The sequence below is a fragment of the Stegastes partitus genome, unplaced genomic scaffold (assembly GCF_000690725.1).
Source record: "Stegastes partitus isolate 25-593 unplaced genomic scaffold, Stegastes_partitus-1.0.2 Scaffold886, whole genome shotgun sequence".
In the NCBI taxonomy this organism is placed as follows: domain Eukaryota; kingdom Metazoa; phylum Chordata; class Actinopteri; family Pomacentridae; genus Stegastes; species Stegastes partitus.
The window spans coordinates 32,860-177,038 of NW_007578617.1; the positions used below are offsets into that span (position 1 = coordinate 32,860).

General features: G+C 45.4%; 1 protein-coding gene across 1 annotated transcript; it reads left to right on the forward strand.

Moving 5' to 3' along the window:
* Window positions 1-4,549: 4,549 nt before the first annotated feature.
* Window positions 4,550-93,331, forward strand: LOC103365862 (transmembrane and TPR repeat-containing protein 2-like). The gene is made up of 12 exons (XM_008293414.1): window positions 4,550-4,965; window positions 43,541-44,117; window positions 64,875-65,715; window positions 67,348-67,462; window positions 67,908-67,993; window positions 69,993-70,177; window positions 71,366-71,444; window positions 74,083-74,204; window positions 79,764-79,845; window positions 81,907-82,021; window positions 86,455-86,518; window positions 91,055-93,331. Exons 1-12 carry the CDS (start codon window positions 4,883-4,885, stop codon window positions 91,232-91,234), a joined length of 2,529 nt encoding a protein of 842 aa, XP_008291636.1. The 5' UTR covers window positions 4,550-4,882; the 3' UTR covers window positions 91,235-93,331.
* The last annotated feature ends 50,848 nt before the right edge of the window (window positions 93,332-144,179 follow it).

Sequence of the window (144,179 nt, forward strand, 5' to 3'; positions counted from 1 at the left end):
TGCTGATATTACATGTTCTCTTGTTTAATATTCTGCTGAATGTCAATCCCTCCAAGACACCCGCAAAGCAGATAAAGCCGCTCGGCTTCATGCAAAGCCATACTTAAGAGAGTCTGCATTAAGCATCACTTTCTGTTTCACCGCACTCACGTTTCTCTCTCTCTGTTTTTTTTTTGTTTCCATGCAGAAGTGATTTGGGGCTCAGACGTAGGTTGAACCTGTAATTACCAAACAGGCCGAGCAGTGTCCCTGTAATTCCTCCGACCGGGATCCGTTCAGGGAGGTCCCGCTCTGTCACAAACGTCGGCCAACACTCCCGCCTCCCCTCCCCACCTCCTCCAGGGCCCTCTTCTTTCTCTCCTTCACCCACTCGTACACATGGTTCTACTTTTGAGGAACCTTCACATGTGTGAAGCTGAGAACTTATCATCGTAAAGAACGGCTACGGTGACTCGCTCCCACACAGGAGGTTCACATCGATTCCCTGAATGCACGATCCTGTCTCGCTGCCGTATGAGACCAGAGAAGTTCAGAGTATTTGCATTCAGGGATCCAGTGAATTATCTGTTTTTAGATTATGTGCTTCAGCAGATGTAAGTAGAACACAATGAAAGATGCAAGAAGGGTAAAAGTACATCTTTAACATGAGAGAATGGTTCTCTCTGTGATATATTAATGAATGTGTATCATATTATTGTATTTAATGCATCAGTGGTTTCATCTGCGTCATATTTAATCTGGATGTAGAAATTAAAAATACAAAATACTGTAGCACTGAACTTTGCTAGAATCATTTTTAGTTTAGTTGCAGCTACTTGACAGATTTAACAAACAAAAAATATGAGAAATTCTGAACTATATCAGCGTATATCGATATAGATAATAATGTTTTATGTGAAAAAACAAGAAAACACAAACCTGGAGCTGCACAGTTCGACACCGTCACGCATCAAAAACTAATTTAATCAAACCGACCTGTCTTCTTGTTGTAAATGTGTGAGTTTTGCTAATTTTCAAATGAGATGAACTCAGCTGAGTTCTTATAAGTGGACGTGTTGTGAGTAGAATGAATGCATCATTATTAGAGAGTTTTCCAGAGACTCTTGTGTTTTGTAGTTTGACAAAGACGACGTCGCAGAAACTCGCTGCGTTTCTTCAACACGTGTTGAATTCAATTACTTTTGTGTCCTTTCATAAAAAAACAAAAAACAGTTCTGACCTTGACAGAAGTTGCTGCTGAATTCAGTCCCCCGGAGTTATAAATGATTAAACTGTAACTAGGAGCAGCCGCTAGAATCCTCAAAGTTAAATGAAGAAGTAATGTAAAATATAAATGTAGGAAATGTTGGAGGAGATCTGGGTCTGTGTGACCAGCTGATCCACCTGAACCGGTTACCTCAGTTCATATAACTCGGCTCGGGTTAGGGTTAGGGTTAGTTTAACCTAGTTTAACACTTCTGCAACGCATAAGATGATTTTGAACTAATTAACCAACCAAAGTGCAGTTAATTTGCATTTTTTTAATTTTTATTTTCATGAAGCTAAAATGATTTTCCTTATAAATCATGTTTTGTAAATGTAGTGTGACTGCTGATGGGTTAAATGGAGCCCTCACTGATGTCTGGAGGTTCAAGCATTCAGCACATATCACACTTTTTCCATGTTTTCAGTGGTTTGGATGAATGTGGATAAAACAAAAGTCTACTTCTATAAAACACATGAACACACCAGTAGGAAAACTGGTGTCAGATTATCAGCTTTACAGATATTGTTTTCAAATCTGAAATATGAGCACAATACAAGTGTTTCTATTGGCTCACAGAGTGTTTTAGTTCCCACCTCCTCATGCTGCTTTATTTTCAAGAAAAAACTTAAGCGAGGATCAAAAAAATCTTTTTTTCTGTGATGATTGAAATGGAATAACTTTTTACTGGTAGCACCTGGAATGATTCTGGTTGAAACTAGAGAGTGTTATCTTTACAACAAACTTTATATAAACTCCATAAGGGTCAGTGACAGCATTCATTTTAATGTGGAGATGTTATTTTACAGGTGTTTGCATTAAAATGAAGCAGAATGATAAGAGGATTAAACTGCAACTACTTGATAAAATAAATGACTGAATGTTGGATTCATTCAGCATTTCAAGGCTACATAAGTTGGGGATTTGTTCAAAACAAAGAAATTTTGAATTTGACGGTTTGACTTTGAGGAGCTCGCTTTGGGTGTTTATGATTGACATCAATTCATCTGTCAAAACAAAACATTAGTTTTGCAGCTCCTTAGAATAGTTGGAGGTTAGTTTCACCTCCCCCAGGTACAAACAGTAAAATGTCGCTTTATGGTAAATTCACTGGTAGAATAATTTAATAATATGTGAGGATGTACAGGGTCCTGGCCAGAGGGACCACTTGCTCGGGAGTAAAAACTAAAACATTTCCTACAGAAACGTCGTGTTGTAGAAGTACAGGATGCCGTATGAATCCTTCAGTGTTTTAAATCAAACACAGGAATAACACAGACACCTGTGGCATGAAGAGGAGCAGCTCTACACGCACTTAACACAACCATCAGTTCATCAAATAATCACACCGCCATCTCTAATCCCAGCCGTGTATGTGTTTGTTTTCATACTTTGAACCTGAAGGAACAACGGCAGCGACTCACTCATGTTTGCATAATGGGTCGGCGGTGAATTCTACATCATAAGCACAAAAAAATAAAGAAAGAAAGTCTAATTAATTCGTGAAGCGCGTTACATCACAGTGTCCTGCTGCTGTCCTGTGAAAGGCCACATTGAAAGGCGACAGATGGGTTGTGTCTATTGAAGCAGGCCTGAATCAAAACGCAGAGAGCCGGCCGCTCGCTTTGTCCACGGAGCACCTTTACAATTATTCTTTTTCCCTCTTTCTCCTTTCTTTGCTGCTCTTAATGCTGTGAAACATCCACTATGGACGGCAGTCAGAGAACGTTTAGAGGAGGAAGGGCTGGATATTGCTTTTGGAAATGACACCATGTTCTCATGCCTGAGCTGATCCGGCAGTCTGATCGTAGTCTGATACGTCGTGTTAATCACTCCTCTTGTACCATATAGCAGTAATTCTGAGCAATGATATGATCACTGGACGTCTCTGGGTTTACTTAAGGTCAGACGGGACATTCACAAGTACACCAGAAAGTGAAATCACTGCCTGAGGACTGGTGTGGTCTCCCCATGGACGGGATGCTCCGTGAGCCCTCTAGTGGTCACTGCAGCAGCTCAGAGGCTGGTCAGACCGAAATCAGAGGAAAGCAATCACTGAAATCACTCCAGAGAGCCTCAGGCTTCCAGCATAACCATCGTGTCACATCAGCAAAGAGAAAAAGGTGATTTCTTCAGGATTTCATCACATCGCCGCCCTTTTAGATCAAAGCGAGGCAACTGAGCGACAAAAGTCCAGTCGCCTCCAATCACAGGAATCACTGTAATGTGTGTTTTTATGAGCTGCTCTGGATCCTTTTTGTTTTTTTAAATGAACAGAAATCAGAGTTAAAGACTCACAGTTTCCTGCAGCTTTGATCACTTCTGTGCCACACATTAGTACAAATATATCAAAGGCTGTGGAACATTTTCTGACTTTAACGGGGACGACTTTCCCAAAACAAGCGATCCATTCAGCTGGTAGCACAATGTGTAGTGACAGCTCTGATCACAGGGATGCTTTATTCATTTTAGGAGAATGACTCTGATAAATTAAATAAAACACTCATGTGGGGATTTCATGGAGCATTCACCTGAAGCTTCACCCCGAGGACCACCTTCGTGTTATGGACTGCTGTTAGTGGCAGCCACTGACCCCTGCCCACGGGTCCCTGCATCATGTAGTGTGATTTATCCCGGTCTGTGGAGGAGGAGGAGGAGGGGTGTGCGCATGCGCCGGAGCTCCACTAACCACATGCGTTTGGATCAGAGCTGCGTCAAGTGCGCCGAGATGGAGAGAGTAGAGGAGGAAGAGGAGCAGTTATACCTCCACAATAAAACCCGGGATGGGCCGGCCATCGCGAAGGAAGTGAAAATAGATGAAAGCAACACTGGATAAATAGGGTTTTTGTTATGAGTTATATACAAATGTGAGAGCAGTTGATCACATCCAATACCAGAGGGTGCAGATTATGATGATTAGCTGTTTGAAAATATTGCATTCAGTCGGCTCGTGATTTATTATTATTATTATTATTATTATTACATTTTATAGATCCCAAAAAAGGATGCCATAGTATTTTATTTTGCACCGTCATTTCTTTTCTTTCTTTTTTCTTTTTAAATTTAAAATATTTGTTTAGTCACTGTTACACCAAGACAGTGATACGTTGGATTCTGAAGTTTTATTTTGAAGGTCTGAGCGGAAGCGGCGCACGTCCCGGCAGCCAGCTTGACGTGGGTCTCACTCACGACGTTGATCCGGCAGCGGCCGCTGAGCATCAGAGCGCTGATCCTCCTCCTCCGTGTGTGTCGGGAGGCGTGCGGCATGTTGTCACAGATTCACTGAACGCTGCTCGGCTGTGTGTGTGTGTGTGTTGTTGTGTTGTGTTGTGTGTGTGTTTTATTTTCTGCCCAACTCCCGGCAGGAAGAGAGCAGCTCTCGGGCTCAGACCCAACATGGGTTAGAAAAGAGAGAAGCCACCGATGGATTATCCACTTTGTGCACTTCAGCGAGGATGATGGAGGAGGAGGAGGGGGGGAGGACATGGACTTGTTTTCGCAGAGACATCCTGACAAAGACGCGGACTGAGCGGGACTAGAGACCCGGGATCCGCTGCCCTCTCCGCTTTTTTTTTTTTTTTTTCCCCATTTTTTATTTTTATTTTTTGTTCTGTTGTTTCCTGCCTGTGTGTTCGAGAAATGTTTGCAGAATTGCTGTGCGGCGCCGTGGCTCTGGTCCTCTATGTCAACACTCTGGGCGCCGATTTCTGCTACGATGACAGGTACTGGGAGTGAATGGACCCACATCCACATCCACACTGGTGCTGCTCAGCTGCGGCTCATCCATTGTCAGAATCAGGCTTCATTCCTGCAACTCTTGAGCATCTCGTTGCATCGCAGCTGAGCCTCATTTTTCATTAACACAACTTGCGGTTCGCCTGAAGGCAGGTTCCAGGTAGAGTGTGTTCCCCTGACACGTGTGTTGCTTTGTGTGACAACAGTCCTGCAGCTGTCTTGCAGAATTCCTTTAGAAGTAAGTGTCAGGTTCTGGCAGCACATCTCTCCAGGATCACTCAGTAGGTTGAGGAGTAAAGTTGGTCAATAGACTCGAGTGCTGCAGCCTCCAGAGTGTGGACTTGCTGGAAGTTCCTGAGATGTGCAGAGGAATTAATTGATCTCAGGAGGAGGAGAGTTGTCTTTGCAGCTCCAAACTCGTCCGAATGTGCAGCCCTGCTGAAAGTAATTTTAGTGTTAACCCACTTTAAAAATAGGCAAAGTTGTCACCCACACCCGCTGGAGAGCATCAGCGATGGGTTGAGCCGCTGCAGCGCCGGCTAATGCATTACTCATAGCTGGCCTTTTGATATTTGATGGCTGAATGCTTGTCAGAGCCTCGGGCTCTTTATTCACCATCCATGCCCTGATGTAGGTCAGAGGCATCAACAGTTTTTTTCCCTCCATCTCTATATCGTCTTCCTGTCATCATTAATACAGGCTGTGGAACAATCAGCTCTGAGACGTTGGGGTCGGACTCTCAGCTTGTGTTGTGCAGCAGCAGGCGGTGTGTTTACATCAGGTGTAGCTGAAACTATTAAAACACACCCAGAGGACAGAGCTTAGTGAACACACACCCAGCCAGTGGTGTGTTTCCTGTACAGAACTCTGCTCTCTGCTCTGGATGTCACTGCCCTCAAGGCCTCTTTTTTCTTTTTCTCTGAAAGTGTGATCCTGTTCTCGTTGCTGTGCGTTTGCACTTTGTGCTCAGGTCAGGTGATGCAGACGCTTCTGAGAGCTGGTGGTCTGCGTCCATAAAGCTGTCAGGGAGTGGCGGTGCTGTGGAGGTGAGAGGCGACCTGTGAACAGCCTCAGAGTTTTACTGTAACGCTGTGAGGTGATGTGAACATAATGCCGTTTATTATCATGCACCAAGTTAATGGAAGCTGCTGATGAAACAGATAAATGACAGAATTAGATTTTCTCTGACGTACACCCACATGCTATCTGTCATCCGGCGTTATCTGTTTTTTAACGCCATGTGCTCGGGCTTGTGATTAGCAGACGTCTCCTGCCCCCCCTGGGCGCTGACTGGGGGAGGTGTGATGGAGATACATCATTTAGTGAAGTAAAACGGACACAAAGAGTGATCTAACTTGCTAATGCTGCGTTAGTGTGAGGAAGAAAAGCTGATGTGACTCGGTGATGGTAAAGATGCTGTCATACGGGAAAACACTGAACGTGTGAAGGCGATAAATCAAAGCTGGAGCTTGTCATTACCAAACGCCCTGCAGCCTGTAAATTAGATTTATTTTAACTGTGAATCTGACAGTAATTTATGGATCACTCAGATTTTCATAAACTACAAGGACGCCAGTGTCACAGAATACGAGACTTCACAAACAAAGATCAATAACTGACGTCTCATTTAGTGAGCATTCATTAAAAAACAAAGAAAAGACTCGGTCGCCCGCTGAATGCTTATGATAAATAGTGGTGAGGGAAACAAATATGGATGTTTTGTCAGAGTGCAGCATTGATTCTCGCCTGTGAAAAGACAGATTGTGCTTCAGCTCTCCTCCTGGCTGTGAAACTAATGCACAGACTCAACTCAGCTAGTGATTTGAAGTTAAAGTCCAAGATTGCGGTGTGTGTGTGTGTGTGTGTGTGTGTGTGTGTGTGTGTGTGTGTGTGTGTGTGTGTGAGTGTGTGTGTTTGGGCGTGTGTCAGATGGCTGCAGGCTGCGAAGCTGGCATAAAAAATACACCTGAGATTTTGCAATCGATTGGCTGATAGTCTCAGGCTGGCAGTGGAATGCTGAATATTTTATTTTTTTTATGAAGGGAGTGTTAAGAAATGTCGGGACGTTGTGTTTTCTCAGTGACACGGTTCTTATCAGGTGTGTGTTCAGTGGTTACACATTAATGTGAGCAAACATGTGCAGTAAGCAGCGCCATTAAGAAAAAAAAAAACGAGTTTACACGTGTTATTGAGTTTTTGTCCTCCGGGCTCTGAACATAATTCCATGCAAGGCAGTTTTCTGACCCTGCAGTCAGTCACAGCCCCTCCCTCCATTAAAATGACAGCCTGGAAGAGTGACCTGCGCCGCAGTGCCAAATTGCCCCGGGGGGGCTTTTCCTCTCCCTCCCCTGGACGCACTCATCATTAGCACATACACAGCTTTGACACCTGCACTGGAAAATGGGCCTCATACGTCATGTAGCTCATATCTGTGCTGCTGTAATCTGCCGTTAGAGCCCAGTGAAGGAATGGGGGAGCTCAGATAAACGTCAGAGGAGACTTACTGCTGCTCTGCTCTGTGACTTCCTGCAAACCTGAGCACCAAACATGCAGCACAACAGAAAATAAAAGGCTTGATTGCAGGAGGCTGAGTTTTCTGAGTTAGACGTGACCTTTGGGCCGCGGGTTAACCGAGGTGAGAACGAAGCAGCGCGGCCAGAACCGAAGCCGCGTTCTCCGTTTAGCAGCAGAACACCGCTGAACTGTTTTCAAGGTATATTTCCAGCTCAGCCCACACACTCTGGCTTTATGGATTACCGCTTCGCCGTCGGGAGCCTGATGGATGTGATGAACTGCGCCCGCCTCGTTCCTCTGCCCTCGCCTGGTGTCGGACGGTTTTGACTGCGCGAGGATGTGTGAAGGTTGCGGGTCACGCTGAAGGACGCAGCCTCCCCGGGCATGGCCTGGTGATTTATAACGCTCAGACGCTGGGTGAAGGCGAGCCGCCTCGTCCCTAAAGCTTTACTGGAGAAGTCGGGATCGAGGGCAGAACCCGACCAGAAACACTTGTGTGCTGATGCAGTTGGACGTGAGGTTAGATTCCATGATGGCAGCAGCGGAGCCGCACGCTGCTCCGGCTGGTGACTCATGTTGTTTAATGGTCGTGCCAATGCGGTTGTGGAAAAAATCAGTAGTGCATCTTTATTTATTTATTTATTTTTTTACTTTTTGTTGTTTGTGTTTTTTGCTGGAGTTCCTTCAGCTGTTGTTCAGTAGTCTGGACTCTTACTGGGTCTCTGTGTGAACCCAAAGATGCTCAGACAATCAGAAAGGAGACGCTGTGAACAGCCCGATGCCGGCCTGCGTACAGCCCTGTGTGGTCCGTCTGGGTCGGGCTACCTGTCCTGACGTGGACCCGTCTGCACCCATGACTGCCTCCTTGCTTGGCACCGTGTGTCGGTGCAGTGATCTGGAACCCTCCTCTCGTAGCCTGTACTGTAGCGCTGGCTGGTTAGCGTTGCGGTTATGTTGAGGGCCCAAGGGCGGCAACCCAGCAGTCTGAGTATCTCCACTTTTTTTCCCCAGTCAGGCTTTCTCTGTCTGCGCCCTGTAATTACCGTCCTGCCTGCAGAGAGGGACTCACGACATGGTTTTCGTAGATGTAGCTGCTGGGCTGTCTTTCCTTCTTTCTCTCTGTCTGCCTTCCCTTCGACTACCCCCCGAAGCCTTTCAGGCCTCCGTCATCCAGTGCCTCCAGATGGTCCCGTTTGGTGAGCCGTTTAGGGCTTTTTTCTCCCTTCACCAGTTTGAAGGGGGACGTTTGAAGTGGATTCAGTTGGAGGATGTTGTGATTGGTTTGCAGTTGCCAGGATGGAGACATCAAAGTTCCCCAGTGACACAGACGGTGGAGCAGAATGAAGTCAGTGAGGATGGACTCATCGCAAAATCACATATTCAGATGAACTTTTTTTTTTTTTAAGTAGCTATAATCAGTATTTGGCATCAATTAAATGACTGTAAAGTTCTGTAGCGACAAAGAATTATTACTGGGCTCTGCTCATTCACAATAATTAACGGCGCTGTGCAGCTTTTCACTCTGAGTCGATGCATTTCAGCGTGTTTTTGTTTTCACATGAAAACGCTCTTAAAGCCACTGAACAACCCTGAATGACGGCAAAGTTTTGGACCATTTAGCAACCAAACGGAGAGCAAAGAAAATCGAGTTACATTTGCCACGTGGCTAAAAGACGACTGCATCTAAAAAGGCTTTAACCGACGGCCGCCATGTTGGGAAAAAATGGTTTTTGCAGGTTTAATTTAAAAGCCAAATTAAAAATACCAACAGATGATCAAAGCCTCTTGTGCAACATGGAAGTGGCTTTTTTTGTTTTTCTCAACGTGTGATGAGTGTGGAGGAACTCAGACTACCAGGGGCCACAACCTGTTGGCAGGAGAGGAAGCAGATTTGTGGGAGGCATCCTGCCCGGCGTGGCTGGCCCCACACTTTCTCTAATAGATATTCTCAGATGGGGGGAAAGAGACTGTTTCTGATTTCGGAGCATCGTTTACAGATTAAACACGTTTGCTGTGCGCCAAGTCGACGCTGTTCGCATTCCAGGCGTCGCAGCTGCCAAGATTTAATGAATGCGAAAAGTTCTTACGAAACTTTGTTCCAATTCCGCTCTCGTTTTTCTTCTGCGATGCCGAAGTATCACAGAAGCTTGACAGAAAATCAATGAGAAAACAGAAATAGATTAGAATTGGCATCCAGCGCGACCGTCTTTGAGCCACACCAGCCCCGAAAGATTAACTCAGTTTTAACCGCAGATAGATTGGATCTCAGTTTTCCTGAGCTCTCGTTTTCCAACAGATAGCCAGCGAGGGTAGAAATGGTTATTTTCTCCCTCGCCACAATTGCAAGATAAGCTAGCCTGGCAGAATTTCATTTGTTTCTAAAAATACCATTAATGAGGGGTTCTGATGTGTTTGTGAGTTTCTTCTCTTACCAGCAAAACCCCACAGAGTCACTTAAAGCACGGTGGATGGAGCGAGTTCATATTTAGGTTAATAGGAAGCAGCTGACTAGATACGCTGCTCTTCTCTCTCCTCCTCCTCGCTGCCGTCAGGCCCAGAGTGAGGCGACGTTGTTCTAGACCGCGGCTGCTGAGTTTTACCTCCTAAAGTTCATTTTGAAAAATGTTGGCGTTGGCGCTGCGTTCCCTGTGGTGAGGGCAGACGGGAAAACCTGACATACCTGTACACTTGGAAAATGTGCAATAGAGATTAAACCTGAGAAAGTGTTTTATTGCTGCACTTCCTAACATGTAGAACGTGTGGAAACACACACATTGCAGAAAAACACTGCATTCCTGTAGCCTAACTGGGGACTTCCGTTCCCCGACCCATCCACTCCGGCCCACCAGCCGGCTCCTCGCGCTGCTGTGTGGATGGAGGCCAGCTCCTGCTTTCCATGTCTGCAAGGATCAGCGCGTCAGCATGCCACTGATTTTATCATCTGCCCAAGTCTGCGAGAGCCCAGCTCCTCGTCCAGCGTCCCCGTGCAACCCAGAATCTGCGACGGCGCGGTCTGCATGCGCTGCAGCTGCCAGGAAAAATAAAATGAGCGCTTGTTTGAGGAGAGGCTGTGTGAGGAGATTTGCCGTTATCTGCACATTTATGGTTCGTCGTTAAAAGACTAGTTGCTGTAGTCACCTTTTGATTTATTTTTTTACATGCTTTCCGTCGACGGTGCCCAAACACAGTGGGAAATTCCAAATTCTCCAGAAACCCAGTGCTATGTCCGCCTACTGTGCTTGGGATGGGAACGCGCTGCAGCTGCAGGCTGTTCCATAGTGCTTGGCACACCTTAGGAATAATCACTGACACGGTGCTGGGCTTTGCTGTGAAAAGGCGCCGTCACAGCCAGCCGTTCAGAAACATCCACAGGAGCCCTGCAGCTTCTTCTGTTAGAGCAACGCGATGCGTCCACGCAGCAGACCGACGTGTGGTCTTTTAGTTGTAACAGTGGAAACACGGTTGCATCAGCTCAGCCTGCATCTGTCGGTCCACACAGAAACCATGAATCGGCCCCAGAATGAGAAGGCAGCATCCAGCGCTGATCAATGTATTGATGGGCGACGCCATGCTGTGCTGAGGCTTCTCTGACCAGCAGACCTCTCACTGTTTTTGCAATTTAAAGAAGGTCTGACTTTTCTTTCCCCGTTAGAAACTGTGGACGTATCGCCTTTTCTCCTCTGAAACACCCCGACTGATTTCCTGTCAGTCAACAGGTCGATGCAGCAGCAAACACGTCTCATCAGACGAGCAAATCAGGGAACAGAAATGTTAAATTTATGCTTAAAAATTACAAAAAAAACAAAAACACAAAGCAGAGAAGCTCTGTTGAATGTGACTGTTTTGAAAATACCAGGCAGGTTCCCAGAGGATGAACCCTGCTGACCTACAGCGTCACCAAATGTCTTTATTAGTGGATAAGAGTCACATATTTATAATTTACAGTTGGATGCGCTGCTGTGAAATTCATTCAGAAACATTCCCATCATCGTACTCGACAGCCTGGAGCTAATTAGCAAATGTTGGCATGGTAACGCACCTGTATGAGATGGTGGCCATAGCAAACGTGATTCCTGCTCATCGTCAGCGTGCAGTACTGTTGCTGTTGTCAGGCTGTCATTAGTACTGAACTCAAGGCGTTGATGTGCTGTTAGGAGACTGGAAACTGTCTGTTCAACAAACCAGATTTTGATTTCTCCTCCATTCACCAGGCTTTTCATTCACAAATCACGTGTTTGATTCTAAATAAAATAAAGCCGCTACTCAGATCAGCTCTTTAAACGTCACTCTGCCTGAACCTGATTAGTGTGTGAACAGTAGCGGGCTGTAATGCTGAGCACGGCGGTACCAGTGAGCCACAGTTTTTCACTTAATCACAGTAATCCCGTCTGACGTTTTACACAGGGAACGCGCACCTTCAACGCTATCGGACAGGCGTACCCTCCACGCCCAGATGGTGTCTAGACTCCTGAGAAACACGATACATACGATAGTTGATGTGCAATCGATCACAGAGGCCTATCTGCTGCTGGACGGAGGTCAACATGTGTGGTGGGGAGTCAACAGTCAGCGGCGATGACCGGTCATTCCTGATACCAGCAGGCCGCTGGTTTAACCGCACCGGGGTCGAAAGCCGATCATGAGCGGTGGCTGTGCCCACCAGTTCCTGAAAGCCCTCAGTGTGCTCTAGGCTGGCCGGAGCAAGCTGCTTTAGAGCTGCATTAATCAGGCTCTGATGCTTTGTAATCACCCGACTGGTATGCAGTGGGATGAGAAATGGGCCATATGTAGCTGTCGGGTTGGCCGCCCGGTGTCGGATTGAGGCATTAGAGATTGTCTTCGCTGCGCTGCACAAGATGTTAACCTTAGTCCTCTCATTGCTCCTTGCCTGGCTATTTAATTAAAAGCCAACAGATTATCTCTCTTAATACATCATGTGGTTAAAGCAGCACAGACAGACAGCACGCTGCAGACGGTCAAACGCACACGCAGGGAGATAATAATTGCCTTAAATGGGAATAATGTGTAGCGCCAGACCGAATCATCCCCAAAGCAAATCCGTCACAAGGTCAGTTTTGTGTGGCAGACGTTCAACACAACGATTCAATAATGTGAGAACGGCGTCGGCGCTGCCAAGGAACACACCCAGTTAAAATGATGGAGCAAGGTCCCACCAACAGTATCAGATTGGTTGGACTTTTAATTAAATAATGGGCGTTTCAGCTTTGAGCGTTCCCAAACCAAACAGAATCTGGGTGCATCGATTGGTAAACTCTGGCTATAGGTCATGCTGCCGTCATTAGACATGGGTCTCAAATGATTTGACTCTGTTGGGCTAAGTTGTTAATGGGTCTAGACAAGGGTTTGGATTTCCAGGGCTAATGCTGGCTGATGGCTCTTAAGCTGTGGCCACTCTCAGGCTCTTGGCCCTCTTCATATTAATGGGATTAACAGCACTGTGGATGAGAGGGAGCACGACGTGTAAGCAGAGAACCCCAAGCCATTAGAAACAAAAACTCCCCTGTCCCCCATATCCAACAGGGATGCCATAGTTTGGCCTTTTCAGTAAGGAAGAGGAGAAGGACCCCTTTTTTTTTCCCGCTTTGCCTCTCCATCTCGGTGGCTTTATTCTCTGTCAAGGAGCACTGGCTCATTTCGATAAGGTTATGACACAAGTTGGCCGCTCCGGAGGCCGGCCCTTTGTTCATTGTGAGGAGACGGGTTTGTGTGGTCCCTCTGTTCTCCCTGGACTCAGCGAGGGAGGCCATTTGTCGCCAAATAGAGGGGAATTAATCCCTGGTTGTGTTGGCCTGTTGTTTATGAAGCACAAAGAAGCAAGACCTCAGTGTTCACTGTTTGAACAGAGCAGAAAACTGCTGCAGCACTGCGGACCAAACCTGTCAGAACCAATTGGGCAAACTCATTACAGCCGTACGTGCTCTGGTCCGGCTCTGGAAGCTCTGGCTCTGTTTTTTATGTGGTGAGACACGGGAACGAGGTCAGGGGGACCAACGGTGGGTGAGCTCACTGAAGCCTAATTGTGTTATGAATATGCCAGCTCAATTAGTTAATTTTGGGTGGCCTGGTTGTATCTGTGGGGAGATCGTGTGTCAGTCAAAGCACTTGATTTCCAGACTGGAAATATGCTGAAAGCTGCCAAAGCTGACAGACTGGCTGTTATTTTTTAATTTGTAATTGGTGCAGTTATGGTCCTTTTTATTTATAAGACATTTTTTAGCATGAAAAACTTCTATATACTTAAGTTAAATAAAGGGTGAAGGATTTGTTGTTTCTGAGAGCGGCTCTGACGGTTGTGAAGTAACCCGATTTGCTGCGTTCAGAAGTCTGGTGGTGTACCGCTGCAGAGCTGGTTCTACCCGGCTGATCGGACCCACGTTGCATCTTCAGAATCTGAGAAAGTTCCCCCTTCTGTTTCATTTCCTGGTGTTTGCAGATAGCGCTGTCTGTCGGTTATTGCTGCCGGCAGCCTGTTGTTTGCATTTAAGTGCAACTGAGGCGGCGCCGTGTGGAAGAATCTCCGCCGAGGCAAACGGGCCGCCTCTCTAACGAAATGAAACGTCTGACAGTGGCCTGAATCTTGTTGGGCAAGTGCTGCTGTTGATCCCGGGAGGCGGACTCACAGAACCGCCAGTGAAGTCCAGATCCGAGTATCAGCTGTACCGTCATTACACAGTTGAGGATTTTCTCAGCTTCTTGTCAGGTTCAGGTTCGTTCCGTAAAGGAAAGTGTTAAGACGTTCCCTGACTGGTGTTATTATTGTGGTTTAAATGGTTTTCACATATGATTACAGTATCTGGTGTTTCCTAAGTGTGGTAAGTGAGTCAGATGCAGAACAGTAGGGCCTGTGGTCTGGCCGGTTCAGCCGCTGTGGGTAACCTGCTGCTCCCTTCAGGCCCGTAACGCTGGGACGCAAATGAAGATGTGCCCCTGGAGGCATTTATTCTAATGCATGTGTTCTCCGGCACCGAGCTGAGGTATCTGCCGGGAAGGAGAGAGGAGACATTTCAGATGAGGGGAAGGGAAATGGAGAGGGACTGGTCATTTGTGCATCGCTGCACACTTTTTTCTATTCCTGTGGACAGACAAGCTGACAGAGCAAATTGAAGACTGAATTCTTGTGGATGCGAAGCGTCCCAGCTGTAGCAGCAGCCTCCTCCCTCTCCCTCTCCCTCACTTCCTACCTCTTACCAGACCACAGCAGCGGAGGAAGCACATCTTTTCACAAGCTGCCTCTAATTGATACTGTTGAGCTCTGGGAACCCGGAGCGCGGCTTCAGTACTCTGCAAAATGCACAACAGCCTGCAGGATGCCACCCTCTGGGACACCACAGGTTATTTACAACCAGACGACCGCTCTGCTGTCCGGGCTCACGTATACTTTCATTTAGGGTAAATTTTAAGAAAGAAAAAAAAACCCGGCTGGATGTGACCCTTTGCCAAGCCTTTCATCAAATAGCTACGCTGGGAGAGGGCAGGAGTTGAATCCAATCCAGAGCTGTAATCTCAGCCTTAGGGGGCTTTTCACTAAATGGTTGTGTGGGATCTGAAAGAATGAAACCAGATACATATGAAGGCGAGATTCTTACAGTTGGAGCTGGGTGTTTTTTTGCTACCGTTTCTGTTCGTCAATGCAGAATGACTTGTTTTAGATAAAAAATGATCTTTAGAATTAACCACAGATTTATATTTCTGTGTGTGTGTGTGTGTTGGTAGCTGAGCATGTGGCATCACCCGATCCAATCAGACGTGGTGTAAATTGACTGCTCCTAATGTAGCTTGTCATAGCGCGGTGCGGCGGACGAGTCTGACATCCGTCCAGATGGAGAACAGCTTGCGTCGTATCGTATTTCACACACGGAGCCAGCGCTCTTCCTCTCTCCCTCTCCGTCATCGTGAATAACGTCAAACCCGGTGACCGATTGATGGGATGGTGATTGTTTACGGGGCTGAGTTTGTTTTGGCTGAGCGCTGACCCTCAGTATCTGCGGCGTCGGCGCTTCTCCTCATCTTTGACCTTTCTACATGTGCGACTTTCTCCTCCCGGCTCTTCTGCCAAGTGAGCTCTTCCTCTTGGTCGGGAGATGGATACACACCATCGACGCAGGTTTATTTTTCGTCCGAGGAGGAAGTTTAGGTTGGGAGAAAGAGCTGCTTTTTTTCCCTTCACCGGCTCCCGCTGAGGTTCTGGAGAGGAGCTCTGTCATAATGAGATTTCTTAAATGTGCTCTCAAGAGAAATAAATGTCTAATCTGAGATACAGTGACGCAAAAGAGACAAGAGTAGAGCTGGACAGAAAGAAGATAGAGCAGCATGGCACTGGATGGAAGTCTGTAAGCGTGGCTCTGGAGGCCTGGGAGCTGTTTCAGGCTGCGGTGCACACGTGTTGTCCCGACTATGAACTCCAGCTGCGTAGGCCCTTACAACATTTACCTGATGAGATCTTAAGAGGGTCCAAAACCAAACCACACCAGAACCCCCGAGCGGCTCCTCCGAACGTGTCCAGCGTTTACAGTAGACACATTTCTCTGCGCCACATGGTAGAAGCATCAGCGGCTGTTTTAATTAGGGAGCAGTTTGAGGGAAATCCATCCTCGGCGCTGCTGGCTGCTTTGTTTTCATTGGTGTGAGTGACTGCTGGGGTCCCAGAAGAAGACCCCTTTACCCCCAGACATGTCTATTCAAACAAGCCGTCACTCACAAGCCTCCAACCGTCTTCCCTCCTGCCAAAGAAATGTTAACCTTAGCAGATCTTTGAGCCTCACGGTCCGGTTTAATCTTTTATTTTTTTGGGGGGGAGAAACAAGCTCCGTTATCTTGTAGAAAGACAAATTGCACCACGAGGAGACTGACAGTTATATCACGAAGAAGTTCTCGAGGCAAGACGATGTCTGTCTGGGAAGGAGGGAAATTATCTCGCCCCTGTTGGCAGATTTCCTCAACTTGTGTAAAGAAAACTACATTATCAGCAGCGAGCTCCAGATTAAATGACTTGTGCGGCGCTCTCCCTGCCGCCGCCGCCGCCGCCGCTCGTTTAGCACCACTCCGAAACATTTGCTAATGCAGCGCGCCCATCACTCCACATGATTGATGGGCCCGGCGACTCTCCCGCGTGACAGCTGAAGTGAAGCAGGCACGCCTCAGGTAGCCTCCACGCGAGCCCGCCCGCTCCCCCGAGGCCCGGCCCGGCCCGTCCTTCTGCTGAGAATAGACCTTGATTGGCGCCGCTATTATGTCAGCTCCTAAACAGCATGTCCCGAAGCTCTTATTCTCTCTCTCTCTCCTCGGGAGCTCGCACCAGCTCATTGAGAGGTTATTGATTTTTTCAGCGTAGGAATAATCCACCATAGTTTCCCTGCGAGCACACAGATGCCTGGCCCTGATTAGGCGAATAAGGATTTCATTTATTTCTTCCTGCAACCGTTGCAGAGCCCGTTCGTTCATTCATTCATTCATTCGCTGGAGTGTAACCCTGTAATGGAAAATGAATAACTTATGTGTGTGTTGCCTCCAGTGTCACAGCGTTTTACAGTTTTTCTATAAAATATACTCTTTGGGTGTGCTTTTTCTCCCATAATGCCTCCTTTTTTTTTAGCATTGAGTTGGAGATGTACTAGCATGAGCATGTGAAACCATGTTCTGCATGTGATCCACAACATGTGGCTCAACAGTCACAGTTCAGATGTGTGCAGGAGATCGCCGAGCATCTACGCCGCCGGAGACGTCTGGCAGTAAATCACGCAGATGAATGATTGATGCCGCCTGTCACCGTGAACAGATGAGTTGGCAGGATGCACGCTGGCATGTTTGCCTGCTCAATGAGCTTTTAATTTGCGGTAACGACTTGACATCAGCAAATTAGGCCTAAATCAAACTTCTGTGTGAAGCAGCTATTTCTTATACCTGTTTTCAAGATGCTCTGGACTGCAGACAAATGGAGTTTTCTTTTCACGGAGAGGGCCGAAACTTTGCGTGAATGCAGCTAATAAACTTTCCAGAATAAAAGCCCTTATAGAGTGTGTAGGGCTGTTTCATAAAAACAACACTCCATAAAAACGCTACCTGTTTCATGCACAGTACAGAAAAGAACACAAACCGTACAAAGAAAGTGTTTAACAGCATCGAGGGGATAAAACTGTTTAATAGGAGACATGTCAGTATGTTTTTCTTCTAGTTATTTAACACAACGTACAGTTTCCTTCAGGGCTGCTGTATTGTTCTTTATTGTATTTATTTATCCAACACGTGTAATTATCACTCGCTCTCCGTTTGGCCGTAGCTGAGCTTTAATGTTTTTTTAGTGTAATTGGCTGTTGTTTTCATGGGCATTTTGTGTTTTACATGAAATCACAAGCTTGGCTTTCACTCCGAGCAGTTTTCCTTCAGAGAGCCGTGATGAAGCAGCGCTGGATGTCAACAAGCTGCGAGGCACGCCGTCCTGTCGCAGTTACTCAAACATCAATGTATGACACGGAAAGAAAAACAATTTAAAGTAAAAATGTGATTCAACAAGATCTTCCTCAGCACATTGCTCAAGGTTTTTTTTTTTTTCTGTCTGTCAGTCGTGCTGCGTGTTGCCAAAGCCTAATAGTTTTACAATACTCTGTCTGAGTGAGCATATTGTTGGAAGGGACACGTCCACGGCTGTGCCATAATCACATAATCATCATTATGAATGATCTCATGGCATTTATAAGACGGCCTCTGGCTTTCCTCAGAAACAGCCTCTGCTGTCTCGCATCATGCCCAGTATCTGATTGATTGATAGAGAAAATAGACGTTTGAAATTTAGCTTCTTTTTTCTTTACTCTTGGAAGCACATCGCTGCTATTCTTCTCCCAGCGCTGCATCTCCAGGTGAACCGATAACCGATTCAGCTCCAGCAGCAGTGGACAACCTGTACCTTGGCGTCGGAGATCAGTGGAGGAGCTGCACGTCGTATATCGCGCTAAGTCGCTCAGCTTTACCTGAGTCCGGCTGTTCTTCATGATGCTCCAGATCACATGTGCTTCTGCAGATTCCCTCGTCTGAACTCCACAGATAATGCCGTTACAATAATATTGGCGCAGGCGTCCCGTTCTTACATTTGATCTTTCCTTGTACACGACATAAATCAGATGAGTGATTCTGCGTGTTTTTCTCATCCAGCAGCTGCTTCTTCTAACTAGCTTTGGTATGTATGAATTAACAGAACAGTCGATCTCCTCCATGCATTCATTATTTGCAGATTTGTCAGATGTTTTTTGTGTGTTGCTGTCCGTTAAGCACGACGGTGAATCAGCTCCTGCAGCAGTAGACGGTGTAAAACCAGATTAAGTGTTTAAACTACGGGTGGCCGATGAGGCCCACAGATCACGTGACGCTCTGTTTAGGGTAGAATCTGATCTTAATCACAATTTTGCCGCCTGGATTTAGTTGCAGTCGTCTGATTAGTTGCGCATATGTTTGCCCGGATGCAAAGATTGTCACCTCAGCTCAAAGGCCAAGCTCACAAATCTCTGCATCCTGTATCCTGTTTTTTTTTTCTCTCTGATGTCTGAAAGGTGTGACCGGAGCTGAGTCCTGTTTCCGCTCTTTTTTATTCCAGGATCTGCTCGCTGCCGTTCTGTCCTCTGTGTGTCGTCATGATCGTGTCTCAAACAATTTTGGAGTAAATGGTTTTAAACTTTCATCCTCCGCTCGTGTGGGTTGGGAAAGTTTGCTATTTATTTATTTAACGACGTGATCTTTGCAAATCCTTTGAAATGCAGATCACACGCTGGGTTTAGATCGTTCACAGCGTACGACTGTCAGATCGCCCTCCCCTGCTTAGTCCAAGGAGGCACTTAAACTCCTTATTTATTAAAATACTTTCATGCGAGAGCTTTTTCGGTGCATGTATTGTTGGTTTAGAAGTTCTCAGATATGGGAGAAAGTCAATAGTTTAAAAAGAAGAAGGTCCTTGAATGTGAGCTACGTTTGATCTGGATCACAGAGATTTCAAATTGATTGTTGAGATCAAAGATGGTCAAACATCGTCTTCTTATTTAAAAAATATATCAAACATGTTGTGTTGATCCCGGCTGGAGGTATCAAGGTGAAGCCCGGTTCTCCTCCGTGTGCTCGAGCAGCGTTCTGACCTCGTCTGACAGCTCAAACCTTGACGCAGAGGTCGCTTGCATATTCATAGAGCTGGCTGACCTGGATGTTGAGCTTAATGCATTTCCATATATGTGCAGATAATGCAGAGCGGTTGTTGTGTGGTGGAGGACAAACAGCAGCTCTCTGTTCATGATGGTGCACTGTGCATCCATCAGAACAGTCCAACAGCAGCCTAATGCACAACGTGGAACAGCTGAGAGCTTTCACCTTGTCAACCTAATAAAGCTGCTATGATGCAAGTTTAGCCGTGTGTGGTGCAACCTTTGGCTGATTTGTGAGTCTCCATGCCAGCTCTGTGCAGCAGCCAGCGTTAGTGAAACCGATAAATCCGCCTGAGCTTATCACGAGGAGGCTTCATAAACATTTGATATGTTGAGCTGCTTTCCTCCTTTTCCACTTTTATTTTTTTATGGAATGCAAATCAGAGAGTTCTCCAGCTCCCTCATTAGTAAGTACTTAGGAGGTCGGCGGCCCTTTATTAGCGTTGAACACACGGCGTGTTGTGTGTTTTGAAAAGCGGAAAAACATGAAATCACACCTGATGCCTTATGGTGTCTGCCGACGATGATGCGGGCTAATGAGGCGTTCCAGCAGCGCACAAACAACACGGACCGTCTGGATCCTTTAGCAGAACTCACTGCATCTCCTTTAAATCATTCATAACTGGATCCACTGTTCTGGCGTCCTGGCAAAGCTCCAGCATCGTTCCACAAAAGCACCATTTCCTCTGTAGAGTTGGAGCGCGTGGCCGCTGCGTTGTTCCTCAGCACCGTTGGTTTGTGTTATTAGCCGGGCTGCTGATGTGTTTACGGCTGCTGGGACCGTGTTTATTTGTTCAAGATTTTATGTTGTTTACTTGGAACCAGTTTCTGCTGCGTACAGTGAGTCCATTCAGATAATTGAGACATTTATGTGTTGGATGAAACGCCGGCTCGGTGCTGGCCAGTGTTTACCTCCACGGTTCTGCTGCAGCTAAATCATCAGGTTCTGTCTGAGTCGCAGCGATCTGAAGGTACCTGTTAATTTTCCCTGAATGCTCTCTGATTGTGAGGATGACTGACAGCGACTCTCGCAGAGCAATTATCCTGCTGCTTTTTTACCCAGCGTTGCTGTAAATAGAGTGAGAAGCAGCCTCGTTTCTTGCTTTTCTTTTTTCATTCCTGAAATGTCACCTACCTGATCTCTACCTGATCCTGTCTCTTCTGGTCTAATGATACTGAAGGCTGCCATTCCTCTGCTTTGGTCTGTACTTTATGACTTCCCTGTTTGCAGTTTTTATTCTTTAGCCTCTTTTGAACACAGCTTTTTTAAAAGGCTCGATGATTTCCTGGAGCAGCTGGGTGTTACTAATGCAGGGTTAACAGTGCACCTGTCGGGACTCCTTCAGGTTGAGAGCTGGTGCACAGTATTTAACGGCGGCTGTGCACATGTTAATGATGGAACCAGAGCAACATGTTGAAGCCGAACAGTTCCTGGACGACACAGACTGTTTCCAGGCTTGTCCTTAAAAAGCTCGTCGCTCTGTTGGACAACATGTTCGTTTGCATTGTTCATTTGCTGTTTCAGTTACACAGGGCGTATTTGTGTTGGCGGTCGGTGAGGACGTGCGATTCTTCATGGATTTAAATGAGTTAAGCACAAAGTAGTTTTGGCTGAAAGTTAGTCTTGTGTCCCTCGAAGAGCTAACCAGTGAGCAGCCGGTAATTGATTTGTGAAAGCGCCCCTTCTGGCTTCGTGAAATGAGATGACAAGTACAGTCCTGAGGCGCAGTTGAGTAAAGGGGAGGGTAAGAGGAAAAAAAAACCAGCCCATGACCTACAGGAAGATCAATACGACATGACGGAGCTGTGGAAATCATACTGCAGCTCTTTGTTCAGCCTTTGCAATCAGCCGACCATTCTGCCACACTGCACTTGGACTGTTATTACAAAGAACACGTCTCAGTGACACAGGCCATTTGTTTTTACTGGCCATGTGTCTGACCATGTGGTTTTCCATACTAAGCCTCCGAATCATTCTTTTTAACTGCCCATGATTGTAAGTGATATCAAGGACATAAAATGCAATGTGGATCCCAACAAAGGCGTTTAATATCCAGCGCCGTGACATGGCGTCCCGCTGCAGACGAGCCGAGGCGTCGCACATGGATCCCACATTAAAGCTTTTTACAAGGATTAATAACTGCATATCTGCCGTATTAGAAACAGTTCATGTCTGGGATTTTCAGTCTACGATCCCGGATGTGGGGGAAAAATGGTGTCCATTCATTCTGCTATATACGGACATGTGCTCCGGGCAAGACGTAAATAATTTGTTGGCAAAACATGAATAATACAAGTAAAGGACACTACGGCAGAGGCGGACTGAGTGTTTTCTTTTTTCCTGGGGTGTGTCTTCGGCTTTGGAACCAGCTTTCATTCATCTCTTTGCATGTGCAGCGTAGATTCCTGCCGTCGAGTGTAGAATTTGGCAGCGTCACCGTCCAAGTGCGCATTTCTCAGCCAAGAGAAGGGGATAGGTCAATTGCAAGTGCACTTTTCAAGTCATAAAAATCCATATACAAGTATTTTTCTTTGGGGTTTCGAGAGAATTCCTCGCCCTCAGGAAAAGCAGCTGAGGGCTTGGAGGGAATAATGGCTCACTTTGCACCTCATAAAGACCGGCGAGCACACCTCTAGTGCTGCTGCTGCTGAAGGCCTCACGCCGAAGGTCTCTCGCTTCACGCCCTCAGAGCAATCCCCGAGGACGTTCGGAGTGAAGAGGAGTGGGGTTCAGAGGACACTATCTGCCTCCACACCACTGATGTGTGTGTGTAGTCCTCCTCTAGCTGTCCTTCAAAATAAAACACACTCTAAGTGCTCTCGGAGGATGATGGAACATCATCTTCTTCCCTCCGTTCTGAGAGTGACAGCCGACCACTCTGCTCCTGCTGGCTCTTCTGCATGTCCACGGCTGCCAGTTGACGCTCAGAGCAATAAAAATTGTATTTCTTTGCCACAAATGAAAGAGTCTAGCCTGAACCTTTGGCTCCTGAGCTGAACTAAATGTGTGTGCGTGCGGCATTTTAACCCAGTTTGCATGACTTGAATTTTTAATATCTGCAGAGCTCCAGGAATAAACTCTGTTGCATTGAAATAACAGGCTTGGCAGAGAGCGGCCTCTCCATTGCACTTTTTTTTTTTCAGTAAGTGGTTTTATTATTTTGCGGCGGTTCACTTATACCCACCCCGACTTCTGGGCAACAATAGGACGCGGAGCGAGGACTGAACTTCAGGGGACGGATTAGGAGCGGAAACGCTGACAAATGAGCACTTTGTTTCGTCTTTGCTCCCAACTGATGTGAACAAATTGGAGCCGTGCGGTCGGAAATAAACTGGCGCAGCTAGTGGCAATCGATTATCCGAGCTGTGGTGAACACCAGAGACCAGAATTGGTTCAGATGATGCTTGACCTCAATGTCAGTGGCCTTGGTCTCCCTTTTTTGCAGAGAACATGACTTGCATTGCTGAAGAAATATGCTGATGAATTGTTGGGGGGTGGTTTGGACAAAAACTGTTATAATTCATCCAGCAACAGGAGTCATAATTTACAGTCATGCCAGTGAGGCTAATGCTAATGTCAGCATGCTAACACGCTCACAGCTAACAGGCACGATGCTGATTGTGGACAACCCCAAGGACCGACTACAAATCCATGATCTGTATATAAAAGATGGATGCAGCCGCTGGTTTGTGGGCTGCTGTTCTGAAGCCTCGTGTTTAGCATTTTGGCCAAACTGGAGGATCTGAGTGAGAAGCTGATGATACTTTGCATGCTTCTAGTTAAACTCCTCTCTCCAGCAAAATGAACATCAAGCTGCACTAAACAAGGCTTAAAACTCCTGGACCAGAAACATATTTGGAAAAGGTTTACTGAAGCAATAAATCAAGTGAGAAGTTTGGTCATTTTCTCATAGACTTCTGTGCAATTCAACTTCTTGTTGCAGCCACAGGAGTCGCCCCCTGCTGGGCATTAGTAAGAATGCAGGTTTGAGTTACTTCTGCATTAGCTGCACTTTCCAGACCATCTTTTATATACAGCCTGGGCACAAAGCATAAACATGAAGGGAAACATGCACCAAAACCAGAAGTTCTACGAAATGACCGGCTGGATTAGGATGAGGAGCAACAGTACAGAGAGCCATTTACAGAAAAGTCAGAAATGTTGGACAGAAAGAGCATCCACAGAGTCACGCTGCTGGGCGAAATAAAACTACAACAACAATAGGACGGATGCATTTCTCTGCACCTGCGTCTCCAGTTAAGATGTAAACGGGAGACGGACGAGAGCGCGCAGCCAGAAATGTTTGACCCATCGTAACTCAGGATTGTATACGGCTCACTAGGTAGGAGGTTGAAATGAATCTTTCCTCCCACTCTTAATTCTCCGACTTGCTTTAGGTCAAACAGCCATAAAGTCTTTTCCTCTGAGAAACACGGCGTTCCTCTGAACTCCGTTATCGGGGATCTCACACAGTAACGGGTCGGCGTGATTAAACCCCAACGCTTTGTTCACGTCTGCATGCAGCTGCTTCTTGCTTTAGCTTCAGCTTCATGTCCTGCTCCCCGCCGTGTGCCTCCTCTCACTATCGAACAGAGCATCAGTGGAAGAAAGGCTCTCTGTCTGCCTGTAATGTACATAAACAGCCGTGCAGCTTCCTCAGCTTGACGTGACTGATGGAGGAGGATTTGCAGAGCGCCGGAGAACAGTGTAGTTAAGACTGCAACACAAACAGTCCGTATGGATGCTATGAGCGTCGTGTGCTTCTTGGATGGGTTTAAACGAATAGGCAACAAAATGTGGACATTTTCCAGACCTCAAGGCGATATTAAACATCGCTCTGACCAATGAAGAGTCCAAAGATTATTGAGTTTACAGTAAAACGTAGAACAGCTGCACTGAAAACGTAGAAAATGAAAATCTTCTCACATTCATTAATTTTCAGCTAATTTTGATGCTTCTGTTCCAAACTATCACATTCTGCTGCATCCGAGCAGCAGCTCTAGGAGTTTATTTATTCCCCCGGTTACCCTTGAATATTTCATCGCTACTAATCGGGCCCTGTGTGAGTCAGAGGATCACAAACCGGGGCCAGCGCAATTTCTCGGCACCTCACTGTTCATTACAACAAAACTGGGAGCAAGACGAACGTACACTTTCTGTCAACATGTTATTTTTGAGATTATGGCTTCCTCGCTCCTTCACCAGGAAATTGGGTTGACACAGTGAATTTCTTTCCATTTAAGCAGCCTTAATACTTAATGCTGTTTTGTCTGCCCTTGGGGCCCGCTGAGTGTGCTTTGCACTTTTCTGGGCTGGCACAGATTCTCATTACCTCCTGGAAAAACTTCCCGCGCTCATGTAAAACGGTGTAACCTGAAACTCCAAATAGTTTGTGGGAGACCTAACATCGTTCACGATCCGGCGGAGGCGATTCTGCTTCCCCGAGACGAGTCGCATAAATAGAAAACAGCCCCGTGGACGACGTACAGAAACAGCATGTGCTCATTTAACACCTATAAATATCTGAGGTGAGGTGAACATCATCTGTTTTCTCCAGTGGGAGGATTTATCAAAGGAGTCGGGGGGACTTGCAGAGTGGTTGCTATGTCAACTATTTTTTTATCCTGGTGTGACCTCTTTCCAAAACTGTGGCAGGTGGAAGTGGAGTTAAGTTGCGTAGCTGAGGTCATGGAGGTAAAACAAATAGAAATCTTAGCAGTCACAATGTTTAGAAGTGATGATAGTAACCAATCCCACAGTCCTCCTCCAGTGCTCGAAGCTGGTAAACGCTGACGACATAAACACCAGCAGAGGAACGGGGTTGTGAAATGTTTACAAGACATCAGCTATTGTGTGCTGAGGGGAAATTATTTCTTACTCCCCGGTGAGAGAATCTATTTTCACCAGCGACTTGTCACGCTGGAGCTCGCCGAAAAGCAAATCAAACCCCGGCCTGCTGGATAATGGGGCCTTTGAATCCTTTTAGGACTGATGATGGCGCTTGTTTCTGCATTCATTGAGTAAAATCTGAAAGTTGTGTTTGTTGGGCTGCGTGTGCTCGCGTGAGTAAACGCTTGTTCGTGCTTTTTATGAGCTCATCTGAGCCGTTTCCCAGCGAGCGTGTGTTTTACAGCCGGATTCCTCCAGGATGAGTCTGACTGTTTGATTGAACAGCCCCGTGGCGGCCTCCCAGTCTGGAGGCCTAATGAGCATCACGTCTAACAGGTGGTCCATCGCAGCAGCGCTGAGAACAAGAGGAATTAGCCCGTTAGTAGAACGCTTATTTGCTGTCTGGAGAGGCTCTGTGTTGGTTTTTTTTACCAGTCGTGCTACTTTTTTCCTCCATCCAGTGAGAGAAGTGAATCATAAACACAGCATTACTTGGATCAGCTGCTGGCAGCCCGTCTGTGGTCAGCGCTGCAAGTGATCAAACAGTGTTGGAGAACCTGAGAACGTACTCTCAGTTCATTGACCGAATTAAGGTTACTCACTGAATCCTACCGTGAACAAGCTGCTTTGTTTCATCCCACTGCGGAGGGCTTATAAAAGCACACAGATGGAAGGAAAAGTGAGGCTGAACAAGTGTTAAGTGTTTGCAGTCGCGCCTCCAGGTTGTGTGATTGTTCAAAATGTTGGTTTACGACATATTAAGTCATTTCTATGACATTTACAAGCTCGTATATAATGTTGGAATCCATACAATGGAGTTTATTCACTTGCCAAATCCCCCACATACAGAAAGCTGTTTACATTATTCTCACTTGAAAATGCTACAACTGTTAGCATGCTAGCTTGTTAAAGGGCATCCTTTGTCTTGTTGCTGTCGTGCAGCTGCCCTGACATGCAGCGTGCAGACAGCTGGGACCGACCTTTCTGCCATATTATTATGTTTAAGGCTTTGATTGCCGTCTGGCTGTGTGCTCTTGGTGGTTCAGGCTTGTTTATTCATATTTATCTTCCACTGGTGAAGGATTGTGGGTCAGAATGGCCAGAAAAAGCAACACGGTGCCACTTCCATAGAGCAAGGTCACCAAGTCAGGCTTATTTAAGTTAGCCTGACTTATTGTAACGTTCTTTAAAGCTTTACTCTGGGAAGTAATGCTGAGAAACTAACCTGGTCCACACCAATGCTAGACTTCCTGTACAACTGTAATCCCCACGTTTGTCATTCTGCTTTATGGAACAGACCCTGGATCCTGTTTTGTTATTTTTTATTTGACATGCTGCATCTTTTCTGGCCTACTCTCTGTTATGTGTTCGACTGCACCCAAAAGATGCTGAATTATTCCTCCTGACCATCAGCATGTTAGCGTTCAGCTCAGAGCAGTCGACAGCGTGACAAAGCTGTGAGCAAAACAGAAGATTTATTGCTTTTAATTTTGCTGCACTTGAACCTTTTATATCGCGGCGGTCTGTGGAGAGAGAGAGAGACAGAGTGGAGGCCAGATTGGCAGCGTAGCCGCTCAGCTCAGACCAACAGTGATGCAATGTTGACAGAATGAAAATGAAAGCCACCCTGAACACTGCAGACAGCACTCGCCCAGTTATAATCCTCAACATGTCCATGACCAATATGTTTATCATATAAGAAAAATAAAAAACAAGAGCAGCATCCTTGTTTCTCAGCTGGTTTGTCTTTCTTTTGCTTCCTTCTTCAGGCTCTTTTATTTATTTCTTTTACTGTGTCATGGTTATGTGGAGCATTTCTTTTTTTCTGCCGAGATCTTTATCTATAATTACTCACTAAAGTGTTAATTGGGTTTAATTAGGCTAATTACCGAAAACTTTCTAGTGTCTTATCATATTAAAAGTCAATATTATGCCAGGAAAAAAAAATAAAAAGATTATTCAAGCGTTGGAAATCAAGCTTATAAAGTTTTTATAGTGACCACGTGAGTCCTGATGTTGTTTTAGGCGTCCTCGTTGGAATAAAAGGAATAAAATGCCATCTGCCAGGAATGCTTTTTAATTTATTCATAAGCACGCTGCCTACCACCCTCATTTCTGCTGCTTCATATTTATTTTTCCTGATACCAGACATGGAGGCATATGCTGAGCATGAGCGAGGCATGTCTTTTGTTTTGCGGCGAGCTCATCAGATGATGTGATAGAATGCGTGGGGCTGGGTGGGGTTACATCCACCCTCCTGCCCCACCCTCCGGCTCCTCTTGTGTCTCCTGCGTTGCTGCTTGCGGAGGACTTTTAATGGAATCTGATTTGAAAGCTTGTGAATAATTCCCATGGGGTTGCGGTTTGTAGGTCATTGTGCCATTCTGGTTTGTTCCTGGTCTGTCTGAGGCAGGATGTATGCATGTGTCTGGCTAACGGGGGGGAGGGGAGGCTTCTTGTCTGGTCCAGGCATCGCAGCTTGTCTCGCTCCCCATACGTGGACACCGGGCGAACTCACCCGCCCCCGCAGGACTCCTGACCCACAAATCCCTTCCTCTAGGCAACAAAGGGATTATGGGAGACATAGACTAATCCACTTCTGTGAATTTACTTATGCAAAGTGTTTGCCACGCACGCCCCGGCATCGTCCTCACGTTAGAAAGCAACAAACCTGTCTTTAGTTTTCCATCGTCCAGTTTTTATAATCTCTGTGCGGCGCGGAGATAGAAAACACTACAGTTCCAGTGTGAGAGCCATTGTTTTCTTTATTTGGGATACTTGAGCAGGAACACTGGGCTTGTAAGAGGCCACCTGCAATAACAGATGACTCCCCGGTGTGCAGGAAACATCCAAGAGCAGCACTCCAGATGATTTTTGCCTTGATTTATTCATATTCTGCATACATCGGAGGGGCCGTGTGTGAGAAATATAGCTTTAGGTGTTGCAAGATTTTAAAAAAACATCTAAAAATCCACCTTTTGTGAAGGGCTTCCCACTCTATTATATTCAGTAGCACATACCAGATATGACAGTTTGTTGCTTGGACAAATAGTTGGAGAGCAACTTTCACCTCAGAATGGTATTTCTTGGCGCGCTTATTCCAAACATCTTTGATCTCGTCTTTCTAGTTTATATCTGGATGTCGTGTCTTTATCTGACAGCGCGGTGGGAGTGGAGTGATGATGAGTGAAGGAGGCTGAATAAGGATGAACTTATCACCTCGCCTGTGGACAGACGGATCGGGTAAAGGCTTATAGCTGGCTGGGCTCTGCTTGTTTAAATGTTCCTGTCTTGATGGTGCGATACGCCATCTCCCAGGCTAATCCAGACAGAGAAACGAGCCGAGGGGTTTTCTGCAGTAAAGGTTAGCGCGCCGCGGTGACTGGAAACAGACGCGGTACGAGCTTCTTGGCCGGGATGGCTTTATTGTTCCTCCTCGGACATCCCCAGACTCTTGGAAAATTAGCCTCCATGTTGTTTGCACAAACTCTAAAATGATTGTTTCCCCTCCACGTTTGGCCCGATGATGAAAGACGGGGAGAGATTCTGTCGGCCGATATATTTATCTTAGAGGGAAGGGCTTTGATTTGTGCACCAGAGGAAGACGATGTGGGCCGTTCTGTGTGCTGCACAGAGCCGGATAGTGTTTGACTCACTTCCAGACTAGATCCCAGATGCCGGACTCGGGTGGTCACGCCCAGAGCAGAGTTGCGCAACGCGTGTTTATTACCGCTTGTTCATTAACCAAATATTGTTTTTGCGTTTGATTTTAACGGCTCGACCACACAATTCAACAAAGAGGCCACTGAACTGTCGTACATATTTCCCTTCCAGATGCTTTAATGATGCTCTCATCAGCTCTCACCACCTCACAGCGTGCTGCACAATGTGAGCCAGATGGGTTGTTCTGCTCCGAGGGCGGAGCGAGGTGGTCCGGCAGCACAACAGCACATCCTCGCTTCACCAAAATCTGTTTTTGTAAATTGACTTTTTGGCAATAATGAACACTTTGTCCGGCTTGTCGTCATGGGAAAGTGACCCTGAGACACCTTTAGCACGAGGAGAAGATGGTCCTGAGCTTTGAAGCTGTTTCTGAAGAATGAAGCTGAGTCCCTGAGCGAAGTCTTGGCTGTGCAGCAAACTGTTGGTTCTGTTTATCAGTCCCACGCTCTCACAGCTCTTGGAAGCGGGCTTGTTTTCTTTGCGTTTTTCAGACAGTTTCACTGAAGCCGTGATGATTCCTGGCTGCCTGACAATCTGAGTTCTGTTCTGCAGGAAAAGTGCTGACTGGTTGTAGCTCCTCAGGTCTGCAGACGTTCTTTGGGTTAAACTGAACAAACTAAGAACTTTAATGGCTGATTAAATCTATACGATGCACATAGAGGATAGCAAAGCAACACTAAGGTTACTGTGGTTTAATATAATAGAAGAGAAAAAAATCTATAAATGGGCCAATATGGTATTCTTTTATATTTTTGGCCTAGTTTAGTCTAATAAAATATCCATAATTATGGATTAAATTGCACCATTTTATCATTAGAGCCTGAGTAACAATCTATATTCACATTTCACTATTTCCAGTTCCTTGTTCCTGGCAGACTGATGAGCCAACACAGATTTGTCTACAAGTAATATCAGCTGAGAGTTTGGCCCGGTCGGCTGACTGGCTGTTAATTGGCTGATGGTCGTGAACGCTTCAGACATGGTGGCTTTCCTCATCCCGCCGGCCTCCTGCTCGCTCAGCGCTCCACAGGAAGTGAACGGCCCTCTGGTGACTTGTTGATCTTGTTACTCGCAGGTTGACCGACTTGTTCGTTTTATCACTTGGATGCGACCCTGAGCGTTGCCTGCCATTTAAAAAAAAGAAATAGAAAGGAAAAAAGTGGCTTTTACAGCTGCGTGATGTTAAATATCATATTTTACTACACTGGGAAACGCTGCCCGATCCAGGAACACAAAGCGCTCGCCATGCTGCAGTTTACTTAACCTCATTGAGCTGCATTCAGATGGCTCGCTGCATGGAAACAGGAGTGCTGTTAAGCTTCTTGAGCACATCCAGGCCACTCCCAGGCATCCATCACACGCTGCAACAAGCTGCTGAGTGCTGCTTGAAGCGTGCGTGTTTATTTGCTGTACATGCTCGGTGCTGACGGATACGGAGTGACAGTTGTGAGATATGGCCTGCTGGACATGCGGGACAGGGATTGTCGCGTCCTATGAGCGCCATCGCAGTCCTGCTGCTCTCTGAACTCGCGTCTCATCTGCTGTTCGCAGCGGATAAAGCAGCTCTAAAGCCTCTTGTGTAAGAGACCTGGTCACCAAAGGGGACAGGGAATGACGTCAGCGCTCTCCCGTTCTTCCTTCCATTCCCCCCTGATTTTCTGATCTCGAGCACTTGGGAGGTCAGCCGCTCTGCTCCGGTGACCCTAATTCCTTAAGGAAAGGTTTCCTGAGCAGAGATGCTGCCTGTTCCCTTCCCCCTTTTCGGCGGCTGACCTGGAAACAGCACTGAGAGCAGCTGACGCAGATCGGGCTGCAGACGAGGCGCTCAAGTGCCTGAACGGCCTCTCTGGTTTTTTTGATCTGACGAAGGACATGGCTCCATCTGTTTCCTGCTCCTGGCGGCGGCGGCGTTCGCAGTCAGATTGGATGAAGACAAATGAATAAACGGAAGGATGAGTCACGGCTTTATTTTCGTGTTATGACAAGTGTTTCTGCTGGAGCGCGTGAGCCTGGAAATATTGACATGTCTGTTAAATAACTTTGAGGATGGCTGTGTGTCGGGCGTCATCACAAACAGACACGCTCAAACAACAGACAGTGTTTCTGGCAGCGTGTCCGTCTGTAGCTGTTTACCGATTCGTTTGCTCGGTAGGTTTCCATCGTTTGCTTCGTCAACAAACGCGCCAATTAGAAACGCAGGACGTCGCCACTTGTTGTGCTCCCCTCAGGAAGCCGTTTGCCTCTTTGGAGGGTCTCTCGTCATCCACCTCCACACTCGAACTCATCCGTCTCCTTTCTCTGGTTCCGTCCTCTTGTGCTCCAGCACCTGTCACATCCATTGTCCCTTTCAGAGGAAGAGTAAACCCCGGCAGGCTGCGACCTTTCCAGCGACCCTCTCCCCACAGGGCGGGTGCCTTTGTTCCTTGAGCCTTTCTTACAGGTTTTGGTGCAATCAGCAAGGGGGCATCCGTCTTCCCATTGAGGGAGGCGTGGCCCTCGCTGCTCGCTGGGTCTGATTATGGACCACACATGGTTGTGCTCCAGTGGCTCACCAAGACCTGGGGCCTCGGTTCGTGGGCACAGGCCCGGGCTCTGCCTCCTCTCTCCCTCCGGCCGGCCCATAAAGCGCTCTTCTTCTCAGCCTTTTGTCTGGGGCCCTTTCACGTATCTGGAGCTCCGCTGGGCCCTTTGTCCTCCTGTGTGGGGGCCCAGCGCCTCCACGTCCACTCCCTCAGCTTTGTTCGCTCCACCTCCAATATGCCACCGACAAGTATTCCAGAAATGCAATGAATGCTCGTCTTTCTGTCACAGTGAATGTGCTTAAGTAAAGAAGAGACGTTTTGGGTTTCGTGCTGCTCGGGAGGTTTTTCTGGCCGTTCATTGAGCCGAGCTGATGATGATGATGATGATGATGATGAGGATAAACCCACTAGAGTACAGTCAGAACAAGAAATCCCCACATTCCTTTTCCTTATGTGTGGAGAAAATTAAATGAAATTCTTGCTTTAAGGAGTTTTTCCTGAGTTGTTTACGTGATGTAGTTTATGAAATTTCCTCTAATTGTTTTTGTCAGTGAATGAAAAACTGATGCGAGCTTAGGTTTAGGGTTATTAACCTCCGTCACACGAGTCCCAACCAACCTGTGGACGTATTTAATCAAACTTGGGCGAAATAAAGAGCCAAAAAAACAGGCGTCAGTCTGCGTCTGGACACTCAAACTTAATGTGTGTCTTTATGTCTCCACATCCACTCGCATGTCTGACTTTGCGACCGTAAATCTTTATGTGCGAGGCTTATTAAGTTCCCCCTTTTTTTTTTTTTTTTCTTTTTATCTGTCGAGCTTTTTGATGCTCGACACACATGTCAGGGAGGTTTTCTTTCTTCTTTCTTTCATTATAATGGAAGTCTTGCTAATTTAAAAAACTTCTGTCAGGGGCCCTCGGTAATGGTACCACCCTGACACTTTATTAACATAAAGACACACGCAGGATGTTAATGATTTCAATTTACTGAAACCCTTCATCCTTATTTTACTCCCATTTCATTGTAAGGGAACATCGTTTTATTTATCTCGTGAAATTATCTGGTCTACTATATAAATGTCTGGACCTGCACGACTGAAGCCAGCGTACGTTTGTTCAAGTAATAAGTCCACCAGACCTCCACATGGTCCTTTGTTGTTCTGCCGCTAACCAGGACTACAGTGCAGGAGAAACATCAAAGAGAAGCAGCCACCTCGTGGGTAGCCTCAGCACAGACCTTGGAGAAAAAAAAAGAGCATGTACTTTATTTCTGCTCCACTCACTCAGGGAGCCATGTTGCCCCGAGTACATGATGCAGTTCTTATGAAGATGTTTTTCAGGTGTCTGTGGGTTTAAACCCCCAATCTCTACAGCGTGGGTAACTTCTTTTCCTAATATCTTTGTGATCCGTGTAAAACGTCCAACACTCTCTGCTGAGCTCCGTTTTATTGCCGCTAACCTCGTGTAACATCAGATGTCTGTCATGCCAAACTTTTACAACTCCTCTTCAAAAAAAATACGAGCTTCAAAACCTCCGTGGCCGACGTGCTTCCGTTTCTTCCACGCTGGAGGTTTGCTTCTTACAATAAAGAGTCACTGGAACGGGGCGACCCAATAGCGGTTCGGGCCGGAGCATCCTCCAGTGGCCTGGTTCTCTTCTACAAACGCCCAAAAACACATCTTTAAAAACCAGAGTCATTTGAACTAAAGCATCCTGTGATATTCCCTCTTCAGTCTGTGTTTGTGTGTTCAACCCCAAAGGCTGCTTTTCAGTTTCAACAGATGCCTCTGAGGGAAACGCTGAAATCGAGTAACGCTCCCAGTGGAGTCACATGACTCCAGTCATTTACGCCAGCCAGTTAGGAACAAGAAAACAAGCAGCTGTCTGTTTAACAATCCGGCCTGCCCTCAGGAAAGAGACGCTATAGATTGCTGCTGTGTGATACCTGCTCTCTGAAGGCGGGCAGAGGACCAGCCCAACGATTTCCGCTCACTTTGTCCAATTGATCGTGTTCAGTTCATCCCACAGTAATTCAGAGCTAATGATACAGCCTCGTCAATTCTTATTTCATTATTAATATTATTTTACTTCTGGTTTTGTAGCGTTTGTAGCGTTTGGCAAAGACGGGATTGTCCGTGTTTTATGATTGGTTTCTTTAAAAAAATCCAATAGTGCTGACAGTTGGAGAGCGATGCAGCGTCTTGGTCGGGAATTCAATTTAGCCCAACGACGGGAACTGAGGAGAATTGCCTGTGAATGTTATTGACTCGGAGGGAAAGATTAGCCGCGGGAAAGTCTTTTGTGATGCGACAGTACAACACAAAGGAAGACACAGGAGGAAGCTGTTAATGGAGGATGTTGTTCGTTTTTAAGGCACAAGGATTTCCATTAGATGCATGTGTGAGGAGTTATAATAATAGATTGTTTAATTTTTGCGTGCGTTCTAGTTAAATTTTTACTTATCGAGGAAAGTCAATGAGGGATATTTGACGTTGCATGCACATCAGTGTTCTCAGCAGCTGACTGTATTTGCAAGACAGACAGTTTTTATGTCATAAAAAAAGGAGCCGTGTGTGACAAAAGCTCTTCAGCAATGATTCGAACACATGTAGTCGCCTTGTGTGTGTGTTTACTCGTGTTGATTTATGTATCTGAGAGATTCTGCGCTTTGTAAATGGAAAACTAAATAAAAAAAAGCAGCCCAGAACAGGCCCTGGTTAAGGAGGCGGTGTGGTTTGTTGATTCGGTGGCTGTAAAATTTCAAATGCGTAAATGAGCTCCTTTGCAAAAATGCAAATTGACACCATGTGGAAGACAAAGCATTTAAAAACACGTAAGAGGCTATTTGGGTTCCTCTCGGACATGTTTATGGGTTTACGAGGCGCTGCAGTCTCACGCAATGGCGAGCGACGCTGGAGATATTTAGGCTCCTTTTGTATTAATGGAGGACTTGAGGCCACAGAGATGAGCCAGATAGAAAGTCTTGCTCAACTTATTTCCTTTTAGATTCATTTTTTTCTCGGTGTAGCTGCACATTTAGGCCGACAGCTGACGGTACAGTCGATCTTTCATCAACACATAAGCATCAACCCACACCAGTTTAAATTACAATAAATACCAAGATGGCTGCTGCACCTCAACCTAATTTCCTCCCTGTGTCCCAGCTCACGTTGCCGCTGATTATCTGAGAGAGGGCAAAAGTTAATGAGGCAGCAATATGAGCTATCAGAAAGCTTCGTGCTGAAGGAACACCGAAGCCCCCGTCCGTCCACGCTAACGCTCACGTGGCTGCCGATCGGGGCTCTCAATCTCTACATGTGCCTTCAATTAGGGCCTGGATCTGAGGACCAAGTGGGAGAGCTGGAAAACAGGCTGGGTTAAAGCGGAGGGAGAACACTGGTGTGTTGTGGTCGTATCTACAGTGATCGCTCAGAGCTGCATCCTCCAACGTTCATAAATGTGATGATTCTGTGACCTCGTGTTCAGGTTGCTGCTTCGTGGTTAACGGAGGAGAAGCTGCAAATGTCTGGTTTGTTTAGAGCTCAACGCAATATGACCTGCACACACAGCGACGTAATTAATTGCTGCCTTTCTCTGGGTCTCGTCGCGCTCTCTCTGGAAGCGTTTGGGCTTTTTATTTGTTTGTGTTTGATTGATGGCTCAAGGCTTCCAGAAAACAGCCACCGTGCCCACAGAAGGATGCTCCCACTGAGTGCACAGGGCTGCAGCTTCATATTCAAACAGGCACGGCTGTAAGAGCGGAGACAAGACACAGCTGTTTCAAATGCTGGAGATATAAGATGTTCGGGGCACTAAACATGTCTTCCCCTTTCTGCTCCGCTGGCACTCTCAAAGCCCTTCCGGCACTTAAGCCCCCCCTCCGCCATAAACATCAGTGAGCAGAGGCCTCGGCGTTGATGTCCCATGATTCAGGCTCATCCTTCAGGGCTGCCGTGTCTCGTAAAGCCCTCCACGCAAAAAGGGTTTTGGGATGGCAGAACGCTGGACGGATGAGTCACGATGTGTTGCCTCTCTCCATACGAACTCCGGCTCGCACACCAGTTTTTCCATCCATCTGCTACGTGTCTCTCTCGCTCCGAACCCCTCCGTGGGTCAGCGTCCTCCAAACCCAAACCAGAACACTTAAGCCGCCCAGTGGTGGGCCAGGCCGGGCTGGATGGGTTCTCGCATGCAACGCGGCCACAGGCTCGGCAGAAGCAGCCTCCCCTGCGTCGATCGGCCTCTCCGTGTGAGAGAGAAGCACTCCGAACACGAGAGGAGGAACAAATCAAACAAATTTATTACCGTGTGGCCGGAAAGGTCAGAGTGTGACAAAGGCCTCCTGTTGTGAGGCGGAGTGCTGTGGAGTGGCCCCCTCCGAGTGGCGCTGGGGGGACTACCACGGCATTAGACATGGGTCAGGCCCGGGGGAAGCACGGAGGCTGGACGGGCTCCAGAACAACAACCTTCAGTCTTGTCGGGCTGCCTGTGACGTCTATTTAATAAAAACCTGTTTGGGGAGATTTTCCAGTTAAGTGTTAAATTGGCTGAAAAGCCAAAAGAGAGGCTGAGAAATTAAATTGTTCAATTTGTTGACCATTATGTGACCATTCAATCGAGTTCAACAAACCACAGACGCTTCAGTTCATCCTCTCAAGTGATTACCTCGCTACCAGGCTGGAACATACTTTTATTTCTAAGTTTTCTGAGTTTTGAGAACGTTGTTTTATTATTAAAGCCCAGCACTGTGTTGGCAGCATCCTAATATTTCTGAACATTTATGCTGAGTCATATCACCTTCCTCTTATTGGCGTTGTCTGTTGGCCGGCCGGTGTTTTCTCAGTCCACAACTTTTGTTAAATAGCACAATAGCGTCTGAATTTATTGCCATGAAATTTTGTACAGAAATCCACGGTTCCCAGATGATATATCTTAAAGCCTCTGGTGACCCTCTGACTTTTCCTCCGAGTTCTCATTTGTGGTTTTGAGTGAAAATGTCTCGGCGAATATTTTATTGATTGCTACGAACGTTCATGTTCCCCTTAGGATGAATTATGTAACTCTGGTGATTCCCAAACTCTTCATCTGATGCCACAACTTGTTGAGCCTTGCTTGCTAACATGCAAACATTAAATCAAATGAAATCAGATTTATTTTTGCACAAGGTATAAAAATATTAAAGTATAAATGTTCTGCAAAACTTGACAGGAAGCAGAACAGGAACTTGGGAAATCAAAACACAATAATAACAGTTTGTAAATTAAATTATTTTTTTTTAATGCTAAAAAGAAATGATTACATAAAAAGTAAACACAAAGAGCAGCTAAAGCACTACACTGTTGGTCGACTACTTTCTCACAGAACTGAAGGCGTGACTCTTGTTTTTCGCTTGTTTTCTGCTTTTTCTCCCCTTATTTCGGACAAACAGATGTTTCTGCATCATTAAGCCTAACTACAGGGGTTCTGTATAAATTTCACCTTCAAGCCGTAAACAAACTCTCATAAAAAACCGTCCAAACCCCAGGTATGGAAACGTTCTTACCCCTAAATGCCACTTTCTCAGCGAGTCAGCTGAAGGGAGTGACGGACACAAAGCTCCACTTTTCTTTTTAGACGCGAGACACAAAAGGAGGGAAGAGTTAGTGCCTGAGAAAGAGAGCGATGTGGAGGGAGGAGAGGGGCCTGCAGGGTTGACCAGCAGCTCTGTGCTGTCCTGCCACAGCCCTGCACATGCTGACAGATTTACTGGATGCAATAATCTGAGCGTATATCACGGCTCGGCTCTGCTCCTGTAATTGGTGCTTTACACCTGGAATCAACTATAAACATCACACAACTTTACACTTGGCCTGAAAATATGGCATTAGGATGATTTATTCGGGACACTTCACGCGAGCATGTTTTTGTCTTCTAAAAGCAGCGATGACAACCACAGAAAGACGCTGTTTGCAGCAAAAGTTGCTTAATTATCAGATAGTTTTATCAAACAGGACTGTGACCCTGAAGGCCTCTGCTGGACATCAGAGCATCGAGGAAGGCTCACGCAGACCCCCTTGGCAGCTTTGCACCATGGGGTTTGATGCCAGGATTCATGCTCTGCCAGTCTGGTTGGCTGGATGGAAGTGTGGCTCACCGGTTGGTTGGTTCGCTGGCTGGCTGGTCGGCGATCAGCATTCAGGTCACACCCCACTGTGCCCATCCCGCGCAGCACAAAGGGCTGATCAGGGATGCTAGGCAGCAGGCACGGGTATTCAGCGAGCTCTCTGCAATGCTGGACAAGCCGGCCCCGCTCCAGACTCGGTGTCTCAGTGTCCCAGTGTTTGCTTGTCTACTGTGCCATGAAATGGAGCGAGCCTGTATGATTGTGTCAGCGGAGCAATGCAAATACGCTCCTGTGGGGGGGAGTGCTGCTGGGAGGACTGGCCAGAGGGTTGCATGAAGAAGATCCGTGTGAGGGAGCCCATGTTTTTTTAATTCTGCATTATTTTAGTAGTTGGTGTGTGTATTTTAAATGTGTTTTGTTGCAAAGCTTGGACCAGTAGCTCCATGTTACTGGACCCCAGGATGCAGAATATGTAAACTTGTGCAGTAAATCAACCCTTTACCTCGTATGATGGAGACGGACCAATGATGTGCAGAGAAGGAATATTGATTGACTGAATTGCTTTTAGGAGTGAATAGTAGATGGAGCCCTAATTTCCCGTGTCCTTAACCTTTACTCTGATTGCTCGTATCCACCCTCTCATCCATCCTGGCTCTCCTCCCGTCCATTAGCTACAGCGATGGACGGAGGCATCAGGTGTCTCCGGTGAGAGATAATCGTGCAACGCTTTGCTCCTAATTTGTTTCCGATAAAGGTGAAAGGAAACCGGCTAGCTTTGTGGAATTACACATAGATTATTTTTTTCTTTCTTTGTTTGATGAAGGAAACAGTTTAAAGGTATAAAATGATGAGAACTGGGCTTGTTTCCAGATCGATGCGTTAAAGTGAATAAGAACAGAGCTGCTCAAATAACTGAAAGTACAGAAGAAAAAATGCTCCCTCGCACTAGAAACGTGCTTCACTGTGTTTCCTGAGGCTGTTTTCTTACTATCAAGGACTTTTATTATAAGCCGGCTAATCGCGTGTGTCAAACGGAAGAAAGACGCCTTTCATGCTGGACAATGGGGATTTTACGGCAGCCTCTGTGGCGTGTTGGCCACAGGAGCTACCCCACAGCGGCCGCTTTTTTCCTGTTTAGTCCCATCAAGCCGTCCTCCTCTTTCATTCTAAATGCATCGAAACACCCGGCGACACTTTGAGTTATTAACCACCTTTAGCCTGAAGACACAGAAATGGGGACAGTAAGACATTTGGACCTTTTTTTTCCTCCTCTCCATGTTGAAAAGCGTCCATCTTTTATTTCTTCCTCCCCGGCTGAACTAAAAACGTTAACGCTGGATAGTTTGGCTGTCGGATCGCACCTCGCTTTAACAGCTCTCGATTTTGGTGAATTATGTCCCCTCGTCTTTGTGCGTTTCATCTCCATCACCATTTTCATTAATAATTAATGCACTAAATGAGCATTTTGAGAGTTGGCTTTCCCGATGCCACCGAATATATTAATTATAGCTCCCTGAAGGCACAAGCTGAGCCCATTTATCTCCAATCTCATAAAAATGATTTAAGAGACGAAGGTTAAACAGCTTATTTGGCCGTTTATTTTTAGCTATGTGGCGTTCTAGTAAAGAAAACAGAATGAATTTGCGCTCCTGCCCATATAAAGGGAGTTTTTTTCTATGCTGGGTATCTTCAGAGCGGTGGAGGTATGCCCATTAATGGCCTGCTCCGATGCCCATGGGAAGAAACATTAGACAAAGAGCTTTCCGGAAACAGTGAGCGGGCTACCCCGGTGTCTCTGCGGGCAATCTAAAAATACCACCGTGCTTCTTTCAGATATTGAATCTGGGTGATGACATATTGTTGGCAGACCTTCGATCACTTTCTCCAAACTCCCACCAGACTTGATTTTCTTTGCACATGCCGTCACAAATGGAAATCTTTACATGGCTTTCTTTTCAGCGGTTTTAATTTATCACCGGCTCTGGAGTATGATTATTTTCTCACTTCACAGTGAACAGGTTCAACAACAAGGATCCGGTGAGGACGCCTGAGTTTTACAAAGAAGCTCGCTGCCAGTTAAATCTACAGTTTCCGTTGGAGCGTTTCATATTTTCCTCTCCACATATTGTTGACGTGGGTGTCGCTCTACTTCCTGTTTACTTCTCGAGTGCCCTTCAGTTTGCAGCCGCGCAAAGCATCTGTTACTTAAAACAAATCCTGGAGCTTCACTCGTGTGTGATTTATTTCTGGGCAGATGCCCAGCGTGTGCATTCTTCGGTGAGGATGGTTTGGCTATTTTTATGTCGTTTTCCTTCAGGCTTTGGAGGATTTTTTAAAAACGGGTTTCGGTCTGGTCACACGGCTCTGTTCCCCCTCATAGCTTCATCTCACATTCATTGAGAAGTTGTAAGGGGGGAAAATGCTGATGACATGTCCTTGGTTTTCAATCTCCTTTCTAATATCCAGCCCCATCTCCCATGTGCTCACGCCGCTTAGTCTCTGCACCCAAAAGCCAATCAATCTGCAGCTTTCGATGGCCTCTTTACACGGGATCATGCAGTCATCGGATCTGGCTATTTTCTGCTGCGTTCACATTACGGGTGGAGCTGTTTGGGGGTACAGAGGTTAGCGCTCACATGATTATTCCTCAGATAAGGAGATAACGGGGGCATTTCTCATGGAAATGCTCCTGAACCGACTCCGTCTTGAGGTCTCGGTTACATCAAGGAACGAGCAAAGTAAAGCGTTTTGATTTGATTGCACACAAAGCTTATCATGCATTTGACAAGCGTTTCGCTGCACTACAGGAGAAACGGGTTATTTTCAGTGTCCCGTTTCTGCTTCCTGACGTTAGAATGAAAGGGACCGTTTTTTGAGGAGACTTTGATGTGAAGAACAGACACGGTGCTGGCTTTGTGCTGAGCAAGATCACACGTCTTTGTTTTGGTGTTACACATATTTTTAGACGTATTAAGTTTCCGACATAATGCAATCTTTTCCCAGTCTCTGGATTGGCCACAGTTATTAGCTGCAGTATGAAACGCATACAGGAGGCTCAGAAACAGTAGCCGTCATGCCGCATAAGTAAACAAGCCTTTTATTAAATAATCCAAGACTTTGCTCATATAAAAACAAACCTCAACAAGGATAAAGCGGCAGTTTCTGACTTCCCTCCACTTCTCAGTCCCGCACTGTGACAAGCAAACAAATAGCGACGGATTGATGAACGAGATCCAGACGCGCTGCGGAGGAATCGAGGACGGCAGCCAGAGGTAGAAGATGGAGTAACGGGAGGTAGAAAAGATTTCGTGGGGCTTCTCTTGTTAGTGGCCACATGATCCCCTCCGGTCCTCTGGGAGTCGGTGTACGGGCCGGCGGTTTGCGGGAGGAATGTGCTCCCGGCTGGAAAAGACTTGCAGTGCACAGAGAGGTTCCTCCCTGCTGCCAGCTCTGCTGAGGAATGGGCCCGACCAGCAGCAGAAACTCAATCTTCCTCTCCAGCTGGCCTCCTAGCTGCTAGAGGTTTGATGATGATGATGATGATGGACCCGCAGTGGATTAATGATTTGCCTCAGATTGGAGGGACGGTCCATGACTAGTTGGACGATAATGCAAACGTGTTAATTCAGCTGCGGGTGCATCTCATTTATCCTGGTGGGTTCAGAGGTTACACTCCCTCCTTCCCTCCACATTCCTCGATCCCTCGCTTGTGGACCACACCGAGCTCGGCGCTCCTTCGCCTCTGCAGCGTATAAGACGGAGCCGGTGTGAGAGGTGAACCTTGTGCTGTGAGTGCAGCAGGCTTTTGTCTGCTTCGGACTGGATTTTGTCTGCGCATCGCTGCCAGAAAAGCTCTGGTGTGGTTTTGAGGCAATATATAATGTATCTGGCCTCGCTGGCTCCACCGCACTGTGCAATGGAAAAAGAGCGCACTTGTCTCCAAAATGGCTTTGAGATGTAATTGAACCATAATGCCTCTTATGTGAGCATCTTGCGGTGGAATGAAGATCTCACTTGACAAATGGGCCAGAGAAAATAAACTGGCATATCTGAGTCATGAAGTGGAGCGCTGGGCTACCGACTCGGTGAGCCCGCCGCCCGCTGGAGGGTTACAGCTTCCGTCAGTCTGGCTGCAGAAGGTAGAGAAACCCAATCGCCTCTCGCGCCGACATCCGAGGCATTTCTATTATATCCCCGCTGATTATTTGTGCGCCTCTTCCAGCATCCTGAGGCCTGCTGGTATTTATTTCCCTTAAATCCATCATAAGAGGAGAATTTTCTACTCAAACTTTTCATTGGTTTCATTTTGTGATTTGATGAATGCCGCAATCCCCGCTGCACCACGCCGAGCCTCCCACGAGCCTCCTGCTATTGAAAGGCGGCGGTCGTTCAGGGGGCTTTTTGCCAAAGTAAAATGTTCTGCTTCAGGGCTTCAGACCAGCCGAGGAGGCAGTTTATTACCTTCTCGATTTATTCGCTTCTGTCACATTTCTGTTTATTTTTATTACAGATGAGATGCCTCGTGTCGTGAGGCTTCCTCCCACCTTCCTCTCCTCCCATCTCTCTTTGAGCTAATTATGTGTGCTAATTGTGACTACCACGAGGACAGATTACAACCTGCTGCACTTGGCTTGTTATCACTTGTCATGTACCATCTATCACACTCGCAATTAAACAACACCTCGGTTCTGCTTTTCCAACCAGCGTCTCTCTGGGGAAGCGTGTTATGTTGCACATCATCTCAGAGAACGCCTGTTTCTTTGTCCAACACCCTGGATAGTGACAGAAAAGAAAGCAACAACGGTTAACATGTATGTGAGGACTCCTGCAGGGAGAAACGTGCCTTCCCTTCCCCTCTTCCGTGACCCCCGCTGACCGCCACCCCCCGCCGCTGACATCCCAGCTTGGGGCTGATGTAGCAGCGTTGGGTTGGGTCATGCAGGTTCATCCCTGACAGAGAAAAAGTCAAACTGGTTCCGTACTTGCTGCCCATGCTTCCCAGAGAGGCTGAAATTAAACGTTATTTTTCTGTTATCTCCATTAAACACGGACTTATCTCCCCGTTTAGCTGCTGCGTTTATTGTCATCCTGGGCCACCTTCCCTCTAAACTGCGTTTGGCCAGTAATTCCCTTTACTGCGTGCTTGTATTTGTGGCTATGGGTGTGGTGCTCTTGCTTAATCCCCAAGTCCACAGCTCTTAGAGCTGTGGCTGTGGTGGCACCCTCTGATTTTCTCTTTGTGAATGCCACACGACCGCACTCTCAGGGCAAAGCTGTAAGCAAGTGCAAAGTTTCATTTCATTGCAACCCATATTTTATGCTTAGTCTGCACGGGTAAAGAATAGCTGTGCATCCTCCTCAGAGAGTCTGCTGTGCTTCGCCAGCAGCAGGACTGTGTGTCGTAAACAATGTTTTCAGATGCAGCACTTTTATTGAATGTGGCAGGACGGTAAAGTGGTCCGGCACTGGAGCAGCGTGACAGTAATTGAATTGAGGAAGTGTCAGCATTCAGCACTGCATTAAAAATGTATTTGTCCATCCACAGCAGCCCACATACATTACAGGGTTTTGTTTTTCTACATTTCTAACCTTTCCTGTTCTCTTTACAGCCGTGCAATCAAGACCAATCAGGACCTGCTTCCAGAGACCCCCTGGACCAACATCTTCTACGATGACTTCTGGGGCACCTTGCTCACACACAGCGGCAGCCATAAGTCCTACCGACCCCTCTGCACCCTCTCCTTCCGCCTGAACCATGCTGTGGGTGGGCTGGAGCCGTGGGGTTACCACCTGGTGAACGTGGCCTTCCACGGGGCTGTGACCGGCCTGTTCACCTCCCTGGCTCGCCTGCTGCTCGGAGGAGGACTGTGGAGCCTACTGGCCGGCCTGCTCTTCGCCTCCCACCCCATCCACACCGAGGCGGTGGCGGGCGTTGTCGGGCGGGCCGATGAAGGCGCTGCCCTGTTCTTCCTGCTGTCCCTGCTGTGCTACATACGCCACTGCAGGCTGCGGGGCCACGCCGAGTCGTGGCGGCTCGCGGCCTGGTTCGTCGGCAGCTTGGGCTGCGCCGCTTGCAGCATGCTGTGGAAGGAGCTGGGCGTGACGGTCCTGGCCGTATCAGCGCTGTATGATGTCTGCGTTTTCCACAAGCTCAAGTTGCGACAGGTCATCGCGCTGCTTTACAAGGTAAACACTCGGCTCTCGTCCCGTCCTGCTGCTTTTTCACGTGTATCCGATTTCCTGCATCCGTTCCACGACTCAGGAATCTGGCAGGTTTTGGAAAGCTGATATATGTCGGTTTGTGCGCCTGTGTGCGCGATATGTGTGCGATTTGTTTGCTTTTCATCACAATATAATTTGAAAAACATTTCCCAGCGTGCACAGCTGTGTCATCCGGGTCAGCTTGTTGTGTTTTCCATCATATGCAGCACATGCAGAGAGAGGAAACAGAATCGTTTTACTGTGTCTGTGCACGAGGCTCATCCACGGATGTCAGTGTGTATTTATTGATTCATCGACTGAGGGGCATCCGAGACACAAGTGTCGTTATGGTCCTGAAAACATATGTTGTTAACCTTTTGAACTCGGAGTAGTTTGTACAAGTTTGTTTGCTTCCGTCGCATTTTTATTCACAACTTTCTTTTGCAATATAAAGTCCTGCATCTCTGTAGAAACACACAACTATAGCAAGAAGTGAAGAACCTAAAAATGTCTTCTGTGTAGTAGAGCAAAGTCATAATGCCACAAAATTATTATTATTTATTTAACTGGGAAAAAAAACAACAAAACAGGATCAACATGTGGCTTCACATTCTGTATGTGTTTTACTATCTACAACCCTCTGTCTGCTCTGTGTGAAGAGTTCAGCTCAGTTCAGCCAAAAGTTCCTGAATTTTTCTAACATGACTGTTCGGTGTGGATGCATCACTCTTGGCTTTTCAGTTGCGATGCAGAACACAGAATTTTTTGTTTTTTACAGAATCTGTTTAAAGGAAATGGTTTGTTTTTGGCTAATTTTTTGAATGACACGGGTGGAGTAGAGAGATTTAGATTTTTATTACCGCGTATCACAGATGAGTAGATCAACTAGTGTCAGAAAGTTTAAAATCTACTGATTCTGTTTTTACAGTGTCTGGCTGATCAGTGGTGCTCCAACTAGTGAATTTTAGGGTTCAGAGGGTTAATAGTTCATTCTTATGAGCTAAATCGACTTGGATGCAGAGAAACTACGCTGTCACACATTTTGGGACCTGATTTATGAACTTTATCTCATTAACTGCCAATCTGTGGCTTCATGTAAATCCACTTTAAAAAACGTTCAACAAACATGTTGATGAAAAGATTTAATCAATTAAGCTAAAGTGAGAATAAATAGCTAATTGCTAATCAGCCGATCAGTGTTTACTTTTTAAGATGGATAGCGTCTTTATAAAGCTAAATGACTGTTTGCCACATGTTGTTCGTTAGCGTTGGAACGAATCCTTTCTGTTCACGTGTCTCTGGAAGTTTCCTCTTCCTGTCAGTGTGTTTGCCTGGATGCCCACGAAAGAGAAGAAAATGAGAACGTTTCTCAGAAGAAAATAGCTGATATAACAAAAAGCGATGGCCATTTTATATTTCCTTGTCGCTTGCGAGGCGCCCGGCCATTAAGTCGCCCTTTTTCCCAAACAGCTCCTGTCAGAACTATTTACTGTTTGCTGTCGAGTCGATGTGACGCCGCGAGTCTCTGCCCATCATAACAGATTCAACAGGACGTGTGCACAAACGTGACAAAAGGGCTCCGACGAGACGGCGGCTGTCTGGCAAAAGATAACGCTTTAAAGAAGTGTGCTGTGGCGACGAGGGTCAGGGGTCGGCAGAGGGAACACCTGAGAGGGACGGATTCATCCAGGAGAGGAAATCGTTTAATTGATGAGCAAATCTGTTCTCTGCCTTTTAGTGCTCAGCGCAGTGTGGAAATGAAGAGTGAGGGCGGCTGCCGGCTTCTTCTCCATGCTGTCTTCTCATGATTTAAGCCTTATCTGACTCCTCGTGTCCTCCAGAGTGCGGCCCATCCATTGCCGCGGGCAGACAAGTCCTCTAATGGCTTGTCAGGCATGGCTAGACTAGAGAGGAAACAGGGCCAGAAGGGCTGAGGGGGATGATGCCTCAAAGCTGACAGTTTTTCAACTTTTTGATTGAAAGTCCACAAACCCTGCTGATCCAATTGTCTCCAGAAAAAAAAAATGGACTGGAAGATCATTAGGATTCTGGCACTGAGCAGCTCCTATATATTTCTTTCATGGTTTGCCATCGTGGTGAACTAAATTGGCACGCGTCTCCGGGGGAAGACGTCTTCTGCTGCTTCTGAATTATACAGCGTTTCAGAAGGTGAACACTGTGTTTCCCCCTCATGGTTCGCAGTTGTAATTAATATTGTTAGAATAAACTGCAGTTGTTTGGTGACTTTAGTTCATAAGTTGCAGCTCAGACGTGCTGGAAACGGATTCAAAGTTCAAAAATAGTTGAAAACGTGTCAGAAAAGTCAGCAAGAAGCTACATGATAGCAACAATTAAAGGTGTTTTTTGAGCTAATTTGCAGTTAAAGCTGCATGTTGAGTGTCTGTTGGCAGGTTGTTCATCAGTCTGCTGGTGCGTTTGTTGCTGTAGCCTTCTTAATGCAGGCAGCTCCATCTGAACGCGCTAAACTATTCAGATCAGTGGAAATGAGTCATGAAGCAGGTTCAAGTGTGTTCAAAAAGTGCTGCAATAATCAAGACAAGAGCGTGAATTCAGTTCTTTACTTGTAAAAGTCCACGATATACATGTTTTTATACATGCACTATATTTTTAAAGTTAGAAAAATAATACCTGTGCCCGTAAAACACACATTTGTTGACACTGTTTTGCAAAATTTGTAAAATCTTTTAATATTCAGTTTGTTTTTAACAGCAACTCAACATGATCTTATTTTTAGACTTAGATTTAGACTGACGTTATTAATACCAGACGGATATTCAGGTGTTATAGCAGCACAACCACTCAACTAAGGGGGAAAACAAGGCATTGTTATTGGCCATAAATGCACATTTTGCTCAAAGTTTACAATCATTTCTGTCTGGCTGTAAAATCACACATTTTATAAGATTAAAATCAGCTAAAACTGTTGTTATTTTACAAATATTTGCAGATTTAGGGCTGAAAAAGGCTGAACATTTTTACACTGTTATGTCACAATTTTCCTTTTCTGTTAAATTACAGATAATATTTTGTAAAACTACAGAAAAAAAGTATTAATTTACACATTGACTGTAAAAAACAACAACTTTTCTATTGTTAAATGAGCTAAATATTATTTTATAGCTATATACTGTTATTTTCAGTTTTTTAGATGTTTCAGTGTTTGACTTTTGTCGTTTATTTTTACAGCGTGTGACGACTTTAACAGACAAATGAGTGAAAATAGATGTTTTATTTATTAATGTAATCGCAGCAGAGGAAAAGTAAGAAGACAAATCAGGAAGTGTGTCGGCTGAAAACAAAAGCTGAACAAAAACAACCGACTGTTTTGAGAGAAGACGGTGAAACTGCACATTTTTTTTTCCATACATGGCTTGATTTTATTTTTTTTTCTCCCCCCGACACGCAGCTTCAGCTGACAGCCGTCATTATCGCAGCGTGTCATTTAGTCGCACCGCAGCCGACATAAAAGAAGCACAGAAAGAGAACTGTCATCATGGCTTCAATCACGTTGACTTGGGAGGTTTCTCTCCTGCGCGATCCGTAATGAAACGGCGCTCTGTGATCACGACTGTGTTTGCACGAGTGTTGTGACCCAATCTGTTACCCAAATGGCGAGCGGTCCACGGCTGCAGCGCGTACATTTGTCTCCCTGCGTCTCTGCGGGCCGAGCCAGTCACTGTGAGTGATGGTGGGCGAAGGGGAGTTATTCCTCGGGGCGAGTTGAGCCTTCAACCGCCCGTATGAACATTAAATTGTATACAGTGCTGAAAATGATCACAGTGAAAATAAATACAGTCCCTCCCCCCCCACCGCTCCACCGACTTCCATTCAGGCTGGAGATCTATCAGGTGCAGAAAACTCGCCGCTAACTTCCTCCACTGCAGCAGATAAGAGGGAAACAAGGCATAAAAGCATGAAACAGTAACTGTCACTCCGTCCCGGCTCGTCCATGTCTGAGTGCATGAAACCCATTCTTCAGATGGACTAAAGAGGCCTCGGCTGCTTTCCTGACTGACGGGCCGTAATGGGCCGGCGCTGCCTTTTATCGCCGAGCTCTCCACTCCGCTGCAGTCGTTTGACATTTCGCGTTGGAAATGGTGAAATGGGCCTGCTTATCTGATTGTGGCACGCAGTCAATTACATTAGAGTTTTATATCTGCTGCAAATCTCCCGTTGTGTCATTACGGCTCCTGTGTGCAGTTTGAGGAGAGCCGGCCGTCCACCGTGATCCCGCCCAGGTCCATAACTCATCGCTTTAGCTCTGGCTGCAAGTCGGAGGCGAGCGGTAATGCGCGGGTATTATCCTGACTGATTGTTTACGTGGCCAAATTTGCATAAACAATCTCTGAAGGGGAGAATCCTGCGCCGCAATTAGCCGGCTCTAAAAATACACGTAGTAAATAATGGCTGTTCTTTAAGTAGTTCTGCAAAACTCTGAGGAGTAATTGCACCGACATGAAAACACGCTGTATTTAAATGAGATCAAACAATGCATGAATGGACTTGTTTGTGTCTGTTCGCAGGCTTTTGTCTGCATGCTGTCACTTATAGAGATCCAGTTCCAGCCCGCTGATAAAATCTAACCGTCCCTGGACATTACAGAATCCTTACAGGGATCAGACAAACCTCTCCAATACGTCGGGAACATACGTTTTGACACCTTATGCAATGCTTTTGGTGCAAAAAGCCGAGGACCGCTCCTGCCTGTGTTCGTGTCGGCAGGACGGGAGCTGGTCCAGATGAAGGAAAACAAGAGAACCGCAGGAAAACAATAGCGCTCAGGCAGTAATTGAATAAGCACACGCTGCTGCATCGGCGACGGTGGAGTCAAAGCTCTTGGCATCTTCTGGCATGTGAGCTGCAGGGAAAGCTTTTATTAAGAGATTTGGTGGAACCTTTGGATGCACGCGTGACCTTTCACACGAGTGCACGTCAGGGCATCTATGGAGAAAAAAAAAACACATTTTCCAACAAAATCCGTCTGCATTAAGTTGCAAAATTCTCCTGAACTCTGAGCTCGCAGCACCTCCCGTCCTCTCCCTCCCTGCAGTCATCAGTCTGTAGGTTCAGTTCTGAACCCAGCAGCACTTATAGTGTTGATAGCCGGAGCCAGTGGAAGCCCTCCGCTTACAGTGTGTTCTAATTAGTTCTTTCCACGACATGTGTTGTCTTCAAAACTGGGAAAAGAAAAAAAGCCTGTCATTAAAGTGTTTACTCAAGCTGACCTTTACGGTGCTGATGCTCTCCAGTTGCTATGAGCCTGATTAAAGCGTTTACGGCCATGTGTTGCTACGTAGCGAGCTACTCCGAGGCAATGAGTTTATTTGAATGCAGTTGGCAGCGGAGCGTCTGTGGTGTAACCGGGATTTATGTGGAAAAACGTGCTTTTTACGAGAGCGTTTCCTGCACAGCATTAGTTAATAGGCTCATTTTCAATAAGAGATACTGAAACATAATTAGAGCCCCTAATTGAGTTAAGGAAGGAATGCTCTCTAATGCGATGTGACCGTGTTTATTCCATAGCATAATGCAGTCAGTGGGTTGCTCTGAGTACTTGCTGCTCTTTGTTTGTTTGTTGACCAATAAAATGAATGTGGAGACAGTTGCAGACAGTGAAAGCGGCGCTAACAATGGGAACCCGACACCAGTCTGGCCCTAGAACACTGTGTCAACATCTCCTCTGCTTTCCCTACATGTGTTGCCTCATAGTTGTTTATTTGTGAGAGTCCATTGTTCTTTTGTTTGAATGCTCACGTCCACACAGCGCTGCGCTCCTCGCTCACGTTTAAACCAGAAAAAGACAGCGTTAGTGAGTTTGTGTCGCCCTGTCCAGAGATAATTTACAGGTAGCGTCTGAGCGGCGCTCCCCGAGGGGCTGACGCTGCTGACACGACCACGACAGGAACAATCCTTTGAAGACACAATAGTGAAATCCGAGGCTTTAAAGTGTAAACTGGATGAAGAAGAATGATCTGCGGTGATGTCATGTCGATGCTGTATATCCGTCAGAGCCTCCCGAGCACACATGGCCTCAACTATGTCTTCAGAGGAACTCGAGACACGCCATCGCTTTTGTCCGCGTCCAACATGTGACGACGCCGGAGAAGGATTTCCAAATCTGGGACGAGACCCAGCTGGCCCTTGTTGGATGTGAAACTTAAACACTTTGTCTTTTCACACCTCCTGTTTTCTGTTCACACTTCTGCTATTAGTGCAAGGTCAGTGCTCCAGGCGTGTGTGTGTGAAATGTGTCCGGAGGGCGATGGAGACTTTACCTGGGCTCAGAGCTCAGGTGTTCACCGAGCTGGGGAGGCCAACAGGGGCCCGACCTGGAGGATGTCGGAGATAGAGGAGGTTTGAAGGGCAGATGTGAGGTCCTTGCAAACATATGCAAACATGCAGCACGTGTTCGCCGGCCGTGGCGTGTGTGTCCGTGTGAGATATGGCGCCTGCATGCAGAATATGACGCCCATACATCCCCTCGCTGTGGGTGAAGAGAAACACGGCCCACCCTATACGTTCTTACCTGGGGCTCCACAGATGCTCCTCCATGCTCTAATGGCTCCTGTCACGGTGTGATAGATGGAGCCTGGTGGGCTCTGCTAGTGCCCCCTGCCCTCGCCCACCTGCCTCCCACCTGGGGATACACACCAGGCTCCTGGTCTGGACCGAGAGACGGGCAGTCGGACGCATGCATAATGTAAACACGACCGAGGTGATGGGGAGACGCTCAGATTGGATAACTTGCAGAGATGGTGGGACGTGTATTGATTGACTGATGTGGAGGATATGAATCTAACATCCCATCGAAGCTCAGCACAAAGACAGGAACGGGAAAACGACTAGCATGAAGTCTCGCTGCCACATGAGGTTGCCAGGCAACAAGCGTGGAATCAAGGAAGCTACCAAGAAGTGTGCAGATTAAACACATGCAATGGAAAATAGGTTAGTGTTAGAAGCAGAGATATTTGTTCTTTTTAGGTTTGCTCCGGTTACAAGCTTCACATCAGCTGACAGATCCAACTCTCAGCGAGCGAGTTTCCCAGAATTTTGAGCTTTTTCTTTAAGATTTAGTTTGAAAGTTTTCATAAAAGATGTAGTTAACGCTGAAACACAGCACACGCGTGGTATCCTTGTAGCAGCGGAGGGCTCAGCTGAACCAACGAGTCTTTCAGCCCCACAATGTCTTCGCTTTGGGGTAAAATGCGGCGACTGCAGCCGCAGTGATGGAAAGTGACGTGGGCTGGGCTCGCTTCGGTGTACCGTTCATCAGGCGTAAGCGAACCTGACAAGCATGTTGCCAGCAACAGCCAGCGCTGCGGCCCTGACTTTGGAAGATGGAAACCGAGAAAGAAAAAAAAAGAATGAAAAAGCCCTAAAACAAAGCAGCCTGGTGTTGGTGTAAAAATGAGAAACTGCGAGAGGGCCTGAAATATTTCACATTGTCCCTCGTGTCGCTGGAAACGATTCGTTCTTTTTATAGCCGGCCTGTCTGAGAATCGATCGTGGCGTGTTATGTAAGACCTCGGTCCTGGGAAGGAATGTCCCACAGCGCCGACGTCCTCCGCCATCCCTCCTGTGCATGCATCAGCTGCCTTAATGGAGACGTGTATAGATTCGCCGGTTTGTCTGTTTTCCCCAAATCATTAAGCTTTCGCAAGAGATAATTGATTCACCTGGAAGTATTACAGCTAATGACGGGCTCACGGTAATGAAATCCTCCTCGTTTTAATTAACAAAGACTTTCAGGGGATTCTCTGTAATGTTTTCTTTCTCGGGCCGGTCCTGAACCAAAACGGCCATTTTCCTCCAGCTCACTCGAAGGTCAATTGATATTTTAAAGTTGAAAGTTTTGCAAGCTGTAGTTTAGAACTTCAACACGAGTGAAATATAGTTTGGGCCTTTGTTTCGTTTTCTAACCATAGCTGCTATTTATGGATCCTTTTTTTTTATGGTCTCAGCAAATAAAGCGGCATGTAAACTCAGTCGGCCAGAACAGCATCACTCCAGACTTCAGCTACTTCACCAGCATAAAGGACGAGTGTCAGACTTTGCATGGACGTGCTGGGATTTCTTCATCTCGACTTTCTGTGAATATCTAGTTTTTGTTTGCTCTGCTGAAGCTGCAGATGGTCACCAGACATGAAGGTGTTTACGTCTCAGCTTCCATACGATACAAGGTCGGTTAGAAAACGCTTTGTGTTTTGGAGTCATCGTCACGTAAACTCAACAAAATATATGAAGTCTGGAACGGCTCAAAGCCCCGTGACAGGTTTAAAGTGCTCTTGGGAAATTTTCTCAAGTCGGTTGTTTGTGTGTTTAGTACAGTAAATACAGCTTTTAGGAATCCTAATCAAAACAAGCATAATCAGATATCCAGTAAACTATAAACAGCTGCCATGAATAAAATCATTCACATGCATAATGGGAAGCCTTCCACTGTACACAAACAAAAAAAAAAGGAAACAAATTAAAGCCTATTGAAAATTCTCCCCGCTGCTCCGTCCCGTCGTGTCCTCTAATATTCAAATTCGGCTGAAGGCAGAGTGGTTCAATCTATTATCTGAATAGCTCCCATCACAAATTCCCCTCGCGCTTGCCGCTACAAAGGAAGGAACCGCCGTCCTATCATCGCTGTGGGCGCGCCCGGCAAACAGGGACCTGAAGAGAATGGTGCAAAAAGAAAGAGTGTGGGCGACGTTAATGGATGAGGGAGCCGAGGGGCAGAGGGAGCGTCTGCTGGAGACACTCTGAGGAGGTGGAGTCTGCTGAAGTGTTTCCGTCAGACGGCCTGTCGCTCCCCATCAGCCGTCAGCCGCCCTGCATGCCACAGACCAGGAATAGACCCGGGGTTGTATTAAAATCAGAGTATCACATATGGAGCCTCCCCTCGACTCCTGCAGCAGCACACGTTCCCCGTTTATCCTGATTTATGTGTTTGGTTTCATCTGAATGCTCCCTATTCTGAAGTGACCTTGTGCTTTCAGTCCTGTTTGCACTGCGGCGCCGAACACGGGTGATAAACCTGAACGTAGGAATTCAACCAAGCAGGATGAATGTTTACGAATGCTGGAGAATTCTCTGCATTTCTGCATCAAAATAATTGAAAATACAGTCGTGACTCGATAATCGACCCTTAACAATCCTAAACCTGCTATCCCACAGGTTTTAACCCATAAAAACAGCCTTAACATAGCGACAGCCTTGGATTGTGACTCCGACATGACATTTAATGTCACCAATCAGGATGACGGCGTATTATCTGACTGAACAATCCCACAGATTGGCTACGTTCACACTGCAGGACTTGATGCTCAATGAGGATTTCTTTGTGACTTCCTTCACGTTTCCACTTCAATGCGACTTGTATGTGATCTGCTGTGTGAACTTCATACGACCCAAAAGTGTCCCGCATGCGCAGAAGAGGACACGACGACGTCACACGCAGCGAGCGTGCTCAGTGTTTATGGAAGTAAACATGGATGGTAACGGTGGAGCGTATCTGCCACTCCCCCGGCGCCACCGATGGAGGAAACAGAAGTGTGAGCGCTAACTAAACTAGCATCAGCAGCCAAGTACTGCCTGTGTGTTCTGGACACTTCCACCCCGTCAGAGCGCTGCCCCGGGGTGGAAGTGTCCCCCGACCGCACAGAATATTCTGATATTCATCATTAATTGGGCCTGAACATCCAGAGAGCAGAACGTTCTACTGGGACCAGCCCTGCTAGTTATTATAACAACTATGAACAATAATGAACAACTAATGAGCCTTCCAGCATCAAGCCCTCCTCGTATCTGGACCTCCGTCTGGACAATCCGACAGCCTTGATATCCGACATAAAGGAAGGTTTTACATTTAGTGTCAGATTATCGAGTCACGACTGCATGATCAGATTTTCACACAAGGTAGATAAAAGTATGTGAGAATATTATATTTGGTGACGTATTTATTGAGGAGAATGATGACGTATTTGTGATTCTGTGGGATTTTCAGTGAGGTCATGGCAGGAATCTGGTGTGAGTCGGGTGCTCTGTTGTAGTTAAAGAAAAGGCACAAATATTATTTTCAGAAGAATTTCTCAGGCTTCTTAAGAATGTCTGCATTACCTGTAGTGACTACATGAGCTGTAACTGTAGATGTTTGACACATGGACCTTTAGCTCCAGAGGAAACTCTGTTGTGCATCATCAACATCATCTGCAGTTGTTTATGACGTTTGACTCGCTGCTAAAAGATGCTTAAAAAGTAAGAAAAAGTCCAGAAGTGACACGGTTGTTGTGTATCAGGGAGCCTGTGCACTGCAGGGAGGTGGATGTAGACTCATCCAGACTGATGTCTCCTGAGGACCGTGATGGAAAGATCAGACCCTGAAGTCTCATATTAATGCAGCAGGTAAATGTCACTCAGCTCAAATAAAACTAACAGGAGACTGAACTTAACGATTTAATTAACCATTACACTTGGAAAGCTCATTTTCTAATCAAGCTAATGCTCAGAGAAGTACACAAAGAAGACATTGTGAAGTTTGAGGAATGAATCTCAGCACAGATCCGTCTCTTCAAGCTGCTCCACTTTGCTCATCTTAGCTCGCTTCTCCGTTCATTTCTCAGTCTCACCCTGTCGCTGTCAGTCCGCCGCTGCCCTCCCAGATTACACATCATCACAGCTTGTGTTTAGACAACGAGCAGCAACGGAGCTCGTTTTTACTGAGTTTTTTGGATGAAGCACATGCAGACTGTCGGGCATGCTGATGCAGCCGAGTGTTGCTCCTCAGCTGTTTTCCCATCGTCTCTGCTCCCTCGATTGTTTTTTTCCTGTTTAGCTGCTGACTTGCAGTCTTTCTCCTTAAACATTCAGTCAACCGTGTGGACTTAAACGGATCCTGGCCCACGCCCACTTCTAATTTCTAAACTGTGACACGTTGGAATAATTATCGCAGCGGTAAAGCGAAGCCGCCCGGGTCCATCTACCAGCTGTAAACATGGATCCAGATTCTGGAACGACCCCCTTCTCCACAATGGGATCTCGCTGATTAGATCCTTTATTCTGTTGGATCAAAGCTCAGTTTCGTGTTAACTTCTCTTCAAGACACCAGATATATAAATTGTTGGTGTTGTGCAGATTTAACTTCACAGTGAACCTAACTGGACGCATGTAAGAGGAAGAAGAAGCTGATGTGCTGCCTCTCAGCATCCAGGACACATACAGGTGGCTGGTTTCTGTGCCGCCACATCTGGGAATCCTTTCAATTCCCAGATTCATCGGTGATCTCAGGCGAACTGAGTTATGATGCCCTCGTGTGAGCCTGCATGGAGGCATTTGGAAACAGAAAGACGTCTGGCGTGCCCACAGTGCTCCCACAACTTAAAGATGTTTTGTTCTGTTTGTTCTCACACAGTCTTTCTTTTATTATTAGTCATTTATTTTTTTCTGTCCGTCCCTCTATTGCATCTTTGATTTACCGTCTTTGCTGTAAACTACACATTAAAGCAGCTCCGCGGTTCTTAACTGACTTTTATGATTCTAATGATGACGCTACATCCTGCGAACGCTTCGTTCTTTCGTTGCAGCCGAACAATGAGCTGAAAGTAACCGTAAAGCTCTGAGAAGCCGAGGGGAGCCGTCGTCTGCGTATTGTTCCCACATTGTGATTTAAAGCATCGGTTTTGTACAAATAATTTGTTTCTCACATCCTGCATCGTCCTCTGGTTGTTGTTTTTCTTTAAAGGAACATTTGAGGATTTTCCGTCATACCCGCGCTCTAACAAGTGGCAAATCATAAACCGATGATTTCGCTGGATTTCGACCGTTTTGTGCTCGACTCTCGCATCATCTCACATCACAAGTCGTCTTCTCGCTCCGCGCTTTGCAGAGCTGCTCTCGTGCTCGTTACCGGCCAGCATAAACAGCAACAAATGGCATGCTGTCACTGAGACGTGGTGGTCAGCTGGAACACACCAGAGAGCTATTTTCAAAAAAGCGGTTCAGGGAAGGAGAGAGAGAGAGAGAAAAAAAAAAAAGTAATTGGAGCAATTTTCTACATCCAACATCTGACATCCCTCTGACAGTCTATCTGCTTAGCGTTGGACCTCTGCTCTGGCTTTGTGTCATTCTTTGTCGGGCTGTCGGAGCTTACCGCCTCTTTAAACCCTGAAACACAACGGCTCTGATCTCCCCAGTGCATCGTAATGAGCGGGAATCCGGCGTGTACAGGACGCCTGTGAGCCCGGACGCAGCACGCCTCACAAAACAGAACATGTCACTCCGCTCCTTTCTTTTCCGTTTATCCTTGAAGTTCTCGAGAGTCCACGAGAAGCACAAAAACGCTGCCCTCCAACCAGAAATCCAGCCTCTCCCCCTCCTCGCCTCCTCCCAGCTTGAATCAGCATCTTGTCACAGCAAATTTGCTGCAGCGGTCACACGGTCTCGCTGGCCCTCGCAGTGCAAATAAATATGGGAAACGAAAGAGCAGAAATCAGGAACAGTCCGTTTATTTTTCAAACCATTACTGTGGTTTCACTCAATAAATATCTCCTCTGAAATGTTAAGGGTTCTAGTCGACGTCGGTTTTCCATTGTCATTATGTTCTTATTGTTTGGTCTGCCTGAGCCTCTTTGCCTTCTTCACAATATAATTTGCGCTGAACACTAATGAAGATGAATTTGGAGTTATTTCTTCCTTTTTTTTTTAAGTTGATGAATTATGATGTGTAACCTTGATGTGGCTGCGTGACCCTGCAAAGACATGTTGAATTTAAAAAACTTCCCAAAAGCAGGAAGGGCATTTTTCTCACCGCTTTGAGTCAACGGGTCGAGTCGGTGCGCTGGTTGAGCTTCGAGACGCCAAACTGCCACGGGTTCGTTTTTTTTTTTAAAGACAGCGTGAAGTTTTGTTGCTTTTCTCTGCATTTTTTCGAGCCCAGCTTCGGTAACCACGGGGAGTTTGGCAAAGCGGGAGATTTTCCATTGATTATCTGTTTATGTTCTTATTCCCAGGCGCTCCTCGGTCGTCCTGCTGCCTACCTATACCACACTTCTCCTTTTACCGTCAACCAGCCGTTCGGATTTCAACCCCTCGTCCTTCGGCACCCAGAATGAGCCGGTGCCATTAGATAGACGTCTGATTGCCGCTGATGACTAAATAAATGTGCTCTGATTGTGGCACCGGGGGGAGAACGACCCCTGTTGACCCCTAAACCGGGGTCATCTGGCTTCGGCATGAAGAGAAGACGTTTCCTAGCAGGGTTTTAAATGAGTGTGCTTGAGGAGGTTGAGCCAGAGCGAGGCGCGCTGGAATGTTGAGTGAAGGTTTTGAGAGGAATGGATCCTGTGTTGGTTCAGTGATTATGGTTAATAAAAGCCGACCAACAGAGCATGAGCTGGCGTGTTTTACAACGTCTTGGTTGGAAATTTTCTTACTCAAATTTATTTGCTTTCGTCACTCAGATTTGGATTCCAGCTCTGTTTTTTTCCCCCAGACGAGGCGTTTGGAGATAATGAGTAGTATCACACTTTTTAAACTCGTTTTAAACTACAGGCTTCTCGTCATGTTGCACCGTCGCCGTCCTAATTTCTCCCCCTTTGTGGTCTCAAACATGTTTCCCTCACCGCTGGGAACTGCATGTATTGTATTCTCTTACCTTTAATGTCTCACAGTCAATAAAAGACATGTTTTATCTCCAACAAATTCCAGCTCATTACTGGCGGTCTTCCAGGGCTTTCCAGTTTCTGAGGCAGATCCTCTCCCATCGTTGCGCTCTGTTTATCCACCAGCCAGACCAGCTGACTCGGGGGGTTTCTCGGATGGGTTCACGTGGGTTAAAAGCTCCGATCATGAAGAGTTTGGAGGAAGGTCCACCGTGGGGTTTGACCCGGTGACCTCTCGCACCATGTGGCCCTCCATCCAGCAGCTTCACTTGACTTTACATAAACTCTGCAGTCATTTATCGTGAACCATCCATCCCGGAGTGATGACAGCATCCGTGTAGCTTATCTCAAGGAATGTTTATTTATTGCAAGTGCCTCCAGATGATTTACAGTCGGATTTGCTTGAGCCTCGGCGCATACGGGAGACTTTGAAGAATTTGTTATGAGATGCTTTGTGTCTTCTTGGGTGTTCACTCACTCACCATTTGTCAGCTTTCATTTATCAGACTTAGACTCACATGTATGGGTTTGTGGGAAACACACTTATTAGCTTTGTAGCTGAGAGTTACATAAGAAAATGCCTGCAAGATAAATATTTAGTTAAGCTAGCAGTTAGCCTAGCATAAAGTCTGGCAACCAAAGGAAAGCTAACAGAATGTAGCCACCAGCTCTCTAGTTAGCATGTAAGTGTAAAATAATGAGTGGAAAACTGGGCCAGGTGCAATAACATCATGTGCTTTACAGATTACACAAGCTCAGATTCATAATTATCAAAATGCTTCACAAGAATCTGTCCCTCTAACCAGAAAACCAAAAAAAACACTTGAACTACATTTACATATTAATTACACTGGGTTACAAAACAATATTATTTTGAAGGTGTTGAGGATTTTTTAACTGATTTAGGACATTTTTTGCAGCGCTGAATCCAAAAATGTCATCTGCTTTTCTGTATCAGGTTTTTATTCCAACTCGATTTAAAAAAAAAATCAATTTTCCAAATAAATTGATCACATTTTTTGACATTAGCGATTGATTTATTTTAGTATTTCTCATATGAAATCGGATTTTAGAGGAAAAATGTCATTTTCTAATCCTTTTCATGAGCTAACTGATCCACAAGGTGATGAGCGTAAACATTTTTAAAGGTAAATACCAGTAAACTGCATGTGGCGACTCAATGAGCAAAACCAGTGTCATATTTGGATTCAGCACAGTGCAGTGTTATTTACGCTCTGAATCGGTTTCTCAGCGTTTCTTTGCTCCTGTCACATTTTTACTCACTGTTGGCTCATTTTTTAGTCCCTCTCCTTTATGGAAACAGAACAACCAGAGCTAGAAGTAGAGAAAAACTCAAGAACACATCTATGTGGTATCCTCATTTGTTTGTGTTTTAATATTTCTGCAGCCTCTGGAGGCGTTTTTCACTTTATTTAACTCCAGAAGGAAACGTCCCTGTGCTGGATGTATCCTCCAACAACACTCCTCTGTTCACTATTTTTGATTATTATGTCAGTCTCGTTAATTTGTTCTCCTGCTTACGATTTTGTTAAGACGACGTGCTTTTCAAACCCATCAGCAGGTTTTAAACACATGAAATCAGCCAGAACACATTGCAGCCGCTTTGTGTGAGCGTTTCAGTGACGTTGTGTTATCACGAGCCAGCTGCTGGTGATCCATAACAGCATTGTTAGGGAGCGAGTAGTTTGGCGCTTATCTTGTCCCGCTCGCTAACATTCAGGTTTTACACCCAAAGGTCCTTTACTGTCTCAGAGGAGGAAACACAACAGCTGTGGCTGATAAGAGGCAGAAAAGATAGATGGCGAATTTGTGGTTCATCAACCACAAGCTTGATTAGTTGATCCAGCAGTTAAGGGGCAAGGACACAAGCCGAGTACACATCCATCCATCAGAGCCGCACAGAGATTTATGCAGACCTGGAACAGATCCGGAGCTCTTACCAAGTTTTAGCTCTCTGTGAGTCTGTGTTTATGTGTCTGCGTCCGAAGGCTTTGAGGACGGTAATGCTGTCTGACTGCTACCCTGAGCTCATTTTCACTTCCATTACAAGTCTATCAATGTGAGGCAGGATCCTGATGAAAGGCCCTCTGCAGACAATTGATCTCAGTAATGATGAAGAGGAGGGGATAGGTCAGACATGCCACCTCTTTCACAGGATTTCTCTCTGAGGTGCTCGCTGGAGTGTGAGGCGGACACGGCGCTGCAGCTTGATGGGCTAGTTAGATGTGCAGTGTGATGGATTGGGCTTCACATGCGCTTGGAAAAAAATGGTATGGTGCACATCAGCCAATTATGCAAAAAAAAAGGAAAGCCTGTGTGTACCTTGAGAATAGAAGAGTCTTTTTTCCAAACAAATTAATTAAAATTCTCTCTAGGCTCTTTCCGTTTTATTTCGCCACAGACCTGCGTTCACAACACCCCGACGGATGTTTAGAAAGGAAAAAAATCTCAGATTGAGTTTTCTTCTCAGTCAAATTAACCTAATCAAAGTGAAGAGGGAAAAAAGGCAGGCACCGGCACAAATAGGGATCCCGTAATTGGCCTGTTTTGCATTTCATCTCCAAGGATATTTTATTCACATGCCGGCCTATAAAGCCTAAATTGTTTCAGTTCTGAACTGATTGCGCCTGAAACACAAAAGAGGAGAAAAAAAGGAACAGAAACGCTGCCCTCATGCCTCCTACGGGGTTGTGCTAAACCACTTATTTCGGACTAAACTGGATTATTGACAAAAGACACAGAGCTGGAATGCTTCGGTTTTCCTGCATAATGGAGCTGCAGCACCCTGGGAGCCGTTGCCCGGCTGGTAATTGAACTTATGCTTTTGAATGGTGGACGTTTTAACCATGAGGCGCATTATGAAGGATGCTCATGTTTGTTTATTCAGGAGATAATAGACATGGGGTCCACGCTGTCCCTCTGCAATACGTCCTCACAACATCTCCGGAGCGTCTGATTCGCCCGCTGCCTGCTTATATTCTTTGTTTTCACCTTTATTTTCCTTAGAAAGTCGGAGCTTTTGGCAAAGTAGGCCAAGAGGAGGAGCAGCGGGGTTACAAATGTGCTCTGAAGTTCAATCAAAGGATTGTTTTATGTTTTCAGCACTGCCCAAAGACTTTATCCTGCGCAGAAAAAAAAAAAGGGAGATCTGAATGTGTGAGTGCAGCACAAGAATGTAAATGAAACACGGCCCCAGTGGACGGCGCTGACATATGGATGTGGTTAAGGTGCTGGTGTCTGAGTGTGTGCTGCGTCTGGGAAGAGTCAGGATGACATATCTGTTTGTCACCGTGCCAGGTATGAATGAGTGTAGGTGGGAGCGCTTCCAGAACACCAGCAGCAGCAGCAGCAGCAGCAGCACTTTGAGCGCTTCAGAAACATGAAACACATGCCAGCTCGCTGCCCGGTGGACGGTGGCCTCCCAACAGCAGGAACAAATACGATCTGCAGAGTCGACGGTGCAACGTAAACCCGTCGTAAACAAGGCAGAGTCTACCTCAGAGGACATCGGGGCGTGGTCTGCGTGGAAAGCTGGCACTGCGCCCCGTCCATATAACGCCCAGTTCAGAGTTATCGGCTCTTTCCAAAAATAGATGAAGCTTTGCCTCCTCGTCTATCCTGCTTGAAGTTAACGGTGAGGTGGTGTCCCGTAAGCCCCGGCTCGGGCCAGACAGCCATCTTGAGAGCCTGTTGAAGATCCTGGTAAATCCGAACTGGATCTCCCCGGAGCACTGATTGAGATGTATTAACACTGCTCAGCAAGCCTCTCTGGCAAAGGCTGCTCAAAGTACAGCCGCCGGGCCTCGGAGAGCACTTCAGTCCACTTCATCTCTTTGTAGAGTTTCCTGCTCACCTGCTCGGATTGAGAAGCAGCCAGAGGACCTCTGCGATTGGAGGATTCACAGTGTGGATGGAAGCTGGGTGAAATCTGAAGAGGATGATCTCCATCCGTCCTCCCCGAGAGTTCAGATGAAGTTCAGATGACAGCTTTTAAATTTGGGCTGCAGGAGAGGCGAGAGGTTCTGAAGGTGTTTTTAAATGCTAATGACGTTCTCAGGCAGCTACAGAGTCTCTTAGAGTGTCAGGTGCTTACTTTTCTGAAACTTTGCCGGTGCTGCCTGTATCTGTATAGAACAGAATAGAAAAGGTTTGTTGATGCCCAGAGGACGCTGTGTTGGTACCGGAGCAGGCAGGAAGTGGAAAGTGACCACAAATATACAAATAAATAAACAGAAATACCCAGTAAAGGAAGGTTAAAATAAAAAAGAAAGTACAAAATGCACAATAAGGTCTAAAAAAAAACAAAAAGAAAGTACAAAATGCACAATAAGGTCTAAAATATATTATGATTTAAAATGTAGTTAAGTGGAAACAAGACAGATTGTGGTTATTGATTAGGATTAATAAGTTATTTTAGACCCCTGATGGACGATAAGGTCAGGTTCAGATGGGTCCAGTTCTAAGAGATCAACACTGAGGGCTAGATGAGAACTTCCGTGTCGCCTTCACGTCCGTACAGTAAACCTGAAGCTTCATTTATCAGCCAGCAAAGAGTGGAAACCAGGAGAAACAGTTGGCCCACTGTTGCGTGGCCCACTGCTGACCCTGCGACTTGTCCAGAACCAGTACAGAACCGCATGTTGTGGTTGTCTTGTGCAAATTCTTGATGCTAAATTGAGCTTGCTGGCTGCGAGCTGTTATTGACATGAGGGTGCTGCTGGACTCGGGGCTAAATGAGCACTTTTCCCAACATGTTTTTTGGTGAAGGATCTGTCTCATCTCCTCTCAGACGTGTTTGCTTTAGCGCTGATCACACCTCTGTGGGTAATCCAGCCATCAGCAGGGACACGACGCTGCATTCCTGCGCTGCTCACAACGTATTAAAATGATGCATGGACCTGGTATTAACTTCTGTTTGACAGGCAGGAGGGCTTATTTATTTATTTTTTTGTCACTGGACTATTTAAACAGTATTTTTTCTTTCTTGTCTTCTGCTTCACTCACGGTGACAGATGTTAGCGCTTTTCCTTTTTTTCCACTCTCGCTAACGTTGAAATAATTGGGATTTCTTGGCCCGGGCGCCGTTGTTTTGTGCTCAGTTGCCTAGCTGTGGTCTTTTGTTTTCCTGTTGAACTTTCCAACATAAAAAAAAGCTGCAGCAGATCCGTTACGGCTGACTGCTGGTTCATCCCTGCAAAGCGCTTTGATTATATTTTCTTAATTTAGTGGTTTTTAACAACATCTAGATCATAATTTCTCGTACCTTTTCCCTGGGAGAGTTCCACAGGCAGCATCGCTTGCTCAGATGAATGAGAAATGTGGATCCAGACTGAAACTATGACCTTTTGTTGCCAAGCGACTGAACAACCTCTTCGTCGGGGTGTTCTGGCACATCACCGTGAAATACTGAACCGCTGTGGGTCGTCAGCGGCTCTGCCCAGGACGGGTTTGACAGGGCTGACCTTATGCAAGTGTTTTTTATTTTTATTTTCTTTCTGCTTGTGATATTTTCCTTGATTGTTACCAGTACTTAAAACTGCAGTGTTGTATCTCAGCAAGCAGGTCTTCGCTCCAGAAGCCTGGTTGAGGGAACAGATCTGTTTAACTCCTCGCTGAACACGTTGGACGGTTTCACGTCGGTAGAACCAGTCATAGAGCGGCTCCACGTAGCCTGCTCAAGTGTTTGCCTATCTCGCCATAATGAGCGTTATAATTATTTGTTTGCAGATCCTCTTCGTGGCGTTGCCATGGTGTCGCCTCCTGTGTTTCCAGCCCAGTGTTGGGCAGCAGCTCTTTGCATTAGCAGTGATCATTAGCAGACAACAGCTGTCCCCAGAGGTTAGCGAAGCCTCTCTTCACAGATACAATCTGTAAATGACAACAGACAGGCGAGGAAATCAATAGCACACCCCCAAAGCAGTGACGGCGTGATGTTTATGATCACAGATGACACATGGTTGCAGCCGTTGGCGTGTGGAGCTGCAGAAAAATTACATCCACTGGAATACAGATAACGTGGGGTTGGACTGCATTCCCTCGGGTTTCCCTTTAAATAATACAAAACGTGTGGGACTGTGTTGCCCCGGAGGGGCAGATTCAGACGGCGGGGATTAGTGGAACATACTATTACCACATAGTTCATGTTTGAATAATCTATATTTGGTTCCTTTTGTGGTCCGTTTCCCTTTTTGATGTCTTTTTCAGATGTAATGTAAGCTAATACTGCAGGACTTAAGAGGACGCTGCTTTGCATGTTTCACTGCTGCGTTTCCAACACGGTCGCATTACAAAGGGTCAGTTGGTCCGAACGCTGGAACAAACTTGTGGGTAAATACATCCAGTCATGATCCCGATCCGTGCCAGCGAAGCATTAAACAACCAAACACGCTATAAATATTTCATAAGTATTTCCACACACCATTTGGGAAAGTGTTTAATATCAAGTCTATAACATGATGAATGGACTTCGTACAGTTGTGTTTGTTTTGATACGTCTGTGGAGGCCGCCGAGTCCACGGGAAGTATGCACCAATAGAAAGTCGTGATGTCAGGTCACCGCCGCTTCAAACAATCGATGAATTGACTCCGTGTAAAAGTTCTGGCTTTAATAAAAGTTTATGTGCTATTTTTTTCTCAGTGTAAAGAGTCGATAATAAAAATAGAAAGAAGGCTCTGAGCTGATTTGTTCCCGTTTCGCAAGTTTCCGAAAAGATCACAGCGGCCAAAGCTAAACTTTTTAATTAAACACGTATCAAAGCTACTCGATTTGGTCGACGCTTTTTATTGTTGAACAGTTGTTCTGCTCCCAGCGGCATTACACCACCGCGCAGATGTGGCCGCGAAGTAGCCGACAGTCAAAGTGATGTCAGATCCGACGGCGCTTTGATCGATTTCCAGTCCTTGTTCAGGGTCAGAGTAAATGTTAAGGTCATAAATGTAACAGCCACCTAGGAAACAGGTTGTTCTCATACGCGCAGTGTGTTTCCTCCAGCAGTCAGTTCTTTATTTTCCAGTAGATCGAGGGTCTGATCCCTTCTTCTGTGTTTTCTTTCAGAGGAAGAACGTCCACCTGCTGCTCAACGTCTTTCTGCTGGCGGCCTGGGGAGTCGTCCTGCTGGCCTGCCGCTTCTACTGGATGGGCAACAAACCCCCAAACTTCTCCAACTCGGACAACCCGGCGGCCGACTCGCCCTCGCTCCTCACCAGGACGCTGACCTTCTTCTACCTGCCTGCCATCAACTTCTGGCTCCTCCTCTGTCCGGACATGCTCAGTTTCGACTGGTCGATGGACGCCTTGCCTCTGATCAGGAGCCTTGCTGATCTGAGGAACTTCCACACGGCGGTCTTCTACCTGGGGCTGCTGTCGCTGGCTTGGTTCAGCCTGTGGACGCAGCAGACGGTCAAGGGCAAGGACGCTAACGGCAAGGCGCATCACTACACCAACGGCAGAAATGGGAACAGTAACGGACACAGCTACCAGTACAACAATCACGAACACACGAACCACACAGATGCTCAGAACCATAGTGCACAGAATGGTACCAAACAGCACTATGAGAGCAGGACTCCACTGCCCACCACTGAGAACGTGGTGGTGTTCTCTCTGGGCCTCCTGGCTATCCCTTTTCTACCTGCCACAAACTTGTTTTTCTATGTGGGCTTTGTGATAGCAGAGAGAGTACTGTACATCCCCAGCATGGGCTTCTGCCTGCTGGTTGCGGTGGGGATCAGGTCCCTGTACATCCGGATGCGACGCCGGTCCTCCAGGACCACGCTGGTGTACTTCAGCGCGGCCCTGGTTCTGCTTTTTGGCGTCAAAACTGTTCTGAGGAACCGGGACTGGCAGAATGAAGAGATGCTCTACAAGTCAGGGATTTATGTCAATCCTGCTAAAGGTAAGGCTCCACTGCTTTTATTCATGTTAGCGTGCACACAGCTGCTCTGACACGTGCACAAACACACTCTCACACACACCCGTCATGCGAGCAAGTTTTTGAATTTTAAAACGTGTCGCTTTCTGTCTCCTCCAGTCCTTAATTATTCAAAGGAAATCTGCTTCCAAGCATCTCGTCTTCATCGCTCAGCTTCACCACAGAACGTACGAGTTGAACTCAGAGCTCAGGAAGCCTGGTGTGACTTTAAAGCTTATATTTGGTGCTGAGTATTTAAAGTGCTGCAGTTTGCTGTTGTTCCAAAGAACACAACAGAGTTCCTGATCACACGTTTCCTTGTGCCCAGCATGCAATCTGTTTAATGACACCAGATGCCCCGTCTCACTTGGAAGGGCACCGTCGCCCATTTCTGATTGGCACCTTCAACAGGAGATAAAATATTCAAAAGCGTTCGCGCTCAAGGTCACCAGATTCCTCTCCGAAGCAAAGTTCTGGGAGCTGCTGGGGAGCGGAGCGGGGCAGGTCCTCACAAAGCAGCAGAAGGACATGTTGTGTTAGCTAATTTCCCTTTCAGATTCTGCAGCGGAGCCGAGGCGTGACAGCTGTTTGTTTTGGCAGGCCATCAGCCCAACACAGTAGCAGCAATGTCCGCCGCTCACATTCAATAAAGCTAATATAAGATGTGAAAAGCTCGAGCACACGTACGCTTATTGAACTGTGAAATTTCGGGATACACAAAACACCTCTTTACTGTAAAACTATATATACGTTCTGCTCAGCAAGCATGCAGCCCAGTGGGATGAAGGAGGCCTGATTGTTTTTGTGCCTGTCTTTATTTATACTGAATATCCTCGTGGGACTCCATAGACTCGGGATTTTCATCAGTTTAGAAAAAAAAACATGCTGCTTGAAGGCCGACTGCGTATTTTGTAAACGCCTGATTGAGACGTGATGTTGTCGTCGTCTTCCATACGACTGATGGAAGAAGTAACATGTTGGTGTTTGTTGGTGTGACGCTGCTGCATTAAGCATCATAAATGCCTCATCAGGCCTGTCTGTGTGGATTTAATGACACTTTCGTTTTTTCCTTTTGAGTCACCATCATCATCATCACCATCAGTTTTGTTAAAGACATTCATCTGCTGCTAACTGTAAAATTACATCCTTCTGGAATTTTCCTCTCTTATTATTCATCCAATTACTTTCATTTGTTCACTCCGTCTAAATTTATCTTCGCACGCCACCGTCTCCGCACAGAAAGCTCCATAGCAACCTTACATCACCTGTCAGCCGCTGCGCTGGGCCATTACATGCTAATGCCATTAGCCGCTCAATGGCACCGTGGTGGTCTCTCCTTTCAGAAACATTCTCACAGGAACAACTGGTGGTTAACGCACAAAGCTCGCCCGCTGTGCGTTTCCCTCTTTGCCCACATATACGTTAACGCCGGCAGAGCAGCGTCCTCCTCAGAGGTTCAAATGCCCCGAAGGCCGCGAGGAACAAAGAGAAATTATTACAGAAATGCTCCGTCCTGCTGCTGTAATTCACAACCCTCGTTCAGGAAGAAAAAAAAGTTTTATTCAAAAAGGTTGCCGCCTTTTTCTTTGACTAACCATTTCCTTTGTAACCCGTCAGCATGGGGCAACCTTGGAAACGTGCTGAAGAGCCAAGGGAAGATGGAGAAGGCCGAGCAGGCATACAGGAATGCCCTCTACTACCGCAGCAACATGGCCGACATGCTGTATAACCTGTGAGTCGTGTTTTCTCTTCATATTTTTGTGTGTGTTGCAATTAAAGTTCTCTCTAAAGATCAGATTTGGTGTCTGCTGATGTCAGCGTGCGTTCACAGCCGGCTGAAGAATGGACGAGTTCTCCTTTTACATGTGCGTATTGATCAGAGCAGTCGTCTCGGAGGAAGTGCCGTCTTGTCTTGTGTTCCCCAGAGTGCTGTCTCCCTGACAGCTTTATTAATGATACCGCTCCAGCCTGAGGGGAAGCACAAACCAGTCGGCCAACACTCGGCTCCGGTGTCTGGGGGTTTTGCGAAATCGTCCGCCTCAGTTTTATCGTCTGTTTGTGTTCTCGTTCAATCCTAACGGAGGCTTTTCAACTTTAAACGTCTCTTCTCTTGAAAAGCTTGTGCGATTTTTAAACCTCTAAACTGTCAGAACCGTCACGCCTCCTTTCTCTTCCAGCGGTTTGCTGCTGCAGGAGAGCAACAAGTTCTCCGAGGCGCTCCACTACTATAAGCTGGCCATTGGGAGCCGGCCAACTCTGGCTTGTAAGTACAGCTCTTCTTTTTTATTGACAATCTCCAGCTCTTGTGGTTGTGGCTGTGCTGTGTCCAGGCAACAGTGAACACAGGCTGTGGTTATGCGAAGGGGAAGGAATAGGCGGCAAAGGGCAGTGGGTATACGGTTGAATTAAACATTGAGCACAGCTGTGTGACTGCCTTTCACGGCCCACTTATGTCAACAGATCGAGCAAATGCGTGACGTCATTTGCTATGAATTCAGGCCACGATGCTCTCATTTATTTTATCCCTTCTATGTGCATCTACTTCTTCCTCTCGACTTCCCTCGCAATGTTTCCTGCTTTTCCGGAAATCCGATTTTCTGTCATCTTCGGCAGGTTCGCTCTCTGATTAATACAAACAGCTCACGATCTTTACCTGATCATGCAGCAAATTAGCTCCCCGTTGTTCCAGGCATCCGTCAATGACAGATAAACAGACGATCTTAAATGTCTCTTCCTTTCTTTCCTCCGGATTAATTATGCACCTAATCAAGATCACGGTTAGGCTAGAAAATTCCCATTCAGCATGCAATTATCCAATCTGTTACAGTCGATAACAGGGTTAATTAATTACCCTGAGCAGAGCAGCACGTTTTGACGCCAGAATGAGAATGTGACAGTTAAAGTGTTTTACTTTCAAGGTTGTGCCATTACTCACAGCCTTACTGGGATTTAACTGGAGCATTTTTATTCAATACAAAGACTCATCCTGCTCTCTGATAAAGCGCCATCGATTTGTGTCACGTTTCTTTTTGCAGAAAACCTGTCTGGAAGGCTGCTTTTGTCCCCGCGTGTCTTTTTCTTATCTGATGCCCATTTATTGCAGATCCTTACAATGGAATAAGTTATTAAATAGCATTGATGATATCGAATGCAATGCCGTGAAGGACAGATAAGACGTGAGGGTGAGGAGTAAAATACTCTGTAGAGATAACACGTTTCAGAGGAATAAGACAGTTTGTTTTAGGAGGAAACAGGACTGAGGATAAAAAGGTCTGACTCTCAACCTCTCCTCCTGAACTTGATTATAAATGTCGGCACCCTTTTGAAGATCCTCTCAGATTGATCTGGTTCATCAAGTTAATTTATTCCAGCAGCCAGGTTTGATAGTGAGACGAAGGTCCGCAGAGACTAATTAGTCTCCAGCTACATATTGATCACTGGATGTCTTTGACCACAAAAAAAAAAAACTTTAACAAGCGCCCAGAGCGTCCTGTGGGGTGCACACAAAGGCCAGACATGCAGCAACTTTGGTCAGCATGCAGGGTTAATGGTTGTACATGTAGATTTGTAGCAGGAGGGATTATTCTGGGAGAGCTGATCCACCTTAAAAAGACGTCCATGAACATTAGATCCTGGTTAAACCAACAAAACTAGAAACTTAAGCAGGAGGTCGTGGTGCCGTAATAAGCTGCAGCATGAGAGCAGTATCCGGTGTCGGGGTGTAGTGGCCACACTGGACATGTGACTGATGGGGGTCGGCGCCGGTACCACAGCAGCCTGTGTGGCTGCTACACCGGATGCCGTACTCGGTTCAAGCAGCCGAGGCGGCGTACGTCGAGCACACGGCGTCTCAATGCAAAGCAATTGATTAATCTGCTAGTTTTGTTTTTTCTCGTGGCATCATTATCTCCTCAACAATTACAAACACAATCAACCCTGATCGCTGTGACAGATCCGGGCTTTGTTTAGTGACGCCTCCTCGTACCGGCGCTCTCCTCGCTGCTCCTCATCACTTCTCTCCTGCTCGCATCCCGGCTGCAGGAAAACAGTCAGCTGGTGGCGACACAGCTGTGAATGGGAAAATAAATGAAACAGATGATACCGCTCACTTAATGCAAGCACAATTAACACTGGGCAGGACATTTGTAATCATACAGCACATTTCATTAGAGGGAAACTCGGTGTGCTTCGTGTTAGAATGCATGTACCAGCTGCCCCATGACGGGATCTCAACGCCGTGTTCTGTTTGCTTCTCTGAACAGCGGCCTACTTGAACACGGGCATCATCCTGATGAACCAGGCTCGCCTAGACGAGGCCAAGCGCACCTTCCTGACCTGTGCCGATATCCCAGATGAGAACCTGAAGGACCCTCATGCCCACAAGAGCTCCGTCACCAGCTGCCTGTATAACCTGGGCAAGCTGCTCCATGAGCAGGGACACCAGGAGGTAACAAGCCAGAAAAATATGTTTGTTTAGCTTGAGGGTACTTTTATATATTTCAGACTGTAGTAACATCCTGTAGTGATGACTGTGTTCACTTAAAGCTTTCATTTAGCATTTAAAAAAATCTCAGTTTTAGCAAAAAACTGCCTAAACCCAGACTGGATATGAGCTTACTGATTCATAGCTGGGGTTGTAAAACTATAATGCTGAATAGGATTTTTAATAAAGCAAATAGATGATGTCAGAAAATCACAACACGGTGAAAACAATCCTCCAGAATACTGCCGGTTACATTTTTGTGAATTACATTTTGCCGCCTTAATACATGAAGTCGGTCTTGAGTGCATGTTGCCTGATGTTAACATAATCTGCAAACATAGTTTGTCCAACAAACACCCCCACTGCACCTATGGGAGCAGAACCAGAGCTCCTTTGCATACTGCACATGTTGGAAAATGTTAAACTGTAGTGAATTGAGATAAAATGCAGGCGATTGGCCACAGAGCCTGATGGGGACACTGAGAAAATGCTTATTTTTATATGGACATGTTCCAGAATGGCCTCCGTCATGGGGGACGCAGCATTTACGCAGATAATCCTCAGGCTGTTTCTAAAAAAATTCACTCCCTTTCATGCCCCTAAAGACCTCCAGCGCTGGCTGAAGCAACTGGGTTCTTCAGGGCTGCACATTTATATTGTACATAAGCAGTGATGCTGCTGATTCAATCAGGAATGAAGCAGTGCTACTGCAGATTCAATAAAGGCCTTTATAAATTGTTGGCATGCTGGAGAAACAGAGCAGTCCCACTTCCTTTGACCTCTAACCGCAACATTTGCTTCAGCAATAAAGTAGTTTCAGGTCCTTTTACCATTTAAACTCGGAGGGACTCTGAGGTGAATTGCTGGACCTACACACTATACATGCTGGAGTCAATAAGTGACACCGCTCTGGTTGTCCTAACAGCCGTGACACTGAGGATAGACCCTTTGTGCTGAGCTCTGTATGAACCAGCCTCCCGGCGACCCCCAATTCCACGCTGTGTATTCATATTGTCAGGGCCTCGGCTGCATGGGAGGAATGACTAGTTACCCCAGAGCCGGGTCCTCTGGCAGGGTCTCTCCGCTCTCTAATGCAAACCTCCCCCACCTTCTTCTCTTCTTTTCTTTTTTTTTTATTTGTTTCATTCACAGGAGGCCCTCTCGGTGTTTAAAGAAGCAATACAGAAAATGCCAAGACAATTTGCACCACAGAGCCTCTACAACATGATGGGTAAGAGCTGCTTTGTTTCAGGAGCACAAATGCTTTTTTAGTGGGGAGAAAATCAGCCAGTGGAACTGAAGCTAACGGGTTATTTTTGGACTATTTTGGAGGACGGTTTGAAAATGGTCTGCACTTATAAAGTCCTGTTTTTTACCTCAGCGGTAGGCAAAGTGCTTCACATCGTTTCTCTCAACTGTTCAGAAACACTTGGAGTTCAGCGTCCTGCTCGAGGACACATCAAAGACGTCTGAGAAGCTCATTGGCAGCTGAGCATCATACGTTTATTTCTGTTCTTTATGTTATTCATTTATGGTTTTTAGGATTAAAAATGTTTGCTTCTGGATAAACAAAGTCTGAAGAAACATCCCGTTAAGTCTGGCAGGAAGGTAACGGCGATGCTTTCTGTTTGGTGATCCTGGAACCAAAGTCGTCCCAAAGTTTTACCCCAAAAGTTTTTATTTACATGAACTGACCTTGGAACAGAATACTTCATATATTTCTTCAGATGTTTAAGACGAATCCAGAAGATTTTAAACACTTCATACATACGAACACTTGGTTAAAATCACTCCAACCTTTTTTCTGGAATATGTTTTAGATTTTTTTTCTTCCCAATACGAACAGCTAAAAACCAAACTGTATATCCAGTTACATCAGTTTCTACAAGATAAGACCTCGTTTGAGACAACTAATTCGATTCCATGCTGTTGAGCAGTGTTTTGACTAGACGGTGGCCGGCTTTAAAATATCATGTTAACCAGAGTTAATTTGCTTTTCAATACAAGAGCAGTCGGCTTGTTACGTTCCAGCTGTAGAGCAGCTGCTTTCAGGCTCATTATATGTGCTCACTGCATTGCCTTTTCCTTTTTTTTCCCTCCGTCCTCTTCCTGCTTTCTCTCCGACACACACACTGGGAACCTGGGATGCTTGTAATCCGGGCTCGGTGCCGCCACAGGTTTGCTTATGCGCTGGGTAAAAAATGCAGTTTGACAGAGCTCCTGAGATTATGTCAAAATGTTGATGAAAGCTCCAGGCACCATTAGGAAGCAGCGCCGCCTCTGTAGCGGCGGCACCGAGCCAGAGATCTGTGATTTCTGCAGCTTAGCGTTGTTTCCTCGCTGAACTGATTTGCACATTTGGCACACCTGCTCGTATCTGGTCTCGGTTTCACTCACGGCGCTGCTCTCATGCCGTTTGTCAGACGCCAAGGCGCAGAAGCTTTCATCAGCGGCGGACCTGGGTGGTAATCTGCACCCTGCTGGTCCCGCTCCAACACTCTCTGGTGGGCTGAGGAATGTTCCGCGCCGACGAGCCGGTTTTCAGCTCCTCGGATTCGATGTCGCCTCTAATTGCGCGTTGATGTTTGCGCTAATCTCGCACGGAGGTCTGCTGCCAGGAAGGAGAGTCAAGTGCTTTGGCTGCTTTTAAAGCCATCAACAAACGAGGAGGTCACGTCAAAGCAGACTTTATGTTGTTTAAACAGTTTAGCACCTTGGGTTCGGTGTAAATCACTGAAATCCTGCTAATCCCGTCTATAAACGCTTTAAAGATTTATTAAAGTTAAATTATTCAAGATTCCTAAAAAAAAAAAGACCATGCAGCGCTCCCACGTGTCATTTTCAAATGAATAAAAAATAAAAGCCAATAAGGGGAAGGTAGTAAATGTTAAGGAAATATGGAGATCGCTATCAAACCGGTCTTATCCTCTAATCCAGTGTGTAGCTCTATCTGATGGTAGGCGACATATTTGATTCTGTAGTTAAATGTGAAACTGATGGAGAACATATTCCCACGTGCTGTCAGGTATTAAGTCCTGAGTTTATTTAGTGATAAAACAAAGTCCTAAATGAGCTGTGTGTTGGAGACGGCGTGTTTTCATATCGTTAAAAAGATCCACAAGTTCTGATTGTGTCACCTGTTGCTTATCACAGGAGACTGATTCAGCGCTGATCCCCGAGGAATTCAAATTTCAGTCTAAACAACTCGTCCCATCGCTTGACAGTTCATCAGACTTGACTGAAAACATAAACCAGCGTGATTTGAACAACTGGGACACATTCACACTCTCTTCCTAATAACTGTGTTGTGTTTCCAGCCCATGTTGTGGGATTTTTTTTTTTTTTTCTGGAGCAGTAATACGAGGGTTATTGGACGACTATGAAAGAGAGGTCACTGTTGTTTCAGGTGTGAGCGGGCGGAGGTCAGATGTGGCGGTGGGGGAGGTATCGGATGATGCCTGACGGGTCGGGCGGAGGGAGGGAGCGGTTCTCGGCCTCGCTAATCTGCTCCTGTAGCTCTTTCAGGAACACGCTGGACTGATTTGAAATTGACAGGCTTGTATATATTAAATTTGTAGGAAATCAAAATACTTTCAGTCCCGAGTGTGAATCGAGGGTTTGACACTGACAGAAGTGCATAAATCACACCGGCAGCGTGAGGGTGACACGTTGAAGCATAACAATTGCATCATTTCAGTTCAAAGCCTAAAGCTAATAAACTACGTGGAGCTCGAGCCGGGTCTCTGTACCCCACCGGATTGGGGTCTGGCCTCGACGCTCCCCTCTGTTATGGGAATCCTCGGAAGAACAATGGAAAGCTGTGCGATGTCTTAACCTCTGACAGTCTGACCCTCGCTGTGCTCTCACAGGAGAGGCCTACATCCGACTGAACAAGCTGACCGAAGCTGAACACTGGTACCGAGAGTCGCTGCGAGCCAAGCCGGACCATATTCCTGCACACCTCACCTACGGCAAGCTGCTGGCCATGACGGTAAGAGAGCACGCTGGAACCATGGAGCTCCACCACTGTAGGTTCCTTCTGCTTTGACTGTGGCGTCGTGCCGTCTTTGGCTTGATGTCACTTCAGCTTAAAGTTTAATAGAAAATCCTCTTTACATACATAAATCTGCTGTTTGCTTCCTCAGCCCCTCAGATCTTTTCCCTTTCGTCTTATTTTCCATTTCCAGGCTTTTCTTCTGTTAATGGTTGTAATGTTCTCCTGAAGCCGGTTAATCAATAGTATGCGGGTCAAAGAGAGCGATGAGAAAGCTCGCTAGACAAGAGAACAATGAGAGAAGGTGGTCGCATTGTGTTCCTCAAGATGCTCCTGCTTGTCTGGGAGTTGTACGTCCTGATTAAGAATTTTGTCATGGCTGCCCGGTTTTGTTGCCGGCTCTTGGAGAAGCTGCTGCATTCTCGTGCGCTCGGTGGTGTTACCCAGAAAGAACACAGAAATTAAATCTCTCAGCGCTGTAGGGAAACAAATCGGCGTCTAGCCCTGAATTTTCCAGGTCAGCAGAGATAACATCCTCTCAGGGTCACACAACAGTCCCGTGTCTCAATAAGCACAGAAAAGGGGCAGTTTTCAGAGTCCTGGAGTTTACGAGGAGGTGGCCATGTGGTGGGGTCACGCAGTCATCCGTTACAGATCGCTGCTAGATAGGTGTGTGTGGAATCAGAGCTGGAGAGGACTGTCAGAAGAGAAATAAACAAGTCGGAGGCGCAGAAGGTCAGAAGAAGGGTGGAGGCCTTCTCTGGAGCTGACGCTCCCACCGTCTGCGCCCTCATAAAGGACCTGGAGCGCTGCTATCTGGGTTTCCACAGAGAGGCTGCACTCTCCCTGGCCCTGTCTCTCTTCATTAGACTTCTGTTAAGTTTTTTTTTTCTTTATAGTCATTTCTACATTAGTGGATTTGTGTGCATCCCCACTTTAAACTGGCAAACCTGTTTTTCCAGAACACAATTTTTTGTGATGTCGAGCCGTTACATGAACACGAAATAAACTTTGAGAATCAGATGCCGCCTTCGTATCTGTTTGGTAAATACGATGCTACTGCCAGCAGCTAGTTAGCACGGTTCAGCACACGAGTTGGAACGGTACAGCTTGGCTCTATCTGTAAGAAAATCCACCTAGCAGCACCTCTGAGGATCACTAATTAACACATTACATGTTGGCCGTTTAATCCGTATAAATACTCAAGTGTGAAAACCGCACATTGTGGTATTACGGGGTTTTGGGTGCCAGAAGTTACTGAACTCAGCCAGGAAATAGTTTGGCATACAGCCGCTGTATAAATGCTGTTTTTTCTGTACAGGTTTTACTTTGGACAGAAGCAGCAATAACTGCTTCCACCTGTTTACAATGAGCTAAATAAATTAAGTGTCCCAAAACGACAAGCTGCCTTTCATCTGAGAATAGTCTTCGATTGCTCTCGGCTGCCGTGTATTTGCGGCTCGGCGTTATCAGCGCGTCGGGTGTCCTCAGTGAAGCGGCTGTATGCTGGTAAATCACTGTGTGCCTAAATTAAATTGAGCTCCTGCACCAGACCGGATTGATTTTCCATTCTGCACTCACGCTGATTGTCAGCTGAAAGAAGAGGTCAGCTGGCAGCGCAGATAAAAGTCACTTGTTAAGCTGACAGGAGTTCCCGTTAAAAACACTGGACATCAAAAAATTAAATGAAATCAAATCCCGTCAGCGAGGACGGTGTCGGGGAACAACACGGTTCTTTAGAGGGGCGGCGTTAAGACTCGGCGAAGTGGACTTAGGGAAGAATTCGGTGAGCCGTGAAGAGAAACTCATTTTATTTAAGAAAGTGTTATTGATTTTGGAGGAAAGTAGAGTTCAAACCTGCAGGGATAAATCTCTGTAGATCTCTGACCATGATGGATGGTGGAGGGATTTTGAGCCAATCCGATCCCCTGAGTGCAAATAATGCCATCAAAGACGGGAACTTAGTTGCTCGAACAGCCGTATAGTCGCTTTATCCACCAGAAGCACTTGAAAGAAAGACGACTTTAAACTGAAATTTCTCAGAAACTTTGCACCAGCGAACGCGGCTCTAATGTATTCTCGTGCTGTCGTAGCTGCGGCCTCTGCCTGATGACAACAGCGTTTAAGCGTGATCAAAAGCAGCGCAGGAAGTCGAGCCGCCCGCCAGACTTCTATCATCCCCTACCTCTGCACTCCCTGTGGCAAAACCGTGAGTGATGAAGACACTTCAGATGCCGTCAGGGCTTTTGAGGTTCAGATCCCTGAGGGGAAAGGGTGAAAAAGCTGCAAGATAAGGCTTGGCTACAGGGTCAGGGGAGGGTGAAAGGTGGACGGTGGAGCTGAGCTGGTAGCTGAGGCGCAGAGCGCAAAGGGAGTTGCTGTGATTTGTGGACGAGCGGAGGAAAAAATAGAAGAAAGAAGGGGGATGTAATCAGAGCTGGGGGGAGCAGCATGTGTTTCAGGCTGTGTGAGCACACTGCTGGACAGAGATGGACACTGGGATGCTTGCAATATTGGATTCAGTCATCCACTTGTCATTTCCTCAGCTAATATAACGCAGGCCTCATTCATAATCACTTCAGCGCCCACGGAGCCGGAGCTACGTCTGCGGTTTGTCTGATGCTATCAGGAGATTTGAGGTGTGAGGCACGCACGAATGAACTCAGCATGTGTGTGACAAAAGGGAGGATACAGTATTCGCACAATGAGCTGACTGGAATAAGAAGTGGGTATCACCAGACTCCTTATATCATCCCTGTGTCTCCCACCCCCTCCCCGAGCTAGTGGCCTCGAGGTGCTTTCAGAGAGGCGGCACTGCAACAGCACGTAATGTACAAAGGCAGAGACGGCGAAGCGAGCAGATTGTGCACTCACGTCACATACAAAAGTTAGATTTTTTTTGCCAGTGTATAGGCTCTACTTTATGAAGAAGAAGCCTGGCCTGCATGCTGATCAGATGGCTGATACAAAAGCTCTACCCAGAACAAATCTATTCCATTTCCACACTTTGAAAACCTTACTGGATGAATTGTGTTAACTTTGGTTATCCAAATGCCATCAGCAGGTCGACATTTTTCTAATTCTTTGGGTCGTAGCCAGAGACCCGCCCAAATACCTTACTTTCTAATTTAAGCTATATGTCAACATTTAGCCTTTACTGGTGTCTTTTAAGACCCGACTTTGGCCAAACCTGATGAACAAATTTAAGACTTCCTCTTTCTTCATCGTTCCATGACTGACAAACACGTGCAGATATCAGTCCATCTTTCCACCTCTTCTCGCTGCTCAGTAAACATCTCCCTGCTTCATACGACACACGTGGACGCAGATGATCGGCGCAGTCAGAGAGCAAAAAAGAGAAATGTCCGATCAGACAATAACTGAACCTGATCCAAAATCAGCGCCTGGAGCTTCACATCCTGCAGCAGGAACCTTCAGTGAATAAAGAAAAAAACTTCCCTCTTCAAAGCAGCGTTGGTCACACCTTCGATGAGAACTTGCAGTGATTAGCAACAGCATTAAAACCACCTGCCTCAGATGGTGTAGGTCCAGAACCGCTCTGAACCACAGCAGCAGATCCTTTGGGTTCTGTGGGTTGCAGGGCGGGGCTTTCTATGGATCAGACTGGTGCATCGTGGGAATGCTTGATCAAGTTTGGATCTGAGGAGGCCTGGTCAACACCTTGGAGTCTTTATCGTGTTCCTCGAGGTGTTCCTGAGCGGTTTTATCCGTGTTTATTAGCATGAACATGGTCTGCAGCAGTATGTAGGCGGGTGGTACCGGTCACTGAATGTCTGGATCCAAGGTGTCCCAGCAGAACAAGAGGATCAATGTCACTGGTTTTAGTGTTGAGCTTGATCAGTTGGATTAGAAGCATGACTGTGATTTAACTTTGAGGACAACAAGAAGCTAAACAACAGCTGAGTTCCATGATTGTTCACAGGTGGGCCAAACGAGGTGTCATCCAGAAACGTGAAGACGACAGCCAGCGTAAAGAAGTTCAGTAGTGAAGTAATAGAGCAAGTAGTATAACAAATTGCCTCTTTGGGGACAAATAAGAGCTGTAATTCCATTTCTCCAGAAGCCTTTTTGCCATGTAGCTCGCCCTGGACACGGCCTCCGGTAATGCACTCCGATGTGTCCCAATCCAACTCTTCCATCCACTCGCAACCGCAACTCATTTCAGTGTGTGAAAGCTCAATTTGGAGGATTTAAAAAAAAAAAGAAAGAAAGAGCAGCTGTAGGCGTGTGTTATTATAAAAGCAGCTGGCCCTCGAACGTACACATTCCTACATCTGCGAATATGAGAGTAAAAATACACAGAGATGATGCTTTTCAGGCCGGAGCTGTGATCGCTACTTGGACACCGTCGGCTCTATTAAACATATACTTAGCGCCGGCTTGATTTTCTGCTGCATCAAGGGAAACCACACTTAGATGTTTACATTAGAAAATTATGTATTTATTGAACGTGAGGCTCGCTGAAAACGTAGTCGCTTGACTAAGTATACATTCATTAATACGACGTCGTGCTGAATGGATTCCAGCCCGTTCTGCTGTTTGACTGGACTGAACTAATTTGCTGTGTTTCATCACTCATGTGCGTTATTTTTACTGGCTCGTGCCGTCGTTATGCAGTTCATCTTTTCTCATGCGTTGCCACATTATCTTAAGACTAACACAACTCCAATTTAACAGCATGTTTTATTCATAAACAGACATTATCTCCAGGACTAAAAAAACGCATACTGATGGCTGCATTATTAATGCATCGGCTTTTATTGATGAGTGCACATTGTTAATTGTTGATCAGATGGCATCTGGTGCCCAACTGAGAGCAGGGATGTGTCAAAGTCCCAGCTGGCGCCTCTATAGGCCAGCTGCTCGGTTCTGTTTGAGCTGTGATTGGTTACATGTCTGAAGGACCGGAGGGACTTCTTGGGATCCACAGGGCCTCCATGCTTCTTCTTCTGCTCGCCCTCCCAGTATGGATTCTTTCATGTCTGAAAGGGCTGGAACAACGACATACACACAGATAGCAACTGTGTGTGTGTGTGTGTGTGTGTGTGTGTGTGTGTGTGCCGTACACCTGTATTTGAGCCCCTGTGGGACACATAAGCCTTTGTCGTTTCCACCTTCTCTCCTTTCCACCTCTCCGCCTCGCTTCCTCGTTTCCATGCATCGCCCGCTGCCGTGTTTCATGGCGGTCAGGCCACACACACCAGCAATCTGCGGTTATGCTCTGGAAGTGTTATTTGCACAGATAAAAAGTGTGTAATGAACGAGCCTTTGCCCCGTCTGGCGCTCTGTGCCAAGCATGACATTGTGTACTTTGACGGGACGACACATGAGCCTGAAAGAATAACACTCGTGGTCCGCGCGCTCCGTGTCTGTTTATTAAGATTTATTGTTAAAGTAGGCCTGCGGTGGGGAGAGGGACATTAGGTACACACTAAGGTATTTTGGCTGTTGAGCTGAGTGTGGTGTTTTTATAATGACTGGTTTTGAGGAGCAGTTGAAACAATAATGACACTGTGTTTAATCCGTCTCTCTCAGGGGCAGAAAACAGAAGCGGAGAGGTACTTCCTGAAGGCCATCCAGCTCGATCCCACAAAAGGCAACTGCTACATGCATTATGGTAAGCACAGATTTACAGTTTTTTTTCTTTCCAATTCGACATATCCTGATTTTATTCTTATGTTACGAATATTTGATTTGGCCATTTAGCGTGCACTCGCTGCACTTGTGTGCACAAAGGCAGGAACTTGTACTCGTTGGCAGGTTGTTAGAACAACAGCGTTGGCTGACCCTTCTGCCGTTTGTTCCTCTGAGCAGCCATAAAGTCAGGCCGTACGTGGTTACTGGAGGCTCACGAGAAGACAGGATGATTTCCTGGGATTGTTCACTTTGATTCGGTGGAAATGAGGAACGTGACGGTGTCAGCATCCCTCCTGTCGTCCTTTAATGTGACTCACGCGAGCCGTAAAGTTGCAGCGCCGCCTCTGAGATTTAATCGTAACTGAGTTTAAATAAGCTGACAAGTTAATTACTTTCTGCCTGTAAAACCTTGTCCGTCTGAAAAGGCATCTTATAATGAAGTGATGCGTCAGCTCAGTGTCGCCGCTCCAGGCTTCAAGTGACATTTAAGGCGATCGATACACCAGGTTAATGGTGGACTTTGTTGAGGTACTGTACGTCTGGATTGTCATCTTTAAAGGTTAATCGATCGGGTAATGATAAGATGAGCTGTATTGATCCACAAACGTACGCTGATGACTTCAGCATGCATCCACTCATGCTTCGTATTCAGATCGGGGCTGTGGTTTAGTTTGACCGTTCATACGTTTACAACTGCTGGATGTTCATTATTTCAGATTCCCTGAGTTGCAGCTTTCTGATATGGACTGAATTAAACTGCCCAAACTGTCCAGAAGCAGGCGGACAGCGTATCTACAGATCTAGAAACGTATCGCTGCTACATTCATCAAAAGAAACCCTCAGAATGTACCAGAAAGTCTTCAGATTTATTTACTTATGTTGCTTGTCTTTCGACTTTGTCTTGCCTGTCATAGCCAATAACGTTAGTTATAACATGTTTTTGTATCCGATTGCAGGCTGTTGGAATACATTATACACACACAAATCAAAATGTGGACTTTTGCAGCAGTGAATTGTGCTGCAGAAGGTCATCCGGTTCATTTCAGTGTAGTTTAAGTCTATCAGAAGAATAGCAACGAAGTGCATCGTCTCCTGTTGGGCTTGTGTCAGTGTTAGCAGGAACAAAATGGTAAATAAACAGATGAATGAATGACTTTTAACTGTTTAATCCATTTTCTGTATTTATCGAGTTAACAAGTGTATTTAATCATGGGACTAATCGTACTGCGTCGTGTTATTTCTGCTGTATTTCAGTCAATGTAGAGTTTAAAAGGCCCAGATGAATTTACTACCACAACTATTCACTACTTCCTGTGTTAAGAAGTGAACATTCAGTCACGTTGCTGTGTTCTGAATCAGCCCGTCCTTGTACACAGATCATTCATGAACTGGTTTTTTCGCTGGTATTTTTTAGTTTTCACTCACAGACTTGCTTTGTTGTTTCACAAACTCCTTGTAGCTGCAGAAGGTTTGTGACCTGGAGCTGTTCCCTGAACATAGTCGGGGTTTGAAGCCTCACTTTAAGTCCGTCTCTCACCTCAGGCCTGTACCAGCGGCTACAGTTTCATCCACAGTTAATAAGAACAATATGCTCCGGTTCACTCGGTGGTTTAGCATCCTGGTACAGTGGTCGAGCTCACCAAAGTCAACAGGGTATTAATTCCTCTCTAAACCTGGCCCTTACCGAGGGGTCCACCCCTCGGTTCACGGCCTTGTCAGGCTTCCACAATCCCGTCTCATTAGGCGAGGTTAACTGCCAGGCAGGCGCACCCGTAATAAGACACAAAACTTCTGCGTGGAACGTTTTCATCTTAAAGAAACAGCTCCATCAAGGTCGACTAATCTGAACAAATGGGCCTGAAAGATGGCCAATGAGATGTAGCGCTCATATCTAGTGTTTCAGCGTATTATTGCGGGGGCAGGACTAGCTTGTCCCTCTGCGTAGGCCAAAGGCAACACGACCAGACTGTGTATCCCTCTGTGCCTCTGTGGGGATCCCTTAGTGTTTTAATAGTGGTGCTGTTCTCTCCTGCCCTGCCAGGTCAGTTTTTGTTGGAAGAGTCGCGGCTGCTGGAAGCAGCAGAGATGGCAAAGAAAGCTGCACGCCTTGACAGTGGGGAGTTTGATGTGGTCTTCAGTGCAGCCCACATGCTCAGGTAAGTGTTTGATTGGAATACTTCTTTTTTTCCCCTTTTTTTTTTTTTATGTTTGATGATTTCCGAAGTCCAACCACATTGACAAAGACACTGTTCAGAATGTATTCTGTGTGGATGAGATGGGTGGGCCACGGTTTTCCACGGCTGACTAGAAAGGAGGCTGTATGAGAGAGGGAGGTCTACTGTCTGCACGGTTTATCCAGGGGCTTACACTGTTCCTCAGCCTGTGTGATTTACTTGGCTGTACTTTGTAATCCTCTTCTTTTGCTGCAGTGCCAGTCCCAGAACTGCTGGTTTGTCTTAGCGCACGGTGAGGCTATACATCTTCAGCTGCTGTCTCTCAAACGTCATATAGCTCTCCCACTCTGTCTCACACTTCCTCTGCTGGCCGGGCCTCATATTTGAAACTACGCCTCCAAATCAGTGCAGAGTTCAGCTGATGAGCCTGAGCAGAAAAGCCCACAAGCTGTTGTGTTTGTGAACACGAGCCATGAGTCAGAGTGTGTAAATACAAGCATGTGCCAGCTTACTGAAGCCGCCCCGCTGACTAAACCTACAAAATTTCACCAGCCAGTGTCGAGATTTTCTTGCTTAGACTCATCTTGTTTTGTTTTGGGTTTTTTTGCTAAGATGGCTGTCAAAAAGCAAATGTTGAAGATGAACTGACTTGTCTTGGTGAAGGTGCTGGTCCTCATTGGTGCTCCAGCTCCATGTAGGTTTCCACCCAGCTGCGTCTAGCGTAGCTCCTCCCCCACCGGTCTGACCATGTAGCGTCCCGCCACCAACAGCTTTCAGTACAGAGAGCCTCTTCCAGGGTCCAGACCCCTGGCAGCTAAAGAGAGCTTCAAGCAGTGCTTTGGTTGAACTCATCTCCGCCTGCTTGGCATGGGGTCTCCCTCCTCCACAGCTCATGGTCTTTATGTGTTTGTCTTGGACAGAGACTTGGAAAGGGCCTCGGTTGGTGGGGACATGAGTGAATCTACACAGGAGAACGGAAGAGATTAAAAGGAAGAGCAGAAGCTCTCAAATTTGCAAATGTCATTTATTGCCCTCCCGGGACTTTGCTTTTTGACCACTTTGCCTCCAAACTATTAATTTCCCTCTGCTTCCTTTGAACAGGTCTCATGTGTTTTTCAGAAACCAGCTCTTGTTTATGGTGTGAAAGTAGGACAGGAAATGTTGGTTAGCAGTAAGACCAATGGCTGTGCGCTCGTACTCGCCTTTAATACGTCAAATCCCACGAAAAGTGAAAAATTACTCTGTGGAGTCGCGGAGTAAAGTACAATCTGTAGATATCCACAGACGGCCGGCGGAAGGGGGGAGGAAACATTATAAAACACACAGCAGCAGGTTATGCACTCATAGTTTCCCCCATAGCTTCCCATCTAAACCATATGATGATATAATGATATAATGCACATATGTATGATTGATTTGTATGTTCGCTGAAACAATTTGTTCATAGTTGGCCGTCTCAGTTTCCAGTAAGCGTATACATGGGTTTGATTTGATAATCTCATAATGGTAATAAAGAGCGTTGGGTACCAGGCTACGGTAGGTGTACTGCACATACAGTACTGGCCTCAGGGAACACGTCTGCGTTCAGTGCTGCTCTCTAACTTATAAAATCCTAACGCTGAGACAGATGGAACGGCTGCGGTTTAAGCACAAATGTCTGGCTGTTGTTGGAAATACAATTTGCTCAGTCAGTCATTAGCATCCAACAATGTCACGCTCAGAAGAAGTATCTGTCAGCGCAGTGATTTGTGCTTGTCTGGGGTTAATAAACCATCACCAGACAACAAGGCAGGAAGATCAGTGGTTTGGTTGTTGATTTGAAACGCGGACAAGAATTTTTGCCTCCTCGAGGGAGTCTTGTTTTTTTCATTCATGCTCCATTTTCTCACCATTCTGCCTCTTTGTTCAGGCGCTGCTGTAGTCTCACATTGACTCGTCCTCGGGTTAGAACCAAGCCGGTGGTTTACATAGTTGGCCTCCATTGTCTCTCTCAGCCCTCCATCAGACGGCTCCTGGAGGTCCTGCCGTGGCAGCTCTCCAACACTCCTCTGATAATGTGTTTATAAAAGTGATAATGACATTACAGGATTAAATATGTGCAGGTTTTTTTTTCTTAGGAGGTTGTGCTCTCTAAATATTATGCTGGCGAACAAACACATGGTTGTGGTTGTAACCCACATTTATAATCTCAGGACAAATTCAGCAGCTGAAGTTGGTGTTTGGATCCCTGCTGGAATGTAAAATGTTTCTTTGGAAGTATTTTAGAAAAATTCTGTTGTGCTTAAACAAAAAAACAACAAGCAGCCGCGTCTAGCTTGTCTGTATATCTGAAGTATGTCGGTGAATAAACACGTATGAGACCTTCTTTAAGATTAAACTCAGACTCCGTGGCAGCATCTGTCGCTCAAAGACTGAAATATCTCAAGAACTTTCAGAAAGTTCTGCATGAAATTCTGCACAGACATTTACGTCCTCGAGGGGATGAATCATGCCGACTTTGGTGATCCCCTGACATTTCCCGTAGCACCACCATGAGGTTCACATTTATGCTTTCAAGTGAGATGTGTCAACAGCTATTGAAATGCAGTGAAATGTGGTGCACACATTCTCACTCTCCAGGGATCAGCTGTAATCACAGGGCCATATATTTAGTTGTTGTGTAGTTCCACCATCAGATCAAGTTCTGTCATCTGTCCAGAGCTTTGTGTCAAATACCTGCTAAAATAAATTCTTTTTAGCAAATGTTAGCATGCTAAACTAAGGTATGCAGACTTGCTGAACAGAATTAGAACTGCCATTACAGTCTGTGTTAGCATGTGGCTAATTCCAGCCTTACAGAGCTGCTACCACTGTATTCAGTAAATACTCACATTTCCTGGCATGTTTGCTTTTGGCCATAATTAGTTTTGAGTGTTACTGTTTTCATTAGTTTTAAAATGAGACCTAACTAAGTTTTCTTACTCTGTCTCAAGTTACTGATTAACATAAATTCTCCTCTCATAGATGGTTGAGTAGAATCGAGCATTTAGACCTCACAAGACAGTGACTTTCAATTCAAAACCAAACACTCTGAGTGTATTTAGGTCACTTTAGGAGCCTTTTCTCTGCAGCATCACGGGGCAGGCACAAGGTGGCACAAGGTGGCACAAGGTGGCACAAGCATTTACAGCATCTACTCGGCCCGTTCATCTTTCCATGTTTTGTAAGCTCCACTGGACCTCCAAGGTGATGTAATAGTTCTGAAACAGTTTTAACCACAACTTTACTTCAACAACAACAATAGTGAGCTGGTTGTTGCTCTGCTGGTGTTCCACCAATCAGCAGTGAGCTCTGCCCAGTAGGATTTCAGGACCTCACAAGTATTTACCCCAGAATAGGTATTTAATTCTTCTTTCCCTAAAAGAGGTCCTGCGCCGGCGGTTCCTGCTGTTCAAAGGCAGCAGCCGCCCTAAAACAGCCTGCAAGTTCCTGCAGTGGTAAACGGCCTTCTTGCCTTTAGTCTGGAACCATACAGATGTTGATCTCTTAATGCGCTGCGACAGCCTAAATGAAGCTGTTGTTCCAAAGGCCTTGCTTCCTTTGATCATTACGACTTACGGGCCTCCACAGCCAGCCGCCGCTCACTCTGTCCTTGACTTTGTCAAAGTTAAACTGTTTGCAATTAGACAATCGTTACCATCAGTGAGCAGAATGCAGCTGTGGATTATAAAGGTGATTTCTAAGATGCTAGAGCGTTAATAACATGAAGCGCTTTGTGACGCTGAAGCTGCAGGTTTGTGTTTAACAGTAGGAAGATCAGTGGATTATGAAAAAGGTAGGACGCATAATTTAGGGCATTCGTGTCTCCACTGCAGGTTTTATGTCCTCGGGAACAAAATATTTCTGGTTCCAGGGACTCATGCCGACAAGCCATCTGGCCAAAAGTCCTTTTTGTCGCAGTGTGACATATACAGCATGTTCGGTGCATCTGTGCCATCCACTCTGCTGTCCTGGTTTTTTGTTTTAATGAAGGTATGATGAAGCGATTTTGTGTTTTCATAGCGTCTGCACATGTTCGCTGTCTCATAAAGGCAAACCTCATTCTCCTAAACCAACTGTAAACATGAACCTACAGTGAATATTCCTGATCAGCCTCGTTTTCTTGGTTTTCTCCAATAAACCAAATGTCCTGACCTCAAGGTTCAATTAGAGCAGAAAGTGCTTGCTGTGCACTCCTCAGCACAGATGTTATCGAGTGAGAGATGCTATCGAACGAGGAGCCTACCAGCTCTTCTCATCTCTCATGCCGTTTCCACCCCCTGTTATTTTCTCACTGACCCCTAAGCACCAGTAAACACACCGGGTTCAAGGCCTCATCCGAAGCCAGGAGCAATAAAAATGAGTAATGATTGCCTCTTTCTGTTTTCCCTTTGCAGACAAGCCAGCCTAAATGAGGCAGCGGAGAAGTATTACGGACAAGCAGCGAGCCTGAGACCCAACGTGAGTAAAACCACGACCAGCTAATCCTCCCCCCGTTACTATTTACTCTGATGGACACTGTGCAATCACAGTCTGGGTGGCTTTCCAATATTATTACTGCCCAGTCTGGCTCCTCACAATGGCCTGCATTGTCAGCGGTGCTCAGAACAAATGACGTTTTTTCACAAAGCTCAAAGGTTTGCTTGTGTGACATCCATCAGCAACTTCAAAGAAGAGGCCAGGGTAAGCAGATTGAAAAGAATAATGATAATAACACTCAGTCAGGGGACTCTGACATGGAGAAAATGAATGGGGTCCTGTCTCTGGGAGCTTTGACAGGAAGGGTCAAGTTGTTTAAGTGAAGGCCACGGGGGGAGCCAAATATGTTTGGCATGTGGTCGCCGTGTTTATTCCCGAGTCTTGATTAGAAGGAATCAGATTAGGATTAATGATGAAATATATCTGGACCATGTTATACAGACAATAAAGTTTGGCTCCGTGTGCGCTCGGCTATGATATATACAAACACTGACAAACAAGACAAACAAAAACTGGAGTGGAACAGAAGGATAAAATTTTACATTTCCACAGAAGCCATGAAACCGAGCTCCTCTTCCATACGCTGCTGCTCTCAGTGTCAACTTTTGCCAAAGCGCTGTGTATTTTTAACATCTAATTAAACCCAGATGGAAGGTTAGAAAAATAATTTTTCCGATTGCTCCAGTTGAAATCCATACATAAATAATGAAAGAAAACCGAAGAGCTTAAGATGAACTGTGGGAATATTTGCAGACTCCTCTCCGTGCTTTGATAAGAACGTTACATCAGAACGCCGCTCGGATTTTATTCACAGTCAGATGCCTTCAACAGAACAAACAGGTCCATCATGGAGGCCCAAATCCAGCCTCCTTAATACATCCAGGAGGGAAACCAGTATCCACACCAGGCAATTTGGAGGCAACAAGTCGGCTATTCCAGCTCAGAGAGAGTTTGAACCGCTGAGAGCACCATTGTTGCTCCACCGCCCGTATATCTATAGCATGTTTATATTCCCCACGTTTCTATTCCTGGGCCACATCATTGTAATTTTCACATGACCAATTCTTGGCATCTGTAGCACACATCTGATGCCTACATCCAAACACAGAGGCCCTGTTGTGCCCCAACTTGGTCACTTTTGTTTGGATGCCTTTTGTGTTGCTTAGAGCTGAGGCGCAATCATAATTTAGCGTCTTTATCCGTCTTCTTTACCAGCATCCTTTGTTCTCTCCCCGATATTTCTTGACTTAAGCCATGTACCCTGTCTGTCTTCATTTGTCATTGCATGCTTTACTGCGGCTTGACTCTTCGCTCTCCAAAGGCACTGGTGTTTTATATTAAGCACATATGTCTGCTCGCTCTGAGTGAGAGAGGACAATTCCCTCCATTCAAGGGATTTAGTCCTTTAGTCCTTCAATCCCCTCTATCTAGACGGGCTAAACCACATCGGATGCTTGCTTAGCGTCGCTTGCTCTCTGCAACCTATGACATCTGTCCTTTGAAGGTTTCCCACTTTATATAGATATCCTTTGCCCGAATGCCCATCTGAAGTTATTAAAGTTCCCTAACCTACAGCTTCACACTGAAAACTCCTCGTCTTTATGGCGTATGTTGCTCTACAGTGGAGGCTAATATGCTCTGCATCTGGCCGTGCCTCTGCTCCTAAATGCCAGTTTTGGCAAGCGTGGGGAGGCAGAGAGGTTACAGAGCAGCAGGAAATGAGAAAAAAGAAATGCACTTTTTTTTTTTTTTTGACCAGGCAGCTTTCAGCAGAGTGTTGCGAGGGCAAGAAGAATGCAGGAGCAGGGGTATAAATCACCAAACGTCTGAGATATATGAAGTAGGGGGGAAAGAAAGGCGTGTAATGAAGTATAAGTTTGAGCCTACAGGGGAGGCTCGAGGAAGGAAACTAAACTCAGGGATTGATCAGTTCTGCATGGGTGAGGAGATCTTTTGAACTCATTGCAGCTGCACTGAGAAGACAACCAGGAGTCACTTGATTTGCTGCCCGGGAGTCTCTGTTTCATATGTTGCAGCACTCATCAGTATCTGTGCCGGAGAGTCAGACAAACTGCACACAAGCATGCTCACGTCTGCCTTTTATTTCCCACTCTGTCCCGTCTCCCCAGCAAACGGACCAAACATGTCGATATCAGTCTTTTAAACTTCTTCCATGGAATTGTTTACATGTCTTCATCAACAGAGCATCCGTCTAAACCCTGCTTTCATCTGGACACACTTTGTTGTTAAATCCCATTAAAGGCAAACTGCCCACTGGCCTTCTCCTGCAATCTGTGTCATCTGGACAGGGAGAACGTCCAACCTATTGTCTGTGATATCACGGCGTTGCCACGGGCTCAAGCCAATGATACGAGAAGCATGAGTTGTCACTAAAACAGGAGATTTACCAGCAACCGGATAAAAGATGCAAAGTGACTGTAGTCATGTCAGAAAGCCACGCGGGGTATTAATTAAAGCGCTGCCATTCTGTTAGTCAGCCACTTCAAACACTCTGAGTTAAACTGTGAACTCAGTGACTTCTCAGAAACAGACTGGCGTGAAGGGAGGATCGCATTTCTCCTTATAAAGAATCCTCAGCCGCTCCTTAGAACTGCATTAGCGCTGATTTTCCAATATGCACCTACTTGCCACCTACACGTTTGGGCTGCAGTAGTTACGCGTGGCCCCTTCCAGCACATCCATATGTGTAAACAGTTATATTTTGGTTAGCAATTTTCTGACTGGTAAAAACCACTAACTTGCAAATTGATCCCGTTGCGTTATTTTGTGGTCTGACCCCTCAAACGGTGGGGTCAACCGGGAGGTAATTTACAGCGCAAACAGCCTCAGAATTACCCCAGCCATTAAACACAAGAACCCCGGCTGCTCCTGAAACACGGGAGGAGATTTTGTTTTGCTAGGAGATTAGTGTAATTGCACAATGTGCTGCGAGTGTAGTAAGGCTAATGCTTCGTAATGAAATTTAAACATAAATGGCGTGCATGTGGAGAGCGTGTTGGACAGCTCACGTGTTGGTCGTTCTGTCAGGCGAAGCACCTGTCGCATGCGTTAGACGTGTGGAGGGAAGACGTGGCTCCGCTCCAGAGGACGATGGGATTATTCCAGAGTTTCTTTGATTTATTCATCAAGTTAATTCTGCCTCTGAGAGAAGCAGCACTGGTGGACATATTGTTCCCATTCAGATGCTCATGCGTGGCACATCACTCAGCCCACCTCGACACTGGAAAAACAGCTTTGAAAGTTTTGTAAGACGCAGGTGGAGCAGAAGGAGGCTGATCTACCGCGGGAATCAGATTTCAAACCTATATAATGAATTGGATTGAATTTTATTGTATGTAATGAGTGTGTATAACATCCTGCTGATTCCTCATAACATTTATAGAAAACACTCGTCTCTCACGCAAAGCATTGCTCTCAGAATTAGCGGTGATTAGTTCATTAGCCGTGAGAGAGAAGTCGTTGGCTGACGCTGCAGCTCATCAGTAAATGTCAAGTAATGGCGTGGCCTTCCACGTGACGACGATCTGTTGGCTGATAATTGTAGGAAAAAGTGACAAACGCTGCAGTAAAAGCTCCCGATTGGCCGTTTTCACTCGGGGTGTTTTTTATTTGCACATTCCCAGTTCCCTAGGAATTACAATTACACCAATTACAATAGTCCTGAGCAGTAAAACGGGAGCTTCTCTGCAGGATTAGACATCTTTTCCACAGCCCGACCTGAAGTGGTGATCCGATGCAGCCCCTCCCTTGATGTGATTGCACCCCAGACACTTTTCCTGTACTTACGTCCCCATGACTCACCCCGGTGGCGCTGATGATGATTTCGCCCCTTGGCACCAGCCGGGATAAACAGTATATTCATCTGGACCCACTTCAAAGTGGCGCTCGCTCCCTCTGACATCTATTGCCACAGACAAGACACAGGGACACGCGAAGCGGCTCGGCTGGCGGCTCCAAACACAGGGTGGGGGATCCGACGAGCGGGAACCAATCGGGTCGGCCGCTCAGCCTCGTATGACGACCAAATGTTCTGCTATAGCGACTGTTCTATTTAAAAAGGGCCAAATAACAGTGTATTCTATAGCTTTATTTAGAACCCGATGCTGACATTTTCCAGGCGTTCTGCTTTCAGAAATAACATTTTCCCGTTTGGACTTCCATCCGGGGCACAAAACAGTCAGATCCATTCCCTCCCAAAGTGTGAGGACTTTATCTGCATTATTCATCCGCCCCTGCTTGGTGTACAATTCTGTTTTTTTGCGTTAACTTCTCTGATCTAAACAGTGAATAACTTATTCTCTCTGTGTGCTAACTTGCTGATTCACTGTGTTCATACCTCCTGTGCTCTACCTTCTCCTCATTACCGGCGTCTGAGCTGTTGCGTTGTTATTGTCGAGCGTATCTTTGGAACAGGGCTTTAGGCGAGCCCGAGGTCCTCTCAGTGTGGAACTGATTGTGCTCTAAAGTGACTAAGATCACTTTTTTTCTCGGTTTCAGTACCCCGCTGCCTTGATGAACCTCGGGGCAATCCTCCACCTCAATGGGAAACTGCAAGAAGCTGAAGCCAATTACCTCCGAGCACTTCAACTGAAACCCGATGACACCATCACCCAGTCCAATCTGCGTAAGCTGTGGAACATTATGGAGAAACAGGGCCTGAGGACGGCGAGCCCCTGAGCTCACCCGGCCGCCCGCCTACCTGCCATCTGCGCACCAGACCCGAGGACGAGGACGGCCTACGTGCTGCTCGTTCGCTCTTCTGGTCCGGGAGCGACGGAGGAGACTCAGGGAGGATGTTTGCTCAGAGAGGCCACGACGGTGCTGCAGAGTCCTCCTCATGACTCCTGAGCTCCACATGCACCTCAGGCCAGCAGCTCTCCTCACTAGCATCGCTCACACTTTGGCTACGTGGTATCTGGACTCTAAAACTTTCTTCAAAACTCGTGCTCACGCAGAATTCATGTGTTTTTCTTTTTTTACTTTCCTTTTTTTTCCTTTTATCATCAGAGCACTTGAACTTGAAGCAGGTACATCCTTCAGCATTTGTGATGAATTACACTTTTAAATAAGCAGTTACCTTGTAAAGGGTGAAACAAGGCCCCCAGTAGTGCAAGGTGAAATACGAAAGAGAGAAAAGACCCAGAGTTCTGGGTTTGACCAGAATTTCTATTTTGATAATGAAGAAAATGAGGTAATATGAAGAACCACATCCAGAACCTCCGTATTAATCATGTTAGTCAGGTTTATACCATTTAAATCTCCAATCTGTGTTGTTTTTTCCACATCCTCTATTGATTTGAGATCACACACACCTCAGTGAAGAAAAATGAGCACCATTATTGCAAAACATCTGTAGCAGAGCTTCAGTACAAACTTGAAAAAGGGAAATTAATTCTTTAGCCATTGTAGCGTAGCCTCCAGAAAGGCTGGAGTTTGCCAAATGCAGCATGTTTTGGCAAGAAAACTCTAAAAGCAAAGGAAACTCACAGAGTAAGTGGTGCGAAAGTGTAGCATCCAGGTGGAGTTTATCATTCCAGCTTACTGTTCTGCACTGGGAAGGTTTATCCTCGTCAACAACAATGAGAAGCTAATGAATAGAAACTTTAAGCTACCGTCTCGTGGAAGTCACAAATGGGGCAGGTACTGTAGTCGTGGGTACGCCGCCTTCCCTCGAGCTTCGACAGATGAAGGAGCTCTTTCTAACCAAATACAAAAGCTATGCTGATGCACACCTTCCAATCACGGGACGGTGCGCGGCCGCGGCACGTCGGAGGGAAATGTTTTAATGCCTTTGTGTTGGAATAAAGTAATTTCAATGTGTTTGTATAAATGAATCCTAATATATTACCTACGTTGTGTATAGTATACAGAAAAAAAAAATCACGCAGCAAAAAAGTAGCCGGACATCAAGCGGAAGTGTTACGACACAAATATCTCCCGTTGGCTCTCAGTCTTAAGGTCTCATTTGTACATATTCTGTGTAATTAACATCTGTTTGTTTGTTTGTTTATTGTCGTCAGCATACAGTAAGTGAAACAGCACCTTCCCGGAAATATGTACAGTGTTTGTGATCATTTGTTTGTTATCGGCCACGAAGCTCCTCCACCTCCCATCCGTGTCCTCCTCAGTTCGTCGTAACTTATTGCTCCGTGTTACCTAGCAACAGAACCAGCTGGCACTGTGTTTTAAGATGAAGGAAGTTAGTTAGAAGGACGATGTGATGTATATGTTTGTGGTCATTACTGAGTAAAATCTCCAAATACACTTTATGTGGCGAGTACGGAGTAACATCTGCAACGGAGGGTCAAGATGTTTGAATATGTGTCACTTGTCGCTGTTCTGTTTTTCCACGACGATGGTGATGTTGATAGTCAAAGTTCACACTCATTCCCACTAATCACACACCCCACAATCAAAATGTGCTAAATCTTCTCCTGTGTGTATATAAAGTGTTTATGAAGAAAACACTGATAATTGTCATTTGCTTGAGTGAAGGTGTAAAAAGTAAAAAGAAAAAAAGAAAAAGAAGAAGCAGCGTTTCACTCTGTGTCTCTGCTCAGGGATCTCAGGCAGTGGGCTATCGCAGACACTTGTTCACAGAGCGTTTACTAAATTAAAATTTATTTTTGAAAGTTGTCGTATTTGTATAAATTATCGAGATTTGTAGCCTTTTTCTCCTTTTTGTAATATAAAAATGAACAATGTGCCAGAATAGACTTCTTTTCTTCCCGATGTTGCTTTTTTTCCACAATAAATTTATGGTGTTTCTGCTTTTGTGGGTTCCTGTGAAGCCATTTTTTGGGGATAAATTTATGAATGTGAGGGGTTTTTAACATCTCCTGCCATTTAGAAGCGCAGCGGTCCAACACACTCTGCAGCAGCATGTACGGTTCTGGGTCGGGCTGCCTTCATGTGGGACGGCAGCGGGCTTAATGGGGTGGTCCTGCATGCTGTGGAACAGGTTTTACAGCGCATTTAAAGTTCCCCCCCTGCAAATTTGCTAAAATGTGTCATAAAATCAACTCAAATGGATCTCCTCTGCTTTGATCTGCGAACAACAAAGCAGACATGTAAATATTCCCATATGGACGGGGTAGCGCAGTGTGTGCATATGGCCGCCCCCACATCTCAGACCCCGCTGACAGGCTGAAGGCCCTTCCCTGAGAGTGAAGCATTCTGCCTTGTGATGTTTCTCACATGTCTGCGTGGAAGGTCTGCCCCCGTGATCCCGGCTCACCATGGTGCCCAGCTTTCCTTATTGCGGAGGAATGCAGCTCGCACTGTCCACTCCGCTCTGACTCGTCTTCTCATAACACAGGTGCGCCTCGCTTCATCTTGGCAAGTAATGAAATGGGGAAGCTTGCTGGTTTGCGGGGCAGTGAAGTCACGCTACGAAGGCAATGCACTTTTATTTCTTGCTACAGAAGAAGGTGCACATTTGGGTTTCTTCCCACATATGCTGCTGGATTTAAACATCACACACACGGTGGTCACGGCAGTAGGAGAGGCTGCTGTAGGGACACCAGTTTGATCGAGGCTGAAATATATCAGCTAATTAAAGTGAGTTTATCAAAACTGCAGATGTTTGTGGTCTCCAGAGGAATAATCCCAACAATTAGTAAAACTACGGGTCATATACTGCATCTATACGTCCAGCAGTTTGTGCAGACGTTCCAGCAAAAATATACCATCAAGTTTCTTTAGACGTGCCTCATTTGGTACCCGGTTTTATGATCTGGAATCATCATGAGATCAACATTTTAATCTGTCCTGTAGTTCTTTTATGACAAGATACTTGCAAAACTGGTGGCTGAACTGAGATAATTTCTACGTACATGGGAGCATTAAATCCGCCGTGATGTTGTTGTGAGTATTTTAACACAAATGAATTGTTTGCAGATCTACTTCATGATGCCAGTATGTGATTCCTGCACAATGTCTACCTTACAGATGTATTTATTGGCAGAGTTTTGGTTCTTTGCCTGATAAACGTATAGAACCTAAACACTGCTAATTCCTGCAAGGTATAGACAATGTGCAGGAGTCTGTTCGAAACTGAATATCTGCTCTCATTAGCATTTAGCTCAAAGCACCACTGTACTAAGCTGCAGCCTCACTAGCATGGCTTTGGACAGTTTGTTCTCATTGGCTGGTGCAGTATCCACCACTCCAACAGCGACTGTAGCTGCATCTGAATGCTAATATCTCATTAAGCTAAAAGGCAATCTCTTGAGGATCCATTTGAGGCCTATTTTGTATTGTTGGTTTCATCAGTCTTTCAATTCAGCCAGTTGTCAGCAGTGTAAAACCCTGCAGAGCTTCCCTCTGGACATGTTTGGATGCAGCTTGGAGGCCGTCCAGCGCTGGTGAACCATGTCGCTAACTGGAATGTTAATTATTTCTTTGATGCCGACACTTCAGCGCTTATATAAGCAGACCTATAGGCACGACTGTAGCCTGAAAGATGTATTAGCCTCGTTAAAGTTCATGCAGTTTCAAGGACTTGGCTTGTCTTTTTGAATTATTTAAATACAGTAAATGGACCATCATTCGGGCCGTGCAGCTACGCCATAATACTGAAACTCTGTCTGCACAAGTCTAATGTGCATCTGTTGCCAAAATAACCAAACTAGCTTTGCTAAAATGAACGAAGCAGACACATGCTGAGCTTATTAGTTTATTTGGATCTCAGTGTCAATGGCCTTAAAACAAACAGTGATGTTTCTGGGCTCTCGTGTCCTGGTTTGCCTTTAAACCTCTCAACACTCGAGTGTTTGAGTGTTTATGCAAGCATATAATTTTGTCAGTTCTTGTTTGCACTGCACAGCTTGGATTAGAGTGGTACCATAAAGCAACTCAAGGATCCGCTGACAGCATCATTATGGCCGGCAAAGCGCCTGCAAATTAAATAATCAGAAGAATTTTAGACTGATGTGAAGCGGCGTGATCAAGTGGTATAGGACTAATTTAAGGTTTTATTTCGTAGCGCGAGGTGCATTACTTTAAAAACAGATGTCAGGAAGGTTTGACAAGAAAAAAAAGGGACTTGAAAATATTTTCCTCGCCTGAAGAAAAACCTCATACACCCTCAATAATTTTTCTTTTATATGAAAACTATCCACGTTTGTCTCATGGCATTAAACAAAAAGCTGGAATACCTGAGTGCAGCTCCTCAGGAAATAAAGCCGGTCTGTGTTCTGCTCCTGTGACGCTTTAATGTGCTTCTTTGCTTTTTATGACCTCTTGCACTCGAGAGCAGCTCAAACTGAGAGAAAGGAATTTGTCTTATTACGCTGTGATCTGGAAAATCTGCCAGCTGTTATCAAGCAAATATTTTTTGGTATGTGCTGATGAACTATCACCACTTTGATCTGGAGCGCCTGAGCCGGGCCCGGCAGCTCCTCCAGAGCGGGTCGGCTGTGCGTGATGCTGAGAAGTCCTCCCCTCTGGACCCAATACCCACTGTTATCATTTGATAGAAGGAGCATTAAGATGAAGCTCCTGCATGAGATGCAGACTCTGCCTCACTTTATTAAAGTGTTTTGATGTCCAGAGAGGATATTGTTTTCTTTGGCGTTACGTTACGAGGCAATATGTTCTGCTGTAGCCCGGTGCAGCCGGACCCGCTGCTTCTAAAGGCAACGTGGTAATTAAAACGTGGCAGAGATCACGAGTCCTTCAGCTTTAACAAACTATTTCTGCCTCGCTGTGTGAAGGAACACGTGCTGAGTCATCCTCTGTGTGACGCTTTGAAACAACATACGGAAGTCATTTAGGCTTTTTTTTTTTTTAAATCTCGTATAACTTTAGGATTAGCACTCGGGTTAACCACCTTGGAATAATTCCAAGCTAGAACAAGGGGGGCTTTTTTTCTGGTTTTCCATGTTGCTGACGTTGTGTGAATACAGCGAACATTCAGTCACATTGAAACCTTTAGGATCGACTCTGGATTATTTGTGAATTCCTGTCGCGTCACCAAATTATCATCTGAGAACAAAACACATCAGGAGCTGGTGTTTGCTGCTTTCATCTAACTTTCCTATTTTGAAAATTTTTGTCATCCCTCCTTCTCTCTTTGCACCATCCAGAGCAGTGTGGTATTATATATTAACTGAATTATTCTCCTCACATACTATGGAAATCCCAAGCTTACAGCCCCTTTGCATATATTCTAACAAAGTCATAATGAAAAGTTAATACAGTCCCCAAACCCTCCCGTCTCATGAATCCTGACCACATTAAGTTCAGTCTGCTGAAATGACAACGCATTTATCAAAGTGACACCGTCAGATCCAGGACTACATGCAGATACGCAGCCTAATAACACCCAACTGGAATGGCTTTTTGATTTTATCATTGAAATTAGCGTGTGCGCTCTGGCACGCTGCAGGAAATGAACACATTGGGTGGTTCTCTGTCGTCCCGCCATAAATCTTCTCCTCAGCGCTCCGGCGCTCTGTGTTTGGTTTGTAGCTTTCACACCAGCACTCTGACAAGTGTAATGCGTGTTTGGAAAACATCTTATGAAAAGTCTGAAGCCGAAGCCGCTGATGCGTGTAATTTCCCGAACTCAGATTTGGAGTTGGAGTGCCAGGCCTCACAGAATCCTCCAGAACCCATTATGGGTTCTGACTAATTGTTGGCGATGCACTGCAGCATTCCTGTTCCCTGCTTGGACTTTATATAGACCAGCTCCCGCCGTCGACACACATGCGTGCTTGTGTGTGATCTGGTCCTGTGCGTGCTTGTGCAGGTGTGCCATGTTAACATAGAGAAGGAGTCCGAGACACAACCCAGACCCCCGTCTCCTCAAAATGGCCACCTCTGTCGATTTACAGAGCGCTATTAACAGCCGAACCCTCGAGGCCTTCTGAGCACACCTACACATCTCAGGAAATGGCACTACCTTTTTTTTTTTCCTGTCTACACCGACAGAATGTGCTTTGTCTTCCTTCTCTTACTGGTGTGGAGAAGCAGAACCGCAGTAAACCCCCTGAGCTGGAACAATACGATGTGTGTGTAGAGATATTTGCATGCTTGGGTGTGTGTGTGTGTGTGTGTGTAAACCAGAGAGGAAACAGGTGCGCCCTGTGCGTATCGAGACGTCAGGATTGATTAGTTCCAGGGAAAGAGACAAGACGCGAAGATTCAGCGGTGTACTGTCAAAACAACGGGCTCGTCTCCAGACAGCTGGATTTCCGTTCAGACCGTCACGTGGGCCGCCTCCACGCTGAAGAGGGAACGGACTCCGTGGGACAGTATTTATTGGTGACTAGTGCGTGAGCCAGTGTGGGCTCTGGACCGCTTTGGGCTGTTGAGGATCAGCGTTGTGCAACAGAACGATAAAAAGGAATCAGTCATCCGACCCACTGAGAGGTGATTCCAGGTGATTTAACACATACTGACAGCCGTGGCGGAGGTCCTCACCTGCTCGTGAGGAGCAGATTGCAAGCAGTCCGCAACTTGGTTTCATCAACAGACCTGGTGGGGCTGGAGGGAGTTTATTTGATTTCATCGCTCCTCAAAATGTAAACGTGAAGGTGGATTCTAAGGGGCAGTAAGGACGTGTGTGGGCTCACGAGATGAACACAAAATGAAATGAGGGAAACTAACTCATGTTACTCCTACAAAGAGTTTCATAGGTTCCTCAATTTGACAATTTTCTTTGGCTGATTTATAATTTTCTTCCAAAATACTCAAGAGCACTTGAGCGGATTGGAGCAGGCTGACCCGGTGATGTAGTCAAGTGGTGGAGTCAAGGCCTGCATCTTGTTTAAGCATTTCAACAAACTAACTTAGCTGAAAATGAAATCCTCTTTTTGCTTTTGTGAAGTAAAGAAATAAATAGAGATTTGAATGATAATATACAACCTGTGATGTTGGGTTTAGGTAATTACAAAAACACTTACACTAGCCAATAGATACTATAAGTTGAAAGAAATAAATGCATTTAGCCATTTAACCAATCAGTGTAGTAAATATAGGATAGAGTTGTGAGCTGCTTTGTAACAGAGGGATCTGAGAGGACATCCATCCATCCATCATCTCTACACCTTAATCCTCACCAGGGTCATGGGGGGCTGGAGCCTATCCCAGCTGACTCAGGGTGAAGGCAGGTTCACCTGGACAGGTAACCAGTCTATCACAGGGTGTTACAGCCTGGCTCTTAGGCTGAAACAATCAGTTCGAGAGCAGACGAGATCGAGTGCCAAGAAACATGTTTATTCTACAAATAAGATAAACGCATGCCAAAGTCGGTCATCAGTCCTGTTTGTCTGCGTGGATGTGTGAGTGAGTGGATGCACAAAACAAAAACTGAACAGCCACGAGGCCTGCGCGTATCACAGAGACGAGCAGGTGGAGTGAAAGAGAATCAGGGGGAAGGAGAGTGCATTTAACTACACGGGCCCAGGTGTAGTCAATCAGGACGATGACGGCCCGGCCTCCAAGGAAACCTGAAAGCAACAAAGACAGGAGAGCAAACAAAGCACACACCTAGTGGCCTGGAGGGGTCATTACACTTAGAGACAGACAACCAAGCACACTCACATTCACACCTACGGACAATTTACAATCACCAATTAACCTCAGCATGTTTCTGGACTGTGGGAGGAAGCCGGAGAACCCGGAGAGAACCCACGCTGCACGGGGAGAACATCAGAAAGATCTTGGGTGTCCTCACCGGGACGTGAAACGGCGACCAGCTAGCTGTGAGGCAGCAAGGCTAACCACCGAGCCCTCAGTAAAAATTTAAACCTGATATCCAGTTTGCTAAAGCTGACACTGAAAACTGAGCTCCCAGTGAAGCATTTCTTACACCACATGTTTGTTCTAAAATCACTACATGTGTGTCATTCACTCTTAATTTATTCGTGTTTTTCTCAGTTTGGCCTCAACAATAAAGTTGATTTACCGACAATGTCTTCTTGTGATTTATGAATACGATACTTGAGCTGCGTCTTCTGAAATCACAATGTGCTGCATGTCAAACTGTTTTGACTAACAGACGACGTTCGGCTCAGAACGCTTTAACAAGGCTCGGTAGCTGGATGGATGCTCGGCGTCGTACATCTCCGCCGGCTGTATTAACTGTCAGCCGTCGCATTTCATCGCAGTGATTCTGGAGCCAGTCGAAGATCTTCACACACATCCAATCTGAATGCAGATGCGTTTCTTATTTACTGCTGCTGCCGCCGTTGCCAGAGGCTCCTCACTTCAGCCTCTGGCCGCTTTGCCTCTGCTCTGTTTGTGCACCTTTAGCAGTGTTTACACCGACTCACTGTCCACTGGGGGCTGATCTGGGTGGGGGGGTAGTTGTGTTTTCACATTCCTCTGCTGTGTTGCTGCTGCGAGCTTCTCCAAGATTAGTCTGCAGCCAAATCAAACCGCCTTGTCATCCTTCATTTGTCTGCTGATCTAAGTGCTTGTGACAGAACTTGACCCACACCCACACCACAACAGTCTTTCCAGTCGTCTGTCTTGCTGCGAGGCTGCTCGTACACGACATAACGAGATAAATAAAGAGCCGAAAACGGTCCAAACAGAAGGAGGAAGATAGAAATATTACCGCACAAGGACATCACATTAAACAGACAGGTAAATATTTTCAGTTTTGTCTTATGCTGACTTTTATAATTGAAACCATCATAAAGGAATATCAGCATCAGACCAGTGACCTCAGACACTTGTTTGCTTCTCAGAGTTTGTTAGACTAATGAGTTGATGATGTCGCTTTATTGGCACACACTCGGTTCTGTTGCCACAAGGTGAGTCATTCAGTCATTCTCGCTTCACCAATCATTGTCTTTTCTGATCCAAGATGCATCCCACCTGCTCTCCTCGCCGTCATGCGCACCTTTTTCCACTCACCTAATCAGCCCCTCAGCATAAATACAAGCTCTCCGTCCCTCGTTCTGTTTGTTTCTGCTTGTCCTCTGCCTACCAACATGAAACCAGACTTTCTCTTTGTTTGTCCGACTGCCTTTCCAAACTACTTTCATGAGTATAGTACTCCAAGTTGACTTTCACCTGACTTCCTCGGGGTTATGCGTTTGGACTCGGTATCAGAGTCATGACACAGAACTTTTATTGCCAAGGGATCCATGACGCAAACTGCAAAGCCTCTACATCTGGGCAGGTTTCCCATCTCTCTAGTGTTGTGGCCTTGTCGCTGGAGCGCAGCCACGCCGCTAAAACACAGAGACTCCACTGATCTGTCGTCCCTCCGTTACACAACTGATAAATCAATGAGCCCGGCATTGCAAAATAAACACAATGCCAGTGGACACCGGGTTTAAACAGAAAGAAGAGGAGACAATGATAGGTTCTTGGTAGACTAACTGGGGTGCAGAGTTTTCAGAAGATTTGCATTTCATATATCTTCATTTGTGTCTTGAACGTTCAGTGGAGGTTGCGTAACGCATTCAGGCTGCCGGGCGCCTCGGCTGGCTGGTGGCGACACGGCCGGAGAGCTGAAAGCAAAATGTTAGTTGGTGCACAGGAGGTGCGACGTCAGATCGATTGCAAACAGGACAGGAAAAAATAAATAAAGGGAAAACAAAATAGGCTGTAAAACTGGAGAGAGCAGGGAGGTCTGGTGGCACCGCTGGCTGGAGTCTGGCGACATGTGAGAGACTCGTATGAGATAAAGGGGGAAGAAATATTAATTATGACTGTGCGTAGCTGATTCGTATTGAAATGCCTTCACAATCCAGCTCTGAGCCCACGCCTCGCTGTCTCAAGAGCAGAGAACTGTCGGCCTCGTTGCTGAGCAGTAAATCATACAGAAAATTGCCATCCCATGAAGTGTTTGTATTTACTATAATGACTGTTTACAGTGTGATTGCAATTCACAATTTATCTCCAAGAGCTTCTGTGATTTCTTAAACACAGCTTGAGTTTGACATGTTTACAGCATTGTTTCTCCAGTTGTTAGTCTTATCCAAACAGCGCTGTGCAAAGAACTGGAGCGCTGCGCATGTTTAGATTCGTATCTATCACGCCACATCCAAAGGTAGGAGTCTGATCAGCGCCGAGTCCGCCCCTCAGCATGACAACAACACCAAACACACCACCGGAGTCAGGAACAAAGAGTCCTGCAACCGCAGAGCCCGAATCAAGTCAGAACGTCTCCCAAGTGCTTGGAACAATACCTGTCTGGTCCTTGAAAAACATTATTTGATGAGCACAGCTTCTGGGTTTATCAGCTCAGACAGCAGATAAAACCAACTACAGTGAATTAAGTCGCTGTGCTGGCCGGTAGGGACTCGTCACTTGGCTTCCTTCCTTCCTTCCTTCCTTCCTTCCATTTCCAACCATCTGTTAGAGCAGAATTCCAAGAGCCCCATCAAAATATTCCTAACAATTGAAACCATTTGCTGTAAGTGGCCACACAGTGCTAGAAAGCATTTCCTCACTCAGATCATCTGTTGTGGTCGCAGTTCTGCCCTCTCACACGTTCTGATCCAATCCCGTGCACATGAACCCATGTCTGCGCTCTCTCAAACGTTGACCTGCAATATCTGGCAACGCTCCCTCAAAACTTTTGTCGTCAATACCGAGGCGTTCCCGCTATGTTTTGCAAGAGTGCCATCAGTCAGCTCTTTCTTGGCTAGACCCCCCTAAAGCAGGGCTGTCCAGCTTGTTATTTATCCTTAGCACAGTGGGAACGGCTGATTAAGTTCCTCGGAGACCCATTAGAGCAGGCAACCTGTCGCGCTAAGCCACCGCCACCATCCATCATGCAAATCTAGAGCACGGACACCACGCTCAAGTCTGCCACGGTCTGCTTTATTATACCCTGATGTCAAAAACCAGTAAAAAAGTCTGCTGCTAACAACTCTGGACACTTCCTTTAAAAAAAACGCCCATAATAACAGAAATGGGACACCGGTTGGTGAGTGTGGAAGGAGCAACAAGTCTCGTATCAGCGGGCTTTGGTTAGCTGGGTCTGACACCCTCCCTGGCCCTGCCCCATATCCCCTCTCCCTGCAGTAGCTGACCCAGGGAGCCGGGTTCTGGATAGACGGCAGGCTGCTGTGTGTTATTCGACACTCGAACGGTGAAGGAGGTAATTTGCAAATAGGCTTCAGGACGCTAAGCACCAGGGTTCCAGCCTAGAGGCCCCCTGACAGCTCTGATATGAATTCCGATGGAAAACTTCTCAAAGCTGCGGTTTGGACATCGACCAGTGGGTCTGACTGGGCTCCAGCACAATCCTGGGGGCCATTACTTCTGATACGAACAATATGTTTCGACTTTTTGATTCTGTTTTAACATGAAATTCTCTTGTGCTGATAATTACGACAATATTTACCAGAGAAACTGGAGATCGCTGACCCTGACCACCAACTTTGACATCAAAACGTTATCAAAGCACCTGAGAAAAAAGGCGAAGCATCTGTTTTACGTACTGGATGCCGTTACTGGAATCCAATCTCTTGTGTTTGTTTTTACGATCAGCGCTTTTTCTTCTCTTGGAATCTGCTTTTTGACAGACTCTTGATAAGGCCTCCGGGTCCGACCGTGTGAAGGTGTGAACACCCAGAAACCACAGAACGCTTCAACGTTTTAGCTGATAAAGTCAAATAGCGGCCCGATTATTTTATTCTTTTTTTTGCGGTGATAGAATTGGACTGAAATCTATTCGGTGATGTTAAAACAGTTAAAATGCACGACCACATTTCAGTTGGTTTGCCAAGATGCTTCTGTGATTTACATCTGGTTCAGCTACCTAATGCAGCCTCACACACGTGTGGAGTCGCTCTGGTAACACGCAAACGTGTCTTTAGTCAAAAAAGCTTTTTTTTGTTTTTTTCCGCCCTGCGAAGCCGAAAGATCTTTTGCAGATCGGTTCTTTTTCAAACAATGCTGATAGCCCCATTACACGCCTGATGGTAATTTATGCCTTTGATTGGGTCGAGCTCGCCGTCCACAGCCCTGCGAGTAGTTCGAGGCCACAGGCCTTCATCATGAGAGGAGAAATCTCCAACAAACAGCACGCACCGCTGCTTCTGTTGTGTTTCAAAGCAGACAGAGGCGAAAACGAACAAAGTCTCCATTGATACCAAAAGCAAAACCCAAATGCTGTAGATGGCAGTCAAATACAGCGAGAGCCTGATGAGGTGTTGCCTCGTAAACACCCTCCCCTCTCTGAGCAACGTTTATACAGAGACGTCTATGAAAAGGTTTCAACAACAAACACCCTGATATCAGATTCAGCAGTTTCTGAGGAGATAATATGTCAGAGTCGGCTGTTGTGGGAAACCAGCGCAACACGTCTTTTTTGGTTTTTTGGAATAACTTCATATTTTTCTGCCACGAGCCCGGAGGTTGCGAACAGTAACCATTTTTCATTCATCCTATCAGTCATCACATGAGCGGATTCAGTGTGTTATTCTACTCTAGCGGGAAGAGCACGCTAGCAGATCTGGAAGCAATCAGGGGATGTTTGTATATTTGGCAAAACGATATTTGCTTAATGCGGAATATAAAATGGAGCCGAGGCCACTGGTGGTTAACTGCTTACTATCGCAGTCAGCGGGCTGTCCGTCGTGTTTCCTCTTTAGGTCGAACCACAGCTCCTTCAGTGTCGCTGAGGTATTTGATTGAGGAGAGTCCTGGTGAATGTGTGTATTAACAGACATCTTTATTTTTTATATATTCTGTATTTATGTTTTGTTATAAACCTTCAAAAAAACCTGTTTTGTGGGGTGTTGTTTTTCTGTCTAACACAACGTACGCGGCAAAGGTGACGAACAGTAATTAGCAATAAAGTCTACATCATAAAGGAGCCTCCTCTGTATAGTTAGCTGATATGAGCAGGTGGCGTTTGTTAAGTTGAAAGTAAATGAAGTGGTAAATGTTATTTAGTAAGCACTGATCACATAATGTTCACAACAAGAGCAAAATAATCAGTTTCTCTGTTTTATCTTTATAAAACAATCACCCGACTCATATGATGAAATTATTAAAACTATGACACACTTATTAAAAACACAACCTCTACACTCTGCTGCATAATTTACGTCTTCTCACACAAACTCCTTTTGTTGTTTTCACATTCGGGCTGCATCAGAGGAGAAGATGATGATGATGATGATGATGTTCTCTGGTGCTTCTAATGAAGCAAAATGCCTTCTCTTATTTCTCATCGCTCCACATTAGGAGCTCGGGAATGTTTCACTCAAAGTTAATGAGAGTCATCTTGTCAAAAACTACTCCAGTTCTGACAGCAAAGAGCAGCAATTTGGAGAGAAAATGTGGCATTTAATTTCCCACATCCGTCACCACCTCCCAGAGTTCTTCCTTATTTATTTGTGTTTACAGCGAGACGCACAAAAGGCTTTGTTCAGCAGGACGGCCGCGCGATTAGATTTAGAGTTTAATTAGATAAATGAAATAAATAAAGTCGGATTTATTGCTCATAAATAAGTGATATTGTGCTGAGTGCGGCTCGTCGTAAATCTCCGCTGAGTTTGTCCGAGCAGATGTGAGTGTGTCAGTTCGAGATGTTTAGAAATTTAAATGAACTCAACCTTCCCAAGGGCGTGTAAATCCGAACCGTCGCTGATCACACAGAGCAGCTCGCCTCCTCCATTTGCAAAATAAACAGAGAAATTGCTTGTTTCTTGGAAGGTCACACATGAGGCGGCCCACTGACTTCCTTTTATTGCGTTCTGTTTTGTGAAGCGCTGCAGATTAAGAGGCGGGAAAACTGTTGCTTAAGTCATGATTTAAAAACAATTTTTTTGTTTTTTCTTAAATCCATGAACAATTTGCACGCTCACGATTCATCAGGATCTAAAAATTGAATCCTGCTTTTAATTAGATTTTCTGACAGGGGCAGATATTGTGCAGTTGGGCCTAAATTGGAAAATGTTTGATTTGAGGTTTTTTGACTTGAAAAGTGGCTTTTGCATGTTGGGAATTGATTCCACTCAACCCAGAGCTGTTGGTTATTTAAAACACACAGTGAGTCTTGTTTGAATCTGTCCACTCCACAAAGGAAGCGTAATGTTTTAAAGATGGCTCTTTATTGGCATTTTTCATGTACAGTCGATGCTCTGTCATTGAATTGTGCTGCACATTTGGTGTTGTTGTGCCACTAGAAGTTGTGGTGTAACCTAGAAAATGCTGTGACACTTTCACATTGATGTTCATCAGAGACTGGAAGCACCAACACACATCCACACCTAATAAGCAGGAATGAAAGAGCTGCTACTGTGTGTGCTGCTATTGTTAGCGTATCCTTCACAGAGTGTTATTTCTTCACAGGAAACACACCCTGTTGAATTTACAAGCAGCAAATTTAAAAGCTCTTAATTTATTTCTATTTTTTTTGAAAGCACCAGAACATCCACCTTCTGGACCAATAGTTTCTTTGTGCTGCTCTGAAATGATCCCAGGTATGGTTTGACTCACAGAGCAGCTCTTTGTGTAACGGACACCTGGAGGAAATACTCGGGGAGGATGGAGGTGGTGCAGCAGCAGCAGCAGGACCAGTCTGCACTCAGAGACGCCTTTCCTCCTCCTTCCTGTATGATTTACTGTTTGATCCACGGCTGTGTTTGCACCGGATGACGGCATGTAAACATTAATTATGTGAAACCTCGTCGGCCGCTGCGATTAATCAATATTAGAGCTACGCTTCGGCGTCGCTAGCGCCCAACAATCCGGTTCGATGTAAGTGCCGTTTTGGTTGCCAGACCTCTGACCTGAAAACGATGTCCAGTGACCTGCGAGGTGCTAAAAATGTTTCCCTGCAATTACACGTTCACCACAATTTCCTGGAATTCCCCAGAGATCATAAATCACTGCCGGGTCGGTCAACTAAAACACTTGTGTTAATGCAACATCAAGAGCAAATGGGCCTGCAAATCAACATCTGTGGGCCACATTGGGACGACTTCCCCGCTTCCTAAGCGCTGGATGCCACATGTGAAGGGTGGTGGTGATTCACAACTGAGTAAACAAGAAGGTACAGGTGAGATGAAAAAAGCAACACAAAATTTTATCTCCTGCCGCGGTGGGATCAGGCGCCGGGGTGTTGTTAGGGACGTATTGTTTTTGCTGCCCTTTTCCTCGTCTGCTGCAGGAGCTGATGCAGTGACCTTTAGTTCACACTCCAACTTATATAACCTCACAGCTACTGCCACCACAACAGGCAGGTCATGTGGAGTGATTTATTCTCTATGTAGAATATGTCTAGAGTTGATATTTGTCCTGCAAGGTTTCCTTGCAAGGATACACCAAGGTCTGCACAGCAGGGGTTGTGGGGTGACAACAATGATTCTGCTTCAGAGAAGGAAGAGTCTACAGGTAGAGGAGGAGGTTATGAAATGATCTATAAACAGCAGCAGTGGAGACTGGAAGTGATAACTTAGCTTTCAGGCGAATTCTTTGGCAGCAGGGAAAGCAGCGGTGAGGGCAGTGAGACACTCCAACAAGGCCAACGCTGAATATATGCAGCAGTGAGAGGATTTAGCTCTGCTGTCCACGTCGGACGAGGCCACAGCTCGTGATTTACTTTCGGTGCTAGTAAAGGCAGTGATAGTGTGTCCTTCTAGCAGCAACTAGAGTGAACACACTGCAGTCCTCTGACAAGCAGTGAGGCTGTAGTTTGCATCCATGTCTCTCCAGATTCATTCTGTACATGCAGTGAAGACTTTGAGGAGGGCGGCCAAGATGATTGGTATTAAATCAGCCATCATGTAATGTGACTATCAACACTGAATTAGTCACTGAGAGGAGAAGAAAAGGGTCTGTCCAACATGCTGATTCCAAGGAAGGAACATGAAGCCATTACTGCAGTTGAGGGTGTTTATTTAAACCCTTTCAATGAAAAAACAACATACATGTGGGAATAATGAACTTGTAGGCTACAACAGAAAACATGGCACCCTACTTCTCCCTCTCTCTGGAACAAACAAACAAATTCACAGGTAGGTGCAGGTGGTACCTGTTGAGGAATCATTCAGCCACAGTCACACCTGCAGACAAACAGCTCCGCCCACACACACACATCCAAACACACACCCACTACTGAACAGTGAGAACACGTGTCCTGCCTCGACACATCAAATTAGACCAAATGTGAAAAGTGTTTCTGCACAACAGTAAAGTTGATCTTTGCCCTTTCTGGATATAAAATGCCATCAGTTTATCATTTTCTCATATTTTGTTATAATTAGACACCAAAGTCTTGAATCCAATCTTTCTTGAGTCCAAACTGACTTTGTGCCAAATCTGAAGAAATTCCCTCAACTGGTGTTCAAGACAAACTGCTTTCACATGAACGACAACCAGGAAACATAAAGTCCAAAAACCATAAATCTGGAGCGTCTAGAGGCTGGTTGATGAGCTGACGTGTCCACCAGCACGGCAGGAGGCCAACAGTCGTGTCCTGTCACAAACCTCACGTGGATTTTAACCCTTTGGCTGACAATCATTACACCACATGGTTGATAAACAGTATTGTGCTTTTATATTTCTGGGGTTTCAATTGGAGGAGATTTACCACCTTCAGTAATGTCACCTCTACCAACATTTATTGTCTCAGGAGACTGCAAGTATGAAACTGAAAAGGAAAAAAAAGGAAACGATGGAAGGATGCAAGCTTGCCAGACTTCTGAGGCTAATCATTGAGCTCGAGGATCCATCGGCTGCCAGCACACCACATCCCCCAATCTCCTGATTAACCAGAAAGAAGAACCAGTGGAATAAAACAGACAAGATCTAGTTCTACTTCATCACATTTCATCCGTGTTCCTCCAAAGTTCTCGACGTTGTTTTAGGTGTGCCGTGGTGAACTTGTGGCACACTCGTCCAACCGTAGATCATTTGGTGTAACCGCCGTCTTCCCACAACCTAAACAAAGCCGACATGTCAAAACACCGGCACCGGATGCCACAAATGAAAATTGTCAATGATTACGCTGCCGGATTTTGCAGCATTTCCAGGTTTGATCTTCTTCTCTGGAGATAGGGTTGGACCACGATGTTATCTGAGGATAGCGACGGGCCGGAGCTGGCCGCCTGCAACCGGCTCGCAGGCTTTCTTCCGTAAACAGCAGCGCTTCTAGGGAGTGGTGCGTGTCCATGCTGTTTGCTTTTATGGAAAGAAAACATCGCTGCGAGTAAAACAAGATCCAAACCCTTTTCTGTTCACAATCCAACTGAAACTGCTCAAATTGTGTAGAAGAGATTATAGTGTAAATCCATAAGGTAAACACGAGCGTCCAGTAGTGGCATCTGGCACAACCAGCACATGGTGTCTTCAGGAGAGGGTACGTTATGAAGAGAATGAGTGAGAGGAAAAGGGGGATTAAATCCAAATATGTTACTTTTCTTCATTTGTCAACGTGGAAAAGATTTTTCTGGAGGATTGTTTCCGAGGTTTGCTCCATGAAAACCTGCCACCGTCGTCTGCAGGGTCTTTACAGGACAAACGAACCCACCGCAGCGAGATCGTCCAATAACTGAGCAAAACAAGCCCCGAAAAACCCCCAAGATAGCGATCTGAGATGGTTTGTTTTGGTCAAGTGAGGAAGAAGGAGTTTGTTTTAATATCAAGCACGGAGCCAAAAATAGATGAGCGCCGGTGTGCAGCCCAGATCCCGAATGTTCACCGTGTGATCATCTGCTCTCATCACAACGCAGACATCTATACTTTTGGAATCATACTTAAAGACAATTACAATAACTTTCTGGTCAGATGTTGAATTCCTCCGAGTGTGTTTATCCACGAGAAATGTGAGCTCGGGATTTGTTTGTGCTGCGTGAAGGCATCTTAACGTGGTGCCAGATGTACGAGCGGTCTGAGCTCTGGGCAGGGAGGTAAATATTACTGGAGCGCGGTTGTGGATTTGGGATTGTTGCTTCTTACAGGGACCGAAGCAAAACAATGCCTATTATTTTCAGCTGCTGTGGCGAAAGGTAGAGAAGTGAAACGATACTCTTCCGGATATTTGGATGTAAACAAGGAGAGATGGCAATAGCTGCTCGCTTTCTGCAGGAACAAACAGGAGAGCAAAGAACATTTTGTATGCCAGACTTTCACATTTTCTGATAGCAGCAGTGTCTAATATGCTGGATTAAACATGAGTTATAGGTGCACCTAGATGCAGCGTGCACCGCTTTACATTAATCACATATATTACTTTCCACTCCTCGTTTACCGAGCACACTTATCGAGACCCTCCTCACCAACATCATCAGGAATTTGACACTTCACCATCTGCGTTTTATCACGAGCATCGCCTCCCTGGATAACCGCTTTCACTGCTCATAATTTTTTCGATAAACAATCCCAAAGGTCAACACGGGGGGAAAATAAAAAAAACCAGGAACGCACGAGAAAGGCCTGGTTTAGTAATCTACTTTAACAGATGTCCTCGGCTTTGTACCAAGATAGAATAGCATTTGGGAAATAAATGCAGCTTATCACTTAAAAGGCTCCCGGTGGGCAGGATGCTCCATTTGTTATGAACATAAAAAAGCAGAACCGATTTTCATTGCAGAGACGCGACCATCCATCACGCCGTGCCACGACAGCGCAGACAGCGGCCACTGTATATGCTGATGTGATAGATTTCCCTTTTTCATCACGGCGGGATTCGCCAGGGCTTCGCCTTCGAAGGGTGTTGAGTGTATCAGAGGGAGGATGAGCCGCGTTCAAAGGCGGCTTGTATTTATGTGTACCTGCACAAAATTTACCCAATAATAGCACAAACCTCTGCTGTTCGCCGGTGGAATGCTAACTGATCTATTATCTAGCCGTAGAGCATTCACAGCGCCCTGCTTCAGCTTAAATTTAGCCAGAGTTGAACTGAAAGTGCTTGTAAAACGTCTAAACTTAATCACAGAGGAAGCAAATGACAGGAGCTGCATTGTCAAGGATCTACTCTGCAGTTTTTTACACCTAAAACACATCCTTCAGAATCCTGTGCAGCACACAGATATAATGTTTTCTGGCCTGAAACTTGGCACAGACGTGATTCTGTGTCCTCGTGGTAAAAACAACCCGTGCTATTTTGCCTCTAAGCTACTGAATGCATTTGGCGAACGAAAGCACCAATATTATGATTTTTTTTAAATCTTTGGCTCTCTCTTGCAGAAACACGTTGTTCCAGCCATAACGTGCAGCTTTAAACTACACAGTATGGCTGACATCAAGTAGACCTGCTGTGGATATTAAATATTTTCATAGTCAGTATTACCAACTGTTTCCCTGAATTAAACATTTATATTTGTGGCCTTTCAGCGCAGGACCGTTGCGCTGAGGTGAGTGATTCACCACAAGTCCAAGTTTCCAAAAGGGCCCCTGATGCATCATCACCTTTATTTTTAGGAAGCTTTGAAAGGTATATTCAACACACAGATGCAAAGCGAGCTCGGCTGTTGGACGCAGGCGGAGCTGATGAGAATATTTAAGACATTTGCAGAACTTGCGGATGTACCAACAACAAAAGCAAACAGCTCCTGATGTCAAACAAACACATACCTAAAAATAAACAGAGAATGACTCATAGCTGAAAACAATCCTAGAGTTTCAGGACATGGTTTGGAAGGTTTTTTTCTGTTTCACCCACACCTGGGTGGTTACATACTGGCAAAAATCACATTTCTCTTGTCATTCACCACAAACTTCCCCATCCAACACAAGCACAGCTAAACCTTTTAGTGTGTTTGGTTTTCCATGAATTTGAGACCACATTCCCATGTGAGCAGTGTTCATTATGAATAGATTTGTGGACATTTAAAATTAAATAAGAACTCTCGTGTCTGTCTCTTGTGTTTGGTTCTCTGCAGAAGGCTATTTTTCACGTCAGTGTGTGAAACAGAACGCTATTGTTCTTGGATTGTGCGAAATCCTCTAAACACGAGCGGCGGCGCATCCGACCCATTGTGACACTTGTTGCATTATTTATCTTTCATGAATAATGAACTGAACATCATAGCGGTCCTGAGTAACCCTGTGAGATAACAGATGGAGATATGTACAGTTCATTTATGGTGAGCCGCAGTTTTATTCTTTTCTCTTTGTGTTGCTGTTTTCAAAACAACAAAACTGAAGGAAAATAAAGACTTCAAGGTTCTGTGAGCTAAAAAAAAGGATTTAAATATTTACATCTTGCATACAGTTCTTGCTCAAGAGAATAATATTGCATTTAATCTTTTTCTGACAGCTGCTGCATAATTATTCAAGCATGCAGGCGTGATATGTGCCCAGTAATTGATTTTGAAAGAGACCATTTACGCCTCCGTGAAAGACCAGTTTTCAACCAAGTTACATTAATACTGTTGGGTTGTTTTCATCTGGGAGTCTCCAGATATTATGGGCTGTGGACCGCTGAGCAGCTTTGCCGTGGTAATGAGCCACTGCATTTTACTCATTTGTTATGTTCATTTAGTCAAGAGATGAAATGTGAGACTAAGAACAGAACAAGAAAGAGGTTTAGAAAACTCAGATTCTGTAAAAAGTCTTTTATTTTTTTCATTGAACCAAGACGACAGTGTTTCAAAAAATCAAACGATAAAGGTATAAACTGTGAGGATCTAGAAGTGCAGGAAGACATGTGTTGCCTTCAGACTAGTTGGACTCACTGGATGGAGACTGTGGCTTTAAGCTTGCCATTGACCGTGCATTACTTTCTCCTCCCCTTCTGCTATCGTACTGTTTTCACTTCAGGAACCAACAACCTCCAGGCGTGCAACAAAACATACATAAAATTAGGCTCCATGGATGTGGATCATGCAGTAAGGCAGTCCTCCTAGTATTTGGGTTTTTTCACTGATTTAGCCATTTGAATGACAGAGTTTGCCTCCCTGCATCCAAATGTTCCATCAGAACAATGTCCCCGTTGCTATTTTAAGCAAACAACATCACAGCATCCTTCTCTTATTTCCACCAATGCAAAAATAATAATAACAATGAGGTGCCAATCTGTGCTGTAGAATGTTAATTTAGCATTATGTGTCCGATGATTCATAAAAATAGAAAAAGAAGAGGTCCCAGTATGGAACCTTGTGGAACACCGTTTTCAACATTTAGTCAGTCAGAGATCTGTAAGAACACACAGATGTGTGAATAGAGCAGAACAATGAGGAGGTGATGATGGATCATATGAAGGACCTCAGACAGATGGATGAACATTGTACCTATAAGTTAGCATTTATCAAAGATAGATTAGAACACAGCACTCATGACTTTTAGAGGAGCTGTGGTAGTGAAAAAAAAAAAGGTTGAAAGCAAGACTGGGGTGGAGATAAAAGTATGATAAAAACTGATTAAAGTTTCCTAAAAACTTTGTCACCAGGACCAATAATAGAAATAGTTGATAATTCATGTCTGGTTTGTCTCCATCTTAAAAATAAGAGTAATTCTGGCACATTTCCAAAAAGGGTGGAATTGAATATGTAGATTGAGACAAACTGAATTAGCAGCAAGTTTGACAAATTTGGCTTCCAACCATCTGGACCTGCGCTGCTGGGTCACCTGAATTTACATACGGCATGAAAAAAACATCGATAAGCAAAACAAAAGGAGCCACTGGATGTGATAAGGTACAAGAAGCCACCCAGTGAGGCTTTCTTAGGAACCACAGATAGAAGAGAAATGCTGTTTAAAGGGAGAAAAGCAAAGGATTGAGGAAAAAAGATGTTATCATCAGTTTGTATCTGGTTTACGGAGCTTTTGTTCGTTTTGCTGAGAATACAGTTCATTTGATTGCAAACCCATCCGGGGGTTTTGAAGCTATCTCTGTATCAGTTGTCCTTTCACAGCAGACTTGTCAGAACAGAACAATCTCACAAGCATCTGAGCAAAGTGAAGAATCTTGAATAGTGATTTACACATCCGCCTTTGTTTGGCTGATGCTGCCCGCTGTGAATCATGTCTGCCCACTCACTAAGTTTCTCTCTCTGCTAAAATAAAGAGCTGGCTTTCACACTTGTCATTCCTTTGCTAATTCAAGATCAGCCTTACACCCCTAATTACTCACTCATTCATCCTCTTCACACAGTCTTTTCTCCCATTCTGTTTCACGGCAAAAGCGGCCAGGAATGCTGGGAGAGCGTCCTCATTATGGCGCAGGCAGCAGTTTGGGAATACTTCTTCAAACACAAGTTTGGTAGCTGCTTTACTCGGAGAGATACAATCGACCTTGGAGTGTCCCTGTGGGGGAAACACTAAAGCTGAGTTATGCGGCTGAGTGTGGGAAGAAAAGTGTAATAACTTTCACCTGAATGCCTCCACTCTACCAAACACCATGGGTTTGTCATTCACAGGCATCAGACCCCCCCTGCATTCAGAGAGGGAGGCCTGCAGGGATCGAGCACTAATGAGGCAGCAGGCATTTCTTTGGCTCGTTACAAACCCATGTGTGTGGAGCCATTCTCTTGACTAGAAGCTACACCCGGTACCAGCTACTATTTCTCCCAGTGAAAGGGATGCACAATTAATGATGCAATTATGCTAATGGTGTTTCCAAGCTCCTCGTTCGCCTCCCCTCCTACTAAGTATCAATCCTGCTGAAGAATGCCACAGTGAAGGCGTCGCTGCTCCGACACGGAGCGTACGTTCGCCCGTGAGTATGAGGTTTCCTGAGAAATGGTCTGCAGCGCAGAGTTGATGACAACGATTGGCTTGGAAGCAGCGCAGCTCTTTCTTCTTGTCACTTGGCGTTTCATGACCGTAGTATTGGCATGTCTGGGTTGTTTTCTTTCAATCGCCTCGCAGCCATTTGCGGGTGTCTTCCATATTGACAATGTGACGTTATTTATGCTGCTGCAGCCATGTGAGCTATGCTATGATTGTGGATTTTCCTTTTGTCGAGCGAGGACTAACCTTTTCCAGCCACATTTAATGTGCATTTGTCTCGTCTACAGAAAGTCTGACTCAGTTTTTTAATGGAAACAGCCGATCATCGTGGTGCACCTTGCCATCCGGTGGCCGTAAAGACAAGTGAAAAAGCTCATACGTCATTATACATAATTGTCTATTCAGTGACAAATGACCAGTTAATGAAACGAGCGCAGTCGGTGATCTCGGAGTTGCCATAACAGTGGCCGTGTTGGGAAACCAGGGGAATAGCTCGTGTTTTCACTGGCTCCTCTACTATCACGTAATCAAGATTGGTGGATCTTTTCTGTTTCCATTCAAAACCGACGCTTAATTTTGTTCGCTGTTTAGTTAACCTCGAGAAACGGCAGCCAATAGCAACAGCGGACACCAGGACATGTCAGCTTGCACTCCTATTTTAAGTGAAACTCTGGAAAAGCATTAAAAAAATCAAAGTATTTATAATTGTACACAGAGTGTGTGGGCTGCAGACTGGATCTACTATCCACCACAGAAATTCAAAGCCATACTGAAGCCTTTTCTTGCCTTAATTTATCTTTTCCTTTCATCCTGTGTGCACCGCTCCTCTGCTAAACAGTAGGTTCTTCGGGAATGCTAGAAACTATTTGTATGCTATCCAGTATTTCGGTCTTCAAGGGAGCTCCGCTGATTTTACACATCACACTGCATAATTGAAACAAGTTGTACAAAGCCTTTTTGTGGCTCCAGCGGGAGCGGCGTGAACTCTGATTAATTGCCTGAAATGAAAAAAAAATGTGGCGATGTGTAGATAGAAAGAAGGAAGCACGCCGGCCGAACTTCAGGTGGCTGAGTTTGTGCAAAGGTTCTGATGAAGAAAGCTTGTAAGCATTTATTTTTAGCCTTTTTCAAAGAAACTAGTCCTTTGTGAGTCAATAAATCAATGGAGAAGGCTTGTAATCATTTCTGGGGGACGTAATAAGTCTTCTAATGAGATTAAGACAAAAAGCATTTTGTAGTTAATAATGCAAAAATGATCCATAGACACATGAAGCCATTAATGGAGCACAAGCTTGTGAGGGCACGTTATAAATGTCACGTTTTCTTGGAAAGTTGCAGCATTTTTTTGTCTGTGTTTCGTCTGCAAGTGTTCAGCTTCATTACCATAAGCCGCAGTCGGTCGCCATTGTTTGCCGTCTTGGCTTCGGATTCATCTGAAATGTTTGATGGCCAAAACAGTCACAGCTTGGATACAAGCAGCCGGTGCCAAGCTGCTAATCACACCTACTAAACGGGCGAATAAAATCAACACGTTTACCAAACACCTCCACTAAACCGCTCTTTTCGTTGCTTATCACGAGACAGATTGGGCACAACAAGGAGTGACGGATTCTGATGTTAGCGCAACACTTCCAGAAGCATCTTTGACAGCTCGAGTTAGAACAACAACAAGCGGCGCAGCCAAGCCTCTAATTTAGGAACGTGTAGACGGGGATGCTCCAGGGTGGTTGTGTTTTTGATTAAAGCGAGAACAGCAGTAATTGAAAATGTTACACCTGTGAGTTCCTGCATAATCATATTACTTCCCTTTGCCAGGATCTTCCGACTCCCCCTCATTTCATCAGAGACATACTGCTTTTGTGGGCATGAAGACATTTGTGAGATTGTTTTGCTCCGCTGTGCTTCGGCTGACACGGATGAGTAAAGGTTAATTATATAAACAATGCACAGAGGACTCCTATGTGTCAGCCGCAGATAAAATGCCGAATTAAACGGCCGTGCGTTTAAACCAACAGAAAGCGCGTAACGTCTTGCGTTTCGTACTGAAACTCTTCTCCTTTTATTACCGTTTCATGATGGAAGATGGTTATTTCATTTCCTCTTTATCGCCGCGATCTAGTCTGCTTCACTCACAATAACTGTCACATTATACAACATGTGAAAACCACTACACAGAGCGAACAAAGGCCGCCCAGATCCAGACAATCAGTCAGCGGAAGAAATGAATACTAACTAATAGTAGACAATCCTGTCTGTGTTTGTTGGGGCTTGTAGATGTTGGCGGGGGGAGTCTGCAGAGGGGGTTCCCAGGAGATTTCCCTCCGATGAACAATGCCGTGGCTGCCTCGCTGTTTGCTCGTGTCAGTCACCTGTCAGATCACAACAGAGACCAGCTATCCAACAGCAGCTTGAGTCAACTCCAGATTATGATGAGAGGCGAGTAGCACAGCTTCACTCTTCTCCCCGTCGCCGCCTTCAAACTCTGTGAGAACACAAAGCCGGCTGCGGGAAGGTGACACAAAAGCAAAACGACTTTTTTGTTTCGAGGCCGCGGGAACTCGTGTTTAACATTTGATAATCATTAGATGCATATTTCAAGTGTCTCCGTGTTTCGGCTTGTTTCGGTTTCTATAATTAATCACGGTACACTTTGTGTTCTCATGTTGAAAGCGCAGTTAATGAAATGAAAACAACCGCGCTGGAATCATAATAACCGTCATATTTTCACAAGCGGCCCACGACGGCGTCGAGCACATTTCGGAAAGTGTTGTTGATACTCGGAGTCTCGGCGTTTCCTCGCAGAGTGACATTTCATACGTGTGATATATTGGAAGTGGAAAGCGAAGCACAACACTATTAATGTTGTAACTGAAATGTAGAACATGAGGCTAAAGCTTCACAGATGGAGGGAGTTTATGGAAAGAAGAACTGGATCATCATCATCAGTCCTTCTGGATTTTTGTTAGAGTGACGTTTTAAACATATTAAACAACACATTTATATTGTTGTTTTTGAAGGTTGTGTTTCTATATGAAGCGCTGTGACACAACAAACAGCATTTATTCTAAATAGTGTTCAGTTCTACAGAGAAAGTGACTCTTTACTTTATTATATTATTATAAGAAAATGTAGATATTTTATTGGAGAAAATAGTATAATATGAATAATGTAAAAAAGATATTTGTAATTTCATGTTCATACATCAAAATTATTCGGTTACACTAAAGATGAAACACATTTAATTTAAAAAAAAACTCTACAAGAAATACTTTACATCTGTTCAGGCTGTAGTTCAGCACAATAATGTTCTAAGTTAAATGTCAGGACGTGACAACACTGATGAATAATCTCACCAAGTTACCACCTTAGTTTATTATACTTAGCAAACATTTTCTGAACAGCACCAAACACAAAGTACAGCCGAGGCAAACATACGTCCAGAAACCAAAGACGAACTGAAAGTTATTACAACTCATCAGCGTTCGTACCAAAGTTCATGGCTCTCTGCAGGCCTGCAATAGTTGTTCTTATACATCTAAACTACATTCTCAATTAGGTCAAGGTAATCTTTACCATCCCTGAGGGGCGATTTGTCCTGCAGTCAGCAGAACAGCACCGTGGTACACAATGTCACCACACCATAAAAGCCAACAGGACGAACAGAGGATGACTGCTGTCAGCCTGGACTCTGTCTGGGCCTTTTATTAAGCCTCTGTCTTTGTAATGTGCTCAGAGATGACTCAGGTCAGTCACCACTTTTCTACTTACGCTGACAGGTCCTTCCAACCTGTTCTTGTTCTTCAGGATAAGTGACCCAATTACGATTCAAGGGAAGCTTATTTCATCCCAGATTATGTCTCATAAATGTGTTTGTAACCCACATACATTTGACTTTTATTTTACTGCTTTGCTGTTGCTCCTTTTCAGGAAGCTAGTCATATATCAAGATTTAAGATTTATATTTGCCATTTGTGCACAAATGGACCGTCTAGGCACATTGGACTTCTTGGAGTTGAGTAATAAACACACCTCGTCAAAATAGGTGAGCAATAAAACACTCCTCATAACTCCTTTAAACCAGAAAATGGAAGAGAAGTTTCAAACATGCAGTGAAATTGCTCACCTTGATGTTTTCCTAAATCTAACCAAGTAGTTTTGTTGCCTAAAACTACGGATGCACGATATATCACATCAGTATCGGTCGATATTAGTGTCTTTTGCTGATATATCGGTGTCGGTCCAATGAACTAATTTAGCTGATGATTGTCCAACATCAGCGCCTTCGTCTCTACGTTTGATATCGCTGCTGTTTCACAGATGTTTTTACTTAAATGATACTGGACTTAAATATGTTTAAATATGTGTTACTTTTGTTACGTAATAAAGAAGACTACGTGGTTTCATTAGGCTTCTTTTGAATAGTTTCTTACATTCTCACAGTGCTTACTTATACTCATTTTTCAGTGTCTTAATATCGACATCAGCGATATCTGTTATCAGCGATATCAGAAATCTTAATATCGGATATCAGTATCGGCCAGAATAATAATAATATTGTGCATCACTACCTAAAACTAACAGTGAGTAATTGACAACAAAAGTAAAGAGCAGGTGAAAACATGATTTAAGTCTAAATAAAATAGTTTTATGTGGGACACAAACCCCTGTCTACTGGGTGGCAGCCCTGTAGCACACTTATGTCGTTGTACAAGGTTCATATTTGGGTAGAAAATGTGTTTCTTTCAAAACTTAAATGACAATGCAATTTAGTAGTACAGAAACAATGCAAAACCACAAACATCAACCTCATGGTGGCACCACAGGAAACTCCAAAGTCGGCCAGTTTCATCCTCTGTGGACCATCTGGGGGGCACCAGAACACGGTCCGACTGACCATCTCTGGATCTCCCTCCATTAGCGTGGCTGGAAATAATCGCGGCTCTCGTGCATTTATTCATTCATGCACAAAGATCCTCTTCTCTCGTCCATGATGTGTCCTTCACTGGACCGTGTACGTGCCAGACGAGGCTCGGTGACAAGTCCGGATAAAAACTCCACTTGATGGGAGATGAAAAGCTTTGTTCCACCATTACAGCCCGTCAACTCGGTAGCTTGTCATCCCAATCCAACCTTTACCGCAAGACCTAGCAATGTATAAAATATGCAATTTAAATCTATATTTAGCTGATATCGTGATGAACCAACCCCCTCCCCCGGCACGCTGCTCTCCTTAGCAGCAGAACAATACACCAGGAAATGAGTGCTCCTTTCACTTCATGTCTTTCCTCCTCACATTTTCATATTTCTACCCTAACCGAGTTTCTTTGACTGCCTAATTTACATTTCACTGGCAGTTCTGGGGGAAAGCCTAACAAGAAGCCTTCAAAGGCTTCGCCCAAGGCTTCCGTTCAGATGTGGTCCACTGTTTGACAGATGAAGAACTGGTCAATCCCCACTCTATTTCCCTTTTTCTACTGCAGGGATATACTGTGGGTTCTGGCAGCTGTTGACTTGCTGAGCGAGCTCCATGTCTTCAGGTCTATCGCAGCCGCACAGTGCAGCGCTCGCATTTAGACTGAGTCACAGTGAAAGGATGATTGCAGTGTGAGATGCTGTGATGAGGTTTCGCTCACTGTGCAGAGCTTTTAGACTGCTTGTCATGAGACAGAAATAAAACATGTCTTCTCCTGACTGTGCCCGATGTTTGTCAGTGATTCACAAAACACAGAAGTTTTCTTTGGATTCTCGTCCACGTTGAGATGGTAGCAACAGGTGGGTCGATAATCAGCGGTGGAGATCTCGCTCCGCGGGGCTTGTCACCACGTGTCCGAGGTTCCCGGTGCGTCCCCCCTCACGCTGTGACATTTCAGTCATGTCCCCCATAACAGAATGTCAACCTGGACGCTGTATCCTGGGCCATTAATCTCCCTAATTGAATAAAGATGAAGAGAAACCACTGTGATGAGAAAGGGCAGAAGAGTGTCTGGGGTGTGATTTAATGACCCAAGTGATTTATGGCGGAGGATAACACCCCGCTTAGGACTGAGTGGGTGGCGTGTCAGAGGACAGCTCGCAAAAATGCCCTTTCCACCGTTTTCCCTTCAGCGCTCGGGGAGAACACCCCTGCTGCACCTCGGCATCGTAAATTTCAAGTCGGCTGAGAATGCCGCCGCGGTGTGAGAAGGAAAGTCGCTGGAATACACAAGTAGTCAGAAAGGAAACGGCTCCGGTTTGCCAGGTCGGTCCTTGTGGAGTCTGTTCTGCTGAATGCAGCATTAAGTTGATAAATTAAAGTCAAACCTTTGAGAAAAATGCTCTTTTTCAAGGCTCATTAGCGTACAATCACAGTTTGTCTCATATTCTGTAAGCTATATGACTTCCCCGGTCGGCTACTGTAAATATTCTGTTTGATTAGGACCTCAACGCCCGGTTTGGCAGCGACAAACACTTCTCCATACCTGCATCCTGGCTTAGTCCTTTGATTGATTTCATCGCAACAGACGAAGCTTTGCTCTGCAGTCTGCAGTTCAAAAGACACGAGGAGCTTTTTCATAGTGGGAAGCGAACGAGCACACACCTGTTTTTAAATAGCAAGACCTGCTTCCTCCTTCCTTCCATATTTCAAAGGGAGGCTAATGGCATTCACAGACGCCGTGTGATTACATGGCATGTTAGCGCTCCCGAAACACAGCCGTGTCTCAGGCCTAGGAGGGAAATTTATTTTACAGCAGGGGCAGCCCGACACAGATGTTAACAGAATCACCATCTGCCTGGAGGTGGCCGCCGCCGCCGCCGTGCCCCTCCCGGTGCAGCACGCCGTGTTTGTGCAGAGTCACACTGCGACATCAGCTGCCGGGTCATTCATAATGAAGGAAAGGGTTAAACCTGAGCACAGAGGAGCAGGTAGACGGGCACACGGTGGTGACTCAGCACACCGACACCGAGGCTTCTCCTTTTCATCTGCGCATTGTCTCGGCGCCGCCATCTATCACGCAAATCGCAATGACTGCAGGTTGGTGATTAATGAGCTCCTCAACGTGTCTGAGCCTCCGGGTGCCATCTCCAAATATGTGTGAGAGTTATATTAGATACTCAAATACAGCAGAAGCGTCGCCACGAGTGTCTTTGCCGGAGTATTTTTATACAAGCCCCCCGGCAGCCTGTGTGGGCTCGTTGCAATATCTGTGAATTTGCCTTTAATTCATTTATTGTTCCCATTATTCCAACCTCAAGACATCTGGGCTCAGCCAGGGAAGCTGAATATACAAGAATACGCTGAAACAGAGGTAGATCCTTTATCCTTAAGGTTCTCCAGTGGGCACCAAAATCATTTTTAAACTAAATTCAGGCAGCTCCCTCATAATGACTCAATGCTGGAGGATCAAGGAGCCGGGATGCAGCAGGGGATTGTTGCTGTGGTAAAGCTGGTAGAGTCCTAAAAAAAAAAAGAAAGAGAGAGAGGAAATCGGGAACAGCTGTGACATTAAGAAAATAGCAGGGCACTATTCCTGGATGACTGGCACTAAAAGCATTGTGCGCTGAAAGTTGGACAGACGAGAACAATGACTTCAGATGTGACACAACACGACGGTTAGATGGAAATAAACAAACCAAACCACCTGTGTAGTCACGTCTCCCTCATTACAGCCGCTGTCTGTTTGGTGACAAAGGAAAGGAAAAGTCAAAAGTCAAAGAAAGAGTTTCTACTGGAACTTGTTTGATGTCTCATCAAACATCTCAGGGCCTGACTTGAGTCTCCGAAGCTCTCCAGCAGAGTAATTGCACCTCAGCGGCAGCTATTCTCTGCAGCTGGAGGCTCCCACTCAGCAAGTTCACATTTATTTGGACCCCTTATTGCTGCATTTGCATAAAGCGAACAGCAGAAGGCCAGACTGTAGGCGAGGAGATGGGGAGGAAGGCCACCCCGGAGAATTTATTGGATTTTGTGAAGCATGTTATTGCAGGAAGAACACATAGCGTGCATTATCTTTACATAATGTCTTAAAAGGTGCTGTGTGTCTTCACATGCGCCGCATAAATATTGAATTATGGCGTCCGAGAGAACGACGTGTTCCCGCGAGCGACTCCATGTTCTCCAATTCATTACCAGTAACAAGGAGGTTTGTGGAAACAGAAACGGTCGAGCCAAAGAGCTCCAGCGGCGCTTATTGCCGTCGCTTCTATCAGGTTACGATTTAAAAACAGATCAATTCAGCGGGTGGGCGGCCGTATTGATTGATGCTGAATATTTTTAGGAGAACTTGGTGAATATGCTGATGCTTTTTTTTTTCCTGAAGCAGAGCGAATATTTATCTTAAAGTATGGATTACTTCAAAATATTTATGTGAATGTTCAGTCTGTCGGAAAAGGATGCCAACAGTTTACTCGCCTAATTTCCAGCCGTGACTGAACGCGGCCATTTCAACATAGAAAATAAGGAAAGTGGTCCACAGGATGGCCCTCTTTACATTTATGGTCCCTGGGAAACACCATCGCTACCACCACAACTCATCTGGTTTCACCCATAAATTGCTCAAAGCTGAACCTTCCAGGCACCAAGAAGTCGTCCAGATTTACTCCTGATGTTGTAAAGCAGAACCAAGCATAAAAACAAAGCCTTAATGTAGCTGTAATTGCAGAGTTTTGCCTGTGTGGACATACATGTGTGTGTTTATATATATGTGTATAATGTACAGTATGATTTGTAGCCCTCCTTCATGACTTGCCTGCAGGTTTCCTTAAACCAGAAACCAAAAAAATAAGCCACTGGACATATGAGGCATTAAATTAATTGAACACCAGTGTTTAGCAGTAATGGTCTCTGAATAATATTGCGTTTAATCCCTCATCAAATCCTCGTTTTCTCTCGGATTGTTGGATTTTCCGGTTTTGAAAAGGGATCAACCTGCAGTCTAAACTTTAAAAACGGCACTTTTTGGCACCGCTGACACTATTGCTGCATAATGGGAGGTTAGGAAGGTGCCTCATGTGCTGAAATTACATCCAAGGCCTGAGCGGTTCACCAGGATGTGGCTGCTGTTACGCTTTCCAGCAGCAAAGGTGCAACGAGGATAATAATGGAGAATTTATTGGGTATGATATGTACAAACAGTCTGAGAAGATTTTCACCTCATTGCATGATTCAAACAATGAAAGAGGACAAAATAATACATGATGTAATGCTTCCCTTGGAAGTCTTGTTTAGAGCTAAATACCTGAACGTTCTGGAGGATTTAAGAGAGAAACCCAGTTAGCAAATAACCCCAGAGAACTCCCCTGAGCCCCTCTTTGAATGACTTTTCTTGCTCCACATTTCATATTTCTGAATTCTGTCCTGCTTTCATAAGCCGCTGAAGTCAAACACGCACAAAAAGCGCACCCTGATTTCTTTTGAAGGTTAGTTCAAGGCCTCCCTTTGGTGCGCTCTGACGTAGCTTCACTGCTCCACGGTCAGCATATATTCCTGCACATGGAGCTTATACGGCCGTAAAGCGTGCGGGATATGGAGCAAACAAACCATCTGTTTGGCAGTAAAACTAAAAGACAGTAATATTCAGGGTAATGATGTGGATGCTGCCGGTTTGTCCGACCTCAACGCTCGCTCTTAATGATCCGACGTCTCGGCTAATTTCGCGGTCGTGCTCAACTCTGACTTGTCCACGTGTTTGAGTTCGCCGTCTAACTTCTGGTTCGGGTCCCGCTGCAGATGAAGAAAAAGTCCCCGGTAGTGAATGTTTAATGTGGTAAGCTCATTTGAAGTCTTCATGATGCCTGCGCCCATCCCTGGATGTCATGCTCACTGAGTAAGAAGCTTTGAAATATTAGAAACAGTCAGATAGTCCCGCAGTCGCTGAAGACTCCAGTCTGACAGGCCACATCCAAAGGCCTAATCCCAGTTTCCACTTGCACCAATCCATCAATCTGTAATGACTGGTAATGCTATAATCTGGTTCTCTTTACCCGTCTGTCTCTGCCTGTCTCTCTCACAGCACACCTTCATAAATAACCACCTACTGTAATATAAAAACAGAAAGCTGTTGTTCCAACATGAGCCATTAAGTGCTGAATTATGTATCAGTACATATATGACAGAAATAGATTTGTTGTGTTGCTGCCGTCTCCGGCAGACGAGAGCAGAACGCGCTAAATTATAGATCTAGTCCTGAATTATGCCACTGATCTGTCGAACTGCTTTTTGCATTGAGATTATTGTGCCTAATATATTCCAAAATTAAAGCAAAAGAAGCTTCAGTGTCACAAGTTTTTGTAAATTTAATTCAAACTTTCTGACTCCTCGCAGAAATAGGCCGAGCTGATCTCTTTTAATCAATAAAGAACAGCAAGTATTGAACTGGGGGATGCTGTTGCTTCATCTCAAAGTTTACTTTCACCACATATTGCATCAACTTCACAGCAGCTCTGGAAATACGATAATATTGAAAAAACAATACAAAAAAAAACCCTCATGATTTTCTCCTCTTTCTGCTTTATGAGCGCGCGTCAAGAGACTCTCATATTCTTCAATATTCTACAAAAGGAAAAGCACACAGGGACGGCAATTCGTCTTTGAGTGGATAAAGATGAAGACAGATTCCTTTAATATCTTTGTCATAACACAGCCGTGACACCTTACCCTCGGCTTGCACTTCTCGTAGATATTGTCCAGTCAAAACTGATTACGCTTCTTTGGTTAGCGAGGCCACACGGGGGACGAGGGAGCAGCTGTCAGTTCTCACGGGGCGCCGGGACGATCCATCATCCTCCTGTGACGGCTGGAGGCGGCAGGAATAAAGCTTCGCTCCCATCGCTCGGCGTTTAAAACCGAACAGTTAAGATTTCACCGTTAATATTTGATGCCATGCAGCCACAAGTTTATTTTTAACCCCAGACAATTTCGCAGGGCTTTCAAAGATATCAGAAATGTCAGGCTGCACAAAGGCGACGCAAACATTTCTTCCGTTTGATGGAATTTGGGAGCAGCAGATAAAACCTGAGTGAGGAACAGGAGCAGATACTGAATATAAATGTGGTAGAAACGCTGTTTAAAGGGTCATTCACCCAAATTACACTCTGTCTGTCACTCTTCTCACACATACACCAGAGAAGAACTCTGACTTCTGGTCGCTGTTTGTGGTTTTATGTGGTTTGGGGATGAACTTTGGTGCAGCTGTGGTTCACAGTAATGTGTTTATAATGCTGTCATGCTGCAGGTTTAATGTTTACTGTGTTTACTATCACAGATATTAGTCAGTGTTGTAGCAGATAGGTATTAAAATGTTCATTAAATCCAACATTAGTATCTATGCCAGTCCATCTGACAGTTGTTGAAATATTTTACTAAGAATCACAAATTTTAACCTCATCGTGGCACAAAAGGAAAAGTCAGTGTATAACCAGTGCTGCTTGGCTTTATCCTCTTAGAAACCTTTTTAAATCACTCTAATCCATTCGACAGTAAGACAGTCAGGCCCAAACTGGTGAACCCACTGACACTGCAATCTCCACAGCCAGCATGGATTTTTGAATTTTTTAAGATTTGCTCGCCACAAATCGAACTCCATTCACCTTTACTGCACTGGAGTGCAGGAACAGAGCTCAACAGCATTCAGCCTCTCCAACCAAAACTATCTGCATGATTAAATACTTTGCCTATAAAAGCACACTGAACTATACGATGTCAGTGAGTTAAAAGTTTAGGGAGAAGTTGAAGGTAAGCTAGCTCTTCAAATGGTCACGATGAACATCACAGAGGAAGTAAACATGTTTACTGGCTTCCATCCATCATCTCTACACCTTAATCCTCACCAGGGTCATGGGGGGCTGGAGCCTATCCCAGCTGACTCAGGGTGAAGGCAGGTTCACCTGGACAGGTAACCAGTCTATCACAGGGCTACACTTAGAGACAGACAACCAAGCACACTCACATTCACACCTACGGACAATTTACAATCACCAATTAACCTCAGCAGGTTTCTGGACTGTGGGAGGAAGCCGGAGAACCCGGAGAGAACCCACGCTGCACGGGGAGAACATGGAGACTCCACGCAGAAAGATCCCGGGTGTCCTCACCGGGACGCCAACCGGCGATCTTCTAGCTGTGAGGCAACAGTGCTAACCACTGAGCCACCGTGCAGCCCACATTAAAACTTAAAATCCTGCAGAAGTCAAGGTTGTTGCTGCGACTGATGACAGGCCGGTGCTGTCACAGGACAGACTATGGCCCAGAAATGTCTGCATGAGCTGCTTCAGCTCAGCTCAGCTCCAGGTCTCTGCTCATTCTTGAATTAGTTGCGAGTACGGAGCAGTCAGGCCACACTGACTGATTAAAAATACATGTGAGAACAACCTATTAGTGACCTCACAGGAGGTTTGTCCATCTTCATGTACAGTCTGTCAGTTTAGATTATTAGTTTTACATATTATTTTATTTATTCATGAATCGTGTGTGCATGTGATACATGAACTGATATGTGCCTGGACTCTGGGCATATGAAGGTTAATACACCTGCATTAATGTTTTTTATGTCCATGTTTGCATCAAAGCAGTTGGACGTTTATTTTCATTTTTCTATGAGAACGGACATCGATCTGCTTTCAGAGCAGCTGAGCAAACACATGAGTGTGAGATAAAGTTTTATGTAACTGGAATGAAGCTATTTATGGCCCTGAGGGGTTATTTTCATGCAGAAACTTCTCAACATTTTTTCGCACACAGAGATGATTTTGAGGGGTTTCATCGATGACCAGAGGGACTTTAAGTATATGATTTGTACTCTTATTATAAAGTGTTACCGCACATGTCATGAATAAGCATCTGATGGTTGTTTCTAAACCAACCCGATAGTCCCACAAGGCTTAGATTTACAGTTAGAACTCAAATCTAAAACATGCTTTATGGAATCCCCTTGGACCAAACACAAAAACATCTTTCCACAGCACTTAAAAACCAATTTCTTAGCATCAAACTGATGTCTAAGACATTCTGCTGTGGCAGTGTGGTTGAAAACATCCTAAAGGAGCTCGCAGGGTGAGAACAGAGTGGGAGATGTTAAATCTTATATCTCCACCATAATTCACATATGACACACTGGACAAAAAGCGAGAGGTTAACCTCTTAAAAACAAGCCTCTTCCCAACCACAAGAATGCAACTGAACAGTGTGTTTTCAATTATAGCAGACCAGCTCGACCGTAGGTTGCTTCATTTAGCTGCCCGTCTCGCAGTAACATAATGCTCTTTTTCAATGAATCACAGTTTAGAAAATAAAACGCGTCTTTGTTCAGCCACTGCTAATCAGACAGCCAGAAAGACTTGTCACAAGTTTCTAATTTTCAGATCAAACTGGCTGTGGATTACTGGATTTTCATGCAAAAATAGGCTCCCTCCCTCAGGCAGAATGCACATTTTTGTGGGATCTAAGAAAAGAAAATGCCACAGTAACAATTATGAAATCTGTATTATTGCACGCTGTGGTGGATAAGCAGTGAATAATGTCAGCGAGACAACCCCATGGCGCGCAGATGGACTCTCAGCAGGATTTGACATCTTGTATTGTCACCATAACTTTTATGAACAGCATATTTCATCATCCATAAAACATATGGGAGGCAACAACAAATGATAATCTACATCTGTAATCATGGGATGAAGCTTGACAAAACTTGGATTCTTAAAGTTCTGGATTGTGGTTTACCAATTCCCCCAAAAGGCTCATAAGCCCAAATCTTTCCCAGACTCTCCGTGTGCCAGATAGAGATTTGTTTAATTATTTCCCATATGAAGGGGACCGGAGAGCACAATGTGTGTTATTATGCTCATCCACTGGGTGCTGGTTTTCACGGTGTGCCCCTTTGCACTCTGGGTTTTCAGACTCTGTAATTTCCCCTGGGTCTCTTGAACATGGCTGTCAGTTTGACTCTGGCTCACAGTTGGGAAAGTGGCCACCTTCTCCTCGGCAGACATCTCATACCCGCTCGCCTTGGCCTGGAGACAGCAGGCTCCCGGTTCCCAGTCCAGCTTCCTGCTCTCCATGGAGGGCCCGGCTTTGGAGGCGCAGCCTGGGAATAGAGGTTGAGAGGTTGGAGTGGGGACGGAGAGGAGGGAGCGGAGGCCGAGGGGAGAAGAAGGGGGCGCATTTGAAGGGATATTTCCTTTCATAGCTTCCGCTCCTCTCATTTTCTCCTCATTATCAGGATGTCTGGTGCCAGACCTCCAGCTCGATCCAGCTGAGGTGAGAGACGAGATACAAAGTACAGACAAGAAACTGAAAGTGGCATTTGATCATCGGGAGACGAAGGGAAAATGCCAGCTCTTGTTCTGAGATCTGCTTTTGATTAAGCTTTTCATCGTTCCTCCACCAGCAGGAGTTAAAGAAAGAACACTAGCTGGCTTTATTTGAAAAAAAAATACAAACAAGGTTTTTATTCATCTGCCCACTCGCTTTTTTTTCCCTTTTTCTTCTGAACCTCCTCTAGAATAATCCCTAATTCTTCATCAGCGGCTTATTCCTCTTCACATCTCAGCATGCGTTGCACCTCCTTGACTTCAGCTGCCGTGCCTTTCACAGGGACCCACAAAGGCCTCTGCACCTCCACTCCCACAGCCTTTGGAGGGAGATAGAGGCTTTTTCTGATGTTTAATTTACAGTGCAGCTACAGTATACATCCACCAGCTGGCTGCTGCTCCCCCCTCCTTCCACCTCGCCACAACCTATGTTGGCAGCCTGCGATGAGTTGTGCAGCCACAGCGAGCAGTTTTATATACTGCCAAAAAAAGACTTGGGCAAAGAATAAAAACTGTGCATGCAGCTCTGCAGGGCCACTGAGAGACGGAGTGGTTTGAGCTCAGTGGGACAGCAGCAGCCTCTTGAACACATAGAAACATTCCAGACATGCACACGAATCGCTATAGAAACTGTTGATTTCTCTTCCCCACCCCCGAGTCTCGTCCTGCTCGACATGCACGGCGGCTCATTGGATCGTGATGTACGAAGCTCCATAAGTTTCCAGTTTTGGTTTCCACTCAGCATGTGCATCTGACGTTACCGCAACGCTCATTAAGCAGCGACTTCATCGGAAATACAACAACAAACTCCCAAAAAAGATCCCACCCAAATTAGTCTTGTCTTGTTTTGTAGAAGAATTTTGGACGACAAATACATATTTAAACCGTGGCCTCTTCACAATTAAGCTGATTTTTAATTTGAAGCAGCAGCAGTAACAGAATTCAGCTCTGATAGCGTAAAAAAAAAGGCTGAAGACTGCTGAAAACATGTCGTTTCTTCTGCATACGGTAGCAAATCCACCAACAAAAACTGCTAGATAGAGCTAATCGCTGCTACAGAAGAAATGCCAATCATGGTTTCAGGATTTGATTATAAGTTTAAATGATTTTACGGCTCTTGTTTGGCTGTCGGAGAAAAAAAACAGTAACAGCTGATAAGGATAAACACAGCCGACTGCCCTCACATGTGCAATGACATTTTTAAATGGAGTCATTGCGTGCATTTCCTTGGCAAATGGTTTCCTTTCAAGTTAGAACGTACGCTTCGCTGCTCTGCATTCGCGGCGCCGTATTAAAATGGATTATGTGTTAAATCAAAAGTGACTCACAGGAAAACAACAGAGAGGAGCCGCTGACAGCTTACGTATAGACAAATAAAGGCTTTATTGACCCAGGCCCTTTTACAGTTCACTTGGAGGCTTTCAGAACGGCTTTTCTATCTGGCCCAGCGTTAATGAGGTTTGCCAAACTCTGCTACCCGAAGGTATTGCGGTCTCCCGTACAGCTGAGAAACTCCCTATGCTTGAGTTTACTATGTGTGATTATAAAAATCTTATGGAGGGTGTTACAGTTTGTGGGCATCAGCCGCACGACAACAAACACGCTTCTGATGTGGTGTGCTGTACATCAGGCAGTGATGTATGGCAGAGCTCGGGCTAAATGCTGAGGTGTGTGTTTACATTGATCATAACCAGTGATATTTCTGCAGTCACTCCCTTTTCCCCGTTCGCCATACGTCAGTGTCATACCTGTTTGTGTCCCCGCACATAAACACGAGTGGAGAAGGGTCACACTGAAGCAGAACAACTCGGAGACTGTGATATTTCGCGAGAGACGCAGCGACAGGACAGCAGAGGAGACGGAGGGAGAAACTGGAGAACGGACTCATTATGCTGCCGTGACCTCTGAGGTCAGGGACAGGAAGGAAGCCAGCGAACGCAGCGCCGAGCTGGAACGGAGATATTTTCTTGTGTGTTTTTAAAACCGACTATACGGACAATGAGATTTATTCTTTTCCACAGGAATGAGAAGAGTAAATGATCTATGAACAATGTAAATCAGTGTTTAAAGTCCGGTTTTTATCTGTTTTAGGAATCCAAGCTAGAATTCTACAAAATGTGTCACTGTTCTGGGAAAATGTAAAATTAGCATGAAGCTTGTAGTAAATGTGTTTGATCCATGCGATAGTATTTGTCTTTTGTGTCATGCAGTTCCTTCTGAAGTATTTGCCTTTTAATTCTGGTGTAAATTTAGAGGGAACACAGTGAGCAAAGCAAAGGCTGAATCAGTCAGGTTCATCTGATGACGGTAAACAAACTAAAGCTCGTAAGAATCAGGCTGATCAGTCGACTCATGGACCAAAATAGGATGCAAAGATGGGATGCTTTTTAATGCATCAATAAATATAAAACCAATAGAACACACTGCATTGAACATCTTGTTTTATAATGAAAGACGGCTAAACCTTAGATTGCATTCATACATCTATGAATGAAGTCAAACCAGTGCAAGGCCCAGTATGTATATAGCTAATGAAAAAAAGTGCAAAGCAATGCTACATCTTTATCGTATTCACTTGTGATACTGTGCAAAGAGCCCGGAGATCTGCACCAGGCTTTACATACACAGCCAAAAATGTACATTAGGCTCCAGTGCAAATGCCTTGGAAGCATCTCATTGGTTCTGCGGAAGCATCCCATTGCCTACAGTTGTGAATAAATGAATGTAAACCGGTTGCACCTCCCCCTGAGACCAGACAACCAAGTCATTAAATGTGATGAAGCTTTGCTGGAAGGATGGAGGGGAAAAAAAGAAGGAGAGGGACAGCAAGAGGGAGGAGAGAAGGGGAGAGAGAGGAAGGGGAAGGAACGGAGGGAGGATGCAGTCAGAGGAGAGAAAACACTTAAGTTTAATTAAGACTAATGTGCTCTGGGTAAGACTCATCATGTTTGGGGGAGGAGTGGCGTGGAGAGTTCAGCACAGCGGGGGAGCATTGCGGTGGAGTTACACAACAGATGAAGCATGGCTGGGTGTAATAAAAAGTTTGATACCTGCAGCGTTGATCGTGTTTTCCGGCATCCAGCGGGACGCGAAGGTCAGCAGCTATACTGGAGGACAATTGGTACCGTCTGAACAGCACAGATATGTTTTCCCCTTCAGAAACAACTACAAGCTGCAGCTGCTACACTCCCTGACTCGGGGGTCAGGGTGAAAGGGTGAAGCTAAACTGTTATTAAACATGTGCAGATTGTTATAATGATATAATGACTTTCAGCGTAATGAATATGCACATTTGGCTCTCGGTGACGCCAACGAAAACCAAAGTCATAATCTCTGTAAAAATCATTTACAAAGAGGTTTTTTTTCCAGCAGGAATATCCTCATGATGATTAACTTCTCTGGGAATACCCGCCACATGTTTACAGGCAAATTGGGGAATTTTTTTGCCTGCTTTGTCTTAATTGTAGGATTATAAAGAGCCGGTTGGACGACCGGATCCGAATAACCATTTAACTTTCAACTCCCTGAATTTACAGCAACTCCCTCGCTAGAGACGTTTCTTGTCACCTCTAAATTAATATTAATATTCATGTAGCTCGGGCAGATATTACAGTGAAATATGCAGGTCATAAATAAAATAACAAGGAGTGCAGCGAGCGAGATATGCGATGGACCTGTCTTGTTTGTTTAAGATGGACCGAGCATAAATCTCTGAGGATTCTGTCTCAGCGGTTTCTGCCTTATATAGCCTCATAGTATTTCTTGTGTTTTATACGTCTGTGAAGCAAACTGGAGAGGAAGAGCTGGCTGTTGACCTTCTTGTTTAAATTGGTCTGATCTCATCTTGATGTGACCGTACGTTACGCCGCTGACTGCCCGACTCTACGGATCGGCCTGCTGGTTGGTTCGTCCACCGCTTCCGTCCAATCAAACCGTCTGAAGAAAGCACGCCGACGTTCTCCTGCCGTGAGGTTCTCCACTGTGGCTCTAATTGAAATTACTCATCAGCTATCGGTTGGATTGTCGCGACATTTTGGCGTTTCAGAGCGGGGAGAAATGACAAAAAAGCTTAAAGATGAATTAAATGATTTACTTGATGTAGTGATCAGAATGAGGAAAAGTTGAAGTTTCAAATCAGAGTCGTTACTTTAAGGGGGTCGTTATGCCATCAGCTGTGCAGGAACATTCTGACACTGGATGAAAAACAAAGCTGAGGATGTGATTTTGTGTGCATTTTGTTGTCTTCGTACTTGTGCTCTGTGTAATGACAATAAAGTTGAATCTAATTTGAATGGCAGCTTTGTCGCCATTGGTCTATGAATGTGTGTGTGACACTGTGAAGCACTTTGAGTACCACGAAGGTAGAAAAGTGGCTATAAGTGCAAGCTATTCACCATCTAGTTTAATGTGACGTACAACAGGATGACTGCTGAGCTCAGCAGAAGGAATCATAGACACTGATTCTGATGAGAACCTGAGGCTACTGGGGCGGAGGACGGGTCCATCAAGCTGCCCTGAAACTCTTTGTTCTGTGAGCAAACTCTTGTAAAACATTTCACCATCCATGAATGAACGCCCACCGAGAAGAATGCAGGTGTGTCAACGTCAGCTGGTTTCTGTCCTTTACAGAACAAACATGTCCGCTGGTTCTAAGTCCTCTATTGTTTCTCCTGTAGAGCTCCTCTGACCAGCGCCGTCTCCAGCGTGTTGAGGTTTCAGAGCACAGACAAAAGAAAAACCAATGTTGGTTTACAAATGTGGCAAACTTTAATTCCCTTATTTATCCATTTTCTTAGCCACTTATTCCATTTCATGGTCACAGGGGTCTGGAATCCATCCCAGCATGCACTCTGTGAGAAGTCAGGTTGTGGCAAAATTTGATTTAAACAGTGTGAGGTCTGTTTTTTGTTTTTTTTGCTGCTCTGTGTGTCTAAACAGACAGTAATACCAGCATTACTACTTCCTCCTGAGGTCTGGAGAGACAAATTTTACAGCAATTTAGAAATGGATTCAAACAGGAGACTCAGGCTGACGCTACGAGTTAAATGTTTTTAAATGTTTATTACATCTGCTCTGCCATTAAATCTATTAGACATATTTAGTGACTCGCTCGCAGAACGATGGATATCACATGTTTTCTTTACCCACAGTCAAATTCCCTCCTTCATCAAACAACAGGGAATATTTCACAGCAACAAATCCACGAGCCGGCTTTGACAACGAGGTGATCCTCAGCAGAGTGGTTGATTTATGTGATTACGTCTCTGGGTAACACATATCCACATGTGTATACACACAGAGATACTCATCAGCTACTGGGAAGCCGTCCAGGCGGGCTGTGGAAACAAAACAGCTGCTCTCACATATCACCTTTCCCTACAAAAAAACCGAGCAGCTCTCCGGGCCCGCTAACGTCCGTGCAGATCCAGTTGGAGAGGAAATGTCACGGGTCCCCACAGAATGTTAATTGAGCTCATCAAACAAATGCCCTCAGAGGCAGAACAACACGCAGGAAGCCTTTAATGACATTGTACAGAGAGGCAATACTGCGTAATGCATTAACAAAATCAGATAATTAAAATAACGAAATAAAAGGCAGGAGAAAAGTAATTGCATTGCGTACAGTCATCCGTTTTGCCGTTTTGTGCCGGAGCAGAAAGACACTGCGTAATTGGCTTCATTTGTTAATTCTGATCCACATCCGCAGCGTATTCTAATAACATAATCTTGGTGATTACTGCAAGCTCGGCAATCTGGCCTTCATTTTGCATCGCATTCTGTTTTGAAATCATTATCCCAGGCGTTCCACCCCCTTTTTTAAATTCCACCCACTTAAAACTGTAACGAACAACCTGTCCGACTGCGCTGATTAATGAGACACTAGCAGATGAGGCCATTACACGGAGAAATCACTGCCTTGTATTATTTCCCTTTTTATAGCCGGCGACGGTGTTTCACTCCGGTTATGTTGTTTTCTCAGCTTTTTCATAAAGGTAGCAGTTAGTAGTGAACTCCAGCTTATCTGCATCTATTTTTATCTCCAACAACTGAATGAAAAATGCAGAAGCTCCGATTCAAACCTCAGATTTCAGTTCAGTTCATTTTTTAAAATATTTATTTTGTTTTTGTGGATTTATTTCCCACTGAGTCAGCACTGATCTGCTTCTTGCCAGCACCCCGAGACAATAAAAACGGTGTGACTAAAGTTCACAGATCCTGTTTATACGACCAGTTTATTGCTCATATCCCACTTTCTACCTTTGACAAACCATTAGTCACACCACTGACCGTCCAGCAGGAGCCTCAGCGTCCACGGCGCCCATCTGTTATTGTTCATAACAGTGTTATTGCCTCTAATCAGTAAGTGCTCTGTAATTTGCTCTCTAATATGAGTTCTTGGACATACTATGCGTACAGAACAGACACCCAGTCCAGCATGTGAGAACAGCTGAAGACTGGAACTAAAGGGGAAATGTGCAGTAATTCGCTCCCTGAGGCGAAATCTAGCGGGTTACTCAAGACGGCAATTTTCAGTAAGTACACCAAAGTACTAAATACCTGCTTACAAACTGAATCAAACTCTCCTTCTGGTGCGTGACACGGTTAGCGGTCAGACCACGAAAGGAGTTGGCCGCCCACCCGACGTTCCCGTAGACAGAAAAGTTGTTTTGATTGAAGCGGCATCGCATGTGACGGAGGAATTATGCCTGAGACTGCACAAATCGGATTCCAGTAAAACAGTGCATCCTGCCACAGGGCCGCTTTAGTCATCCCAGTGCAGGATTTTCATCATTAGTCATCTGCTTGAAGAGCTTTGTATGTTGTGGTAGATCTGATTTGATGAACTGTATACTGTTTGGAGAACCAACAAAAATAGTCAGTTTGTGAAACGTATACTCCTCGTTCCGCTGCTTTCCTCGTGTGTTTGTTTGTACAGTTCGGCCGGATATTTTTGCTGCTGTGCTCTTTACAACTGAGCATGTGTGGGATTTCTGTCACGATGGCATCAAGACAAGCACCTGTGCACTTACAGGGATGCTTCAAAGTCACATAAAATGCACAAATCGCATCATTTTGGGACATAAAACGGATCACAATCCCATTTTAATACACAAAACACTCAGAGTTCAAATCAGCATGTTATCTGTGACATCCAGTGAAGGATGACACAACATCACCACCTCTCTGTCTCCCACTGAAATGCAACCAAACACAGTGATATGAAGCACGAGGGCAGCGGTAACCTCATCATCGCTGCATTAGAGCTGGATCCCTGCGTTCAGCGCTGCTGGGGTCCATGATTTTATTACAGATGCTCAATTCAATACTAACAACTCCGATGACTTCAGGTCAATGACAGGCAGCGCTGCAGGCAGCAACATCAATCACCTACAACTAACCTTCGTCTGGTCTCTACTGTACGCCGCGGCCCAACTCGTCCCCGTCACTGTAACAGCACACCTCACAGTTCCCATTTCTCCCATTCTGAGCTCGGCTTACTTCATACACATCACTCACTCCGGCATAAAGCATCAGCGCCAAGGGCAACTGCTGCGAAAACAATCGCTTCACGTTTATTTCCGCCCAGTTCTGTGTCGGGGCTTTGTGCTGCTGCCGGTGTTCCCACACGAGCAGGTCCGAATCAAAAGCCTTGTTACGCCGTGAGTGGAGGGTTGAGAAGGGAAGACGTGAGATTGACAAGATAAGGTTTCTCTTTTGAAAGCCCAAGGTCATTTTATACCTGACACGTGGAGACGAGGATGTCTGCTTGGATGCTCGCACAGCGGAGACAGACGTAAAATAACAAGAGCCGAAGTCTAGAGCCTGGCTCGGCGAGGCTGAACTAAGTGGTAGAAGCTCACAATGTTCACTCTAACATCTTACTTCAACCACACAGGTAACTTCAAAGGGTGCAAACTTTTGCTAATACAGCTAAACTCAAATCGAGGAAACAGGATTATAGATACCACAAACCAAAGAAACCATAAGGTCTGACCTGATGGTGGCAGAAATAACATCATTTACAATCACCAATTAACCTCAGCATGTTTCTGGACTGTGGGAGGAAGCCGGAGAACCTGGAGAGAACCCACGCTGCACAGTAAACTTCACGCAGAAAGATCCCAACCATCCTAACCGGGACACAAACCGGGGATCTTCTAGCCGTGAGCCACCGTGCAGCCCTGTTTGTTGTCATATCTCAGCAAAAGCCAGAAATCTCGACCCGCTTGCAGTGGAAGAAGAAGTATAGCGATCACTAAAGCTAGCCGGGTTAACCCTCTGAATCCTGCACAAACATCCAAACAACGGATAGGGATGGGAAGCAGTGGACTGGCTGAGATCGATACTGCGACGCCGCGAGCACGACTGAAAATGATTAAAAGCAAAGGAAGGAAGAACTCTGGTCAAATGGATTAGTGGAGAAGACAGAGTGAAGGAGACAATAAAAGCTAAAGGGGTTAATACAGCTTCCATCAGCCTGTGAGGAGCTCATACATACAGACAGCAGCCTTAATTATAATTTCAATGTAATCCAGGTCCATTAGGATATTGACCACCGTGTCCGATAAACTGCTAAACATAAAAATTGGCCTCATATTATCTGATGAGCTCATATTGACATTTTATTGAGCTTGTGTGTTCACTCACCGGCCTGTGCATCCTTCAAACTTCCCCTCCTTTCTTTGTCTCTTTTTGTTTTACGGCTGCTAAACGTTGAAAAGTATGATTAACAGAACGATATCCGTGTTGAAACGCAGACCCAGTTCCCAGCAGGACCGGCGGTTCTGACTGAGGTAATGGCCTTGAACTGCATCAGACTGAAACAGGGCCCTCCGGTCACTCGCTCAGACTATTGAGCCGCTGCTGCAGCTTAACTGGGAGAGGGAAGCCGGATCACTTCAAAGCGGACGCAGGCGAGCCGGTTGTAAACTGAAGAATTCCCTGAATTGTACTAAAACATAAATGTTGCCTTTTTGGACTTTGCATAGCTTCTCGTCGCTCCGCATCTCCGCGTTTCCTCCTCTGAAGTCTGAGGAGGAAGGCGGACGGTGGACGTCCAATGTCAAGGTCGGGACAGATGAGAGGGAAGCGGCACAAAAGCACAAAGAGGGAAAGAAAAAAAGAGGAGGAAGAAGGATATATGAAGAAAGAAGCGAAGGACCTTGGATTTACATAAGTGTCTATTGTAGATAGACTGAGGATTTGCAGACACGCTGGGTATAGTCTAATGAAAGCGCACACGTACATGCACACAGCCACAAACAAAGACTCAAAGCAGTGAATGTGAGCAATGAGGGCCACATTCAAGGCCCTGCCAGTGCAGACAGCTCATCTGTCGTCCTCAGAGATAAGAGCAGGATTCAGGCAGGACGGGTCCAGACTGGGAGGCAGAATGCGTCTCCGTCTGCAGGCCCGGCGCTCAAGATTGAAATCCTCGGAAAAAAAACAACAAACAAAATAAAACAGCTTTGAATAAAACAAAAAGGGGAAAATACAAAACTATATATGTGAGATTCACTCGCAGTTATTTTCACTGAACTCTTGGAAGTACGGAAGTTTAGACGTGACGATGTTACACAAAGAATAAATGTGAAATTATGCAGATTAGGACAGAAGAAAGTTATCTGGAAAGGAAAATTAGAATTTTTCTGTCGCTGTAATTGAACTAAACGTGAAATGGACTAAAAATAAAAAAGAATAAAAGTGTAAAATATCACTAAATATTAAATGAAGCTCAAATTTACATACAAAAGACCCAGTTTGCATTCTTTATTTTCATATTTACTCATTTAAATATCCATTTAGTTTAACTTTATTGAAAAGTATGAGCGTTTTGTCATGACATTTTCATTTTAGCACTCTTTTCTTTGCCCTCTGGCTCACATGACTGACTTTTACACATACTGAGTGACTTTCAGCAGCTTTGTCAGTTTAAGATGCGAACGATGTTGAAACAACAGAATACTTTGAATGTGAATACTCTATAGATTTCCACCATCTGTGATTTATTTCTCAACAAAAAAAAAAAAGTAAAAGAAAAGAAGAAGCTATTTTTTCTTTTCAATCTGCCTTTGTGTCTCCTGAAAGCCCAGGAGAGTGAGAATACCATCACAGCACTTGGAGTTATTCTCATCTTTCTGAGACAATGCAGCTGTTGTTCTCCAGTCCTGATGGGGGCGGATATTTGCTGCAACTCAAACCCAAAATGCAAAAACACGGGTCATTCGTCAAAGTACGGTAACTGCGTTCAGTCCAGAATCCAGAAGTCTGTTCGGTTCCCACAATGCTATTTTTGTTTGCGATTTGGATGCAGATTGTCCCGGAAAGTCACGTTTTCACTGCGTTTTGTGGGGATTTTCTCCAAGCAGCTAATTACAGTCGTGGTTATGGTCTGTGTCTATGAGGAACAGATGGACATCGAGTCCAAGTGACCGCCGATGTGTTACTGCTCTGGTCAGGGGAAAGTGTCCCAAAAGTCAGAAATGATGAGGAGTTAGTATCACTTTAAAAACAGCAGGGAGGCTGAACGGATCATAAAATGGGTTTGGCCTGAAGACAGCCGCATACTACACAAGCTCATGGTGATGACAGATGGTCTGTGGAAAAGCTGGGACGTCTGCAGAACCAGGCTGTGAGGTGGCGACTGCCCAGGATGTGCAGCATCTCCAAACACCGACAGAGAAAACGCTGATGGGTTCATATGGAATTCATACAGCAATGTGCAAAAGATTGTGTTTAGAGATTGGCTGAAAATTCACAGCTTTCCTGAGTTTAGTGACCTACAATCAGCAGTCACATCCAAGCAGCAGAATGATGATGTATGTTTACATCAGTCACACAGCTCCAGTCTGTATCAACGCCAAGGCAGCTGAAGAAACTCAACTGAACCGTCGGTGTGAGGCGGCCCGATCCGATGGGAGATGAAGCAGACAAGTGCTCCCATCTAGTGGACAAAAGCAGCCATTACACTTCTTAGTGTATATTATAGGAATCGTTCTGATTCTACCTGCTGCAAAATTGTTGTTTGTTTGTGGACACTGTAGAGCAGCCTGGCCGAAAGGTCGAGGAAGGCGTCAGGCGAGCAGGAAAAGAGGTGAAGATGTTGCCTTACTGTCCATTCACGTGAAACTCAAAGGGACAAAAGAATTCAAGAAGACAAGTACAAGGAAAAATAATCTTAAAATGAACCCATTTTCAAACAGCAGGGTCGCTCCTCTCTACTCCTTATATGTGGTGCTCGTTCACACCTGTACCACTTCAGCCCTACCATCACACAGCACGGTGACCTATTCTACGACCTCAATGCAAACAGAACTCTGAACAACATCCCTGTACACACTACAAACTTGTTTCTAAAAGTCTACCTTACAGATAAACACTAGAAGTCACTCCTGAATGATGCCTTTTAATGCAAATGAAAAATTCATCAAAAAACATTTTTTTTAAAAACCCTCCACTTGGTCCGGTCCAGTGATGTCACTCAAAAATCCAGGAAGTGCTCGGCCGGCCTCCTCCCAAACACCTGCAGGATGAGTTCATTTCAGTTGTCTGCTTTGAGGTCTTTTGGCTGAAAATAAATCAAGATTTTAAAGAAACCAAACTAGAAAATGTCCCACCGTACACTGTTTAAGAGTTTTTCACTTGACTAAAACATTCACAGTGAAAACTTGCTGTGCGTCATTTAAAATGGGATTCTGGTTGTTTCTTCACATATTAAACAGTGTTAAACATGAGGATGGTTTGTATTGAATTCAGTCTCTGCTCCTGCACTGGTTTACAAAAACTGTCTCTCATGTTGTCTTTGGTTTAAAACACCTGCTGCTGTTTGTTCTTTATGCCAAAAAAATAAAAAAGAAGTGACTGCTAAAGTTGAGGAAATGTAAAAGGAAAACAACACTATCTGTACCAACTGTTTGAAAGACTACATAGCTGAATCAATTTAATATTTTAATTTGAACATTTACTTCACTCAGATGATTTTACATTTTAAAACTCATAAGATGACATTGAAATAATTATTCAACCTCAGTTCAGATGTTTCTAAGTTAAAAAACCTTTTAAGGACAGAATTTACTTCCTTTATAACGGATTCCATGACATGATGTGAACTTTTTGGTTCTGCATCCCCAAATTTCTGCAGATGTTCAGCTGCACATTCATACTGTTGGTAACAAAACCCAAAGATGTTCTGGTTCTGGTGACCAGAATGGCTGCTGAAACAGCTGTTACGTTCCAGTTTGACTTGATGTTTCCTTTGAGACACAGTGCATCATCATGCTGGAAGTAGTGGTTGAATTTTAGCCATAATGGGAAGCACATGATCAGCAACAATACCCCACACAGTTCCACCAGCAGCAGCAGCAGCCTGGACTGTCAACACGAGGTCGGTTGGGTTCACAGACTCACGCTGACCCCCGTTATCTGCAGCTTCAGCAGAATATCAAGATGAATCAGTCCAGGCAGCGTTTCTCCAGTCTTGAACGGTCCAGTTTTGTTGACCCCGACATGCTCTGAGATGATTTTCTGCTCCGGTTATCTGCTGTAGACCTGATTAGCTCATCCAGTCTGACCATTTATCTCCAACTTATCTTGTCAACGACAGTTTCTGTCACAGAAACGCTGCTCACGCTGTTGTAATTATTTCCATTTGCATTTGACATCATCTCTAACAATCTTTTGAATCCACCATCAGATCTGACTCTACTCTCTGGAGTTTTGGTAATAAGTTGTGTGGTGTCTAACTTCTTGGATAATCTTTACCGAATCATTGGAGAGACGATCAGAAAAATAAAACGTGCTTTTGGTTGCTTCCTTTTTTGTAAGACGGAGGTGTTCGTTTTCTCTTGTTCGTTTCACAGCAGGAAAAGCACCGGCTGAGTGGTCTGTTCATTTGGATGTATGAAGCCGTGGAAGTGGGCCAACATGTGCAGCGTCAGGGTCTACTTTAAATGGAGCACAGCCGTGGTTAACGTTATCAGCTACACCTGTCTGTGTGACACACAAAGCAAAGGGCCTGCCATGAGAAACACCTCCCTCACTCCTTATCTGTCAGATAAGACGCAGCAGATCCTTCACCTCAGCCAGAGCAGAAATACTGAACAAAAAAGGTTTTCAAGTGTCAGTTCAGTTTAAATCTATTAATATAGCACCTGTCATATCAGGACCCTTCAAGCCGAAGACCTACAATATTAAATTATAGCGAGAAACCCAACAAATCCAAAGATCCCCTGTAAGGAAGAACCCTCCTGAGTGGCCTGACTCAACAGGTCGGGTAGAGAGAAGAGAGAGAAAAGAAAAGCAGTGTGTAAGAAAACAGTAAGCACTGGACAGGTTGGTGAGGCCAGTAACAGCAGATCAGACATGTGTAGCTACCTGCAGATAAGACAAAAGACAAACTGAATGACATGCAAAAAAGGTTTATAGCTGTACGGAGAGAGAACCTTCAGGGATGATTAGATGGTGGTCTTAGCTATGAGCTTTACCCAAGAGGACATTTTAAGGTCTAATCTTAGCTGGTTCTACAGGAAAGGGGCCCGATAGGCTGAAGGTTCTGCCCTCAATTCTGCTTTTGGAAACTACAGGAACCACAACCGTGCCTGAGAGCAAAGTGTTTCTGTTGGGGTGATACAGCACAACAAGGTGCTGAAGGTCTCTGCATGTCAGGAGGAGGATTTTTAATGTTGATAATATTGTGTAGGTGCCGTCTTGTGCTGCTCTGACCCACAGTGACCTGAATGTGGAACCTCTGAAGGTGTCCTGTGGTGTTTGGCAGCCGGTCCTTTGGGTCCTGTGGGTTGTGGCGGCTCTGTGGCTCAGTTTGAGAGGTGGGTCAACACCTCAAGCTGCACCTTCTTGTGTTTCTCGAGCCGTTCCTGAGCAGCTGGCTCTTAGGGGCTGTAAGGTGGGTCAGTGGTTAGCGTCGTTGCCTCGCAGCTAGAAGGTCGTCGGTTGGCGTCCCGGTGAGGACACCCGGGATCTTGCTGCGTGGAGTCTCCATGTTCTCCCCGTGCAGCGTGGGTTCTCTCCGGGTTCTCCGGCTTCCTCCCACAGTCCAGAAACATGCTGAGGTTAATCGGTGATTGTAAATTGTCCGTAGGTGTGAATGTGAGTGTGCTTGGTTGTCTGTCTCTAAGTGTAGCCCTGTGATAGACTGGTTACCTGTCCAGGTGAACCTGCCTTCACCCTGAGTCAGCTGGGATAGACTCCGCCCCCCACGACCCTATATGTATAGATGATGGATGGATATTCTTTACATGATTAAAGCTGGATTTAAGGAGTTATTTACTATAGCTGCAGCTTTATGCTTTGTTCATTTTGAAGTCTGGGTCATCACGACCAGAACCAGAACCTCTGACTTGATGATTGATTACTTTTACGTCTAACAATCAAAAAGACAAAACCTTTCCTAACTCTGACCGTCCTCCTTTGACTCGGCCACAAAGTATATTAATTTAGGAGAGGAAACGATTGAGGGCACCGCATTGCCTAGAATAACATTTATGTTTAATTTGCCTATTCACAGAATAATGTGTTTGTTCAGGTTCTTGAGCTGTGCTTCTTGGAGGCTTCACAGAGGCCACAGCTCTGCTGCCAGCTTCAGCTCAGTCCGTGTCTGCATTCCTGTGCAGCAGCAGCACGACGGCCACATCGCTCTGAAACACATCACGCTCACTGATGTCTAGAAAACACAACAGTGTGCTGCGCTCACACGTTGGCATCGTTCAAACCCCCAGTGGAACAAGTTTATGTTAAAATATTGCAAAACCAAATAAAAATCATTTTATATGGTTGTACTTTAGGCTTGTGGAGATGAACGGTGCCAGGCAGCGAACAAAGTCTTCCTTTGTGGTTTCTGCAGATGTTTCGGTGCCTGAGCTCAGCGTGTATAATTAGAAATAATCACTTAGCCGAGCTTCATGTCGGTGGAGTGTGAACTTTCCACGTTTCTGTTCCTGAACAACACCGGGGTCATCCTGGGACCGTCGCATTCGATCCAACCAGCTGAGGGACAAAAAAAAGCAGAGCAAACTCGTGACATTAGGTTTTGGTAATGTGCATAAACACAGCTCCCATAAGAACATATGAACGGCTTCTCAACTGCTCCGTTTTTCAGCACCAAGAAAAATAATATTAATAATTTGTCCTTCAAGCTGTTTGAACAACAAGCAACAACAAACGTGTTGGAGCTGCTTCTGAGGCTGAGCAGCCTGTAAACACAGACAGAGAGATGGCTGTGTACACTGGAGACGATTACACGGTTTACTGGTTGCAACTGAACTGCAGTGAAATTAATTAAAATGAATACGAGCAGCGAGCTGATGAGGAAAATTTAAAACAACCGTGGATCTGAGATTTTGACAAGAAAATAACTTTCCAAACATTTAAAGTGAATACATGTTTGTGAATCAGTAATTTACTAAAACATGTTGCTGAAGGCGACACCAAAGAAAGACCAATAAACTAATTCACACACACCTGAAAAAAGGTGAAGAAGCAGAAGAAGGATGATGTTAAAATGAGAGCGAGTCTCTGGAGCTGATGACAACCAGATGAGAGCATTAAAATGCTGCACATGAGAGCCAGAGGGAGAGCGAGCAGGAGAGGGATCAGATGTGGACGGGAGGAGGAGAGAGAGCTCGAAGACAGACGGAGTGAGATGAAGATGAAGGAAGTGTGCGGCGGGATGTTAGGCGAGGCTGCAGATGCACTTTAAAGGTAGAAGTGCACGCCGGCAAAG

Bases quoted from the DNA above. Each gene is read 5' to 3' on its own strand.
- LOC103365862 (XM_008293414.1), top strand. From the start codon at position 4,883: ATGTTTGCAGAATTGCTGTGCGGCGCCGTGGCTCTGGTCCTCTATGTC. The intron at 65,716-67,347 runs GTAAGGCTCCAC...GTAACCCGTCAG, and splicing joins TTATGTCAATCCTGCTAAAG to CATGGGGCAACCTTGGAAAC. The intron at 71,445-74,082 runs GTAAGAGCTGCT...GTGCTCTCACAG, and splicing joins GAGCCTCTACAACATGATGG to GAGAGGCCTACATCCGACTG.